The 139,423-nt window shown below is 51.9% G+C and overlaps 5 protein-coding genes and 1 non-coding gene across 11 annotated transcripts in view; 5 read left to right on the forward strand and 1 right to left on the reverse strand.

Annotated features, from left to right (window-relative positions):
• The first annotated feature begins 10,416 nt into the window (after window positions 1-10,416).
• On the forward strand, window positions 10,417-69,039 carry PLEKHG4B (pleckstrin homology and RhoGEF domain containing G4B). The gene is given in 29 exon segments (XM_065875575.1): window positions 10,417-10,467; window positions 26,860-27,057; window positions 36,259-37,483; window positions 39,198-39,389; window positions 40,309-40,432; window positions 44,565-44,658; window positions 48,725-48,811; window positions 50,909-51,025; window positions 51,369-51,467; window positions 52,080-52,222; window positions 52,731-52,878; window positions 56,891-57,052; window positions 57,675-58,137; window positions 58,140-58,397; window positions 60,522-60,535; window positions 60,735-60,892; window positions 60,894-60,984; window positions 61,931-61,973; window positions 61,976-62,019; window positions 62,089-62,265; window positions 62,884-63,054; window positions 63,651-63,826; window positions 65,040-65,140; window positions 65,343-65,598; window positions 65,942-66,102; window positions 66,708-66,868; window positions 67,176-67,246; window positions 67,773-68,047; window positions 68,807-69,039. Coding segments are annotated over 29 exon segments (5,493 nt in total).
• A 77-nt stretch (window positions 69,040-69,116) lies between these two features.
• On the forward strand, window positions 69,117-76,208 carry LRRC14B (leucine rich repeat containing 14B). The gene is made up of 3 exons (XM_065875595.1): window positions 69,117-69,222; window positions 71,452-72,457; window positions 75,563-76,208. The coding sequence occupies exons 1-3, from the start codon at window positions 69,117-69,119 to the stop codon at window positions 76,206-76,208; spliced, it is 1,758 nt and encodes a 585-aa protein (XP_065731667.1).
• Window positions 76,209-86,815: 10,607 nt separating this feature from the next.
• CCDC127 (coiled-coil domain containing 127) lies at window positions 86,816-98,535 on the reverse strand. The gene is made up of 2 exons (XM_065874977.1): window positions 98,408-98,535; window positions 86,816-87,477 (listed from the first exon to the last, which is right to left on the reverse strand). The coding sequence occupies exons 1-2, from the start codon at window positions 98,526-98,528 to the stop codon at window positions 86,822-86,824; spliced, it is 777 nt and encodes a 258-aa protein (XP_065731049.1). The 5' UTR covers window positions 98,529-98,535; the 3' UTR covers window positions 86,816-86,821.
• On the forward strand, window positions 93,863-93,973 carry LOC136121753 (U6 spliceosomal RNA). The gene has a single exon (XR_010655769.1). It is a non-coding gene; the product is annotated as a U6 spliceosomal RNA (small nuclear RNA).
• A 1,310-nt stretch (window positions 98,536-99,845) lies between the features above and the next one.
• Window positions 99,846-121,053, forward strand: SDHA (succinate dehydrogenase complex flavoprotein subunit A). 4 transcript variants are annotated; one of them, XM_065874527.1, is made up of 15 exons: window positions 99,846-99,955; window positions 105,338-105,427; window positions 106,399-106,560; window positions 108,455-108,598; window positions 108,822-108,986; window positions 109,597-109,745; window positions 110,370-110,494; window positions 112,027-112,195; window positions 113,011-113,206; window positions 113,836-114,007; window positions 115,780-115,898; window positions 117,205-117,316; window positions 117,479-117,609; window positions 119,364-119,477; window positions 120,734-121,053. In XM_065874527.1, the coding sequence occupies exons 1-15, from the start codon at window positions 99,893-99,895 to the stop codon at window positions 120,818-120,820; spliced, it is 1,998 nt and encodes a 665-aa protein (XP_065730599.1). In that variant the 5' UTR covers window positions 99,846-99,892; the 3' UTR covers window positions 120,821-121,053. The 4 variants fall into 4 exon arrangements, with proteins under 4 accessions (XP_065730599.1, XP_065730602.1, XP_065730600.1 ...); XM_065874530.1 differs by having other exon boundaries at window positions 99,893-99,955; window positions 105,341-105,427; XM_065874528.1 differs by lacking the exon at window positions 108,455-108,598 and having other exon boundaries at window positions 99,893-99,955; window positions 105,341-105,427; window positions 120,734-120,820.
• A 5,463-nt stretch (window positions 121,054-126,516) lies between these two features.
• The window catches only part of PDCD6 (programmed cell death 6), a 15,832-nt gene continuing 2,925 nt past the window's right edge, over window positions 126,517-139,423 (forward strand). The window contains exons 1-5 of one of the 3 annotated variants that reach the window (XM_065874470.1): window positions 126,517-126,632; window positions 127,536-127,597; window positions 133,924-133,968; window positions 134,850-135,008; window positions 138,617-138,726. In XM_065874470.1, coding sequence (XP_065730542.1) covers window positions 126,538-126,632; window positions 127,536-127,597; window positions 133,924-133,968; window positions 134,850-135,008; window positions 138,617-138,726 — 471 coding nt within the window. In that variant the 5' untranslated portion in view covers window positions 126,517-126,537. The remainder of the gene's footprint in view (window positions 126,633-127,535; window positions 127,598-133,923; window positions 133,969-134,849; window positions 135,009-138,616; window positions 138,727-139,423) is intronic. The other 2 variants (XM_065874471.1, XM_065874472.1) reach the window with 2 other exon arrangements.

Here is a 139,423-nt window from a genome sequence, read left to right on the forward strand (position 1 = left end):
CCGGAGGGACCCAGCGATTCACAAAAGCAGGGCTGAAGCTGATACCTGTGGATAAGCAGGACTTGGGTGGGGCATGGTGGGGAGAGAGCCGTCCCGATGGTGGGAACAGCATGGGGAACAGCATGTGCGGAGTCCCTCTGGGCACAGCTGGCCTGCCGGCCATTGCTGTCCTCATTGCAGGACGGGGTGGGGTGTCCTGCCGGCTCTGTGAGCCCCTCCCCCTCACTCTCCACCCAAGGCAGCTCAGACCGAGCTCCGTGGCAGTCAGCAAGCTTCTGTAGCAGCAAGAGGCAGGCTGCGACGCCTCCCGCAGCACCTCAGAGCCCTGCCATGTCCTTGAAGCCCAGAGCTGGTTGGCGCTCGGTGGCTGGGCCTGCGGCTTCTGAGCCCACGCCATGCTTTGCGCACACGTGGGTCCTCCTGTCCTCCCGTGTGGCCCCGCTCTGAACAAACTCCCACTCCAGGGAGTGGGGAACATGTCCATTTGTGCTCTGGCGCATCAGCGGGGCTGGTGTGAGCACACCGCTCCCTGAGTCTCCCACTGAGGGCCCTGGAGACGGGTGTGCAGGTTTACAGCAGGTGGATTTCATACTATTTGGTTTTGACTCTTTCTGAAATGAAAATAATTTTAATTTATATGCTCCAAGATGCACTGCTAGTGACCGAGGCGGGTAGCTACTATTTTTTTCTTGGAAGAATCAGCAAATGAATGTGTTAGAAACTTTTAACACGTTAAAAATGCTTTATCTCAGTGGTCTTAGAATTCTAATCGTTATTGAAATTTCAAATGCCAATAGTTTGAGGAAAAAACGTGTAAACACGGCAGCAAAACTTTTAAACAAATGCAGCTCTTTTCTTGTACTTTAGTAAAACTTTCAGCTGTTTCACACAGGCACTTGTTGATCATCCTTGCTTTCCTACTTCGTCCACAGCGAGCAATTGTTTAAGTGTTTCTGGAAAAGAAGAATCAGGTACTCAGGACATGGGGATTTCCCCTCAGGGCTGTGTGGACAGGGCTGCGGGGGAAACAAACGCTCTCCCCTCACAGCCAGCGGCCAGCATGCTTGGTGACCCGTGAACAGGGTCGGCAGCCGGCCCCTTGTCGAGGGCACATGGGCTCAAAAGGAAAGTCCTGTTCTGGGTCCAAGAAGAGTTCATGTTTGTGCTGCTGTGTCCCTGAGTGGCCGTCACATCCGTTTGGCAGAGCTGCTCTGTGATGTTTGGTGACTGCGGACATATTTCCCGTTATCATATTCTTTGCTATAATCTATTGGAACAACAAGGGATTGAAACAAAACGAAATGAATTTTCCACTTTTTAAATGTAAGTAAGGTCTGTAAAACAAAAACTATGAAAAGTTTAAATGTTCTACAAACAAGCTATTGAAGAGTTCACAACAAATTTGGGTCACTGAACATGTTCAAAATGTCTCTCTATCTAAGACTTCTAAATGAACAAACAACAGAACCTAAAAGCTCAAACACTAAAAGCTAACACTAAAAGCCACAGCCTGCCAGGGCCGGAGTCCTGTCACCCATCCCACACCCGGACACTTCCTATTTCCTGCTGTGGACAGCCAGCAGATAGCCACGGGCCTCCCCCCAGGGCCGCCCAAGGCCACACTGGCCGGGTCCCCAGCCCCTCTCCGACTCTCTTCTGGGTCACACTGGCTCTTGGCAGGCTCGGAACGCACTGCGCTCATCCTGCCTTGGGGACGCCCTGCCGGCTGCTCTCTCTGCGAGGTGGGCCTGGCCTCTGACCTCTGGGCAGTGAGCCGCTCTCTCCTTCAGCCTGACGTGGATCCCAGCCCCACTCCCTCCTGTCTCCTCCTGGCGCTCTCACGACTTGTTTAGTCTTTTCTTTGGTTGGGGCCTCTCTCCCACTGGGACTGGAGGCCTCTGAGGGCAGGGCTTGCATCTGCCTGTGACCAGCTCAGAACCCAAAGAACAGCAAGTGCATAGGAGAGGTGACTGGGTCCACAAGTGCCTCCCTCATCTCCTTGCTGCTTCCCTGGAAGGCAGACCTCATGGCCACCCTGGGGGGGGGGGGGGGGCGGTTAACAAGCGAGCAGCACCCACACCCACTCCCCAAGCACACTTCCCCTCTGTTTACCGCTCTCTGTATTTCCTTTATCTTGGGAAATAAGGGGTGAAAAATTCACAGCACAGATGGGGCAAGCCGGTCCGACGCAGAGGAGCCCTGGGGTCAGGAAGGAAGGGAGGCTGGGAAGAAGCCAGGGGGGTGTGAGGGAGCCTGCAGGGGGCGGGAGGTCAATGTGGGAAGGCACAAAGAACTGAACCAGGATGGCGCTGGCATCACCACGGTTTGCTGAGGTCTGCGTTGCCCTGGCCAGTGCACACAGCTGCTCCAAGGAGTGCACCCAAGCTGGCCGCACAGGGTTTCCTCTGGCCTGAGAGTGGAGCTGTCATTGCAGGGAGCTTCCACCACACCCCATACGTGTGCAGCCTCCCTCAAGGGGCTCCCTGGGCAGGAGCCCCGCCCCGATGAGGGTGGCACGGGCTGCTCCTTTATGGAAGTCTCATTTGATACACTCTCCACCCATCCTCTGCCTTCCCAAGACACACACTTGTTTCACATAAAATTGGTGTCTGTGGCCAGTATATTTCCCAAGATAATTTCTGATTACAGCTTAAAATGAAAGCCATAGCAAATGCAGACTAGAATAGAATTTTAAAGTTGAAAAGCAATTTGATCCATAGCCCAGCCCTTGGCAACTCCCATAGCAGAAACCCCAGACAGTGCAGCTCTCAACGAGGCTGGGTGTTCCTCATGCAACATCCCACACAGAGGAAAAGCAGATCTGGGCAGACGCTAGCACAGGGTGCTCCTGGAATAAAACCTTGGTGTGTCACTCGACGCACAATTTTATGCTTTTAACCGCATGGGCGTGTGTTGGTAGCGGCCCCAGAGCATTACGGGTATTTCTAGGGTTGCCTAAATGACACCATACCGTTCTGACCTTTTTGTCATTTGGTGTCTGTTTTACTCAACATTGCTTTTGAGGCTTCTCTGTGCTCATTCGCTGCATGTGCTGTATTCTGCTGCATGCAGGTCACAATTCGCTTTTCCATTCTCACGTTGATGCACTTAGGATGCCTCTGACCCTGAGCCCTTGTGGTGCTGGGTGAGGACTTGTGACTCCACTGCCCTCTCAGGCGTGAGCCTTGAGGCGATCTGCTGACGTGAAGTCACTGCCACATCCGCCAACACTGAGCAAACAAAACACCTGGGGTTTTTAAATCTCAGTATTAAAAAATATTAAATATTTTAGCTTTATATTACATTTTACAAAAAATATTTTTAACTTTAAATATTTTTAGGCCTTCAGTATTTTGCCAAATGACAGGTATGAAATGAAAGCTTGTTTACACTTGCGTTTTCCTAATTACGAGAAAGAGTGAACATTTTTTGTTGATTGAGCATTAGGGTTTAATGCCAATTTCAAGACTGACATTTTGAAATGCCAACTCATAACTTGTCGATTTTCCCATTATAAGTTTTCAGGAGCCCTTTATATATTCTGGACTCTGATCACTAGTTGGCTACGACAGCGTCAAACACCTCCCATTTTATGGCTCACCTTTCAAATTTATCACCCAGCAGTATGAAATTTTAATGTAGTCAAATACATCAATCATTTCATTCATTGTCTGAGCTTTGTGCCTCATCGTTTGTTAAATACTTCCCTATCCCAACTTTATAATGTTCTTCTTTTCTTTTTTAAGCTTTTGCTTCTCATATTTAGTTCTTCAATTTATTTGCAATTTATTTTTACTGAGGTAAAATGCACATAACATAAAATTCACCATTTTAACCATTTTTAAGTGTACAATTCAGTGGCATTTAGTACATTCAGAATGTCACGCAACCATCACCACTCTCTAGCTTCAGAATATTCTCATCTCCCAAAAAGGAAACCTCATACCCATTTAGCAATCGCTACCCATCAGGCCCTCTCACCAGCCCCTGGCAAACAATCATTTGCTTTGGATTTATCCACTCTACATATTTCACATAAATAGAATCATACAATGTGTGGCCTTTTGTGCCTGCTTCTTCGAGTCAGCAAAATGTTTTTAAGGCTCATCCACGTTGTAGGGTGCGTTAGAACTTCATTCCTTTCTACGGCTGAATAATAGTCCATTGTATGGATGGACCACATTTTGTTTACCATTCACCTGTGAACGGACTTTGGATTTTTTCCACCTTCTGGCTATCGTGAACAGGGCTGCTATGAACATTTGCGTACAAATTTTTGTGTGACCTTATATTTCCATTTCTCTTGGGCATATACTTAGGAATGGAACTGCCGTGTTACATAGTGACTCTGTTTAACTTTTTGAGGAAATACCAGACTGTTTTCCATGCAGGCTGAACCACTTCACATTTCAAGGGCCGTGTACACTGATTCGAATTTCTCCACATCCTCAGCTACACTTATTATCCCCCCTTTTTTATAGTCACCCCAGTGGGTGTGCAGTGCTATCTCATTGTGGTTTTGATCTACATTCCCTAATGAACGATGAGGCTGAACACCTTGCCATGTACTTGTTGACCATCCGTATATCTTCTTTGGAGAAATGTCTATTTAAGTCCTTTGCACATTGTAAATGGGTCATTTGTCCCTGTTGTTTTAAGGAGCTCCTTATATATTCTGGATATTAATAACTTATAGAATACATAATTCACAAATATTTTCTCCCATTCTGTGAGTTGTCTTTTCACTTTCTTGACAATGTCCTTTGATGGACAAAAGTTCTTAATTTTGATGAAGTCCAATTTATATATTTTTTTCTTCTGTTGCTTGTGTTTTTGGTGTCAATTTAAGAAACCACCACCAAATCCAAGGCCATTCAGATTTATCCCTGTTTTTTTCTAAGAATTATATATGTATAACTGATTCACTTTGTTATAAAGCAGAAACTAACACACCATTGTAAAGCAATTATACTCCAATAAAGATGTAAAAAAAAAAGAATTTTATACCTTTAGTTCTTACATTTAGGTTTTTTGACCCATTTTTTCTTTCTTTCTTCTTTTTTTTTTTTTTGGCCTCTTGGCTTATAGGATCTTAGTTCCCCGACCAGGGGTCGAATCCGGGCCCCGGCAGTAAATGTGCCAACTCCTAACCACTGGACCGCCAGGGGATTTCCCCTTGACCCATTTTTAGTTAATTAAGGGCCCAAATTTATTATTTGGCATGTGTATATCCAATCTTCCCAGCATCACTTGTTGAAAAGACTGTCCTTACCACACTTAATGTTCTTGGCACACTTGTTGAAAATTATTAGACCATATATGTAAGAGTTTATTTCTAGGCTCTCTGTTCTGTTCCATTGGTCTATATGTCTGTCCTTATGCCAGACATAGTGGTAAGTTTCAATAGTAAGTTTGTAGTAAGTTTCAAATTCAGGTTCTGTGAGTCTTCCAACTTTTTCTGTTTTTCAAGATTGTTTTTGCTATTAGTAGCCACTTGCATTTCCATGTGGATTTGAGGATCAGAGTTTACATTTCTGGAATTTTGATAGGAATTGTCTTGAATCTGGAGATCATTTTTGGGTAGTATTGACGTCTTGACGATGTTAACTCTTCCTATCGACGAACAACTGATGTCTTTCCATTTATTTAGGTCATCAATAATTTCTTTCAGCAATGTTTTGTAGTTTTCAGCATACAAGTCTTTCATCTCCTTGATTAGATATATTCCTAAGTATTTGATTCTTTTAGATGCTATATTAGTGGAATTATTTTTTAAATTTCTCTTTTGGAATTTTCATTGATGGTGTACAGAAACACAACTGATTTGTGTGTGTTGATTTTGTACCCTGCAACTTCGCTGAATTATCTATTAGTTGTGGATTCTTTAGCCTTTTCTATATATACAGGATCATGTCACTGTGAATACAGACAATTTACCTCTTCCTTTCTAGTCTGAATGCCTTTTATTTCTTTTTGCTATCTGTAACAGCTCTTTCTGTTCTCTGTACCAGCTAGAAGTTCCAGTACAATGTTGAACAGAAGTACTAAAAGCATGCATCCTTGTCTGAGTCCTGATCTTATTAAGGAGAGAGTTTTCAGCCTTTCACCATTGTGTGTGATGTTAACTGTGGGTTTTCCATAAATACTGCTTAATCTGTTGAAGAATTTTCTCTCTAATCCTAGTTTTCTGAGAGCTTTTATCGTGAAAAGATGTTGGAATTTTTTAAATGCCTTTTCTGCATCAATCGAAATGATCATTTTTTTCCCTTTGTTCTGTGAATGTGATGCGTTTCATTGATTGATTTTCTTATGTTGAACCACCCTTGTACTCCTGGGATAAACTTCATTTGTTCATGGTGAATAATCTTTCTAATATACTATTGGATTCTATTTGCTACAATTTTATTGATCTTTTTGCATTTTTATTCATCATAGATATTGGCCTGCAGGTTTCTTTTCTTGTTATGCTTTGGCTGCAGAGAATGAGCTGGGAAATATCCCCTCCTCTTCGGTTTTTGGGACGAGTTTCAGAAGGAGGACCATCTGCTCTTGTGACGCCATGTCGTTCAGCTCAGCCCTGGTCCCTCTGCCCTTCTGTCTGCACATTTAGTTCCCTCATCTCTAAACATGCCTATGTGTGGATACTTCCAGATCTGATTTCCAACCCGACCTCCCCTCTCGGTGCAAGCTCACACAGCAATCCGTCCACTCAACATGTCTAACAGCATCTCAGTGTTAATGTGTCTTCTCCTCCCAAATCTGCTTCTCCCCCAGTCTCTCCCATCTCAGTAAATGGTATCACCTTCCACCTGCTGATCAGGCCCCAAATCCCTGAGTTGCTGTCCTGGTGCTGATTCTTAACTGCAGACAGCAGAATCCACTGTAGCTAATTTAAGCAGTACGGAAGATAACAGGTGGGATAAACAAGGTCCTGCTGTACAGCGCAGGGAACGTTCAATATCCTCTGATAAACCATCATGGAAAAGCATATGAAAAAGGATCACTTTGCTGTACAGCAGGAATTAACACAACATTGTAAATCAATGATACTTCAATTAAAAAAAAGAACATATCAGGTGGACGACACCATCTCTGAGAGGGTCAGGGAACCAGGAATAGCCAGAAACGTCAGCAACCTCGAGGAACTACGGATAATGCTATAGGATTGTGCTAGGAAAATCCCCACTGCCCTGTTCCCTTCTGCTCGACGACAGTGCTGCCAGGGACAAGACGTGAACCGCCCCAGAGGAACCAATCACCTCCACTGCCAATCTGCTGAGACAGCCACTACTCTCGTGGCTCCTCTCACGTCTTATGTGGTGCACGGGAAGCCACTACTCTCGTGGCTCCTCTCACGTCTTATGTGGTGCACGGGAAAGCAAAAACAGGCACATCTGTAACGTCTGGGGCATGTAGTTTTGCGGTCTCCAGGGGAGCATGCGAAGCGTTTCGCAGAGGCCACGATCAGCTAATTCACTGCCTGCCACCTTCCTCCTCAGCTTCTTTCTCCCTCACTCCCCAGAGCCAGAGATGGGTCACTCCTCTCAGCTCTCTCTGCCTTTACATAGATCCTGCTTTGACCATTTTTCACAACCTCTGGCATTCCTACCTTAAGCCAGCTCCCATCGCTCTCACCAGGATACTGGCAGTGGCTTCCTGACCGTTCTTCCTGCCTCAGGCAGCTGTGGTGTCCACACTGCAGCCAGATGAGATGTTTGGAATGTATCCGATAATGCTGCTTCCTCTCCGAACTCTCTCCACGGTGGTTTCCCACAACACTCGGAATAAAACAAAACTCATCACTACGACTTACTTATCCCTTCAGCCTTTCCAGCCTTGTCTCCTCCGGACGTGCGTGCCCTCATTCACCGTGCTCCTGGGTACACCGGCTTTCCTGCTGTCCCTCAAGCACACCAGATCTATTCCGGCCTCAGGGCCTTTGTACAGGTGGCTTCTTCTGCCTGGAACTCACAAGCAGCTCCCTCCCTCCCTTTCTTCTGGTCCCTGAACAGTCTTCTCTGGCTTGACCATCTGCCTTATTTAGAGGTATTTCTCTGTTCATTGGTTTATTGTCTCTCTCCATTGGAATGTCAGATCCCCAAGGGGCCTGACAGGTGCCATGCAGTGACTGGCCAAAAGTAGGTGACCGATAAATACCTTCTGAATAAACTAAGCCATTTCAATAGTCCACGTTTTGGGGAAAACTTCTTAGAAGACATCCCTGACTCTATGGATACACAGCAAAGAAAGAATCCGATCCTTAGAAATTGCGGCTGGAGACAGCGCATGAGGACTCCTGGGCTTTCCCAGTGCAGGCCCAGCTTTGCCTAGATGCAACAGAGGCACAACCCCTATGGGCCCCAAAATCTCCGGTAAGAGTGAGATTCCAGAGCTGCACCCTAACCAGGCATCCAGGCCACTGCTGTCCTCCCCTGACGTCAGCTCCCGGATCCTGGAGGCGCTGAACAGGGACAATGTCCCCTGTTCTGGAAGCATGCCAACACAGCCCAGTTCTGGCCTGGCAGGTGCTTTGGGACCACAGAGATTTATGCAGCTGCTGTTTATGTCGAGATTTATGTGGCTCCTGTTTCTGGAGTGTCATGGGCAGGTAAGGGGTGAGAAGAGGATGGGGCAGGGGGCCTCAGGGAGGTGCAGACAATGAGTAACACCCCAGCACTGAGACGGGGCTGAGTCTGCTTGGGCCCAGTGGGAAGGGCTGGAGGTTCCAGGAAGCAGAACAGAGGAGCCACAGAGGAATTCAAAGAACCGGTACTGGGTGAGGGGGCAGAACTCATCCCGCCGCCCTCAGCTTCTTTCACTCTGTACCTGAAGCCATGCAGCTCCAGCACAACTGAACTTTATCTCTAAATGAGGGCGTTTGTCCGCAGTGGGGGGACTGAGTCAGTGTCCCTGTTTCTAGTCGGGACACAGTACAGGACAAGGGTGGGGAGACACGCCCCCCCGCCGAGGGGACGGGTTCCTCTGAGAACCCGGCTGCATCCCCAGCACACAGCAAGTGCTGCTCAAGCCACAGCCCTACAGTCGCCTAGCTACAGGGAAGGCGTCTGTCTCCCTGGGCTGGGGCTGGAGGTGGGGGTACTTTGTTTCTGTAGGTTCTCCAGAAACCCAGGCATTGCAGTTGCAAAGCCAGTGAGAGCCTGTTCAACTGTCCGCGCGCCCGACTCCCCAAGTGGGGGAAGCTGGCCTCTCGCTGAGGCCCGGAGGCTCACGAGTTCTGTTTACCCGGCAGAGAGCGTCCCATAAGCCAGGGAGCTCGCTTGGCGGGAAGAGAAGGCCGGTCCTTCCACACCGGCGGAAATCGGTCCGCTCCACCTACACCAGTGGAAATCAGGGTCCAGTTATCTTCACTAGTCTGTCTACACCGTTGCATGTCAGGTGTGAATCTATCTGCACTGGGGGAAATCAAACTCCGATAGCGTTCACCAGCAGAAATCAGAGTCCAGTCTGTCTACACCCACGGAAATCGGGTGCAGCGCCACTGCCACTGGTCTGCGAACAAAATGGTAGGTGCCCAGGCTCTGCGAGAATAAAAATCACAAAGAATTCCGCCCCCGCCCCTGCTCAGGGAGGGAGGAGCTCGCCCCCAGCCTTCCGCCCCTGCGGGGTCTTCTCCCAGGTGAGGGTGCGGCCCGAGGCACCTACAAGGCCGCCCACACCCGGGGCTGAGACGCCCCCAACCTGCCTCGTCCAGCAGCCTCCGGGGATGAGACCCCCCCTCCAACACCCAGTCCTGGCGGCCCCGGGAGTGAGAGCCCCCCGTCCAAGCTTCTCCCCGGAGCCCCCAGGGGAGAGACGACCCCTCCTACCTCGGAGTCCCCGGGGATGAAACCCGCTCCAGCCTTCGCCCCGGAGCCCCTGGGGGTGAAAGGCCCCTTCCCCCCGCCCCTGCCGCGGTCCCTGGCCCCGCCCCTCCGCCCCACCTGTGAGGCGGGCTGGGGGCGCGACCCGGGAGGGTCCGCCTGTTCCCGCCCCGGAGCCCCCGGGGTGAGACCCCCCCCAACCTTTGCCCCGGAAGTCCCGGTGGTGGGACCCCCCTCCCACTTTCGCCCCGGAGCCCCCGGGGGAGAGGGGGCCCTCCCCGTCCCCACGCGGTCCCGGGCCCCGCCCCTCCGCCCCACGGGTGAGGCGGGCAGGGGGCGCGGCCGGGAGGGTCCGCCTCCTCCCGCCCCGTAGCCCCCGGCGTGGGACCCCCTCCCACTTTCGCGCCGGAGCCCCTGGGGGAGAGGCGCCCCTCCCCGTCCCCCGAGGCCCCAGGCCCCGCCCCCGCCCCACGGGTGAGGCGGGCAGGGGGCGCGGCCGGGAGGGTCCGCCCCTAGCCCGCCGCCCTTCCCACGCCCCGCGGGCGGGCCTTCCGAGCGCTGTCCTCCCCGCGGACGGGACAAAGGCGGCGCCACCATGGCTCTCAGCGCGGCGCTCGGCCGGGGCGACCGGGGCTCGGGCAACAAGGTAGGGGACGGCCGGCGGCTGTGGGGAGGGTCCTGAGGCCGCGGCTGCGGCAGCGGGAGGGAGCTTTCACTTTTTCCGGTCACTTAAACGAAGGGTTAGCAAACTTTTCCCTTAACCTCATGAGTATTTATGAGAGGTATGCTTTTCAAGACAGATTTGCATTCCTGGGGTGTGAAAGGAGTGCAGGGGAGGGGGCTGGGACAAAAAGACGCCTGTGAAGTTGTCGCCAGCAATGAGAATGTTCCTGAGTTACTCATTACCTCAAAACTGGTAGGACAAACCAATGAACTTTGTGCACGAAGACAAAGAACTTTTACTTAAAAAATACCAGGATAGACTTATATTGGAAAGGCAGTCGATTTAAATAATGAACATTGCCTAGTAAACAAGACAGTGACTTCAGGTCTAGAATAGTGTGGTGGAAGCTGTCTTGTATTTCTTCCTGTGAACTACAAAAAGTGCGTCGGGTCTGTTTTTCCCTTTTTCCTGTGAACTAGATTACAAAGTGTTTTGGTACAGTAATTACACTCTACTCCTGTTACCCAACAGCATTTTCACTTTAAAAGTTTAGCTGGTACTTTCAGGTGTCTAATTAAGACTTAAAACACATAATTTAAAAAATAAGTTGAAGGTAGCTGGAACTGTGCATAATTAACGACTGAGCATCAAGTCGGCTTCAGCGTCCTGAAAAGAGATTTCAAAGTGGACAGAAGTGAGGTTTGGCTTCCTGACCCTAACCCTCCAACTCCCAGGCTCTCTGCATGAGGAGGAACTTCAGAGGCCACCGTTTGCTCTCAGTGGACACCTTCAAACTCTAAGATGTTTGCATTCCTGGTGGAGCCACATCCCTGTACTGGAGGGCTGGGCATCCCCCACAGAGATAATGCACCCACTTCTGCTTCTGAGGAGATGCCCTGTTTTGATCTCATAGTTTGGCATCCAGTCTGCAAACAAGAACAGTGGTCTGGGTTGGGATCACAAGTGGACTTGCCCAGGTGGGCCACAGAGAACAGAGCCGTAACCTTTCCAGTGGACTGGGGGCTTGGGTGCAGGTGACCTGTGGTTTTATCCCATTAGAGGGGCCCCTGTGTAGGCCTAGTCTGAAATCGCCTTTGTGAAATGTGGACCTTAGTGTCTGTAGTTCATGAGCTTGGTGGTGGTCTCACCTGAATACTTTATTACTTGTAAAGCGTGCCAAAAATGCTGGTCTAAGGAAAGAAAGTCGGCCTGAATTTGCCCCGAGACCCTCTGAGATGTGTGTTCACAGGTTGTATCATCCAGGCAAGCACAGGAGACCCCAGACTCCCAGATCACAGCATGTTTTTAATGAGAATCATTCAAGCCCAGTTCCCATGCCTCCCTCCTTCCAAACAGAACTAATGTGTCCTCTCTTTGTGCTTGAACAAAAATCAAGTCACTTAGAGCCATCCAGCCCTAACAGCCATCCTCCAGGACAGGGTACCCATTCTACAAATGGTGGAAAGCCAGGCTTCCGCACTTGACCTGTGGCTCCCAGCCAGGAAGCAGCCTGGAAGCGGTGGCTTTCCTCTCCACACGGCTGTGCCCTGTATTTATCCTCCTGCCCTGTCAGAACAGGGCTTCTGTGCCCTGCTCGCCATGGGAGGTTCCCTCGGGATTGCAGCTTCTTTACCTGCATCCCTCTGCCCCTTACAGGGCCTGGCACTCAGCAGGTGTGCACAGGCCAGTGCTCACTGGTCCAGCCAAGAAAAATGATCCCAGAGAGACTGTTGGTCTGACCTAAGAGCCCAGCACACTTCCGAAGGGGTCAGGAGGGTGGTGGGACAGAGGGGTGGGCTGCAAGGTGGCAAGTCCTGCCCTGAACCTGTTGGTCCTGAGAAGCCTTGGGAATCTGGGATCCTGTGAGCAGAAGGCATCCCACAATTGCCATTTACCCTACAAGGGGGTCAAGGAGGGCAGGTGCCCTGGGAGTGGAGAAGAGGCTCTGGACCTCCACCGGGTGCCCAGAGAACAGGCCTGGGGTCTTGGATTGGATGTGCACCCACATCCACCCCCTGTTATCTGTCAGCCTTTGGGCCGGTGGTTCAGGCTCTTGGAGTTTCAGTCTGTTCACTTACAGGATAACCTGTGGCCACCCACCTCTCAGAGCACCATAGCGTCTAATTTTAAAGTGGATGAGTTGACGCTTCTTGAAAGGAAACCCAGGTCATCACGGAGCTGAATGTTCCTGAGCTGAAGGCTGTCTCTGTCCTGATATCTGGGACAACTTTCCAGGTGTCTCAGTTCACACCTGGGCCCAAATTCTCAAAGACGGAGATTTCAGATACTTTTAGACAAGTGTCCAACCTTACAGAACTTTCCCCAAAAGTGAGAAAATCAGGTTGTGCAAAACTCACTTTGTGGTGAGTTTATTTTATATGACTTTAAAACTACTTATGTTTCTGAGACCTAGGATAGGGATTAAATCTAATGCCAACAACAGTTTGGGACAGGAATTAATTTGAAGTTCTGCACTAAAACTGTACAAGTCTGCCAGGTAATGAGTATGTGCACCTCCCCTGGCGAAGTCTCACCTGCCTGCAGCCCCCCACCGTGGGACCCCCAACCCTGGTACGCGTTAGCCTCAGAAAGCTCCCCGGGTCATGCTGCCGCAGCCCCGGCCCCACAGTGATCTGAACTGACGTCACCTTATTCTGACTACGCTCGGTAACCTGCTCCCCCAGGCAGCACCGGCTTTATTTCATTCCCCGTATGTCCCTGGTGCCTGGAGTAGTACATGGCACACAGCAGGTGCTCAACAAGTATTTGTCACAAGGTGGCAACCGTATCCCCTCCTCTGAAGCTCACCGTCACTCCCCTGCCCAGTCGCAACCTCACAGGGCTACGCAGATGCAGGGCTTGCCCCATGACCTGAGCTAACACGATTCCCGAGATTTTTAAGAATAGAATAACGGCCTCAGAGGGAGCAGCCAGGTTACAGCTGATTCTGGGAAACTCTACTTGCCTAAGTGCAACATAGTAAAGCAGGCTCACGGCAATTGTAGAGGACAGCTTGGCAATGCCTGGTGTGACATAATGAATGAACTTTGCAGGTAGTTTCTGAGGCGGAGATGGTAGTGCACGGTGCCGAAGAGAAGGAATGCCTGAAAGAATTTTCAGTGAATGGAAAGGCTGGCCCTTCCTTCATTGTCAGGTGGTTTGGAATTAGCTGCGGGCCATCAGGTGGCCTCCCCGGAGAGCGAAGAGGTTGGATGAGTTTCTGAGAGCTCTTGGGCTCTGTCTCTGGCTAGAATGAGACACAGGGCAGTGTGGATGGAAGCAGTGGGCTTGGTGGTTAGGGATGCAGGCTATGTGGCCATAGTGGCTTGGGTTCAGCTCTGGTTCCCCCACTGAGTGGGTGGGCAGGTGAGCCCCTCAACCTCACCGTCTTCAGAATGGGGAAGATAATAGTATTACGATGTTTTTAGAATAGTGTCTGGCATACAGTAAGTGCTCAGTAAATGTTGGCTGTTCTGTGACTGTGGTAGAGAGGAAGAGAGATTTTCATACAAATAAGAGGGAAAAACGATTGAGTTATAATTTTTCCTTGAATCACTTAAGGAAAAATATTCATTGAAGTTATCTCAAAGATATCACCAGGGAAGAGGAGTTACAACTACAATTACGTGCTATTTTAACAATGTATTCGTGAATTTTTTAAAGAAATGCTTTGTGAAAGTGCCCAAATCAGTAGGTCCTGAGCTCCACTTGAGTTCAAGGGTCCCAGAGCTTTCCCTATGGATTATTCAAGAAGACTAAAGAAAAGGTAGCTGGAAGAAGCATTTAGTCAGCCCAGAGTACCGCGCTGGGTAAGGAGTGAGCGTTTGGTTCTCAAACTGATTCTTGCCCGTCCAGAGACGGCAACCCAGAGAATCACGGCGATGTGAACCGAGCAGACGAGCCTCAAAGCCCAGTATAAGCTCCCCCGAAAGCACATGTTTAAATAGGAGGAGCATGTGGAAGGGTTGTTGGGGGGACAGAGCAACAAAAGCCACATATGAGAAGGAAACTACCATCACAATTTCTGGAAGGTACCGGAACTAATTCTTTAAAAAACAGCTGAGGTGAAATTCCCATGACACAAATTTAGCCATTTTAAATCAAACAATCTGGTGGCATTTAGTACATTCACAATGGTGTGCAACCCCACCACCTCTGTCTAGTTCCAGAACATTCCTACAGCCCAAAGCAAAACCCCACACCCCTTAGGCAGCTTCTCCCATTCCACCCTCTGCTCAGCCCCTGGAACCACTAATGTGCTCTCTGTTTCGATGGATTTGTCTACTCTGAGTACTCCATATAAGTGGAATCCTAAAATATGTGACTTTTTTGTGTGTTAAAATACATATAGCATGAAATTTACCATTTTAACCATTTTTTAGGTCAGTGGTATTACATTCACTTTGCTGTGCGCCATCACCGCCATCCATTCCCACGACTCTCTGGTCTTGTAAATCTGAAACTCTACACCTGTTGAACAGTAACTCCTGACTCCGCCCTGCCCCCCAGAGCCTGGCAACCACCATTCTACCTTCTGTCCTTACGATTGCGGCTACACTAAGTACCACTGAGCGTACGTGCAAGCAGACAGTATCTGTCCTTTTATGATTGGTTTACTGCACTGACCATAATGTCCTCAAGTTCCAGCCATGTTGTAGCATTATCAGAACTTCATTCCTTTCACGGCTGAATAATACTCCATTGGAGGGGACTTCCCAGGTGGCACAGTGGGTAAGACTCCACACTCCCAATGCAGGGGGCCCAGATTTGATCCCTGGTCCGGGAACCAGATCCCACATGGACGCGGCAACTAAGAGTTCACATGCGGCAATTAAGACCTGGCGCGGCCAAAATAAATAAATATTTTTTTAACAGTTAAACAAAATTAATATTCCATTGTATGGATGGACCATAAATTTGGTTTATCCATTTATCTGTTGATGGACGTTGGACTGTTTCCATCTTTTAGGTTTTGTGAATAATGCTGCTATGATTATGTCTTTACAAGTTTTTGTGTGTACATATATTTTCATTTATTTCATTTATTGGGTATATACCTTCGGGGTCATATGGTAATTCTGTGTTTAACTTTTTTTTTTGGCCTTGCCGCGTGGCATGTGGGACCTTAGTTCCCCAACCACGATCAAACCCATGCCCCCTGCAGTGGAAGCTCAGAGTCCTAACCACTGGACCACCAGGGAAGTCCCCAACTGTGTTTAACTTTTTGATGAACCACCAGATTTTTTTTTCACAGCAGCCTAATCATTTTACATTTTCCCAGCAATGTATGAGGGTTCCAGTTTCTCCACCGCTTCACCAAGACTTTTTATTTTCCAGTTTTATAGTCACCCTCGTGGGTATGAAGTGATACTGTAGTTCTGGTTTGCATTTCCCTAATGACTACTGATGTTAAACTTATTTTCATGTGCTTGTTGACCATCTGCATATCTTCTTTGGAGAAATGTCTATTCAAGTTCTTTGCCCATTTTAAATTGAGTTGTTTGTCTTTTTATTGTTGAGTTCTAAGAGTTCTTTATATACTCTGGACACTAGACTCTTAACATATATGATTTGCAAATATTTTCTCCCATCTGTTGGCTATCCTTTTACTTTCTTGATAGTATCTTTTGATGCACAAAAGTTTTAAATTTGGATAAAATTTAATTCATATATTTTTTCTTTCGTTGTTCATGCTTGTGGTGTCGTATCTAAGAAAACATACAAGGTCATGCCACATACAAGGTCATGAAGATTTATCCCTATGTTTTCTTCTAAGAATTTTGTAGCTTCAGTGTTTACATTTAGGTCGTTGACTCATTTTTAGTTGATTTTTGTGTGTGGTGTGAGATAGGGGTCCAATTTAATTATTTTGTATATGGATATCCACTTTTCCCATCACCATTTTTTTTTTTTTTTCTGGTACGCGGGCCTCTCACTGTTGTGGCCTCTCCCGTTGCGGAGCACAGGCTCTGGATGCGCAGGCTCAGTGGCCATGGCTCACGGGCCCAGCCGCTCCACGGCATGTGGGATTTTGCCAGACCAGGGAATGAACCCGTGTCCCCTGCATCAGCAGGCGGACTCTCAACCATCTGTGCCACCAGGGAAGCCCCATCACCATTTTTTGAAGAACTTATTTTTTCCCAATTGAATAGTCTTGGAACCCTGGTTGAAAGTCAGTTGGCTGTAGTTTGAGGGGTTTATTTCTGAACCCTCAGTTCTATCCCACTGGTCTATGTGTCTGTCTTTATGCCAGAACCACACTATTTTGATTACTGTAGCTTCGTAGCAGGTTTTGAAAGCAGGAAGTGTGAGTCCTCCAAATTTGTCCTTCTTTTTCAAGATTCCTTTAGCTACTCAGGACCCCTTGAAATTCCATATTAATTTGAAGATTTTTTTCCCATTTCTAGAAAAAAAGCAATTGAAGGTTTGATAGAAGTGGCATTGAATTTGTAGATCACTTTGAATGGTATTGACATCTTAACAGTGTTAAGCCTTCCAATCCATGAACCAGGAATGTTTTTCCATTTAATTAGGTTTCTTTAATTTCTCCCAGTAATGTTTTGGAGTTTTCAGTGTACAAGTCTTTCATCTCTTGGGTTAAATGTATTCTTCAGTATTTTATTCTGCTATTATAGAATGGAATTGTTTTCTTAATTTCCTTTTTGGATTCTTCATTGCTGGTGTAGAGAAGCACAACTGATTTTTGCATGTTGATTTTGTATCTCATACCCTGCAACTTTGCTGAATCTACTTATTAGCTCTAGTAGCTTTATGTGTAGATTCTTTGTGATTTTCTATATATAAGATCATGTCATCTGCAAATAGAGACAGTTTTACTTCTTCATCTCTAAATTAATTTGCCGTTAATTTTTTTCTTGCCTAATTGCTCTGGCTAGAACTTCCAGGGCAGTGTTGCATAGCAGTGGAGTAAGTGGGCATCCTTGCCTAGTTCCTGTTGTTAGAGGAAAGCCTTTTGGTCTTTCACTGTTGAGTATGAAATTAGCTGTGGGCACTGATAAGTGCCTTTATCATGTTGAGGAAGAGCCTTTCTATTCCTAGTTTTCTGGGTGTTTTTATCAGGAAAGTGTTAGAGTTTGTCAAATGCTTGTTCAGCATCATTAGAGATGATCACAGGGGCTTTTTCTTCATTCTGTTCACGTGGAGTATTATATTGACTGGTTGTTGAACCACCCTTGCATTCCTGGAATAAATCCCACTTGGTCATGGTCAATAATCCTTGTAATATGCTGTTAGATATGGTTTCCTAGTATTTTGTTGAGAATATGGAACAAATTTTATAACTCTGCTTTAAAATTTCATTATATTGTAGAAGAATACATCTTAAGAATGTATGTTTTGAAATAAGAAGTATCCTCTTTAAGAAACAAGTTTGTGTCAAAGGCCAAAATATAAAATTACTAGGAAATCTGCAGAAGTTTAAGACTTCAAAATGTAGCTACTGGGTAAAAAGCCATTTGGGGAAGGACTGTGATGAGGTTAGTCCGTATAAAATGCTTAAGCAGTGTCTGACACATAGCAGAGTTCACACGTTTCCATCATGCTGTCTTTGGGGTGCAATCAAGCGTCCAGGAGGCGCTTGCGTCCTCTCCTGTGATAATACCCGCCTCAGTACCGTAGTTTTCACTTTTTTGTGACACCCCCGCTACTAGGCTGTCAGCGCAGGACATTGATCTTTGTATCCTTCAGGGTGCTTAGCACACAGCACGCACTCTGTAAATGCACTTTGGTGTTGAGTGGAAAATAGTTAGTGATCCAGGAGAGTGGTGCCTCTGTGACCGGTGTGTCATGAGAAAGACCACAGGTAAGGAGTGAGGAAAGAGCAGAAACACAGGGTTGGCCCATCGGGACCGGGCCTGGGAGGAAGTGTCCCCTGACGCTGTGCTTCCTGTGGGATTTCTGCTCAAACCACAAGGGGAGAGGAAGCAGAGCACCTGGTCCGGGCTGGACTGACAGTTGGAGAGAGGCACCTGGACCCTGCAGTGGGCTTCGGCAGCCCCTTCAATGGTGCTTGGGCAAACGAGGGCCCACCTCTCAAATCCTGAAATGCCAACACTCATAGATGCTTTCATTAGCCAATTTCACGCTGCCAAAAAGTACAGATTTTATTTCAATATTCCCGTAAGCTCTGTCTTCCGTGTTCTCACATCAGTTAATATTTTGTCCCTCCTGTCGCCCCATCTAGATCCATCACACTCTTCCCAGCTAGAGGAAACGGATGCCTTCCAACCACACTCCAAATGGTTCACAACCACCACGAGTTTGGGGGTCTCGGGCAGGCTGCATGGGGCGCTGGCAGTGGCCAACCCCACCCCGGTCTCCTGCCCCTCGCCTTACAGGGGCGGCGCTCTTAGGTCTTCCCTGGGCCCTAGATCCTCAGGACGCCTGAGCTCTGTGCAGCCTGTGCACCCACTGGCCTCTGGCCCACTTACCTCTGTGCACAGGAATTATACAAGGACAGCAGCCTCTTCACTGCTGGCTTAGATCTCCTAGGTGCTCACAGCCTTCGAGCGCTGCCCAGATGGCGTTGTTGCACGTGGCTTTTCCCTTTGCAGTCCTGGAGGGGTGCTTGTTAGGAACAAATCTGGTAAAGGCCTCCTGAGTCTTGCACCTCCCATTCCGAGTGGCGGCACGACTTCCTCTCTGGACCCTGCTCCGGCTGGTCTAGGACAGACCGGGGTGTCACAGCTCTGTGACGGCATCAGGGGTCTTCTGTTAACCCCCAACCTCATACACTTACAGCAAGCTGCTGGGTGGAGACTGACACCTCTCACTCTTCCTGCCAAAGTGCCTCATCCCTGCCAGGCCCAGCACTGCATGAGTAGGGTTCCATTGATCTCCATTCTCCCTTTTCCTTCCCCGTCTTAGTTCACAGAGTGACATATTTCAGGGCCCATTTGTTTTGCCTCTTGAATTCAAACACGGTCAGTAAAATGTAGCAAGTGAGGGGGGAGAACAGCGGTCCTGCTCTGGGAGGAGAGGGGCTTCTGCACAGCACTGATCAGAGACCCGGGTGCGGGTTCCAACCTCACACACTGTTTCTCCGGTTTCCTTGCACGCAGGGGTGTTATTTTCACACCCCTGCGACTTGCTCGAGTACACGTTCCCTGCGCTACGTTCCCACCTCACTCTGGATTTACTGCCATTATTTGCAGAATTGCCGCCAGTCCTTGTGAGGATTCAGCAACCCGGGTCAGGCCTTCTGTTGCTGAAGCGCTGTCCTCTGAGGGCACAGAGGTCAAGTATTAACTAGTGTCTCATCAAATTCCTGAGCCATTGAATACATGGGCGGACCCAGCACAGTCTTCATAAAGTGAGGTTCAACATATCCTGAATTGGTTTAAAACAGAATTATAACTGGAAACTAAAACAAAACAAATCACTCCTCACTCATCTCCACCCTCACTCACCTCCACCCCCACCTGCACCCTCCCTCACCTCCACCCTCACCTCCACACTCACCTCCACCCTCACCTCCACCCTCACCTCCACACTCACCTCCACACTCATCTCCACACTCACCTCCACACTCACCTCCACCCCCACCTCCACCCTCCCTCACCTCCACCCTCACCTCCACCCTCACCTCCACCCTCACCTCCACCCTCCCTCACCTCCACACTCATCTCCACACTCACTTCCACCCTCCCTCACCTCCATCCTCACCTCCACCCTCCCTCACCTCCACACTCACCTCCACGCTCACCTCCACACTCACCGCCATGCTCACCTCCACCCTCCCTCACCTCCACGCTCACCTCCACCCTCCCTCACCTCCACCCTCACCTCCACACTCATCTCCACCCTCCCTCACCTCCACCCTCCCTCACCTCCACACTCACCTCCACCCTTCCTCACCTCCACTCTCACCTCCACACTCACCTCCACGCTCACCTCCACCCTCCGTCACCTCCATGCCCACCCCCACCCTCCCTCACCTCCACCCTCCTTCACCTCCACCCTCACCTCCACTCTCCCTCGCCTCCACACTCATGCCCACTCTCCCTCACCTCCACCCTCCCTCACCTCCACACTCACCTCCACGCTCACCTCCACGCTCACCCCCACCCTTCCTCACATCCACACTCACCTCCACCCTCACTCACCTCCACTCTCACCTCCACCCTCCCTCACCTCCACACTCACCTCCACCCTCCCTCATCTCCACCCTCACCTCCACCCTCCCTCACCTCCACCCTCACCTCCACCCTCACCTCCACCCTCCCCCACCTCCACCCTCATATCCACCCTCCACACTCACCTCCACCCTCCCTCACCTCCACACTCACCTCCACCCTCCCTCACCTCCACCCTCCCTCACCTCCACCCTCACCTCCACCCTCCCTCACCTCCACCCTCACCTCCACCCTCCCTCACATCCACACTCACCTCCACCCTCACCTCCACACTCATCTCCACCCTCACCTCCACCCTCACCTCCACCCTCACCTCCACCCTCCCTCACCTCCACACTCACCTCCACCCTCCCTCACCTCCACACTCACCTCCACCCTCCCTCACCTCCACTCTCACCTCCACCCTCACCTCCACCCTCACCTCCACCCTCCCTCACCTCCACCCTCCCTCACCTCCACACTCATCTCCACCCTCCCTCACCTCCACATTCACCTCCACACTCACCTCCACGCTCACCTCCACCCTCCCTCACCTCCACCCTCACCTCCACCCTCACATCCACCCTCCCTCACCTCCACCCTCACCTCCACACTCACCACCACCCTCGCCTCCACACTCACCCCCACCCTCCCCCACCTCCACCCTCCCTCACCTCCACACTCACCTCCACCCTCCCTCACCTCCACACTCACCTCCACGCTCACCTCCACCCTCCCTCACCTCCACACTCACCTCTACCCTCCCTCACCTCCACTCTCACCTCCACACTCACCTCCACGCTCACCTCCACCCTCCCTCACCTCCACACTCACCTCCCGCCCTCACCTCCACTCACCTCCACCCTCCCTCACCTCCACTCTCACCTCCACGCTCACCTCCACCCTCCCTCACCTCCACACTCACCTCCACGCTCACCTCCACCCTCCCTCACCTCCACTCTCACCTCCACCCTCACCTTCACCCTCAGCGCCACCCTCACCTCCACCCTCCCTCACCTCCACCCTCACCTCCACACTCACCTCCACCCTCACCTCTACCCTCCATCACCTCCACCCTCCCTCACCTCCACACTCACCTCCACACTCACTTCCACCCTCACCTCCACGCTCACCTCCACCCTCCCTCACCTCCACACTCACCTCCTGCCCTCACCTCCACTCACCTCCACCCTCCCTCACCACCACCCTCACCTCCACCCTCCCTCACCTCCCCTTCCCTCACCTCCACACTCACCTCCACCCTCCCTCACCTCCACTCTCCCTCACCTCCACACTCACCTCCACCCTCCCTCACCTCCACTCTCACCTCCACGCTCACCTCCACGCTCCCTCACCTCCACCCTCACCTCCACACTCACCTCCACCCTCACCTCCACCCTCCCTCACCTCCACACTCACCTCCACACTCACTTCCACCCTCACCTCCACGCTCACCTCCACCCTCCCTCACCTCCACACTCACCTCCACACTCACTTCCACCCTCACCTCCACGCTCACCTCCACCCTCCCTCACCTCCACACTCACCTCCTGCCCTCACCTCCACTCACCTCCACCCTCCCTCACCACCACCCTCACCTCCACCCTCCCTCACCTCCCCTTCCCTCACCTCCACACTCACCTCCACCCTCCCTCACTTCCACTCTCCCTCACCTCCACACTCACCTCCACCCTCCCTCACCTCCACTCTCACCTCCACGCTCACCTCCATGCTCCCTCACCTCCACACTCACCTCCCCCCCTCACCTCCACACTCACCTCCACGCTCACCTCCACGCTCACCTCCACCCTCCCTCACCTCCACACTCACCTCCACCCTCCCTCACCTCCACTCTCACCTCCACCCTTCCTCACCTCCATACTCACCTCCACCCTCACCGCCACCCTCCCTCACCTTCACCCTCAGCGCCACCCTCACCTCCACCCTCCCTCACCTCCACTCTCACCTCCACACTCACCTCCACCCTCACCGCCACCCTCACCTCTACCCTCCCTCACCTCCACCCTCCCTCACCTCCACACTCACCTCCACACGCACTTCCACCCTCACCTCCACGCTCACCTCCACCCTCACCACCACCCTCACCTCCACTCTCCCTCACCTCCACGCTCACCTCCTCCCTCACCTCCACACTCACCTCCACACTCACTCACTTCATCCTTTTGTTCAGTGTGGTATACCCATTTATAGTACCAATCAAACTGAAAATTCAGAGTTAAAATTTGGTACTTGAGCTGAGAGCTATCCCCTTATGGGCTCAAGGAAACCCACATGTTATAAGCAGACTAGCCATATCGTTTATTGTCCAAATTCGAACACTTTGAGGAGAAAGAGAGCTATCGCCTTGACCACAGGTGGAAACCCAAACTGTGTGGGAAATCCTGCCCTGGTTGCCGGTCTGTGGCTTGGGGTATCTCCACCTCCTGGGGTCGTTCTTCTCCGTGGGTGAGGAACGCTCGTGCACAGGTGTTTGCCCACCTCCCTCCTGGACCAGGTGTGTGACTCCCAGTGAGCGCCCGAGAGCCAGGCTGTGCAGACATGCTGCCTACACAGCCCCCAGCAGAGCCCCCAGCCGGCACTTGTCCGGCTCTGCCCGTCAGGCTGCTCGCACTCTGCGCCCGGGCGCCACTGGGAGCTTCTTGTTTGCACCAGCACCACCCCCTCTCTACTGTGTTTGCCCCCAGGGCTCCCTCTGTTGTGTAATTCCAGGAGTTGTAAGCGCCTGCCAGGCCCTTTCAGAGCGTGGTTTGGGGCTCCAGGGTTAGCTTCATCTTCAGAGTCAACATCCCTCCCAGTTTTGTGTGACAAGTCCTTCTCTGTCCCTCTCAGGTCCCTTTCTCAGGAAACCCAGGGCCCATTCACATGGCAGGAGCCACACATGCCCTGCCTGTCTGTGCCTGGGACCATTATGCTTTGTGGTCACTTTCTTGGGGCAGTTCGGTGGCAGGGAGGGTGCATGAAAAGCACCGTTTAGCATTGCAGTACACACAGTACAGGTTTCTTATTAGAATATCTGTTTTGATTCTTCTAATCATGCATATAGAGTTTGCATTTCCCTTAAAATACCTTAAATTTTGCTTGAACATGCTGCCACTTACCTCTACGTTCCTGCACTCCAGTATGGCCTCGTGAGGTTTCCCTGTAGCGCTTTCCGTGATAGAATGTCTGCAGACTTGAAGCTTTCACCCCACCTTCTTTCTGGAAAAAACACATGTGCTCCAGCCCAGGCCCAGCCCCAATTCCCAACAACCTCAGCCCAGTGTCAGCAGTCTTCATCTGTCCCGCCAAAACTAAAGGTTAAGGCTAAATCATGAGGTCCTTTAAGAAAGCACAGGAGCCATGTGTAAAAGCCCAGAGGTTGTGGGCTTCTTACCTCAGTGGTTAATATCAAGTTAGGATCTGGTAGCAGCTACCTTCAGGGCGCCATCAGGCAAGGAGCAGTGCCAGCCTGAGGGGCACTCTTCCAGGGTTTCTGGAAGGGTTCCCAGTCAGACTAGTTCCCAACTTTCCTCGCAGCTGCTGTGTCACAGCTGTGGTCAGGGGTCCCCACTCAGAGGATGCTTTGGAAAGATGTTAGGTAACATTTTAAACCCAGTAGTGCAAACATGCAATATCACACTCCCACTTACCGTCTCTGTACCTGCTGCCTCTTTATTTATGTAGGAATGTAATCCAAAAGTGTAAAAAGAAAAGCAAGCAAAGAAAAAAAAAACCATGTAATTGGTGATTTAGGTGAAATCGGCTGTCAGATCTACAATTTAGAAAAATTAATTTCAGTCGTCCATTGGGTGTCGTCTAGAATTAGTTTTTTCTCTGTTGGAAACATGCAAAAGGCATAGGGAGGCCAGGTGTGCTGGCTGAAGACAGGATGCCAGGCAGACAGACGCCCGCAAAGCAGCTGGACTCAGGCAAGAGGGAACTTGCTTTTGAAGGTGTTTTGTTTTGGCTCAGTTTAACAGTGACGTGAACAAAAAAGGACAACAAAACCTTGGAGGGATGAAAATGAGTTTCTATCTTTATACGTGAGGAGCCACACGTCTGATTGAGCTGACAAATTTCAAGAGCACTTTTCTTTCCTGACAAAGGGTTTTCCGGATAAATTAAGCAGGAAAGAATGGCTCCTATCAATTTTTCTCTGAAAGAACCGTAAATATGGCTGCAGAGGCAAACGGTGTCCATTGGCCGAGCAGCCCAAACTCGTCTGCAGGCCCCGAAGCTCGCGCACGCTCTGCTGGGACTGGATCTCCACGGAGGACCCGGGGTAGAAAAGTTCGGTTTGCTGTAATGAAGACTACGGGAGATTTTTCTGAGTTGACGTGACCTTTTCCGGTTTAGAATGAACAAAACTCTTACTTCCAGCTGAACTCTTATTTCATCGCGAGGACACCAGTCTGGACTGATGGCGGTTGATGGCAGTTCTGCACACTTTTTATCGAACACCTTCAAAGGACTAAATGAACTAAGAGCTAAATTCAGCCAAAATGCCTTAAAAGCCAACATTTCATTGTCAGTTTGCATTTTGTACTAAAAAATGAAAAGCTCTGAAGTCCTTTCAAGATGAAATATGTTGTTACCTTGTGGAATAATCGGTGGAGTAGATTCATAGTAACCTTTCCATTTTACCAATGGAGAAACCAGAAGTGCAGAAATCTCGGGGACTCTGTGCTGTGCCGCAGCTGATATAGACCAGAGTTGACATTTACACGCCCTCGCCTCAGCCAGGGCTTGGGCATCTGAGCGGCGTCTCTCCCAGGGAGGGCCTGAAGTTTGCATTTCAATTCAAAGTAGGTCCTTAGAGACTGCGCTCCGGGCCGCACCCCACCTCCTTCCAGCCGGTTTGTATCTCTAGTCACTTCCGGGGAGGCTGAGGCCTGCCCCCACTCCAGACCAGCTCTGTTCAGTCCCTGGATTGACGTTTGTTTGTGGCTCAGGTGTGATTTGAGTTCTTGGAAGCCAGAGCACGTGGCACTTTGGGGAAGAATCAGTATTTAGAGAATTCCTACTGACAAGGGAGTGGCCCTGTCTGGCGGGGGACAGGACGTGGCAGGAAGGCCTGTGCGGGCCTGGGGGCCTCACCAGGCTGACGGGGAGGTGGAGGGCTTCCAGCCTCTGAACCGACCCTGCAGCACACGGCTCCCGGCTCCTGGCTCCCGCCTCCCGGCTCTCGGATCCCGGCTCCTGGCTGCCGGCTCCCGGCTCTTGGCTCTCGGGCAGCACAGATGGTTTCTCTTCGAGTCCTCATTTACTGCAGACTCAGAGGATGCACTGCTTTATCTTCAGTTTCCTTGGGAACGTATCTATGATTAGCCATTCAGAGGAGTCTCAGACAGTAATCATTGTTCCTTTAAAAATCAATTATGCAATTTTAAACTCTTTGGCTTTTAACTGTTATTTGTGGCCTTGCATTTCCTCTCCAAACAAATAAACCTTATGGCATTCCTCAGGAAATGTTACATCTAAAAATAGAATTAAGTATTTTTTAAACTAAAAGCTCTCTGTCTTTATATAAAAGCATGTTGCACCAAAAGTTAAAGGGGAAATCAGATACCAACGATAGCTGTTTTTGGACTGACTGAATGAGCACAATTCTGGGATTATGATGCAGGATGCCCTAATGGTTTCTATTTAAATTAAAAAAAATCATCAGTACAAGTGAAATGTATTTCCTAGGATGAACTTCTTTTCTGAGTATAAAACGGCATATGGACCAGCTCTGTCCTCCCCACAAGGGCCCCCCATTCCCTATGCAGAGCCAGGAGTGCTGGGGAAGGGGGAAGCCCCTGAGAAATTCCCCACGCTCCACGGAAGATCCTAAAAAGCATCATTTAAGGTGCATGTTTCAGAATTTGATGGGATGGAACTTACATCAGACCAAACTTGGTGGTGCCTCCTGTGATAACAATGACAGCCGTCACTCACAGGCATTAGATAGGGCTCCCCTCGTGGGCACAGGTGTCAGGTGTACCTGTCACAGACATGGGCACTTCCTCAGATGCTTCTGCTCTGTGACAACGTGAGGACCAACCAATCCTCCCCGACAGGAACTCTTCTCTGTGCTGGGGATTCGCCCATACCTCCTGTGTTTCACAAAGATAACTCACATCCCCGGACATACAACAGGTGCCTTCACAGTGGACACCTCAGTGCTAGCCTGTGAAGGTGTCCAGTGCACCTGTCTTATTAGATGTATTAAATTTCGCAAACCTCTCTTCCAACTCAGGATCTGGAATCCCTCGACACCTACATACAGAACACACTCTCTGCCCTCTACCCACCTTTTGAGGCCACGGCAGCCACGGTGCTCTGGCAGCTGTTCAGCGTGGCCGAGAAGCTCTACGGTGGGGACGGGCTGCGCTGCCTCCTGGACTTCCTCATCCCAGCCAAGAGGGCCCTGCAGCACCTGCAGCGGGAGGCCCGTGTGAGTACCTCCTCGGGGATGGAGCCCGTGTGAGGCCCGCCCGCTCACTTTTGACTAGGGAGGAGAGACAGGCAGGGTTTTAATCTGGTAGCTGGAAAATACCTAATCTGAGCCGTAGGGGTTTTAGATCCAGGGGAATATACTGGTGAAGGAAGCAAAGAAGGAGGATATGCTTCTGTGCATTTCTGACTAATCCAGGGGTTAAGCGGACATCCTTCAAGTGAGCATTTGTTGTTTTCTTTCTGAAAGAAAGCAGGGTATTATTAAAAAATAAAAATAAATTGTAGTCTCAGCCACTTTTTCGGGAGCATTTAAACACATGACTGGGGAAACCGTCCCATTTTCCTCTGTTCCATTGGTCCTTTGGGCACTGGCTCAGCTTACTCCCTTCGGCTTCTGGCTCCACCTTTTCCTGGTTCCAAATAATTGGTGGAATAAGGCATATGTCCCAGAAACAGGGCTTCTCAACCTGCCAGTGAGCATGGAGCCCACTGTCCGCAGGCTTCTGTCTGGTGCCCCAGGGGACCCTCGCTGCAGTCTATGTACGAAGGGACTGAGTCCCCCTCCTGAGTAGTCATCTCAGGACGTACGGGAGCAGTTCCAGTAGCACAGACAGACCCTGATGAGTGAATCTCTTATGTGTTTAGTTATTTGGAGGATACTTTTATTGTAGGTTGCTTCTGAGGCAGTGTTAAAACTAATGACTGCCACGTTGCAGGTATGTTGCAGTGAACTGCTGCAGAGATTCATGGCTAGATCTTAAAAAGTAAGACCTTTATTAATCATCACCTTTTACTGCTCCATTCATATTGAATTAGGGCTCTTTGAAAAACTCCCACTGGGCTACTTTGATTTATTAAGCTCTTTTTTTTTTTTTTTTTTTTTTTTTTTCAGTACGTGGGCCTCTCATTGTTGTGGCCTCTTCCGTTGCGGAGCACAGGCTCCGGACGCGCAGGCTCAGCAGCCATGGCTCGTGGGCCCAGCCGCTCTGCGGCATGTGGGATCTTCCCGGACTGGGGCACGAACCCGTGTCCCCTGCATCAGCAGGCGGACTCTCAACCACTGCGCCACCAGGGAAGCCCTATTAAGCTCTTTGAATGTCTTTTAACTGAGTGTGGTAGAGAAATGACCATGGATATCCTCGATTTAATTCTTGGTTCGCAGTAGTCTGCCTAGAGGGTATTTCCTTCATGATTATGTACCTTTTGCACATGTAAAGGGTGTTTATTGATAGGGAAGAAGCAGAGAAATTTGCCTGTCAGGAGATAAAAGCAGCACACACAACCAAGCTGCTTTAAGTTGGATCTAAAAACACTTGCTCCCTTTCAAAGGCGTGTCTTGAAAAGCTTTTCTGAGCTAATGTTTTGTCTTCTTTCTTCTAATATTCTTTTTCCTTCAATGCACTTTTTATTCATTTACCAAGTGTCATCGAAGCATGTGGCTCGGAGATCATTATTAATCATATTAATGTTAAGATGTTTCTATGTTAACCTGAGAGTTCGATGACCACTATTTTCCCATCCCTCTGTAGAAACCAGACAGGCTTAAAATCACTGGCTGACTTATTTGTAACTTTGTTTCATCACGGTTTGTGTCCAAAAAATGCTTGGAGAAGTTTAAAGAAAAGTAATCAGAAAGATGTAAAACAGAATGTTTCTGCAAGGGGGGAAAGCAGGGGCAAGGGATTAGAACTTAAAAAATGAAATCAAATGGAAATCAGAAAAGGAGAAGGGAATAAGCAAGATAAAAACATGGAAATAAAAGTACAACATATATAATAACAGGTTGAAAATGGTAGGCCAGCAGAATTCTAACCAAGGATAATGGATGTAGCGATATTCATAACAAACTAAATATAGTAAAAGGCAAATGCATTGATAGGGCTAAAGGGGACCATTCAATAATAATACTGCTGACAACCAGGAAGGTGTAACAATCCGTAAACTCCTAACAACACAGCCTGAAAGTGCTTGAAGCATAAACTGAGGGAATTACAAGTGGGAGATTTCGCCTCCCTCCAAAGCAAAGAGGAAAAGCAGGCCACATATTACTGAAGATAAACATCTGAACACGATATGTCTCTCTGCTAACGGGCATGCGCGGCGTGCCGAGCCCAGCAATTTTAGAATACATGTATTTCCCAAGCACAGATGGAACCTTCTCCAGACTTAACCAAATTTGATAAAATTCTAGCCAAGTTTTACCATTAGAAGATATACATTATCTCAAGGATGTATACAATTAGAGAATATTAAAGATCATACATTCTTAAGCATTCATATACATTTACCAAATTTGACCAGAATTGACCATTAGCGATAACATGTTAACAAATACCAAAGAACTGATTTCTTAAGACCACAAAGCAATAAAGCTAGAAATCAGGTTTTTAAAAGACACCCTTCTATTTGGAAATTTGTAAAGGTACTCCTAACAGAAAACCACAAAGGAAACTGGCAAAACAGAGCTGATGAACAGGTGAGTCCTATTTCCATCTAGGATGTAGAAGTGTATGAAAGACCTTTACTCTTGCCAAAACAGCAAGAAATTCTGATATGAACCAAACAATTACACCTTCCTTTAAAGCCGTCCAAGAGCTGTGGATACACAAAGAGCTAAAAGAACTTAACGGTGGAGTGGCAGTGCCTTCCTAAGTGAGCAAAGAGCAGAAGACGCGTTCATCCCTGGGGCGAGTCACTGAGGCTTCAGGGAGGACGGGTGACGAGCTGGCAGAGAAGGACCGTCTCTGCTCAGACCAGGAGGAGCCGGGCTTCAGAGACCTCAGGGCTGGAACACCAGGGTGGAATCTGGAGGAGCCTCGAATGTGACGATAATCCTCTCTACTAACCCTAGAAATTCTCTGACAGAATAAGTGGAGACTGAGGGGTGGGACCAGAAAGCAAAATATATCAACATCTTAAAATCACACAGTTTCAAAGTGTCGTGATTTCCAACTCTTATGGTCTCACGGTCTTAAAATTTTCGTCTCATAGTTTTAACATGTCCCAGTTCAGAAGTCCAGCAGCAGTTGGTACCAGGCCTCCCTGGATGGAGAGTTGTGAACCCAACCACTGGAGCACTTGAAACAGTTGGTAAACCGAAATTTCTGAAAGTTGAACCAAGCCTCAAGCAATGTAAATTTTATAAGCTATTCTTGGTGGCCAAGAGACTCGGGGGCTGAGCTGAAAAGTGAAGAGATACCTCACTGGACTCCTGGAGAGTTTAAAGCCACAACCTACCCCAAACTTGCTCTGTTTCTAAGTGCTTTAAACTGATAAACCCTTCATCCTAGCTGTCGAACAGAGTAAAGCTTTCCTCTTTTTAAAAAATTATCAGCTTTAGGCAAAAGCTCAGGCATAAAATTTAAAAATTACAAAACGTGCAAAGGCACCAGATTATCAACCCATAAAAAGGAGAAAAAAATTGTCAATAGAAAGAGACTCACAGACCACCCAGGTTTGGAATTATACGGCCGACTTTTTAAAAACTATGATAATCATATTAAATAATCTACAAGTAAATATGGATGAAGTGGATGAAGAATTTCAGGAACGATTTGGAAACTGTAAAATGAGAACAAAATGGAAATCTTAGAACTAAAAATACTTTATCTGCAATTAAAAAAAAAACTTACTGGATGGGACTAATGCAGACTGGATGCAGCAAAAGATAGGATACATGATTTGAAGACATGCCTGAAGAAACGAAGCAGATGGAAGCACAGAGAGGAGAGAGAGGAGGGGAAAAGGTGAGCAAGCGTCAGTAACTTATGGGAGTATCAGGTCAGACACATGTGCAAGCGGATTCCCAGAAGGGGAGGAGTGAGAAAATAGGGCCGAAAAAATATTTAAAGAAATATTGTTGGACAATTTAACAATTTGTTAAAAAACACAGATCTAACACATAGATCCAGGAAGCTCATCAGACCCGGAGCAGGATAAATACCAACAGAACGACACTTAGACACATTGTAATTAAATGCTGAAAACCCATCATCAAGGGGAAATCTTAACGTACAGGGGCAGCAATAAGAATGATGGTGGCTTTTTATCGGAAGCATTGGACTTCAGAAGACAATGGAAAAATATCTTTAAAAAGTTAAAGGAAGAAAAGTCAACCTAAAATTCTATATACAGCAAAAAATATCTTTCAACAGGAAGATAAAATAATGACATTTCCAGATAAATAAAAGAGTAGACTAGCACAGACGCTATGCTTGTCTGAAGGTCTATGGTACCAGGCAGAAGCTCAGATCTACAGAAAAATGAAGAGCACAAAGAAAGGCTAAATTTGTAAGTGTGGATTTCTTTTAAAAATTAGTGACCACACACACACACACAAAATTACTGACCACTTAAAGCAATGTATTGTGGGATTTATAACAAAGGTAGCGATAAGACATATGACAACAAAAGCACAAACTGTGGAAGGGAGTAAATCGAATGACAGCATTTAGCGTTATAGCTTTATAATGCTAAAATTATAAATTTGAAATTATAGCTTTAGCATTTCTTGCATAGCATCTGTGCTAGTCTACTCTTTTATTTAGCTGGAAATGTCATTATTTTACCTTACTGCTGTAAGGTTCTTACATTGTTTTAAAATAATAAACTATTGCTTTAAGATAGACTGTGATAAGTTAAAGATGCATATCGTAATATTGAGAGCAGCCACTAAAAATAACACAGATAGGTATAACTAAAAGTTCAATAGAGGAAATAAATGGAATCTAAAAAATAGAAGAGGAGATAAAAGGAAGAACAAAGGTACAAAGATAGGGCAAATAGAAGTTTTATGCCAAGCTGATAGATTTAATCCAGCCATGTCAGTAATTATATTAAATGTCATTAAGTGAATTTAACATTCCAACTAAAATACAGAGATTGTCAGACTGGAAAAAAGGCAAGACCAACTAAATGCTGGTTATAAGAATTGCCCTTTAAATGCAAAGACAATCCAAAGACTGAAAGTAAAAGAATCAAAACAGATATACCATGTGGTCTGAGAAATGCAAAGCAAATGACAAGACACAAATTTTTGCTTGCTAATGAGCAGAAAAATAGACAGGTTAGTATTCAGAGCAGAGAGAGTTCAGTACGATAGACAAGGTGATGCTCTTCTCATTGTGGTGAAAATTGGGATGACCTCTCTGGAAAGCAGTTGTTTTAATGTATGCAGAATCTTTAAATTGTCATGTACAGTTTGACTCAGAAAGTTTAGCCACAGCAAGTGATCTAAAATGCAGGTCCAGGGCTTCCCTGGTGGCACAGTGGTTAAGAATCCAACTGCCAATGCAGGGGACACGGGTTCAAGCCCTGGTCTCGGAAGATCCCACATGCCGCGGAGCGACTAAGCCTGGGCGCCGCAACTACTGAGCCTGCGCGTCCGGAGCCTGTGTTCCGCAACGGGAGAGGCCACAGCAGTGAGAGGCCCGTGTACCGCCAAAACAAACAAACAAACAAACAAAAAACAAATAAAATGCAGGTCCAGATTCATTCCCAATAATATGTGTTGCGATGTTACTTATAATAGTAAAAAACAGGTATACATATTAGAAGAAAGGTTAAATCAATAATGTATAAATATGATGGATTAGTATACACAGATTGTGATATAATATTAAGCCAAAAAGAGGTTGTAAGTTTCTTTTATATCTGTGTTTTTTAACGTACATTTTAAAAACAAGCACAAGGGACTTCCCTGGTGGCGCAGTGGTTAAGAATCCAACTGCCAATGCAGGCGACACAGGTTCGAGCCCTGGTCTGGGAAGATCCCACATGCCGCGGAGCGACTAAGCCTGGGCGCCGCAACTACTGAGCCTGCGCTCTAGAGCCTGCGAGCCACAACTACTGAGCCCACGTGCCACAACTACTGAAGCCCACGTGCCTAGAGCCCGTGCTCCGCAACAAGAGAAGCCACCGCAACGAGGAGTCTGCTCGCCGCAACTAGAGAAAGCCCACACACAGCAAGGAAGACCCAACGCAGCCAAGAATAAATAAATAAATAAAACAAGCACAAGAGGACATGCAGTGACCTCAGCTTGTTGTGCTGTTGAAGGCCCCTGAGTGTGGATACAGGGCAGTTCTGCTTGTTCGACTTTCTTCACTTTGGAAACATCCCCTACTTAGCAAGATAGAAAGGAAACCTTAAAAGGTTGGAGATAAAAGGTGATGTTGTAGCCTATGGCAGCCTTAACTGACTGCTCTGGACCTGGGTGTGTAATTCTCAGCCCTGGCTGAAACGTACAGACACTGATGAGGCAGCAAGCGTGTGGCAGCCAGACTCCATGCACAGAGCTCAGGCCAAGGGCACGTTGCAGAACACCTAGTCACCATCTGGGAGGCTGGTCAGTCTTCCTGAAATATGAACAAACATGTTCAGGTGCTTCTGGAGCCTGGTAATACGTCGTTGAGCGGACCACCTGGGCACCAGCCTCTGCCACAGGGTCAGGGAGACAGGACCCCAACAGGCAGACGGTTGGGACAGTGTTCCATGGACACGCGCAGAGGGAAGCTTGTCCCTCTGTGCCCAGTCAGGCCCAGGAAGGTCGCCTGCCCCCTTGCCCAGGACAGCCTGGACAGTGGATGGTCTGCACAGGGCAGCAGTACGTGAAGTTGTCAAGGACCCAGGGAAGCTCAGCTGTAGTTTTCACATTTAATCCACAGCCAAGTCCCTGTTCTGGCTCTTCCAAGGGACCAGAAAAGTTTTGTTTTGTTTGTTTTTAGTCACCCAAGCGGGAAAGGAATGCTGAGATTTTTGGAATATGGTAATAACTGATGTGATGCGTCTATGATGTTTGAAAACCTGCTCTGATCTTGTGACGTGCAGGTTCCTGAACCGCTTTGTGAAAGCTCCTTATAAAGAAAGACTCTGCGCTTGTTTTTAGCAGCTGAACTGTAGCTCTTGAACAGTGAAGCCCACCCACCTCCTTTTGAATAAAAAAGCTTTGGTTCTAACACCTCTTCCTTGAAACACCTCAAACAACCTTTCTTTGATTTGTTTTGGGTTCTTTTTTTTTGCTGTACGTGGGCCTCTCATTGCTGTGGCCTCTCCCGTTGAGGAGCACAGGCTCCGGACGCGCAGGCTCAGCGGCCATGGCTCACGGGCCCAGCCTCTCCGCGGCATGTGGGATCTTCCCGGACCGGGGCATGAACCCACGTCCCCTGCATCGGCAGGCGGACTCTCAACCACTGCGCCACCAGGGAAGCCCCTGTTTTGGGTTCTTTTGGGTTTTTTTTTTTTTTTGGCTGCACCACCCGGCTTGTGGGATCTTAGTTCCCTGATCAGGGACTGAACCCAGGCCCTCAGCAGTGAGAGCGTGGAGCCCTAACCACTGGACCGCCAGGGAATTCTCAAACAACCATTTAGAGAAGGTGTTGAAATGAGAGAAAGAAAGCTCCTTTTCAACCTGGCGTTTTCTCAGAACTGGAACTATTCAGAACATGACTATATTTATAGCATCTGTTGAATTTGGATTCCAGAGGAGTAGAAAGATTTACAATCAAAACTGTAGAGAGTTTGCCTTTCAGAACTGTGGTGGATACGTGTCCGCTAACGATGAGGGCAAAAAAATTACTGTCTGTTAAATGTTTTTTTAAAATCTCGCAGTAACTAAGGCAAAAATAGGACCACAATTCATAGAAAGAGCAAAAGTACATGAGAATTCACAGAAAACAAGCATCAGGAAACCGTTGGCTTCACAATCACGTGATGTGAATTAAAACAACAGTATTCCACAGCATACGTGTTAATTCAGGAAACAGTTTCTTGCTGTAAAGCCTTACGCTGCTAATCAGTGGGCGCGCTGATACCTTACTGTGATACCCCACTGCTGACGGTATGGCTCTTGATGACAAATTGGTCATACTGTCAAGAATCATAAAAGACATTCATAGCCTTTGATCCTGTAATCCTAATCCCAGAAAATGATCATTTAAAAGAATACCATGAAAATGATATCATGAACATGTTCCTTGCATTTTTAATTTACAATAGAAATCCGTAGAAGCACTGTTGATTCTGACAATAGAGGATCGTTAAGTAGCCATCAGGATGGTAACTGAGTAACGGAAGTGCTCACTTAGGGTGACTGCTGACAAGAATACCAAATTCTGTCTACATTACTATTGCAGTTTAAGTAACTAATAATAATAAACAGTGGATAAGGGCACATAAAAGTTAAAAGTCTCTAGAGGTATATTAGGATGAGATTTTTTTTTTTTTTTTTTTTTGCGGTATGCGGGCCTCTCGCTGTCTGTTGTGGCCTCTCCCGTTGCGGAGCACAGGCTCCGGACATGCAGGCCCAGCGGACATGGCTCACGGGCGCAGCCGCTCCGTGGCATGTGGGATCTTCCCGGAACGGGGCACGAACCCGCGTCCCCTGCATCGGCAGGTGGACTCTCAACCACTGTGCCACCAGGGAAGCCCTCTCTTTTTCATTTTCTGTATTACTTAATTAGGGTTTGTGCAGTAAGTCAGCGCTGGAGTAAGGAAAGCTGCAAAAAAAAATGCTGGAACTAAACCCAAACAGGAGAATGTGATCCCGTTTCAGAACCTGTGTCTGCAGCTCTGGCAGGTGGGCGTCCCACCGCTGTTCCCTAACAGCCTGACACCCTCCTGCCCCACGGAGACACTGGCTCATCCATCTTGAAGTCGAAACCTTTTTTCTAGAGCAAGTTCTTCTCAAAGAGTTGGTTAAGGACTCACCCCATCATCGACAGCTTGGTTGCAAACTCCAGTGACCCCTTCAAATAAGCAGAAAGGACGGCTGCTGTGGGTGGGAGCTGGCATGACGTGGGGGCCCTAGATCCGTGCCCTCTCACCGTGGTCCCCACCCTGCAGTTCCAGAGGCTGGAGGCTGCCCTTGGGTGCCGCGAGCTTAGACCAAGGGCTGCAGGGGCGAGAGGGTGAGAGCCCAGCCCCTGCCCAGGTGGGGCCGGCCCTGGAAGCGGCTCGCCCCACAGCCCCTGGGGCTGAGACTGTGCCTGCAGTGTCTCCCCGTCCCCAGCTGCCCACCTCCCCCAGCCACCCAGGAAGAGTGATACAAATGTGTTTCTAACCGCCCTGTCTTCAGTCCTGATCCCTTTGTTGTTCTGGGGTGCTGGGGGGCCCAGTCACCCACCCTCCTGCTGGACAGAGACCAGGGGCTCTGACAGGTTCCATGTCAGCCGCTAATCTCCCTGCATCCCTCTCTTGTCTCAGGCCAGGTACGCAGGCTTCCTCTTCCTGCACGAAGGGTGGCCGCTGTGCATCCACGAGAAGGTGGTGGTGCAGCTGGCGCCCCTGCGCGGGGTCAGGCTCAGGCCTGGGGACTTCTACCTGCAGATCACTGTGGCAGCGGGGAAGCAGCCTGCCAGACTGGTCTTGAAATGCCTCTCCCGGCTTGGACGAGGCTCGGAGGAAGTCACTGTCCCTGAGACCATGTACGGCTGTGTCTTCACGGGAGAGTTCCTGGAACTGGTGAACGGGGAACAGAACAGTGTCCCCTTGCAAAACTGCTTGCTGACCTCAGGCTCGGCGGTCTACCGCACCCCCTGGAACAACGTCACAGACCCTGTCTTTGTCCCCACCACTGGAACCAACCTGCCCAGCTGCCCCAGCGGTCCTGGGCCTCAGCAGCCGCCACCCAACAGCGCCTCGGAGGCTCCAGCCCCGGTACCAACTGTGGCCAGTCCCGCTCCCCAGGGCAGCACGCCTTCCAAGCACACCCCAACCCTGCCCCACTGCGGTGGGCATCCCAGCAGTGACCAGCCCCGCCGTCTTCCTTCCCCAAGAAGGGCTGAGTGCGAAAGCCCCGGGACCCTGTCCGGGAGTCCCAGTGGAGGCCTCACTGGGGTTGGCCCCTCAGAGCAGGACCCCTGGGAGTGTCCTGAGAGCCCTGAAGGACCAGGAGGGAGGCTGGACCCCATGGTCAAGAAGGACGGCTCCAAGGCCCTCGCCTTCCACGCAGAGGTGGGCAGCCCGAGCTCCAGGAGGCGGCCGCCCAGGGCCCCAGCCAGTGTGGAGGCCAGACGCTGGTTCAGGAAGTCCTACATGGAGGCCCTGCAGAACCCTATGCCCCTGGGCTCCAGCTCTGAGGAATCCATCGGGGACGAGGCCTGTGGCTCTCAGACCCACGGCCACAGGGCCAGGGGGGCCAGGGCAGCGGCCAGTCTCACCCAGAAAGAGATCCCTGGCCCTGTGGGAGACCCCCAGGAGATCCCGAGACAGGAGAGTGGTCCAGGAGCTGCAGGGAGGACCCTTCCCAGGAGGTCTCGATCCTGGGATAGGTCCCTCAGAAGCTCCCGAGGTGACACCTGGCGGGCCTCCCAGCACTTAGCCAGCACCAGGCCAGGGGCTCTCCTGGGAGGACAAGCTGTGGGGACCAGAACCACAGGCTCCAGCTGTCCAGGCACAGGGGAGAGTCCCAGCTGCACAGGAGAGGAAGGTAAATGTCCACCCCCACTCCCCCCACACTCCCCTCCCCCCACTCTCCTCCCCCCGACACTCCCCTCCTCCTCCTCCCCTCTCCCACCTGTGACAATTGGTCTGGTCACTTGATTCAGTAGAAGCCTGTCTCCATGTCCGTATCAACTGTTGAAAATGTTTACATGTATTCATTTCCGGGACTGCCACAGCAAGGTACCACAGACTTCATGGCTCTGAACAGCAGAAAATTATCCTCACGGTTCTGGTCCTAAAGTCCAAGATCAAGGTGTCCCAGGGTCCCACTCCCTCCAGAGGCTTCAGGGGAGGGTCCTTCCTGTCTCTTCTGGCTACTGGAGCCCCAGGCATCCCTTGGCCAAATTCATTGCCCTTCACCCTGTGTCTCACCGTGCCTCCAACCTCCCTCTCCTTTCTCTTGTAAAGACACCTATCATTCAATTTAGGGCCCACCCTAAACTTCACTAGTTCACTTCTGCAAAGAGCCTTTTCCAAATAAGGTCACATTTGTGAGAGGGTGAAGCCCCTCTCTCTGAGGAGATGCATGAGAGCGAGGACCCACTTTCTCTGAGGTGGTGCTCAGAAAGGAGGCCCCCCTCTCTGAGGTGACGTGTGAGGGCCAGGAACCCACTCTCTGAGTGATGCTGGTGGACGTGGCCCCTTCTCCCTGAGGTGATGCTCAAAAAGGAGTCGAGATGATGCATGAGGACAAGGCCCCCCTCTCTGAGATGACAAGTGACAGCAAGGACCCTGTGTCTTAGCAGATGTGTGAGGTGAGAACTCCTTGTCTGAGGAGATTTGTGAGGGTGAAACACCCTCTCTGAGATCATTCTTAAGGATGAGGAACCCCTCTGAGGTGTTGTGTGAGGGTGTAACCCCCCCTCTCTGAGGTGATTCTTGAGGTCCAGGCACCCCTCTATGAGGTGACACTGGAGGGCAAGGCCCCATTCTCTTTTGTGACGAGTGACTCGAGGACCCACTCTCTGAGGAGATGTGTGAGGGCAGAAAGAAACCTTTCTCATTGAAGTGGTGTGTTTGGAGGATGAGGCCCCACTCTCAGAGGTGATACGTGCGTGAAGATCCCCTTTCTCAAGAGGTGTGTGAGGCGAGGAAGGTCTCTCTGAGGCATGTATATGGCCAGACCCCCACACTGAGGAGATGCATGAGGGTGGTGCCACCCTCTGTGGAGAGGTGTGTGAGGCAGCGACCACCTGTCTGAGGTGATTCTTGAGGTCGAGGCTCCTCTCACTGAGCAGATGTGTGAGGGTGAAGCCTCCTCTCTGAGTTGATGTATGAAGCAAGGACCCTTTCTTTGAGGGGACGAGTGAAAGCGAGGCCCCCTTCTGACATGATGGCCGAGGGAGAATCCCTTCTTTTACGCAGCGTGGAGGGTGAGGACGCCCCCTCTGAGGTTATGTGTGAGCTCGAGGCCTCAATCTCTGGGGTGATGCAGGAGGTTGCGGTCACGATCCATGACATCATTCGGTATAAAATGTTTCTCCCTTGGGTGTTTTCTGGTTGTCAGGATCTGAGAACCCGTTTATTTATGTGATTTATTTATTACTCCTCAGGAAAAGCCTGACCTGAGATGTGCTCACTGACCTTTCCCACCAGAAATGGGACAAGTTCACAGGTCTCCTGTTTTCTCCTTGCATTTGTAGCTGCCTTCAGACCACAGAAGTGCGTTATCGTTGACCAGGTCTCTTTGCTTTGTGCAGCTGATGTCTATGCAGAGGGCAGCAGCTTCCGAGGAAGCAGCCCCATCCGGTGTTCGGACCTGCTTGCTGAGCCGCTGTGCCCCGAGGGTGAAGGGTGGGCACCTGGCACAGGAGACCTGCCCAGCCGGGCGCCCAGGCAGGAGCTGGAACTCAACCAGGAGCTACTGCAGTCCGGGGCGGTCACCCTCCCAGGTGAGCATGGCTGTCTTGCCAACAACACACCACAGGCCAGCGGCTTCTTAACAACACAACTTCACTTACCACGGCCCTAGAGGCTGAATGCCCACGATCAAGGTGCAGCGTGGTGGGTGCCGGTGAGGGCCCCTTCCTGGTTCACAGTCAGCACCTTTTCACCGTGTCCTCACATGGCAGGTGGGCAAAGGGTCTCTCTTTTATAAGGGCATTAATCCCATTCATGTGGGCTCCACCCTCAGGACCAAAGCCCCTCCCACAGGTCTCACTTCCAAATTCCATCAAATCAGGCATTAAGATTTCAACACATGAATTTGGGGGGTTACAAACAGTCAGAGCATGGCAGTGGTCCTCACCCTCCCAGGTGAGCCAGGCTGTCATCTGCCCAGGTGAACGCCAGGCTCTACCCTCCCAGCAGAGCTCACATCTAAGCCGATAACTCAAATAGTGTTTGCAGATCCTGGCTCCATGCTCCTCGAGCTTGAAGCCGCGGGTGTCCCTATGGGGGCTACCCCCTTTCACGATGGCCCCTTGTTAGTTCACAGCCTCCTGGGACCTTCCCGGGTGGAATCTGAAATTGCCCACATACTCACAGAGGGCAGAGAGAGACCGAAGCAAGAGGCCACGCTCCACATTGGCAGGCGGCAGGTAACTTATATACTAGGCTTGTATTGGGCGGCCTCGAGATTTCCACCCCACCCGCCAGAGTCTTGGAGTTTACCTGGAGGGAGACCCTAACCGGGCTCAGTCACGTCACTCTCCAGTCGATCTCGATGCACACCATTATCTCCAGGGTGCGTCTTGAGGCAGGTTCTGGGAACGAGGAGGGCAGAGGAGCACAGGGGCCTGGGTCCAGCTCAGGGGTCAGCTAGCGGTCACATCCTTTCAGTGACCTCCTCCAACACCTCTGTTTCTGCAGGAACCCGAGACCGTCAGGGAAGAGCGGTGGTGCAGGTCTGTACAAGGGGCCCACTCTGGTCCAGCGAACACATGTCCAGTGGCGAGCTAACCGGTCTGCTGAAGTACCTCCACAGCATCCCCAGGTGGGACTGAGCCAGCCTCCAGTTTTCAGACCCTTTGAGGATAAACCCAGCTGAGGTGTAATCTCGGGTGGCTCCCGGGTCTGCCGTCTGGCGCGTCACTGCGGCAGGTCCCGTCTCCCACCTCCCCCTCCTTCCGGGCCCTCGTGCGGGGCTGTCACGTGCCGTCCCCCACACACCCCATCCCTCCCGTGCACCTGGACCCCTCTCCCCCGAGTGCAGGCCTGGATTCTGCGTTGCTCTTCCTTGTGCAGTACTGGCTTTAAGCATTATTTGTCTACATGTTTTATGCTCCACCTCTTTCTAAAAAAGATTTGAAGTGACCTTGATTAAAGACACGAGCTGATACAAACAGAATATTTAGTATAACCAGGTGAAGAAATTGTACAAATAGGAGGTACCTGGTGCCAGAAAGCAGGAAAGACTGACCGCGAACTAGGCCTTGTGGCATCGCTGGGCCTCCGGGCAGCCAGCAGCATACGCGCCAGGAAGAAAGTGCACCAGCCCCTCCAGAGCTGCACCTTCCTGGTGTGGAATTCCAGGGGACCTTGCCTCCTGCACCCTACACAAGGAAGCAGACATGCTTGGGTGACCCTCCCCAGGGCTCTCCACGGACCAAGGACAGAGATGGGGGCGGATGGAGAACCGGAGTCACGCGCATTGTTTGGGGCCCCTCACCCCCATCAGGTGCAGACGGGCTTCGGGCTCCCTCACGGCCATCAGACCAAGAGCCTCCACGGTGCCGGGTGGACGTAGCCCCAGGGCTCAGTCCTAAGGTCAACGGCCCAGGTTTGAATCCCAGCCCCGAATCCCAGCCCTGCCCTTGGCTGGAGTCGGTAGTGTGCCATGATGGAGGGATGTCTCATGGGTGTGCTAGAGGGGCTAGAAATAATCTCTGTGCAGTCCCTAGAGTAAAGTCACGTGACCTCACATGAGAGCGTGCTGGGTGACTCCTGGCCACGTGTGCGTGCGTGTGGGAACACGCTACCTGGTGTGCCCTCGCGTGACGTGGGAGCGTTCCTGGTATAGGACCACCCGTGACCTCATGCTTGTTTGTGGAGTATTGACTTTCTGTTGAAATTTTTTCTGAAGTAGCACGGGTACAGTCAGTGTGGGAACACATAGGCAGGAAAGGACTTAAAATACTGCATTCCCCCAGGCTCCTTCGCAGAGCGAGGCTCCCAGTTATTTGCAGGGCCTACTTTTACTGCACTGAGCCTAGGATTTCAAACTTATCTTTCAGCAGAGATTTCAAAATATAAGGAAACGACTCTGAAAAAAATTAGTTTCATCCTTGCACTAGTTCATACTCTATAAGCCTCAGGTAAACACCTTCAAAGCCCTAGAATAATGACATTTTCTGTTTACCAGAAGCTTTCCTTTGAGCACTGCAGGGAGGTCCTGATTGACCAGGGCCCCCCGAGAGAAAGGAGTGAGACTGCTGTGGAGTCTGGGACCGGGGCTGAGCTGGACGTCCAGACCCTGCTCTTTCCGCTTCGCCACAGCCGGTGCAGACAGCATGCCGCTGCTCGCCTGCTCATGAAGACCCGGGAGAAGAATGTTTCTGAAGACTCAGGGAGCTTGTTCCGGAGTCCGAAGGTTTGGCTGGTTATTCCCCAACAAGGGCTATAACCGTGAACGTCCTGATAGAGAGCGGCACCGGGAGAAGCCACATGCCCTCAGCTCTTGGGAAGAGGCACCTGAGATGCCGCATCTTTGGGAGGAGCGCCCGGGAGAGTCTCATCATCGGTTCCTGCAGGTGTGTTACAAGGAGCCCCGCATTCCTGAGTTGGCCTCGTGAAAGGACTGCCATCAAACTCTTAGATACACAGAACGTTAAACTCGGAAAGGGTCTTGGCTGTTATCCATGCACCCCCCTGCGCTATGCAGGAGTCCACGCATCCATCCTGCCATCCACACTTACCTGGGAATACAAAAGGCAACAGCAGAAGTTCCTGCCCTGATGGAGACTCACACGTGAACCCGAATGGTCGCAGCTCCCAGGGAGACACAAGCCCACAGCGCCGAGAGGGACTTCCCAGACATACTGTGTCCTGGAGGAGGGAGAGGGTTTGCAGACAAGAGGGGAAGCAAGAGCACACAAGGCCTGGAGCAGTCGGGTACTTTCTGAGGACGGAAGACGCTGTGAAGACAGCAGGCCCCCCTGGGCCGAAGACCATGGTGTGTGGCAGGCCGAGCGGCCTGCAGCTTCAGGAAGACAGTGCAGAGGCTTCCGCAGAAATGCAGACCCAGACATCCAGGCAGGTCTGCACAGAGGCCTGGGGTGGACCAGGGACCCCAAGGGGCCAGACTGGGGGCCTGGAGGCCGCCTGCCGCTGGGAGTGAGGGCGAAGCAGAGGCGTCAGGGGATCCAGAGCAGGGGCAGGCAGAAGGGGAGGGGATCTGCTCTGGGGGTCCAGTTGGCACCAATGTGGATGCAGGAATGAGCAAAGGGATCCGTCTCAGCCACTCAGGACCAGGGTCCAGAGGCTGTCTGACCCCGGGAACAGCCCCCAGGAAGGGCGGGGCTGTCCTGCCAGCTGCCAGGTGGGTGACGTCATAGAGGAGAGCCTGTGAGTCACTGAGCACGACCGCCCCTGTGGTCCTGGTGAGGCCACTTGCTGGGCTCTGGGGCCGCTATTGACTTGGCAGATGATGGGAAACCCCAGGGCCGGGGGCACCAGGGAAGGGAGGCCCACGACGACAGAGCAAGATCCAGCCGTCCCTGCTGGAGGCCTCCGGTCTGACCGGCAGGGTGGACACGAGACCCTCCGAAGAAATGGAGCATCTCGCCTAGCTCCTGACAGCACTGACCAGGACCCGTGTGGCCAAGCAGGCGGGCACCGAGAAGTCCCTGGGCAGAGACATGGCGTCCACCTGCCTGCTCCCACCTGGGCCTCGAGGAGCCACCAGCACCAGACGCATCAGCTTGGGCTCCGCAGCCCCACTTCTGTCCTCATACCCGGCTTCCCCAAGAAACACCCTTCAAATGTTCTTTAGCAGTTTTACCCCAAATGGAACACCTGACTGGGGGGCAAACAGGAACGCGGCACTAAAGCTGTGCCGCTCTGCAGCTTTGTGTCAGCAGGCCTCAGGTCCCGGGCTCAGTTAGAACACCCGCGGACACTGGAAGCTGCGGTGGAAGGCGGTTCCCAGGGACACCGAAAGTCCTGAAGAATGAGCATACCAACTTGGCCCGGCCCGTCCTTTCCTATTGAATCTGGGACTGAACCGTCCTTTCCTATTGAATCTGGGACTGAACCGTCCTTTCCTATTGAATCTGGGACTGAACCGTCCTTTCCTATTGAATCTGGGACTGAACCGTCCTTTCCTATTGAATCTGGGACTGAACCGTCCTTTCCTATTGAATCTGGGACTGAACCGTCCTTTCCTATTGAATCTGGGACTGAACCGTCCTTTCCTATTGAATCTGGGACTGAACCGTCCTTTCCTATTGAATCTGGGACTGAACCGTCCTTTCCTATTGAATCTGGGACTGAACCGTCCTTTCCTATTGAATCTGGGACTGAACCGTCCTTTCCTATTGAATCTGGGACTGAACCGTCCTTTCCTATTGAATCTGGGACTGAACCGTCCTTTCCTATTGAATCTGGGACTGAACCGTCCTTTCCTATTGAATCTGGGACTGAACCGTCCTTTCCTATTGAATCTGGGACTGAACTGTCCTTTCCTATTGAATCTGGGACTGAAGCTTCTGGTCGCACAGGACAGACAACGGGCTTTTCAAAGGCACGTGGCGAGAGATGTACTTTCAGGGGATGCTCTGCAGCCCTGCATCGACCCGAACACACAAAGGAGTACAAAGACTCCCAGGAACCTCCGGCTCCTGGATGAAGGCCCTGCTTCACTCACCCAGAGCTGCACCTGCGTGGATGTCGGTGGGCAGGAGAGAGAAAGCAGACCTCCCCACCGCTGGTCCACCACAGTGAGCCCCGCTTGCCCTACCTCCAACTGAGAAGCAGCTGATTCCTCAGGAAGCGGAAGGTGGATGTGTATCAAGCCAAGAGTCCCGAACTCGTAGAGCCAAGAGCATCTGGGTGGGGACGCGTCTCGTGGAGAGACAGGGAAACTCGCTCTGGACGAGATTTAACACGTCCTGTCTTTCTTTCTCCAGGAAGGAGGTGCGGGAGCTGGGGCTGGTCATCCTGGTGGACGCACGCAAGAGCCTGGCCGCCCCCGCCCTCTCCCAGGCCCTGGCAGCCCTGCAGGTGAGCAGGTGGGTCCCGTCCTGGGGCGCTGAGCTTCTCCAGGCGCAGGGGGTCAGCAGCCGCCACCTCCCTCGTGTGAATCTGGAGACGTGGGGAGGGGCCTGTGCTTAGAGGTGGAAGGAGCAAAGCAGGTTTCTGCTTCTGCCCCCTCCCGGTCTCGCTGCAGACCTTCAAGTCCAGCTGGCCAGGGTCAGCCATGCAGACGTTCTGGTTTGTACTCTGACTCAGCAGGAACAGTGATGACGTCCCTTCACACCGTCTCCGTGTCTACTCTCCGACTAAATCCGGGTGCAGGGTAGCTAGTCACCCTCCCAGACAGGAATGGAGGCCTGCAGGGGCGGCCGCCACTCACTGTGGGGTGTGGGCCCTGGTCATTGGGCGGCCAGGAGTCCCGGAGCCCTCTGGGACGGGGTCAAGGCCGGTGGTCTAGCGGTGGCCTCAGGAAGCCCCAAGCCTGGATTCCAGGTCATGAGTAGAATCCAGGGAGTCCCTGGAACAGGGAGAGAGGCACCACTGGTTGTTTCAGGGACCCAGGGCCAGATGGGAGCCTGAGAACATTCAGTCTCCCTCAGATGTGTGCACACAGGACTCCTGTGTGCCAAGCGCTGTGCTGGGGTCCGGGCTCTCAGAGGCACCTGGAGCTGCAGCTGCTCCAGTGGCTCCTGAGCTAACACCGTTTCCTCTGTTCCGTCTCTAACGGTACAGCACTGGTCACTGTTCTCACCCAGGCGCCTACATTTTAGGGACGCCGAACAGAAGCTCTTTCAAGGAAAGATTTAGTGACTGAGGTTGGAGCAAGTCTGATCAGGTGGAGAGCAGAGTCTGGGGAAAGCAAAGAGGGGCCCGGCAGACAGGCTCTGCGTGGGGCGGGGCTCGGGGGAGGCCAGGCCGGAGCGGCTTGGGGAGAGGATCCGAACTTCCAGGCGAGGGGAGAGGCGGGCACAGCGTGCTGTATGGCATGCCGCGTGCTGTACCGCGTGTGTGTTGTGTGCGGGACGGAGCAGAGCAGGGCCAGACAGCCAGGAAGACACAGATGCACGTCTGCACACTCCGTGGGCGTTTCCTAAAGCGGGAGGACTGGCAGCTCTGCCCCTTTGGCATCCGATGGGAACGTGAATATCATCAACCATGAAGAGCCCGTGGAAATCAGGGCTCCAGCCTCAGGCGGAGACGAGTGAGCCCTTCGCAGAAAGTCTGCCGCGCTTCCCCACCCTAGCTGTTGACCTGAGATCTAGGCAGATCGGACCTGGCCACTTACCGGTTTCCCCAGCATTTCTTTTTGTTCAGACTTCCCTTAAATCTTGGGCCACTCGGGTCCCATGGGGGAGTCAGGCCTGAGAGAGGTGGTCCCTGACCACCCATTGCAACTCCCAGAGCAGAAGCTGGGAGCTGGGGAAACGTCAGCTACGTCTGGGACATTTTATCACACACGAATAGTCTAAGGAGCTTCACGATGGGGTTACGAGAGGAGATCCAATTCTTTTCCATGTCTGGACATAATTGTTCCACAAAGCTGGCTTTCAGACAGCCCTGAGGGCCTTGCAGAGAAAGCTGGCCTGCAGACCTCTGCCCTGTTTTTGGCTCAGCTGACAGCAAGATTTCCGATGCAAATGAGAGGAATGGAAATGAGCTGGAATTTAAGGATCATGTGTCCATTTTCAATTTAAGTTTTGAGGGATGTATAAAAGTACTTAAATATTTTTACAAAGGGCAAAACATTTCAGCTGTTCTTCATATCTACCTCAAGTAAGTATACTTCAAATTTGTTAAATTATTAAAGTTCAGATACCATAAAAATCTTTCCATTTTGAAAAGGGAATAGTGATTTTTTTTCCCTTGGTGGAAGAAACTCCTGAGACTTTGCACATCCCTTACCCCACTCACAGCAGGTAACTATTACCTTATTAACATGGTAATTGTCATAAATCATTAACTGTTCTCTCTTATCTGAGAATTAACATTAATTCTCTTTGAAATAGTAACAAATCCTAATAGTAAAAAATCACTCAAATAGGAATATATAAGAAATACAAAACACTTCTCCAAACTGTTTGTAGTTTTAATGCCTGATAACTCAAAATTTTAGCCAAACTGAGTAAGAGAAATAGAATATGGCTCTAAAATAGGAAAACAAGATTGTTCTTCTCTATGGCTTTTCTATGGCTTATCCATTCAACAAATATTTACAAAGTGTCATCCACAAGAAGCCACTTAACAGTAATATAAGTACATAGGATGAACTTAAGACAGATAAGATATCAGTTAGTCCTGAGGCCCATCCAGTAGATTCATCTCAAAATAGGGGGTTACAAAAAAGCCTAAAATTTGTTTATAAGAAAGTATTAAAAAGTAAAGCCTTAGGAAATATGAATGAAGAAACACTGGGTAAATAAAAGCATCTTATTGCGGAATGATCTGGCCTCAGTATAATCTAGCAGACAGAAACAGGAGTTTGATTAAAGTCATAAACACTTTTTAAAAATAAGATTTTTTTCAACCAATAGAGTTGGAACAATTGGACATCTGTATGCAAAAGAAAAGAAAAAAAAGAAATCTTCAACACATACTTCATATGATATATAAAAATTAACTGAAAATGGATCTTAGACCTACATGTAAAATCTAAAACTGCAAAACCACCAGAAGAAAACATAGAAAATCTTCATGACCTTGGTTTAGTCAACTATTTCTTAGCTCTGACCCCAACAGCATAATCCATAAAAGAAAAAAATGGTAAATTGAACTTCATCCAAATTTAAAACTTCTCCTCAGAAGGCATTGTTACTAAAATGAAAATACAAAGCCAAGACTGTGATAAAATGTTTGCAAAACACATATCTGTTAAAAGACTTGTATCCAGAATATATAAAGTCTCAGAACTCAATAGTAAGAAAAAAAAAGTCCAGTAAAATATGGGCAAAAAAAAAAAAAAAAATATGGGCAAAATATTTGAACAGACTTTACCAAAAACAATTGATGAACGGGAAATAGGCACATAAAAATATGTTCAGGGCTTCCCTGGTGGCGCAGTGGTTGAGAGTCCGCCTGCCGATGCGGGGGACACGGGTTCATGCCCTGGTCCAGGAGGATCCCACATGCCGCGGAGCGGCTGGGCCCGTGAGCCACGGCCACTGGGCCTGCGCGTCCGGAGCCTGTGCGCCGCAACGGGAGAAGCCACAGCAGTGAGAGGCCCAAGTACCGCTAAAGAAAAAAATATATATATGTTCAACGTCTTTAGTCACTGGAGAAATGCAACTTAAAACCAAAATGAGATCACACATACAACTACAACCACAAACTTGACAAGAACAAGACCGTGGTGTTGCCGGTGGGACGCAGGACAGTGTAGCCACTCGGGAGAACTATCTGGCTGTTAGTCACAAGCTAAACATACACTTAGCCATAGCACCCGGCAAACCAATGGCTGGATATTTACACAAAAGAAATGAAAACACAGTGTTCACGGGCTTTGTTTATGATCGCCAGAAACTGGAAACAACACACATGTCCTTCATCTGCTGAGTGAACGACAAGACTGTGGTGCCTGCAGTCGAGGTAACATGATGAGCAGTGAGAGGCGTGAGCTACTGACCTCCCAGCAATGGGGATGCGTCTCAGGGCAGTGTGCTAAGTGAGAGAAGCCGATACTGCACTGCATGAGTCCGCTCATACGATATATGGAAAGGCAGTTTACGGAGACAGAAAACACATGGGTGATTGCCAGGGACTGTGGAGCTGGACTACAAGGCACATGAAGAAATGTGCGGGATGCTAAACTGTCTTATATCTTCATTGTGGTGGTGGTTACATGACTATAAGTTACGTTAAAACTTAGAGAACGGTACACGAAAAAGGGTGAATTTATCCTATGTTAATTATAATCAATAAACCTGATTACCTTAAAATTCATAAGGGCAAATAATTTATATTCACAGCAAAGGCAACTACATTTTATGCATTTTAGGAACTTTTGGAACATATCAAAGTAGAACCAATAAAAATTGGACAATTTTATTAACTCAGTGAAGTTAAAAATTAGAAAGCTAATCAGTATTTCTTATTTCAGAACACATCTCCTCCCTTAATTCATAGTATTTTGCTGCTGGTGGATAAAGAATCAGCATTTAGGCCTGACAAGGATGCAACAATTCAGGTAATGGTTTTAGACCGTAAGCACCAGACTGACTGATGACTCTGACAGATAGACCCTGAGTGATGCATACAATTAAATATCAGGGCACCTAGATGAGATAACGCACGAAAGAATTTCTGTAAGATCTAGTTGCTTCCGTACAGGAGCCTGGAAACCTGTCTCCGATGCCTTGAATTCTTGCAGGACCCCTGCAGAGCATAACATTAGAAAACTTTTTAAAATCTGGTTTTTCTTCTCCACCTCATTTGTTTTCTTTCCTTCTCTTCTTGCTTCTTTCTCTTTTATCTGAAAATATCTTTACTTTGCCTTCATTCATTTTTTTAAAATGTTCTCTCTTCCCCTCAGATTTCTTTTCTGTTTTTCTTTATTTATTTTTATTTACTTATTTTTGGCCATGCCACATGGCTTGTGGGATCTTAGTTCCTGACCGGGAATTGAACCTGTGCCCCCTGCAGTGGAAGCACAGAGTCCTAACCACTCGACCGCCAGGGAATTCCCAGCCTTCATTCTTGAAGGATATTTTCGCTAGATATAGAATTCTGGCTTGACAGTAGTTTGTTTGTTTGTTTTTTCCGCACTTTAAAGATGTTGTTCTGGTGTCTTCTGGCCTTCCTAGTTTCTGATGAAAAGTTCATAGTAAAAAAGTTCATCTATAGGAAATGTGTCATTTTTCTCTGGCCACTTCTAAGATTTTCTCCTTCTTCTTTAGCAAATTGACTATAACGTGACTCGGCATGGTTTTCTCCTTATTTATCCTGTTAAGTTTGCCTGAACTTCTTGAACATTTACGTTTATGTTTATCGCCAAATTTAGGAAGTTTTCAATCATTATTCCTTAAGAGTCTTTTCTGCTCATTCTCTCCTCTCTTGATTTCAGTTACACATACAGTAGTAATATTGTCCCATAAGTCTTTGAGAATCTGGGAGGTTTTTTCACTTTTTTTCTTCTCTTTTCTTCAGATCAGATTGTTTCTATTGACCTATCTTCAAGGTCACTGACTCCATTCAGCTATTAAGCCCATCCAGTGAGTTTTTTAGTTCAGATATTGTGTTTTTCAGCTATAAAATTTTCAGTGGGTTTTAAAATAGATTTTCTATGTTTCTGCTGAGATTTCCTATTCTCTCATTAATTGCAAGCATCTTTTCCTTTACATCATTGACATAGTTATAATAGCTGTTTTATTTCAAGTCCTGTCATAATTAATTACAACATCTGTGGTCTTTTCTGGGTTGATCTCTGTTGATTGTCTTTTCCTGAAGCTTCAGAATGAGTCACATTTTCCTGATTCTTTGTGTGTCAAGTAATTTTGGATTATCTTTTGAACATTGTGAATATTCTGTTGTAGAGACCCTGGATTCTATTATAAACCTTCACAGAATGCTGTTTTAGCATGCATTTAACTTGATTAGACTGAGTAGGTCCAATTACACACAACTGGAGCTCCCTTTCCCCAGCTTTCTCCGTGGGGTGGATATTGACCTTCACGTTCTGCCCCAGCTCTATCCTCTGGCTGTTTAGGCCAGAAAGATGCCCATTTTCTATCAGAGCTTCAGCCACTCCAGCCTCACCATATTGGCAGCCTGCCTTCAGGCCAAAGCCACAAAAACAGGGAGCCACCCCATGCCAGTCCTTTTACCCAGTTTCAGTTGCCTCCATGGTGGCTTTGTTCACCCTCCAGAGCTTTCGGATGGCTGTCGTTATACTCTATCCAGAGTCTGGTTTTGTCTGGGGAGGTTCAACTCTGCCAAACCAGAAGTAGCTCATCCTTGATTCATCCTCTCACTTTTCGCTTCCTCCTCCTGCCCTTTCCCTTTTCCTGTTAACATCTTGCCGTCTCTTCTTCCCCAACTTTTCCATTCTTTTGGTCTTTCCTCTATTTCTCTTTGCTGTCTCTCCTTTCACGTCTCAGTTAGATTCCTGTGTCCAGCCACATATACTCCAGTAATGCCACCAGCAGACAGGATAGCTGAACCCTAAAGGTGCGTCTCAATCCTCTCAACCGAGTAACCCAGCAGTTTTCCCAGGAGTGAGCCATTCTAGTGGTTTTTCCTGAGAGCTGCGTCCATGGCCACGACCAGTGATTGCCTTCCTTGGCAGTGTGAGCTGGTGGGTTCCCTGAAGGCCCTGCACAAATTTGTCGACAGCTCCCAGCTGACTGCAGACCTCGAGGGCTCCTTTCCCTACAGCCACAGCGCCTGGATCTGCTTCCGTCGGGTAAGGCGCGACTCAGCAGCTGCACATGCCAGTCTCCTGGGCTTCTCCTTAGATGGATATTTAACTTAAATCAGAAAAGGGCATCCCCCCACCAAGTGTCACACCTGTCATAGTTGCCATCAACAGTCTGTTTCTGGACAGCCACACCATGGCACACTTGAGAATGCCACTGAAGCCCCACCCTGGGCAGGGGAGGAACTTCTGTAGATGTTCAGAGGTCACCGGGCGGCCGCACGGCAGGCTTTGCAACCTGAGATGGGTTCAAATGTGGGAAGTCACAGCTGCTTGTTTCAACATCTAACAGAAGCTGTCTTTATGTCTCCTGGCTCTCAAACCTCAATAGAAGCTGGAGCCCTTCACCTCAAACTGCGAGGAAGCCATCGTTTTCCTACAAAATTCAGTCCGCTCCCTGATCACCCACAGGACCCCAAGCACAGCACAGGTAGGTTCTCGTGTATTTTATGTTATTTGACAGATAGGTGGGAACACAACAGTTTGGTCAAAACCATCATCCTCAGCAAAAATTTTCAAGCCCTTTTTCATTCATAGATCCCTTTCAATTAGCAAAAAACTTCCCTTGTGACCAAAAAAATCCCACTCTGCCCAGAAAAGAAACATCACCGCTACATTTGCTGACATGCCAACGAGGCACAAGTGATTTGCTGTCAGGAGTGAGTCATTCAGAGGAGACACAGAGGTGGACTGGCTGGAGGGACCTCGACAGCCTAGGAACCAGGGCCCTGGAGATGCCTCCCGTTGCCCAGGCTGCGCGGTGAAATCCACGGTCTCGTCTAAATGCCAGGATCTCCTCCTGCTGCCGCCTTTAAGCTTCCCTCTTTCTTTCTGCCCTCAGATCTCCCTTCCCTTGGGCAAGGGCATCTGGAGCTGTGCTACGTTCCCACGGGGACTGGGCGGCGTGTGGGGTGCGCCAAGCCCACCCACTTTTAGCTCGGTTGACAGAGCAAGGACATGGGTCACACTGACGTGTCCATTAGCGCTAGGCTTGGGAGGACTGGAGGAGGGCTCCCAAGCGCGTTTCTCCCACCCCGGGCAGGAGGTCGCAGAGTTGATCGGCAAGCACAGGGCGATGATGAAGCACGTCCTGGAAGACGCGCAGCTGGTGGCCCTCCGGCTGGAAGGCGGCACCGTGCTGGCACGGCTGAGGAGGGAGGAGCACGGCGCCGGCCAAGACTACCAGTGAGTGTCCCGCTGGGGCAGCGCTGGACCGCAGCCCAGCCGGGGCGATTCCCAGTGCTCTGCCCAGTCACGGGAAGCCCATCTTCATCACCTGCAGTGTCTCCAAGGAGTTCAAAGCTCCATTCCTCTGGTGGACACACTGTGACTGACCAGAGGTTAATTCCCTTTGTAACTAAAGGAAGCCTAGCAGATTCCTTGGAAGGCTCAAGTGGAGAAAGGTCACTTCCCGGGATTCAGCATCCGTCCTAACCAAATGCTTCCTTGCCTGTTGCCTCCCAGGCACCGGGTCCACCCACCCACGTTCCCCCGCCGCCCCGGGGCGCCCGCACCTGTGGCTGGCAGGGTGTTGCAGCTCGCAGGCGTGTTTATGCCCTGCTCAGGCTGTGGGCCTCCTCGGGGGCTCCCCTTTTTGTCAGATGTACAGAGTGCAGCTGGTGTTTGTAACCAGGTGTCACCGACTCGGGGCTTGCTGTGAACAAACACTCCGACAGCTGCCTTCTCTTTCCAGGGACACCATCGAGGCTGCCTGCAGGCTGTACGACCAAGTAGACGAAGAGGTCCACAGGCTGGTCCTCGCCTCCAACCGGTGTCTGCAGGCACTGGAGGAGCTCCAGGAGCGAGGACACCAGTCAGGGCTCCAGGGGGGAGGCGACCAGGTCAGTGTCCGGGAGAGGTGACCAGTCAGGGCTCCAGGGGGAGGTGACCAGCCAGGGCTCCAGGGGGAGGTGACCAGCCAGGGCTCCAGGGGGAGGTGACAGGGCTCCAGGGGGAGGCGACCAGGTCAGTGTCCGGGAGAGGTGACCAGTCAGGGAGCCAGGGGGAGGTGACAGTCAGGGCTCCAGGGGGAGGTGACCAGTCAGGGCACCAGGGGGAGGTGACAGGGCTCCAGGGGGAGGTGACCAGGGCAGTGTCCGGGAGAGGTGACAGTCAGGGCTCCAGGGGGAGGTGACCAGTCAGGGCTCCAGGGGGAGGTGACCAGCCAGGGCTCCAGGGCGAGGTGACAGTCAGGGCTCCAGGGGGAAGTGACAGTAAGGGCTCCAGGGGGAGGAGACCAGCCAGGGCTCCAGGGGGAGGTGACAGGGCTCCAGGGGGAGGCGACCAGGGCAGTGTCCGGGAGAGGTGACAGTCAGGGCTCCAGGAGGTATGGCACCGGGCTACCTGACATAGCCAGTGTAACACTCACTATTTGAATCCAGATCTTCTTTATGTTCATTTGCGTATAACGATTTCCAAAAGCTTATGTTTTTCAAGTAAAATCATTATTTTATCAGCCATTGTTTCCTGGTTAGTGAATGTGAAGCCAGGGCCCCCCGCCCAGCCAGCAGCATAGGGGCAGTGAAGAGTGGCTGGAGACTCTCTGGACCCTCAGCTGGCCCTGCGTCCTCCAGTGTCTGGTCACCGTGGGGCAGTCAGGGTGGGAGGGGCGCCACCCCCAGGGCACCCCAGGCTGGTCCCCAGGACAGCCAGCAGTCATGGTGGGGTTGCACACTGTGTATTTTCCCTCCCTGGTCTCCCCACAAACAAGCCCTAGCGCCCAGCCATGGGCCAGTGGGGGGCCTGGGTGGTGGGAGATGGTGACCCAGCTGATCCAGGCTGCAGGGAAGCACAGACAAGGGGCTGACCAGCTCGCCTGGTCCCGGTGGTGGCAGCCTGGAGCATGGCTGACTCGGGACACCCCAATCGGGGGGTGGGCCCTGCCTGGGGCTCCTCCAACCTGCTCCTCAATCCTGTGGGGTCCCCTGTCTACCCGTAGGGTCGATTCCCTGGCCTCTGGGGCCTCCTCCATCCTATGGGGTCTACTGTTTCTTATATATTATGTATTTTATTATAAAATGCCCTCCAGGACTTCCCAGAGGAAGGATGGAAACTCTAAGGCCTGCACATCCGATGCTGTCTCTTCGTCACAGTTCTCAGTAGTTTATTTTCCCGCCGGAACAGAGGCACCGTACCGGTCATTTAGCCTCACGGGTTGCAGTGGGGAGTCCGCTCTGCTGCGCTCTCGGCCTTGGGCCCTGCTTTCTCCCGGGAATCTCGTCCACCTTTGGTCCTCAGGCCGCCTCCGCCCGGTGAGCAGAGGCTCCTCCTTTGCCTCCCTAGGCTCTGGGGATTCTGGGGTTCCTTGATGAGCACCCCCGTTTCCCAAATTCCACGCTTCCTGCTGGTCTGCTCGTTTTCTTCCTTTTCCATTTTCCACGTCGCTGGCCTTTTCCCCACTTTCAGAGTAGATTTTATCGACTTTATCTTCTAACCCCACTTGTGTGTTTTTGCTTCTGCTCTAACGTTGTTAACTTCCATGGGGGTTTCGTTTGCTTACTCCTCTCAATGGCCCTTTTTTACAGCACCTGACTTACTCTTGGCTGAAATACTGGTCGTGGTGTCTCCCCAGCCTCTCTCGCCTCCGAGGGGGCTTCTGCAGGCCTGTTCTGGCTTCTCTTTTTCAAGCTGGAGGCTCTCCTGGTGATCCTAGGTTGCCTGCCCAGCTGCCGAGTGGGGCGGGGCCACTGGAGGCCCCTGCTGGGCCCACCTCCTGGGCTCGTGGGCTCCTCCAGAGATGCGGCCTCCGACCCCCGAGGGGAGGGCCTGGCTGCATGTCAGGGAGGAGGTGAGACTCCGTGTTCCCGTGGCCCCTGCCTGCCTCCCCCTGTGCAGAGAGCACCTGGGCGCTGCGGGGTGGACGGCGCGTGCACTGGGGCCTCCGCCTCTTGCAGCTCCAGGTCTCCCTCACCTCCTCGTCAACTTCGCCACCTGCGCAGGACGCCCGGGGCCCCCAGTGTCCCTCCTTCCCAGCCTGTCTGTTGTCCCCATCCTTTATACCTTGAAAGAGGTTACTGAAGCTTTAGCAGTGTTCCAGGAGGGATCAAAGTTAGATATGTTTTAGTCTGCCGTCTTCACCCAAAACTAAGTACAATTTAACCTAAAAATGGGATCATCCTATATAGTGTGTTAAGTTGCCGTTTTTTCCTAAGCGATTGCACGCACACTGTGGAAGGACTAGAGAGGACCTAGGTTTTAACCACAGTGACATCCTGCCTCAGGCGCTCCTCTGGCGGGCCCTGAGGTGGGGCCGCATGGGCACGCAGGCCGTTGGGAGTCCCCGGGGCCCTGCCCTGCTGTTCGCTATTACAGACATCACCACCCGCACATCCTTCACACTTGGTGATTGTTTGCAAATTCCTAGGCTGGATTGGAGGGTCAGGGCGCACACCTTCTGAGGTTTTCAGACATCTTCCAGCAGCCTTCCAGACAGCTGGCCCAGCCTGGGCTCTCGGCGGCCTTCGGAGGCCGGCTTTCTCGTTTGCCAATCTGACAGGTGACGATAAAGTGTCTCATCGTTGTCTGCATTCGGATCTTTTATGCTGCAGTTGAACCTTTTCTTCCTACATTTCTTGGTTATTTTTACTTCCCTAATAAGTTGCTTTTTCATGTGCTTGGCCAATTTCCCTACAGTTTGTAATAGTTTCATTGTCGCTTCTAATCCTTTGTGTTGCAGATATTTGTAATTTGTCCTTTAACTTTGCTTATGATTTATGTGGCCTTTCCTATCTTTCGGTTACAGAACGACTAATGTATTCCATTATAAGACTGTCATGGTTTGAATTTCTCCATTTAATTTTTCAAACCGACTGGAGTTTATTTTTTCTCGAGGTCGGAAGTGGGCCTCCACCTCTGAGGCGCCTCTGCCCTGCTGAGCGTTTCCTCTTCTCGACCTGGCAGTTCTAGGACTGCAGGTGCTTCCTTGCAAAAATCTAGGTTTGATGGTTTTTTCCATGACTCTGTCCACAAAGAGTATGTACCCTGGTCTCTCTCCTCTGCTCATACATCTGAGTTCATTAAATACAATTATTGTCCTGATAGATCCAGCCCAGTCGCTCCATTTTTTAATGGCAAACCTCTTCCTGGGTGTCTAACGACCGGATGCCCCTGCATTGCCCTGTGAGGGTTTGCCTCTGACGTGCCCGCGGCGAGCGTAGTGCTGTTGCCATGGGAACTGCGTCTCTAAAGTGATGACCGTGACCTCATTGGACTGTGTGGGTGCAGGCAGGCCTGCCATCGCCCCTCCGTCCCTCCCAGGTGCCACCAGCCTGAGGAATGTTTCTGGAGTTTGTGTAGCATAGTAACAAGTTTCGAAACTGAAACTTCTGGATCCATTTTTCAATGATCTTAATTTCCACTTCCAAACAATTAAAAGTATAAACTTGAGCCGTGGAGGTCTGTGGTCATCCCAATCCCTCTCCAACCCAAGCTCACTCACTCCCACTCACAGATTGAAAAGTCACGAGTGAGAACCGTGGTTCAAACTGAGGCCGAGTAGCCTTCGGATGCGCTCAGGAGACGCCGTTCGGACGAGGCCTGCGGCTGTAGGAACCAGATGCACTGGCCCCGAGGCGGCATCTGACACCTCCTTTGTCCTCCGAAGTCTTAGGGCCGGACTCCTTAGCACATTTAAAAGTAAAACCTTCTTTTCCTACGTAGATCACATCGTGGTTTGAAAAAGAAAGAGAGAAATTCCTCGGGCCTTTGGAGCTGCTGTCTCTGGGGAATGCAAAGCAGTGGCAGGCGTCCCAGGCTCTCCCGGACAGGCTGACGGTGGGTGCCCACCAGGACACACGCAGGGACACCCAGGGCACTGCTGGGGCTTGTTCTGATTCTTTGCTCCTTGGGCCGCAGCAATATCGTCCGAAAGGGCTGCGGCTGATGGAAGAGGACTGGCAAGGTGCAGAGGAAGGGACCCAGGACTTCAGAAGGAGTCTGAGCGCCAAGGCCGGCCTGGCTGAGCGGAGGGAGGGCGAGCTGGCCAGGCAGGCCCTCGGGTCCGAGTTCTGCGAGACGGTAAGAGCCCCGGCCCAGTCCCTCCCGGGGTGTGCACGCGTTGCCTGGTCCTTGCTGCGGACATTCGCTGCGAGGTGGACGCCCCCCCGCCAGGCTCTCCGTAGACCTGTGAGGGGTTTATTTATTGTACCGGACAGACAGGCCACGAGGACACTTGAACTGTTCTTTCTGTTTACCGGCTCAGTTATAAAAGTCCACTTACTGTCAAAGACCCCAGAACGATTGCAGCACAGCCGCACCCACACTCTCGCTAGCGCCCTGGAATTCCTGCCGTTAGGGCGCCAGGGCCAGATTCCTCAGGAGCACAGAACCCAAGAGGCCGGGGCAGGCCTGGAACTCTCGGCCCGAGGTCCCTGGCCCATGGGTCGCACACCAGGCGGACCGTCTCCCGGCCTCTCCAGCCCTGATGCCCACGGTCGAGTCCGGTCGGCAGTTGGCACCGCGAGCACAGGGTCTTCCTCTCGCTCTGGCCCCTGGCTCACCCTGGTCCTCGCTTTGGGCGACCTGGTCAGCAGGCAGAGCGTGACCTGAGTTTACTCAGGGTGCTGGCTCCGGCCGCCCAGGCCGCCTTGGCCGTGACCGTCCTTCACTGCACTGACCGGTGCCCTCCTGTGCCGGGCAGGTGAGCGGGCGGACGCTGCGGTGCCGTCAGTGCCTCGAGCACCTGGACCCAGAGCTGGTCACCGAGGATCTGAAGCGCTGTCGCCGGCAGGCCGTGCAGAGCTTCCCCAGGGCGAGTGTGGTGGTGGTGGGCCCCGGCGGCCAGTGGGCGCTGCCACGGGGCCAAACCTTGTGGCTGCAGAGCCGGCAGACCCGACGCCACTGGCAAGAGGCCCTTGGAGAGGCGGCCCCGGGCCCTGGCACCCTGCCTCTGGGCTGGAGCCCCCTGAAGCACGAGCTTGCCCAGGGACCCGAGGGGCAGCCCCTTGAGCCTTCCTGGACCCCTCCCGCTGACCCCGAGGGCCGAGCTGGGGAGTGGGCCTGACTGCTACCCGGCCTCGCCGGACAAGCTGCTGTGTGTGGGCAGGATGAGCACCTGCGCCCAGGTGTGCACGCACAGGACAGCAGCGGCACCTGCTCCCCGCCCACCCCAGGAAGCACCGCCTGAAGAAAATTAGGAAGCAAGCACAAAGCTTCGCGACTCCTCAGCTTGACAGTGGCCCCAGCGACTCCCTCCGGCTGGGCCACACTGGGGTCTTCATCAAAGGCCTGGAGGTGACCGGCACTGCCGTGGCCTCAGAGAAGCGGCCCCCGCTGAGGCCACGTGCCGAGAGCCCTCGGCTCCCTCGGAACCGGAGTCTGTCCTCGCCCTCCAGGACCCACCCCTCCGAGGAGGATGGGAAGGGCAAGCTGGAAGGTGAGGCACATGCCCTCAACCTGTGGGCCTAGTGGTCAGTGGGGTCTAGAGACCCAGAGCCGTGAAGTGCCCTTCCCCAGCGTGGGAAACCCACGGACGCCCCTCGGGCCTTCCCCGTCAGGTCCAGGCTGAAGCACTCACGTCTGATTTTAAACAAGACATTAGTGATCTCCCTGTGCTCAGAACAGAATCTCTGAAAGCCGCCTCCTTTTTCAGGGCGTGTAGTGACCTAGCGCACCCGCTCTGATGGTTAAACAACCAACTCTAGTTGTTTAGAGCCCATTTCTAGAAAATTACAATAAGCAAACCAAGCCCACAACGTGAAGAAATTACTTTAAAAACTGCTTTTTAAAAAAGTCTCTAAGTATTGAGGTGAGAGGTGTGTGCCCGTTTATCTGTTGCCCAAATGAAGATGTCCGTTTAGTTCGTTAAATCTTTAGGAAGATGTTTGCAAAAAGATACTTCTTGTTAACTGTCTGGATAAAAAGTGGTCAAGGACCCCGCCCACCCCAGTGACAGTCCGTGACGCCAGCCTGGCCTCCGAGCCTCTGGGTTGTTTGTCCCTGTTTGCAGTCAGCCCTGGCTCGAGGGGGCGTCCCCTGGTTTCCTTTGCTCATTCGATGGGTCCACGTGTGTTTCCTCCAGAGAGGAGCTCGACTCTGAACTGAGACGGTTACAAAATGCTCTTCTGAAACAACCTTCAACCACTTTGTTAAAGGTGGACCTTGTGGGGTGTGGGCAGGCCACAGGGAGAGCTGCGTGTCTGTGGATGGCCTTCCAGCTCATTTTGAAGGTGTCGGGCCAGCAGAAGGCAGGGGTAGGCGTGGTCCACTCCGGGAGCCGCCTGGCCACCCAGAGTGCACGTCCTGGGTCTGGGAGGGAGCAGGTTGGCGAAGCTGTCCTGCCTTTGCCGCTGGGGATGGGTCCCCCTCCCGCCATCACGGGCCTCAGACCCACCAAGCCCAGGCCTGGCGGTGGGGACCCCGCACACAACCTTCAAGGGAGCGAGTCCTCCCACATGCCGGGGCCAGGGCGGGAGCTTTGCGTGGACCGCCCCGTCTTCCCGGAAACCCAGCCGTCTGGAGGGAGCTCCTGCCGCTTGGCCAGCAGTCATTTCCCCAGAACTTTCCAGCCTTTGTGAGTCAATTTCCATTTACTTGGTCCAGATGCCCAGACCATGCTAGTGTGTATTTTTTTTCTGGATATTGAAGAAGAACACTTGTTTTCGGCGAGTGTCTACAGGAGGTGACTCAGCGGCCGTGCGTGGGTGTGACAAGGGCACCTCGCGTGGCAGCAGCTGTGTTTGTCGGCACTGCCGCCGCCAAGGGCTCCAGGCTCCCGACCAGCAGAAGGCGCCGTCTTCCCAGAAACGAGAAGCACCTGTAAAACCCGTGCCGCAGGCGCGAGAGGGGCCTTCCAGGGTCTGCTGCAAACAGGATGAACTCACAGCATTCCGACCGAGGTGTATTTCCTATCGTTAGCTGCTTTTCTTCCAATTAAAAAAAAAAAGTAAAGACAGATAATGGCAGGAAAAACTCTACCAACCCCCACTGGTGTCATTAGGATGGAGTAGTTTCAGAAGGTGGCTGGTGGGATGCTCTCAAATAGGGAAGAAACGCGTAGTGTGCGTGGGGACCTCCAGCCCAGACAGGGCCCTCCGCCTACTGTCCGTCTCCGGAGCACACTGGCCCCCAGGCCTACTCTCCGTCCTCTGCTGCAGGGCTTCTCTGCATCTGGGTCAGAGGTCACTGAGTAAAGCTGACTTTTCAGGAACACCTTGTGGTAGGTTAGCAGCGGGTGTGCGCCAGAAACCGGTTTTCCCGCAAATCCCCAGCACAGCCTTCCTGGCAGAGGGCTCCCTGCTGCGGGCGTGCGAATCTTCTTCCTGCCAGAGCTGCCCCCTAAAGACAGTGCTAGAATCAAACCGTCTGGATTCAGGGTTGGAGTTAGGGAGACTGCGAATCTCCCCTTTTCAGCTTCCAAAGGGATCTCTCTTCTGAAAAGGCCGTGATCGGCAGCGTGGAAACGTCGATGCCACAGCTTTCCTTCTGCTGGAACCTCCCTGCGCTCCTCTACATCAGAGGAGCGACTCCAGTACCGGTGAGAGGACAGCTCAGGTGGGAAGCGTCTCCAAATTACTCGTCCCCAAAGACGGGAAACCACGGGAGACAGTGCTTTTGTGCACCTCCCGTCTGTGTATACCGCGTTCATCACTCTGGAGTTTCAGTCTCTGGTTTCCTCCGAGGCAGGAATAACGCTGATGACGTGCCTCCTGAGGCTGGCGGCCACGAGGCCTGAGCGTCCCCTCGGCTCTCTGTCTTTCAGCAGCCGACGCAGCACGTGATGGCCGAGATGATCTCCACGGAGAGGCAGTATGTTAGGTCCTTAGGATATGTCATCGACAACTATTTTCCAGAAATGGAAAGGACGGACCTGCCCCAGGACCTCCGAGGGAAGCGCAGCGTCATTTTCGGGAACTGGGAGACTCTACGCCTTCCACCGCGGGCACTTCCTCCCGGGGCTGGAGCGCTGCCGGCACCGCCCCTGGGCCGTGGGCCACGCGTTCCTGAGATATGTGAGTCCCCAGCCCACTGTGTGAACAGGGTGAGGCCAGCCCCACTCGTGTTGGGAGCGGCCCACGTTTCAGGCGAGTGGGTCCCTTGTGTCCGGGTCAGGAGATACGTCCCCGCCAGTTATGACCTGGCTCTGGACACTCGGGCCTCAGGGTCAGCAGACGGCACCCTGGTCGAGAGCCCCTCAGCACTGGGTTTGCACCTGTGTCATCACACCTAATCTGTCCACAGCCCACCCCTCACAGCTAGCTGGCCGAAAGCAGCTTCCAAAATCGGTTTGCTCCCTGCACGTAGGAAGCCCACCTGGTCCCCGTCACGGTCTTCCCGCGAGCCTGCCCAGCTCCCCTTCCGGAGGAGCGCCAGACCCTCCTGACCAGCCCTGAGAGCCGCATGGATGGACAGATCATTCCGAGGAGACCTGAGGTTTTGATAAGTGTCTTCTCAACTATGAATATTGAGTCTTTATAAAATTCTTAATTTACTCTGAAAAGAAAGTTCTTTCAACAAGTAGTTACCAAACACAGTTTGGGGCACTGGGGCAGCGTCTGTGCTGGGGGCAGGTGACACTCCTGGTTCAGCATTGTTAAATATGAATTACCGTGACAAAAACACCGGTGCTGAAGCACATCCTGCATGTTGTGTCTTTTCAGCTATTTCTTTAAAAAATGCTTTTAGCCATCATGTGCAACTTCCATGTTGTTTTATGTTGACAGTGATCTTGAGAATTTTAAATGTTTAGACAAACCTGGTTCTTGACTATTAATGAATATTTCAAACCCTCCCTCGGGCCCACCCTCTGAGCACCCCCTCTTGCCTCTTCCCTGAAAACTGGTATTGTGAGACTGAGTCTAGGGCTCCCACCACGTCCGGGGAGCCGAGTGCGTGCTCCCGACTGCAGCGAGACCCTGCAGAGCTGGGCGGCTTCTGACCCCAGCCCTCCCTTCGCAGGAGGAGCAGCTTGGCAGGAACGCGCTGTACAGCAAGAACGAGCCCGGGCAGACACCCTGCTCTGCAGCCACGGCAACGCCTTCTTCAAGGTTGTCCCCCCGCCCGTGAGCCCTGCTGCCTGGACTGGCCCGGGCTGACCCTCTCGCCCGGCCTTGCAGGACAAGCAGCAGGAGCTGGGTGACAAGATGGACCTGGCCTCCTACTTGCTGAAGCCCGTGCAGCGCGTGGGCAAGTACGCACTGCTGCTCTGGGCCCTGGTCCAGGAGGCTGGCGGCTGCCCCGCCCGTGAGCGGGCGCTGGGCGAGCTGAGGGCCATAGGACAGGCCTGCGGAGAGGCGCCCACGCTTGAGACCCCCCAGACCCCGCCCAGAGGGAAGGGAACGCCCGAGAGAGGCTGCTGGGGCGGGAGCCACGGGAGGGGAGGCAGGCGGGCTCTCGATGTTAAACGTCGGTGTTTGGGGCTACCCTGAAGTAACTGGATATGGGAAAAACTGAGCTTGGCCTTGGGCTGTGGGCCTGAGCCTACTGATTCGCCCCCGCTGGGGGCCATGGTGGGGCCAGCGCCCAGGGCCAGGAGGAAGAGCGGACCTCCCGGTCAGGCAGGACCGCCCCGAATTCCCCGTCCCAAGTGAAGACGCGGTCGCCTTGTTAGGGCAGCGTTAGTAAGAGTTCTAAGACGACAGATCGGCCCCAGGCGGCCACCGCAGACCCGAAGGCCCCCGAGCCCTCTGTCCAGTGAGCTCAGCCCAGCGATTTAGGACGGCCCAGGCGTCACCCAGGACAGGGCCGTCCACGGGAGGGAGGGGGGCACCTCCCATGAAGGGGCGGCCTGGCTGGGCGCAGTTGACCCTCACGCAGCCGTCGCCTTGTGGAGGCTTTGTTACAGGGGCGTGAGGTCAGGACTGGGGTCAGGTCATGCCCCGTCCCCCTGAGAGAGGCCGGCCTGCCTGCAGGTGGATCTGAAGGAACAGGGGCGGCTGATATGCCAGGACGAGTTCCTCGTTTGCTGCAGAGGGAAGAAGCACCTGAGGCGCGTGTTCCTGTTTGAAGACCTCATCCTGTTCAGCAAGACCCAGAAGGTGGACGGAGGCCACGATGTGTACGCGTACAAGCCGTCCTTCAAGGTACCGCGTCAGGCAGGGCGCTGGGGGCTGGAGGGAACGCCAGGTTATTTGTTATTGTGGCTCTTCGGCTGAATTTTGGAGCCTGGGGCCTCCAGAAGCCGCAAGGAGCCGTTTGTCCTTCGTGCTCCACGTGTCAGTCCAGGGGCTAGAAAACAAATGTCTCCTCGTCGGTGACTCCATTTCAGGTTTGGGTGAAGGTGGGCAGAGCACAGAGGTGGCCTTCCCCTGGGCGGTCTCGGGGCCTCACCCCTCCCCGCCGACAGGCCCTGGGGGCGAAGTCTCCCGGGAGAGGCCCCACCACAACCCCTTCCCTGCCAGCGAGCTCATCGGAGGGGTCCTGTGATGACGCGCCAGGGAGCCCTTCTGCAGGGGGGCACTGAGCCCTCACAAGGGAGCCAGTGTGGATGGCGGGGGTGGGGGCGAGGGGGAACGGGGGGGCAGGGGCGATGGGCCCCCGGCCCAGCCTCATCCACACCACTCGGTGAATGGGTGAGGGGACCTCCGGCACGGAGGTGCTGGGGTCAAGCGTCAGCCAGAGAGCAGTCAGTTGTCCAAAGGGCAGGATCTGAGGTCCCTCGCGGTGCTTGTGGCTGCAGATGGCACAGATTGGGATGACGGAGAACGTCGGGGACAGTGGCTTGAGGTTTGAGATCTGGTTCCGCAGGCAGTGGAAATCCCAGGACACCTACATTCGCCAGGCGAGCTCCGTGCAGGTCAAGACCTCCTGGACGGACGTGATAGGGAAGATCCTGTGGCGGCAGGCTCTGCGGAGGTGGGCAGAGCGGCTAGAGGGCGCTTGGCGTGCAGGGCCAGCTCGGGCTGGGCTCGGGCTGGGCTCGGGGCTCATGGTCGGTCCGAGGGGCTCCTTAGCACCACCCATCAGCACCGAACACTTACTTCTCCTTAAAACAACAAGCAAGACCCCGGCCCCCACGCTCCGAGAGAGGTCTCAGCCCCAGCTCCCAGACGCCCTCAGACCCGTGGCGTCAGCGTTCTGCCCTGCCCCGTGGTCAAGGCCCCTGGCCTCCTGGACGCTGCGCCGATGGCCAGCCTGTGGTCTCCCCACAGGTAAGACCCCCCCACCTCGTTCCCTCCTCCTTCATGTCTGCCCCCAGTCCCTCCTCTCCCCTGAGTTCGTCACTGGGACACCTGTGTCTACTTCATGGTGGTAGTTCATCCAGGCTGGCTGCCACACATGTCATCTTCATCGCAACCCCTCCAAGCTGGCCCTCCTGGCGGCTCTGACCACCCCGCTGGGCCTGAGAAACCCTAACATGCTAACACCCTGACATCCAAACACGACCACTTGGCACTCAGAGGCTACCACCCTGGCTGGGGCGCTGACCTGTCACCAGAGATGCCCCACGGCCTCCTCATTGCCACGTCCTTCTAAGTGTGGACACCCCCATGCACACAGACACAGGCACACAGACATGCACAGACATGCACAGACACACACAGACACACATGTTCACAGAGACACATGCAGACACCCAGAGACACATGTACACACGTGTGCACACACGCACGCAGCAGCCTTGCTCGGGGCGCCCGGTAGGAGCAGCACATCCCCAAGGCCTGGTGTCCCCTCCCTCTGGGTCCCCCCCGCTGTAATCGCCATCCTCTCTGTTTGCTTGGTTTACCGAGCATTCATTCGTGCTCAGGCTCTCACCCTGTGCTTGGATCCCCTCTCAGTTTCAAGCGTGGCGGATACCTGTCAGTTTGTCTTTCCTGGAGCCATGCCCTGCCTGGAGGCCTCTGTCCCACTCCAAGGTGGATGTCACTTCATCCGCAGACGGAGACCTGCCCCTCCCGGTTGGACACCCAGTTTCTATGGTCCCACGTCTTCCTTTTTCCTGGTTCACCCCCTTGGGCTCCCTGAGAGAGGCCGGAACGGGCACCTCAGCATGTCCAGTCCCCCAGAGACACTCAGGGTGGAATTAAACCCAGGGAGCTGCTTAGAAAACTCCCCCACACGCTCCTATCTTAGAACTCAGGACACAGGAGATGGTGTCCACGGGGATAGGCAGCAAGCCATCCATGGACGTCAAGCCCAGCAACGCGGCCATAAGCGACCGGGCCGTCAGTTACACAGGGAAGGGAACAGGTTAGCGGCACAGCCCCAGCTCCCGCTCGGCCCCACCAACTCAGACGCAGGCGCCACAGTGCGCCGGGCCCCACGGGCCAACACGTCGGGCTGGACGGGTGGCGGCCCCATGAGGCCCGATGTGACCGCAGGGGAAGGAACCTAGTAGTTTTCTGGCCGGCCACCTTGTTCTTGAATCTAGGCTGCGCCTCTACAGCAGAGGCCAAAAGCCTCGTTTTCTGTCCCCGCCCAGAGGCACGGACCCGAGCGTCCAGAGCTGTGCCCTCCTGTGACCACACCGCCCCCCTCAAGAGACCGCACTCCACCCTCTCAGACAGCAGCACGTCCTCCTCCAGCAGCCGGTCCTCCTCCGCCCGGGGGCCGCTGCCCCCCGCCCGCGCCCACAAGTCCCGCCCGCTACCCCTGTCCGTGCGGTGTGCACACCTGCACGGAGCAGGGTGAGCTGAAGCAGGAGGCGGGGCAAGCAGGAGGCGGGGCCGACCTTCCCTGCGTGAATGAGTGCGTGAGAGTGCGTGAGTGCCTGGGGCCGGCGTATGTGCTCATCGTTTCCCCGATTTCGTACGCTGCCAAAGGTTTCCAGATTAGAAATTTTCATTTACTTAAAAAAAAAAAATTCCGCTTCCACTCAAGACAAGGAAACAGGGAACAAGTTTAAAACTAGCAAAAAGAGAAACCAGACAAAACAAACCAAGTGCCCTCCGAAGCCCAAAATGCGCCACTGCCACCATGAAGTCACCCCTGAGGGCGCCCCACCCACCGCAGAGGTGCCTCTGCGTGAAGTGCTGGGCGGGAGCTGCCCAGAACAGGCAGCGGCCGCGGGGAGCACGCACCGTCGCCCGCCCAGAGCGGCCGCGCTCTCCTGGACACGTCCCTCAGGCTCCAGGACCGCGGGTGGCCCCCATCTGGGCTGCGGCAGCCTCTGGTCAGCCCCGGATCTGGAGGTGGGACTTCTCCCGCAAGGAAGACCAGGCGGAAGGGTGTCGGAGGGCTCAGGTCTGCCATCCCCAGCACGGCCCGCAGAAGCCACCCGCCAGCCACACTCGAGGTTGTGGCTGCACCCTGGCAGGGGCCCCACCCTGGGGAGTGACCCCACGGGCCTGGGCTCTGCGGCCGCGACTCTGTCTGGGGTGGCACAGGCCCCTGGGAGCGCGCCTCCCGTCCCGTCCCGCTTTCTGTCAAAGCCGCGTGGCCCTTCTTGCCACGTTTTGTGTTGTCCCCCGCTTGGGCTCACTCTTACCGCCCAGGGTGAGGCTTCCTGCTGGGGGAGGGGTCGACCTCCCTCCCGGCCTTCCCCTTCCGGCTGCACTGGGCCTCCTGATTTCAGAAAAGCAGTCACAGACCTCTCGTTCATGAGCGTAAGTGGCGTCTGACCTCCGGCAGTGCGTCCTCCTGCCTTAGCCCGGCATCGCGGGTCATCTGGTTATAAATCTGTACCTTGCAAATCATTCTCGTTGCGCAAGCCTCAGGGCCGGAGTGCTGGGCACAGTAGGCCTGAGGGGCAGCCGGCCAGGCCGGAGGGCGGTCCTCACTGGGCTTCTCTCCGCAGAGACCGGGAATTCCGAGTCTTCCCACCACCTGTCAGGGGACAGCGGCCCCAGCTTCGCGGGCCATCCCTGCCACTCGCGGAGCTGTCCTCTGACGAGGACTGTCAGGGTGTCTCGGGAGGGCTCACGGCAGCAGCCTGACGGGGACCAGTTCATCACGACCGTGAGTATCCCTCCTCTAGGCCCCCACGAGAGAGGCCCAGGTGCTGGGTTGGGGGGTCAGTACCCTCCCAAGAGATGCTGGGCCGCCGGTGACCACACAGAGCCCCCTTGTGGGCCATCCTGTGTGTGAATCGACCCCACACGCACACTCCGGCACCCAGCGGGCTGCCTGTGAAACCAGAGGCCTGGCTCCGTCTCCAGCGATTCTGAGTCACTTAGAGAGGTTTGCAGGTCTCCTGAAGCATCACCTGGACTCTGCCTGCCGTGCGGAGGCTGCACCTGTGCCATCCAGCATGTGCTGGTTCCAGGCTCGTCAGAGCCCCGACTTCAGGCGGGCCTTGTTAGGGCCCCTGCAGTCCTGGGTGAAGGAGGGCTACTGGTTGGCCAAGGAGGTTTCTGAACCCAGCCCCAGATGGACCAGGCTCAGGGGCTCTGCCCTCCCTGGGACGCTTGCTTGGCCCCCAGTCCCACCTTCTGACGGGATCGCGTCCTGGGCAAGACGCAGTATTTCCCTGCATTGATGCAGACGTGTGTTTCTACCTTCAGGGGTGTCAGGAGAGCCATGACACCTAACCCCGCAAGTAGGGAGCACAGGAGACCCCAGAAACCCTGGACACACACACAGACACATCATCCCCTGAAAAGGAGAGACTGAGGGGACCAATCCCACAGGAAGCCACTCGTCACCAGCCAGGCCTGCCGGTTCAGTGGCTTCACCCACACGGGGTCATAAAGCTCTCCTCTCTGCAGGCACGTCCCAGGTTCTGGGGCGATGCCTCCGGCCCCCTCCTGGGCAGCACCAGAAGGGGAGGTCCGATTTTAAGTGTGTGCTGAGCCAGAGTCCAGGGACCAGTCCTTGGTGCTCACGCCCTGGGTCACTCACAGTGACCTGATCCCTTTGCCAGGACGAAACCCCTCACATCTCGGGCGTCTGGACGGTGGTTTGACTGGAAGGCCACACGCTCCACCGTGATCCCTGAGGCGCTGGGCACACTGCCACCACCCAGACTGCCCGACCGTGTCTCCACCTTGTCCCGATGCTTCCAGAGCGCGGATGCACCACGGATGTTAATGGCACGCCGGGAGGGGGCGGCGGGCCAGGCCTGGCTGCTCCCCCATCCCCCCGACTCCCCCCGAGAGGAGGCTCCTGCCCTGCTCGCCAGACGGCGCAGCTGGCACTGTCACCCCTCCCCACGCCCGACTCAGCGGGGGAGTCCCCTGCATGCGCCACAGCCCGCACGCGCTCCACACACCCCGCGCGCCACGCGCAGCACCGCCCTGGGTGGGAGCAACGGGACACACGCTGTCTCTAGGAAGAGGCCCTGCAGGGTCCTCATCTGTGAGGCCACTTCCTCCGCGGAGGTCTCAGAGCCAGGGCGTCTTGGGGGGCTGTGAAGGGCGCCAGGAGACCGTCCCAGGCAGGGGCCCGCCTGTCCCACCGGCCCTCCCTCCGCTCCCGCGCTGGGCTGCACTGAGGGCCTGCAGCTGCGAACGTGCGCCCAGATCTGATGAAAGGTCTGCCGGTAAAGGTGGATTCCTTGTGCCTGTCAAGTAGACTGTTTCCCACAAACCACATGCGAAGTTGTGCAAGTGCTCCCACTCCCACCGTCGCTGCTTGTGGGACACGTGGGCAGACACGCACACTCACGCTCACGTGCTGGGTCAGAACGGCGAACACTGAACTGACACGTTGCAGGGCCCGACCCTTTTTACCCTGGGACTCGGACGCCCAGGGATGCCGGCTGAGGCTGCAGCCGCCACACGGCTCACTCACTCGCCCAGACCTGTGGGTGTCAGCCTTAGAGGACGCACTCGTTTCTGGGGCCCTATCCCTGGCCTTGCTGGGCCCCAATTGCTTCTTCAGAAGATGCACGTCCCGAGTCCGAGAGCACCTTGGGGGAGGAGGGGACCTGAGTAAGAGAGGTCCTTCTTTTGGCAGCTGTGATGCATCTGGATGAGATGTGGCCCCTCAGGGAGAACCCCCCTCAGAGCAGAGGAACCTCGACCCTGACGTGTGCACTGCAGGTGACGAAGTCTGGGAAGGAGACACTCAAGCCAAGGCTCCTGACCACGTCCTCTGCCAGGCACGGGGCCACCAGTCAGCACACCCCTCGGGGCCTGGGCATCACGTCATGGGCCCCCCGCTGTCCTGCCTACAAAGACGCCCCGTGATGCCCTGGACGCTCCCACACTCCTAGGCTGCAAGAGGCCCGGGTAGGAGCACGTGGACCCCCGAGCAGAGTCCCACGATGGACGTGGGGTGTCTCAGAGCAGGGGGCCCTCTGGAAGCGTGTTCCCTCGCCTTCCAGGCGATGCAGGCCATGGACGGCAGTCCCCAGGTGCAGCCCCCACGGGGTGCGTCCCGGACGCAGGGGGAGCTTTCCTGAGTTTAGCTGGAATCTCGGTTTCGTTTTCTTTTCAACAAGCTGTGTGTGGCCAGCGGCACTCGAGTTGGGCTCCACCTGTGAGTCTGGGACAAGGGTCCCTGCGTCCCAGGTGGACCCCAGGTGGAGTTGGGGGCACAGCAGCTGGGCCGGAATCTCTGATCCAGCCTGTGCTGGGAGGTCCTGTCGTGTGGATGGGGCCCTGAGAGGGCCCCCCTCACTCAAGTGTGGAGAGCCTGGGTAGATGCAGAACTCAGCGCACTTCCTGCCACAGGTGCTCCCCCCAGACCCCGTCCTGGGGCAGCGGCGACATCAGCTGCCATCCACCCAGAACAGGAGCAGGTGGCTGGGGCACGGCCCTCGCCTTTGTGATCTGCCGGCTGCTGTAAACTCTCTTCCTTGTTGCCCTTTTCAGGGCTGACTGTTCCAGACTTTAGGAACATAAATAAATGGGACATTTTTTTCTACCACATGGTGGTGCTTCTACGGGGTTCTGTTGTGTCCGGGACGTCACCAACAAGCCTCCCCGAGGGAGCGCGGCCCCTGCGACTTTGAGGGGGCAGGGCGTGGGCAGCAGAGCGCCCTCTGGGGTCTGCCTGGTGCACGTCCTTGCCTCCCATCGGGGTGAGGGCAGGGGGAGGTCCCCGCCGCCTCCGCTCACACCTGGCCTGCCTGGCAACGGTGGGGCCCCCGGAGCACGATGCCGCCCCCTCCCTAGGGGAGGCACTGCTGAGGCTCTGAGGGAACAGCAAGCAGGACTGTGTATGACGGAGGGTCCCACCTGAGTGTAGGGTTGGGGGGTCTGGGGGGTCCGGCCCGTGTGGGACCCCATGAGCGGCACCTGCACCCCCTGCACCCACGTCCATATCCACAGCCCTACACACAACCCAGCATGTCCCCTGGCCCCTGACTCTTTCTCCCTCCTAGTGCCTCTGTCTGCCTCTCCCCTCCTCCCTCTCTTGATCTCTGTCTTTGTGGGTCTCTGTCTCTCTGTCTTTCCCTATCATACTGTCTCGGTCTCTCTCTCTGTCCCACTGAGGTCCCTCCCAAACCAGCGCTTGTCCGGGTAGCCTGTCAGGCTAAGTGCTCCAGCCCTGCCCCCAATGATGGTGATATGGGGGTGGGGGGGGAGGTCAAGTCATTCAGAGATGATCGAACACCCGTCAGAGCTGGAGCTGGAGGGAGGAAGAATTTTTCTCTGTCCATCTTGGGTTCTCTTCTGGGGCTCTGTAACAAAGAACAGACTCATGAGAGAAAAGCACGCAGATTTACTAAATATAAGTTTTTGATGACATGGGAGCCGTCATAAGGAAACGAAGACCCCGGTGGCCTAAGTGTTTCTGGACTAAGTTGAGCGAGGAGGTGATTGATTGTGGAAAAGTAACTACAACACACAGGACAGTAACTTTTGACAGTGAACTATCCTGACGCCCTCTCCGGTGATGAGAATGTCTCCCCTCCCGGTTCAGGGAGGGTGGCTTGTCCGGAATTCCATCTCTGTTCAGGAAGAAAGGGGGCGGGGGAGTTCCAAGGGGCACATGCTCTGCCACCCTCCAGAGCGAGGAACCAGACACCTGGCTGTGCGAGCGAGCTTCCGGCTACTGGGGGCCCCCCAGCACGTCACCTGCAGCCCCGCCCACTGCGTGGGTCCTGGGGCTCAGCCCAGGGAGGCCTGCAGCTGGAGGTCGCCAAGCTCCCTCCCACGGATGGTGGGGAAGGAAGCCTCGGCCGCGGTCCTCAGTGACGATAAAGGAAGGGGGGTGCCAACCAGTGTGCCGGCGCCTCATGGGGCCTTTATTTATCTTCTCTTAAAGTCAGGAAACAGTTATCAGAGGTGCCACCCCATGCCCACTGCCGCGTCCCTAACTCTGGACGTGGGGCAAAGGGAGGGACTCGGCCCCCAGGGGTCCAAGAAAAGGTTTGTTAGTTCCCCGGACTGTGGGATGGCCCAGGGTTGGGGCAGACCCACGCCATGGAGTGGGTGAGGTACCCCCAGGACAGGCCACCCCTGCAGTGGACACGGCGGTAATTCCAGGGGCCCAGCCCCCTCCCCCTAGCCAGCACTCAGGCAGCTCTGCTTTCCTCAGCTGACCGCCAGCAGGACAAGCCGGCCTCCACCAGACGCCCTCCACAGCCAAAGCCAAACAGGCGCCCAGGACGAAAATAGCCGTCAGATGACCAGAGGGCCGGCTCACCACAGTCCAAGGCAAGCTGCTCACAGCAGCTGCAACTAAAAATAGGCGAGAAGGGGACGCGTCTTTGGGAGAAGCACAGGGGAGAGCGCTGTCCCGGCTCCAGCCGCTGCAGGTGGGCATGATGCAGTCACTACGCTTCATTTCTGCTGAGGCCTTGGCGTCCCACCCCCAGGTGGCCCGGCAGAGCGTGGACGGCGTGGCCCACAACCTCTACCCGCTGCTCTTCAAAGCCAGCTACTTGCTGGAGCAGGCGGAGGTGATCCGCGTTCTGCTGGAGCGCTGGCCGCTGGAGGAGTTCCGGCTGGGTGCTCTGCTGGGCCCCAGCGCAGACCACCCCGGGGACCTGCGGGACCGGGCCTGCAGGGCCTGCCTGGAGGCCTGCGTGCGCGGCCTCGCGGACCACACGCTCTGGGGCGGGGGCCGGCGGCGTCTGCGGGTGGCCGACCTCACGGGCATCCGAGACGTGCAGGTGCAGGGCTGTCCCTGTGGGAGGGCGCTGGGCAGGTGGGGCCGCACCAAGCTGCTGGCCAGGACCTGCTGCGAGCTGCAGGCGGAGCCCCGTGCGGCCCGGCGCCCCGTAGAGGTCCTCGCCGATATCTTCGTCACCGGGGGTAACTTCGACTTGGTGGTGCGGGCCCTGGGGCCGGAGGGTCCCGCCCCACTGCGCGTGCGCTGCCTCTCCTTCCGGGCCGACAGCGTGGGCCCCGGGCAGCTGGTGCAAGTGCTGCGTCTGGCGGGGCCGGGCGAGCTGCGCCGGCTGGAGGTGGTGCACAACGTGCGTCTGCACGCCGGCCACGTGCAGCAGCTGCTGGCCCAGCTGGGCTTCCCCCGGCTGGTGTCGCTCACCCTGCCCGCCAAGGCCTTCGATGCGCCGCCTACCAGCACCCCCGCCCCTGACGGCGAGGACGCCCTGCTCACCTCCATCGCCCGGGAGCTCAGCCGGATGACGCAGCTCACCGAGTTGAGCGTGGCCTTCTCCACGCTGACCGGGAAGCTCCAGAAACTGCTCGGGTGAGTCTAGGGTGAGCAGAAGGAGGGCGGCGGGGGGAGGGCATCTGCTCACAGCCCCTCAGCCCAGGTCAGGGCGACTCGGGGCCCGGGCTGAGGACGCACTAGGGGACCGTAAAACAGACCTGGTTACTTACAAGGCCACGAGCCCCCGTCCCCTCGGGTTTTACCCAGCCCAGAGCAGCCGGAGGGGACAGACGGAGGGGGAGGTGGCCCAGCTGGGGCTGGTGTCGGGTGCAACCTGGGAGCACCAGAACCCAAAGGAGACCGCCTCCAGTTCGTAAGAAAAAGAGAAGCGTCTTCATTAGCAAGCAAACAACATATTAGTAACTCCATTACATTGTATTAATTACCTGTCATTGTAACAGATTACCCCAGCACTGGGGCTTACGAGGGCAAGACAGGAGCCGGGTGGGGGCAGCTGTGGTCTCCCCTGAAGGCTCGTCGGGGCGGGAAAGCGGAGCCACCCACTTGCACGCTCATTCTCATGGCTGTCGGCAGGCGGCCTCAGCGGCTCGGCCCGTGGGCCCCCAACAGGCTGCGGATCAGAGGGCCAGAGGCCCTCCGGAGGGAGGCCCGCCTCCCGTGACCCTCCCTGGAGAGCACGGGGTGGATGCTTCGGCACACTGCGTGCTGAGGGCCCGTCACTGGGCCACGGGAGGCACCACCGAGGGTCCCAGTACCCAAGGGCCGTTGGGCCACCTTGGCGGCCACCAGCTGTGAATATACTCATGAAAATTTATGGAAAATCAAACTTCTCATTTCTTGAGAAGAGAAATTTGATGAGAATCAAATTTCTCATTTCTTCTCTTTTCTCATTGAGTGGGTGTAAGGATGTCTCTTCTGGCTTAGGGAGTCCGTGGCTTACAGGAATCTCTCTTCTATACAAAGGAAACCCAGAAGTAGCTGGCTGCAGCTGGCCAGGGCCCACACTGCCTCTCCTCCCCTGGGGGGCACCTGGGATCCCGTCGCCGTCCCCCATCCCTGCTCCTCCCCGCCTGGAACCCAGTCGCCCAATTCGGGAAGGGGTGGTCCTCGAGCCCACACACAAATACGACTCTGCCATGTGGCGGCTCCCTGGGACCCTCAGGACAGTGCTGTGTTTGGCTGGCCTGGGCCCTCAGCCAGAGGTGCCTGTGCTCTGGGGAAACGTGTTCCACAAGCCAGACGACACGTCACAAGCCTGCAGGGCTATCTTGTTAGCTCGGCCCTGACATCGCCTGTCACACTCTGACCTGTTCTACACGCTCGGTCTTCAGTCAGCTGGTTGCTGAGAGCCTGTCCAAGGCCCCAGGAGGTCCAGGCGTGGAGTGTGTCAGGGCTAAGTGGGAGGGAGATGGGTGAGTGGTCAGGGAAGGCTAGGTCCCAGGGTGACCTTTGAGCGGAGACCAGGCACAGTGAGCCAGCGGAGGGCCCAGAGAGTGTGTGCTAGGCAGGAACCCCGCAGGTGAAGGGCAGGAGCTGGGGGTGTGGCAGGGCCGTAGGCAGGGGTGGGGCGGGGCGGGGCGGGGCTGGGGCAGCGGGGACGGGGGCTGTGGTCCTGGGCAGGTGAAGAAGGGAGCAGGGAGAGGAGGAGAAGGACGGAAGAGCCAGGCCTCTGAGCAGGGCAGTGGGTGATCAGCTTCATATTACAGGGCTCAGCCTGGCTTCCCTGGCCCACACAGCAGACCCAGATGGAGGGGCAGGGAGAGTGGCAGACAGAGCAGATACGCCGAGACCACCCAGGTTTGGTGACTCCCTGGGAGGACTCACTGCTAAGATTTATTACAGCAGACGGACGGGCAGAATCTGCCAAGGGAAAGGGCTTGCGGGGAGGGGTTCGGGGAGACGGGGCACAAGTCCAGGGTCCTGTCGCAGTGGAGCCAGCACGGACTGTGATGGCACGTGGGAGGTGCCGTCCACTGGGGAGTGCATGAGAGACCCAGGCCAGGGGTTTTCCTGGGGGCTGGTTGGGTGGGCGCCTCAGCCTGGCATGTGCCGAGATTCCAGACCCCAGAGGAGGCAGGTGTCAGCAGGGACCACGTTGCTGGTGCAGACAGCTCAGGCCAGGGACCCCTTATCAGCTGAGTGAGGGACCCTCCCCAAATCCAAGCTCCCAGACGCGGTTCACAGTCAGGCCTGTCCTCTGACCCTTGTCCACACAGGAGGCCCCCCGAGGGGTTGCGAGCAGTGCAGGTGGGGAGAGGGTCCCTCATGGATGGATGTGGGTGTGAGAGATGGAGCTGGAAACACGCCCCACAGCTCAGGACCCGAGCCACAGCCTCCTCAGAGCCGGGCAAGGAGGCACAGAGCCCGCTGCGGGGTGGACTGTGCAGGCGGCAGGTGGGCCCGCGACACTCAGCGCCCAGAGTACAGGTGCAGGAGGTGGTGGGAGCGGCAGCCTCAGCAGGCGAATAGAGAGCGGACCCCCCCCGCCCCCGGCACTCAGTGCGCAGCCAGGTGACCCCAGACCCAGGCCCAGGATCCCGGAGGGCCACTATGGGTCTGTTCCCGACTCTGAGAACTTCTGGGCAGGGAGCCACCGACTGTGCGTTTCCGCCGCCTACACACCTACAGGAGAGCACGGAGGGTCTCTGAGGTCCCAGGCAGTGCTGAGGGTGGACTGGACGCTCCAAGGGCCCTCCCAGCCCTGATCCTGTGGGCTCAGCCTCTTCTTGCAGAGCCAAGCCAGTGTTTCATTTCCTGCCAATCCACAGGCAACTCACTGCCCCCTCAGCAAGCTTGTGAACTCACAACGCCTTGTGGACAAAACAGATTGATCACTTTAATTGCTGAGGACAAAGGCCAGGCCTGTCTTTGGGTGAAGTTAAGTCTTCACGGGGTCTCACACTGACCCAGCTCTGCCGTTGCCCCAGGGCAGCCACAAACGGGAAGTAAATGAAGGTCGCGGCTGTTCTGATTACGCTTTACTTACCCGCACTGAAACCTGAATTTCATATAATTCTCACGTATCACAAAATATTCTTCTTCTTTTGACTTGTTCGACTACTTAAAAAGGTAAAACCCATTTCAGCTCTCAGGCTGAATGCAATCAAGGGAGGGTGTGTGTGGCCCCCAGAGCGCCTGCCGGGCCTGCTCTCACCGCGCTGTTTCCTGCCCTGCCCGCAGCCCCCTCCGGACTCCGCTGAGAGTGCTGGACCTGGGCAACTGTGCCCTGAACCACGCGGACATGGCCTTCTTGGCGAACTGCACCCACGCCGCCCACCTGGAGGTGCTGGACCTCAGCGGGCACTGCCTGGTGGACCTGTTCCCCTCGACCTTCTTCCGGCTGCTGGGCCAGGCCGCCCCGACGCTGAGGGCCCTGACCCTGGAGGAGTGCGGCCTCGCGGACCGGCACGTGGGCGCGCTGAGCCTGGCCCTGGGCCCCTGCCGCCGGCTGCAGGAGCTCCGCTTCCTGGGGAACCCAATGTCGGCCCGCGCGCTCCGGCGCCTCTTCGTGGCGCTCTGTGGGCTCCCCCGGCTGCAGAGCGTGGAGTTCCCGGTGCCCAGGGACTGCTATCCCGAGGGCAGCGCCTACCCACAGGACGAGCTGGCCATGTCCAAATTCGACCAGCAGAAATACAGCGCGATCGCAGAGGACCTGAGCGCGCTGCTGCTGCGGGCCGGCCGCGACGACATCCGGCTCTCCACGCCCCTCTTCGGAAGCTTCGACCCGGACATTCAAGAAACGAGCAATGAACTCGGAACGCTCTTGCTGCAAGCCTTCAAAACTGCCCTGGAAAACTTCTCCAGAGCGCTGAAGCAAATGGAGTAGGCCCTGGACTGCACGAGGCGGGTCCCGGCGGCGGCGCTGGGGCGGAGCCTCCGCCCCCGCCGCCACCGACGCATCTCCTAGTGGCAGCTGCTCGCGCATCCCTCAGGCGCTCCGGGAGCGACGGCCCTGCCTCCCAGGAGCTGTGACGGCGCCCAGCGCCCAGCACGGCGGTGGCGCCAGAGAAGCAGACCGCGGCGGGCTGCCGTCCTGATCACGGCGCCCCGGCAGCCCCGTGAAGTGCGGGCCGCAGGGGGCGGGGCGGGGCGGGGCGGCTGGACGACCGGCCGGCGTGAGCGGGGGAGGAAGTGAGAGGACACCTCCCCAGGGCACAGCGATGAAAGCGAGCAGCTGAGGAGAGAGTAAAACCGAGGGCAAGCCGCATCCCTTGCCGCAGGGGCTGGGTCCAGGGGTGCAGGGAGCCGGCCCGGCGCCCTCCCGTCGCGGGTGTGCGGCGCTGCCCTGTCTGGATGTTTACAAACTCCCGTCCAGCGAGGACATGGGCTTTGGTAGTTGACGGCTCTGCCCCTGCTCTCGGGCCACTGGGTGGCAGGCGTGCGCTCTGCCGGTGCCAGGCTGAGCCCCGGGCTCCGCGGCCTCTGGCTCTGAGGGCACGACCGCGGTGCCCCGCCCGCCGCCGCCCCCACTCCCACCTCCACCGACTCTAGGCCCGGCGGGCGGGGGCTCCTGCTGCGGGGAGGGCGGGAAGGCTCCCCCGCTGAGTCCTGGTGCTTGAGGAGTGGTTAATGCCAACGTCTGGACTTGGTTTCTGCTGAGATCTGATTTGTGCAGTGCTGAGTATTAGGGTAATTAAATACGAATAAAGTGTGGCTTATTCAGATGTGGTTTTCTTTCTTTTTCAATCTAATGGACGAAAAAAATGTCTTGCATTGTGTTTCCCAGATGTTCATGAAACTGGGCATGTCTTTTTCTTTTTTTTTTTTTTTATAACTTTATTTGGCTGCGTTGGGTCTTCGTCGCTGCGCGTGGGCTTTCACTAGTTGTGGCGAGTGGGGGCTACTGTTCATTGCGGTGTGCGGGCTTCTCATCGCGGTGGCTTCTTGCGGAGCACGGGCTCTAGGCGCGCGGGCTTCAGTAGTTGCAGGACGTGGGCTCAGTAGTTGTGGCGCACAGGCTATAGAGCACAGGCTCAGTAGTTGCGGTGCACGGGCTTAGTGGCTCCGTGGCATGTGGGATCTTCCAGGACCAGGGCTCGAACCTGTGTCCCCTGCATTGGCAGGCGGATTCTTAACCACTGCATCACCAGGGAAGTCCCTGGGCATGTCTTCATATGCTTGTTGCCCACTTGTATTTTTTTTTTTAATAATTTCATTTATTTACAAAAACAAAAACAGTTCACCCACTTCTCCCTTCTCCCCACAGTTCCCCCCCCCACCCCACCTCTGGTTCTAATCTGTTCTCTGCATCTATTAACTTGGAGATATATATTCCACATATGAGTGAGATCATATGGTATTTGTATTTCTCTGACTTATTTCACTTAGCATAATGCTCTCCAGGTCCATCCATGTTGTCACAAATGGCAGACTTTCATTCTTTTTATGGCTGAATAGTATTCCATTGTATACATATACCACATCTTCTTTATCCATTCATCTACTGATGGGCACTTAGGTTGCCCATATCTTGGCTATTGTAAATAATGCTGCAATAAACATGGGAGGGCAGATACTTTTTGAATTAGTGTTTTCATTTTCTTCAGATAAACACCCAGAAGTAGAATTGCTGAACCCTATGGTAGTTCTAATTTTGATTTTTGAGGAACCTCCATACTGATTTCCACAGTGGCTGCACCAGTTTACATTCCCACCAACAGTGTACAAAGTTTCCCTTTTCTTCACTTCCTTGCCAACACCATTTATCTCTTGTCTTTTTGATAATAGCCATTCTGACAGGTGTGAAGTGATATCTCTTTGTGGATTTGATTTGCATTTCTCTGACGATTAATGATGTTGAGCATCTTTTCATGTCTCTTCAGAGATTCTGCGCACTTCCTAATTGAATTTTTTATTTTTTTGCAGTTGAGTTGTATGAGTTCTTTATATATTTTGGATACTAGCCCCTTATCAGATATATGATTTGCAAGTATTTTCTCTCATTCTGTAGTTTGCCTTTTTTTTATGACTTTGTTTGCCATGCAGAATCTTTTCAGTTTGATGTAGTCCCACTTGTTTATTTTTGCTTTTGTTGCTTTTGCTTTTGGTGTCAGATTTTTAAAAAACCATTGCCAAGACTGATGTCAGGGAGTTTACCACCTATGTTTTCTTCTAGGTCTTAACGTTCAAGTCTTTAATCCATTTTAATTTTTTTTTTTGTGGTACGCGGCCCTCTCACTGTTGTGGCCTCTCCTGTTGCAGAGCACAGACTCCAGACGCGCAGGCTCAGCGGCCATGGCTCACGGGCCCAGCCGCTCCACGGCATGTGGGATCTTCCTGGACTGGGGCACGAACTTGTGTCCCCTGCATCGGCAGGCGGACTCTCAACCACTGCGCCACCAGGGAAGCCCCATTTTTGAGTTAACTTTTTATGTGTGTTATAAGATAGTGGCCCGGTTTCATCCTTTTGCACGTGGCTGTCCAGTTTTTCTAGTACCATTTATAGACGAGAGGGTCCTTTCCCCATGGTATATTCTTGGCTCCTTTGCTGTAAATTAATTGACCATCTATGCATGGATTTATTTCTGGGTTCTCTATTCTGTTCCACTGATCTATGTGTCTGTTTTTATGCCAGTACCATAATGTTTTAATGACTACTGCTTTGTAATATAGTTTGAAATCAGGGAATGTGATACCTCCAGCTTTGTTCTTTTTTGTTTTGTTTTTGTTTTTGCGGTCCGCGGGCCTCTCACTGCCGTGGCCTCTCGCATTGTGGAGCACAGGCTCCGGACGCGCAGGCTCAGCGGCCATGGCGCACGGGCCCAGCCGCTCCGTGGCATGTGGGATCTTCCCGGACCGGGGCACGAACCCGCGTCCCCTGCATCGGCAGGCGGACTCCCAACTACTGCGCCACCAGGGAAGCCCTCCAGCTTTGTTCTTCTTTCTCAAGATTGCTTTGGCCATTCAGGGTCTTTTATGGTTCCATACAAATTTTAGGATTTTTTTGTTCTATTTTTGTGAAATATGCCATTAGAATTTTGATAGGGATTGCATTGACTCTGTATATTGCTTTGGGTAGGATGGACATTTTCACAGTATTAATTCTAACAATCCATGAGCATGGAATGACTTTCCACTTATTTGTGTCTTCTTCAGTTTGTTTCATGAATGTCTTGTACTTTTCAACATACAGGTCTTTCATCTCCTTGGTTAAATTTATTCAGAATTTTTGATGCAGTTGTAAATGGGATTGTTTTCTTAATTTCTCTTTCTGATATTTCATTATTAGTGTATAGAAATGCAACAGATTTTTGTGTATTCCTTTTGTATCTGCAACTTTACTAAATTTATTAGTTCTAACAGTGTTTTGATGGAGTCCTTAGAGTGTTCTGTATATAGTATTGTCATCTGCAAATAGTGACAGTTTTACTTCTTCCTTTCCAATTTGGATTCCTTTTATTTCTTTTTCTTTTCTGATTGCTGTGGCTAGGAATTCCAATGCTGTTGAATAAAAGTGTGAGAGTGGGCATCCTTGTCTTCTTCCTGATCTTAAGAGGAGATGCTTTCCACTTTTCACTGTTGAGTGGGATGTTAGCTCGGGGCTTGTCATATATGCCCTTTACTATGTTGAGGTACGTTCCCTCTATACCCACTTTGTCGTGAGTTTTTATTATAAATGGGTGTTGAATTTTGCCAAATGACTTTTCTGCATTCATTGAAGCGATCATACGATTTTCAAATTCTTCAATTTGTTAATGTGGTATATCACATTGACTGATTTGTGGTATTGAGCCATCCTTGCATCCCTGGGATAAATCTCACTTGCTCATGGTATATGATGCTTTTAATGTATTGTTGAATTTGGTTTGCTAATATCTTGTTGAGGGTTTTTGCATGTGTTCATCAGGGATATTGGCCTGTAATTGTCTTTTCTTTTGGCATCTTTATCTGGTTTTGGTATCAGGGTAATGCAGACCTCGTAAAATGAGTTTGGAAAACTCCCTCTTCTCTCTTTTGGGAGTTTGAGAAGGATTGGTGTTAATTATTCTTTGAATGTTTGGTAGAATTCACCAGTGATGCCATCTGGTCCTGGACTTTTGTTTGTTGGAAGGTTTTTGATTACTCAAATGACATTTTAATGCAATTCAGAATTTTAAAAAGGACCTAAGTGTCTGAAAAGAAAACATTTTCTCAAGAGAGTGGCTACTGCTTGATGTGGCCAAATGCTCCTCACACTAGAACCACCCAAGTGGTCAGTGGGGGTTTGAATCACACCGTGAGTGGGCTTTGCCCTCAGGTCCAACGCCATGCTGCTGTCTCCACAGGTACGTCCCTGTGCCACCCCCTCCCCCAGGTATGGCCCATGTCTTTCCCCCCACAATGGAGTGGGAGTCCTCTCAGGATCCGCCTGCTGGGGAAGGCGGTAACCTTCCTACTGGGCCTTCAGGAGAGGAGAGACGCCACCAGGTGGGCAGGAGCAAGGAGGGACGTGGTGGCTTCTACCTCCCTGTGCTCTTGGGCGCTGCCTTCTTCGCTCACCTCTGTGTATCTCCTTAGCTGTGTTATGCTGGAACCCTGTTTCAGCCACATGGACTTTGCTATTGCAAGAAGCTCTTGGAAAGAGAGTAGGCACAGGGCAAAATTTTGAAATGATTTGATTTTAACTCTGAAGAGTAGAGTAGCTTCTGCTGTTTGTGTCTGTGGAATTTTCTTGACGAGACCCAGCCTCTGGGTGGTCAGCAGGTAGGACCCAGCATGGGCATGGCTGGGCCCAGCAGCTGTGGTGGAGAAGAGCCCAGGGATGCTGCGGTGACCCAGGACCTGAAATCTGGGGCAGGGCTGGGCACACAGGTGGCTACGAGTGGGGAATGTCCCTGACAGCCCCTGCTGCGGCGAGCCGCTTCTGACCAGCAGAAAGACGAGTCACCACACGCTAGATTCTTCTCGTATCACACTTTATTGGAGTACAGCTTGGTTTCAGACAGATGGAGGGAAGACCCCGAGCCTTGTTCACACTGGCTTTTTATAATGCACTATAACCTGTGGCAACCTGTGGTTGGCTGGTTAACTCAACAAGATATGTGCTGTTCACAATTTATTGGTTGCAATTCTGATCCTTCATTAGCATATTGGCTCGTCGTGGCGCATGTGTGGCACATAGCCTTTTGGGCTACTCCCTGATAAGCGTTATCTGCGACATGGCAGAACAACGGCTTCCCATGGCAGAACACCGGCTTCCCACATCTCCCCCTTTTTGTTTTCTTAGACCCAGGAGCTGAACTCGAACAATGCCCGCACAAGCGCTCACCCCATGGGATGCTCGCTGAGCAAGAGTTGGTTCGAGAAGCTGGCTCATCACCCTCCCCGTCGTGCAATGTCCACACGGACCGCGGAGTGCAGGGGCTGATGTTGCCTCGTGATTCCCATCAAAAGTGCAATGGTCATAAACCTTTTTGTGCAAGGGCAATCACTACGGGTCGTTCAAGATGGAGAGCCAGGCGCCAGGGGAGTCGCCTTTACTAATGGCCACCAATGCCTGCGTGAACAACATCTTATCTCGCTTTGTCCGAGTTCGTAAACGACATATCAACCACAGGCACACCACAAGTCCCGCCATACAACACACTGCAAACATCCCTACACCGACCCACTCCTTAAAGAAGGTAAAGGTAGAGGACAGCCAGGTAGTAAAGTCCCCAAGCGTAACGGGGTATAGCCTAGTAGCATTTAAAGTCTTAATCTGTATCTTCTGGTTTAACAGCATCAATTCAGCCTCTCGGGACCAATTTCCTCTCAGGAAATTGCCAATCTCCCTGCTCCGGTTCAGGGCATCTGAAACAGGAAGAGGCGTGATACAGAAATGTTCCAGCTTTTGTACACATCCTACTTGTAGGATGCTGTAAACATCCTCCACGGTTTCTTCCAGCAAGTCTACTCGCTGATTAAGTGATAAAATCCCATTCATCAGCTGGTTATTAAATTTATTTTGATCCTCCAAAATCCGGGAGGTTTGGGAGACTATAGTATTTACCGCCTGTGCAGTTTGTACTTGATTAGCCATGGTCACTCCAGCGGTGACCGCTGCAGCAGCAGATATCGCGACCGCGGTGACTATGGCAGCTGTTACGCCAAAGTCTCGCTTTTCGCGCAGTAAATTCAAAAGAGGAAAATTATTGGGGTCTGCCTGGACTGGGATGGGCACAAAGGTAGGTACCCTGACCAATAAGGCAGTCTGCGCCACAGAGCCATTCCAACATTGTGATAGCCAGCATACACTGCCGTTACCACAGCCCTGACTATCATTAGTTAATAAAAACATAAATGGCGACTGTACACAAACCGAAGCTACTGCTCTGGAATAATTATATAACTCAGATGCATAAGAGGTCACATTAAGCTTGTATCGTGTCCCATTGGACGTTTTTGCCACTCCACTAGCATTAAAAAGGGTGCCATTACTATCTTGTAACATAGCAAAAGGGGAAATGTCTGTACTTGCCCCTACTTGATTTCTCAATAGCCAAGAAAAGAAAGGCCACCCTTCATAGTACCAGACCGTCTTATTATCATCCTTCTTTTTTCTCCCCATATAAGAGTTTAAACCTGGGGAGAACTGAAATCCAGAGGTAAGCTGACACTTAGCATAAGTTTGGTCCTGGCAAGGGGTAAAAATTGGAGGTGAATTGACAATGGCTGCGCAGTAAGGAGCAATCCTGGTCCGGTTAGACCTAGTGCAATTTTTTGTATTGTTCGGTAGGGGGACCACGCCCTCATGTCTCAAAAGTAAGGTGGTAACATTCACTGCATCCTGGCTAGAGTTCCCTGTACCAGAGCCAGAATGTTGACCCTGTACTACTTTGGTCAAGGCTTCATTTAGCATAGACAGAGGAACCTGATTTCCCGTAAGTGGGTTATTCCAGGCAGTCAAGGTTTTTCGAGCTAAATGAATGCAGTCCACAGAGGCATTCCAACTAAAACAAAGGGTATTATTTAAAACAAAATTTGTAGCATTATATTGTACCCATTTATCGTCTAACGATACAGTGCAGGCTGTATTCATCTCACAACTGGTGGAATAAAATATTGGAAGCACTCTGCTATGGGAATGGACCGGTAGAGGAACTGGCCAGGACCGGCTAATTCCCCAAAACATCTTGTCCTCCGCCTTGAGTAGGGAAAGGCCCATCAACACCATCCAGCTCAGCATCATCCCTTGAGCGCCCTGCATCGCCCTTGGGATCCTCTTCCACGACTCTTGTTAATCTTGTTGGGACCCAAATTGGATCTTGATCCTGGACTACTCACCGACGGTCCACTCCGTGTGTCGAGTTCTGAATCGGTCCCCCACGCGGGGTGCGAAGTTCCCGGGTTTCGGCACCACTTGCGGCGAGCCGCTTCTGACCAGCAGAAAGACGAGTCACCACACGCTAGATTCTTCTCGTATCACACTTTATTGGAGTACAGCTTGGTTTCAGACAGATGGAGGGAAGACCCCGAGCCTTGTTCACACTGGCTTTTTATAATGCACTATAACCTGTGGCAACCTGTGGTTGGCTGGTTAACTCAACAAGATATGTGCTGTTCACAATTTATTGGTTGCAATTCTGATCCTTCATTAGCATATTGGCTCGTCGTGGCGCACGTGTGGCACATAGCCTTTTGGGCTACTCCCTGATAAGCGTTATCTGCGACATGGCAGAACAACGGCTTCCCATGGCAGAACACCGGCTTCCCACACCCTGCCCCACGCTGAAGAATAACCCATTCTTGTGAAGCTGGAGAGGCTGGGAGGCTCGTTGGAGCAATTCTGAGGCACACGGAGCAGCCCAAGTGGGACCACGCCTCCCACTCACCCCAGTGCATGTAAATTCACTTGTTCCTGTGGACCCGCTCAGCCCCAACACTGAATGTGCCACTTGCAGCCACGATGGGTTTTACCTGTACCTGCCCAGCCCGAGACTGGTGGCCCTGAGGATGCCCAAGGTGACGGCTGCGAATGCGGTCGTGGGTGTCTGTCAGGGCCCAGGAGCGTTCCTGTGCTTCTCGTGCTGCAGACGGCGTGGCTCCCATGCAAAGGCAATCTGGGTGAAAGAAACACGCTCAGCAGGTGAAGAGCAGAACAGAGTGCCAAGGGCCAGGAGGGCATGAATATGCCACACGGCAAACTCGACTGGGCTCCTCCCAGTGAGCCCGAGCGGGCTATCATCTGCACAAACCCACCTGGTCTTCCCATGGGCCAGACAGTCGCATTGAATGGGGACATGATGGGGACCATGATGGACACTCTGGGACCACCGTCTTCGCCTCCCCTCGTCCCCTGTGGTGGACTTATCATTGCACTTCCTCCAGGAATTCAGCAGTCCTTCCTGTTGACCATCCTGGCAAGGAGGAGATGCAGATTCAGGGACTTCCACTTCTCTTTCCTACCTTAGCAACTCTTGTTCCAGACGGTTCTTTCCAATTATATACTCAGACTAGGAGACACCTGCAGGCCCAGCAGACCCTCTGTGCAGTGGCCGCGTCCAGAGACCCGGAGACGTCAGCCTGCAGCGCCCTCTCTCATCAGCTGCCACCCACTAGATCCCAGGAATCCCCTTCTCTCCCCACCAGCCGCTGGCAATCCCACGGGTGAGCGCAAATCCTCGATCTGCTGAAGGGCCTGCCGCCTCCTTCGGAGCTGCCCGAGCCAGTGGCTGGCGTTTGAGCCCCGCTTTCTTGGTTCTCTGCTCCCACTGCGCTCACAAGCCACGGCACAGCACAACCCAGTAGTTCCCAGGCTTCGCCACACACGGGAGTAGAACAAGGCAGCTGTTCTCACCATGGGGCCCGGGGAGAGAAAGCTGGTTTGCAGGGAGAGAAGATTAAACAGACATGCAGAGATCTGAGGCCAGAAGGTCATTACTGCAAGGTTCCCAGTGTTGGTTTCTAGCCATTTCTGGCTCTCCTCTGAGGTCCAGCCATCACTCTCCATCCTTGCCCTGAGGTTCCACAAGGTAGCCTTGAAACAAATTCCCCCTCAGCTGTGTAAGCTAGCAGAACTGAGCCCTGTTGTCTGCTACCAAAGCCCTGATGTCTAGGGAAGCAGGACAGCCAGGCGGGGAACAGCACTTTAGGCATCAGCCCGGAAAACCCGCTCAGTCATTCGAAAAGGACCTGGTTTCACATGGATCAGGGCAATTCTGAAGCCAAGCTGCCTGGGTTCATACTAGCTCCAGGACCACCTGTGCGACCTCGGGCAGGTTGACTTCCCACCCCTCACCTGTAGAATGAGGGCTGCAGAGAAGGGCTCACACCACAGGCCTGAGACCGTGGGCCTGAGAGGCCTGCTGACAGGTCGGCCCTCGGCTGGCACCTGGGACCTGGATTTGGGAGGGTTCCCTCCACCATCAACTGGTAAGAGTGGATCACTGTGACCAAACCCCGCCAACAGCTTGGACACTTGCTTTCCTCTGGGAGTTTGGAATTTGGGTCTGTGCCAGGCAGAGGGTGCCTGTGTGACCGGCCCTCCGCAGAAACCCCGGACGCTGTTTCTGAAGAGCATCCGCATGGCCGTGTGACCCCTGGGAGGGAACTGGAAGCTGTACCTGGTCTCCCCGCGTTGCCCATGTGCCTGTCCCTTTACTAACCTTGCCTTGTATCCTTTCTATACGACGAGTCTCAGCTGTGAGTACAACCATGTGCTGAGTCCTGAGCAAGTGTGGGGTGGCCTTGGGGACCCGGAGCCCAAGGGTAAGAACAGTGCTCAGGGCACAGCACTAGGGTCAGGATGACGTGAGTGACGTGCGTAAAGCGCACAAAGGCCGTGTCATATTAACTTTATGGAAAATGGGTCTAAGTTTGCAGTAAAAATTGAGATAATCTGTTTAAAAATATAAAGAGTAAGGTATCACACACATAAAAAGCAGCACTGTTGCTTTTAAATTGAGGTGTTTTAATTATATGTCATTGCTTATAAACACACACAAGGGTATCAACTGGAAATAAGAAACACTTTTTCCCCTTTGGTGGGAAAGAGCTTCAAAACACCACAAAACCTTGACGGTATCACTACCTACCTTTCTCATCTATTAGGCAGTCCTATCCACTACCGGACAACTTCTAACTGTAGTTTTAGGAGAGAGAACAGTAATTTGAGGAGAAAAAAGGATTTATTTAGGGAGTGATGAAAACAGACAAAAAAACGACTTACAGTAAGGATGGATATTATATTTCACATTCTTAGAAACAATTTTCCCCTAAAGCTATGAGGTTACCCTGTTCCACTGAATAAAATATTGATGGCTTAAAACACGCTTCTGAGAGACTGCGTCCTTAGCCGCTGGGGGGGACGGAGAGTCTCCTGAGGCCTCGCCGTCCTGCTCGGAGGGTGGGGGGAGTGGAAGGCCACTGCTGAGAGGTGGCTGTGCATGCGTGGCCACAACACAGGGAGCGCTGGCAGAAGGAAAGCATCGGATAACCCAGAACACACAACAGTCTGACGCTGAGCCATTCACCCCCGTCTTACTTTTCCAGTATGGCTCTCTCTACGCTCTTAAACTTTTTCAGCTCGACCAGTAGTTCCCAATATCTGAGATACAGCCACATAAGCCTCCCGTTTCGGCGCTTGTTGGTGTTCCAGATGTCACCACAGTACGTGTCGTGCTTGAATATGTCGGTCAGGCCAGCTGCCATCTCCAGGTCAGCAGCAACTGGGTCGGTGGACGCTCGGCCCAGCAGGCTCTTCTCGATCTCCAGCCGCTTGTGGCGAGGGAGAAGCAGACTGCAGTAGACGCTCTGTCTTTCTGTGAGAGCGTCCTCGAAGTCTCTCAGCAGAAGCCTGGCCCTCCGCTGCCACTCCTCCTCCTTGCCCAGGTAGCTCAGGTACGCGCTCCGCAAGGGCTGCCCCTTCTCCTGCAGGGCCCGAGCCCGCTCCTGTTCCAGAAGCTTCTTCTCTTCTACCATCTTGCGCCCCTGAGAGATGAGGGCTTCTCGGTAGCTAGTCGTTCTGTTTTGTTCCTTTTCAAGTTCCAGGGACAACTGTGCCACGGCCCGCCGACTTTCTGAGATCGTGGCACGGTACTTGGCTTCGAGGTCCCGCTGGAAGGCAGCTGTTCTCTGATGGTATGCTTCCCTCTCTTTTTCTATCTCTTTTCGGGACTCCCTAGACCAAATCCAACCTGACACAAAGAAAGTGGAGGAGGAAAACACACACAATGAAAAGTCAAAGCTCAAGTTCTATAATATATATTTACAGAAAACATAAAGCAGCTAAGGATGGCACTTCAATAAAATCTTAAGTCCCAAGAGTTGTGTACAACAAAGACAACATTTTGAATGAAGCTATACAACTGCAAAGTTCTTATCTTAAAATCAGATCAGGGCTCCCCAAAGACAAGCGCAAGGCTGCAGGACCCCTTTCAGCCTCCTCCTAACGTCTGATGGCTGAGAAGAGCCACCGTTGCCTTCCTTTGTTCCCAAGCCTACCACCCTGTGCCTACTCTGGCTACGGTGCCCCGGCATACTATTGGCAAGGGTTAGAAATGAGTATGGGTGAGTGTGCTTCAGAGTGTTGGCTAGGCTATTAAGAACTGAGTAAAGTTCAAAGCGTGTTCAGCTTTGCCTGGTCATCACTAGTAAACAGCTGAAGCCCAACGTGTTTGCTTCTGTTCTGATAGGGGGTCATGTAAACAAGGAGTCGGAAGTTCAGCCTTAAGACGAGGCTCCACTGTAATCTAACAAACATGGGACAGAAGGGTGCAGGCAACTGGGGTGGGTAATGCCCCGCTCTGCCCCACAAAGTGAGAAGCCACCAGGCCTCTGGCCTCTCCTGCACGGAGAAGTCCAAGGACAGAGAAAGGGAGTCTGATGACCACAAAGCCTGCGGCCAGCAGGCGCCTGGGTCTGGGTGTCGTCACCAATCCTTCCCCGTCCCGCCAATAAGAGGCCGGTGTGTCCCGGTAACAAGATAAACGTCAGCGCGCGGCTTTCACTGCTACAGGACCTCCACCGCGTTCTGCACCGGCGCTCCTGCTCAGTAACTTCATAAACGCTGGGGCAGCTACGCCGAGTCCTTGCTTCTCACAATGGTCACCTGTCCAGCCTGTACGTGCAAAACGCAGCACAGATCCGCGTCCTCTGGAAAACAGAAGGACTGCCCAACAAGCCTAAGTGGCAAAGTTACCAAGAGCAGCAGCTTGAAGTGTCACTTATGCCCAGCTCGCCAAACACAGCCAAGGCGGCGCACGCGTTTCTCTCCTGCCTTCTCTAACTCTCTACGGCGTCCGTCCCCCTTCTGGTTCTCTTGCTGCTCTCTGGTCCCTTCCCATCAACACCCGAGGTGCTGTCCTTGCTTGCTGTGTGGCCTTTCCCCAGCTCCCAGGCAAGCCCATCTAGTCCCCAACGTCAGCCGTCACCTCGCGAGGACAGCATTCCCGCGCACCTGAGAGCCTCTTCACTTGCGGTGCTGCCGCCCCGATCCTACAACCAGGAGACCAAACTCGTCCTCCCGCAACTAAAGCAGCCCCTAATCCTATCCCAGCTGACAACTCCAACTCCAACGCACATGCCGTCTTTGTCTCCTCCTTGGGGCTGACCAGGAAAGAAGGGGCCATAGTATGACTCAACACGCCCTGGAGGCAGGCAAAAGGTATGCGTGGAGAAGAGAGGAGAGAAGGACTAATTCACTTTTGGGTGAATGTGGACAAAGTGTGGAAGGCCAGTAGGAGTTGGCAGGAAAGGTCCCTCTAGGCAGAATGAACAGGTACAGGAGAGCTTCCAGGAGCTGCTGTCCAGGGGCACAGGGCTTATGCCAAGGAGACGCTGGAGCAGACGCTGGGAAAGTCAGACTCCGCTCAGGAAGCAGACTGAGCGCCCTGGCTGTGATGAGAAGATGAGGGGGCATGGGCAGAGGGGGCAGACAGGAGGCCAGAAGCAGAGCGCCAGTCCTGCTATAATAACCCAAAGTGCAACGCTGCTCACACAGAGCCAGGGAGGCCGATACACACCCAGGCACACACCGGCCATCAGACCACAGAACACCTCTCATCAGGAAGGCCTCCTGGAAGAGGTGGCACAGGGACGTGGAGACAAGCTGGGTGAGGAGGTGGCCAGGGAGGTACGGAGACCAGAGTGCAGGCTGGTGGACCGGACGTCTGGACACCCAGCTCTGGTCCGTTCGGGGAGTCCCGCCTCGTGACTCTGCACAGACACAACTTTTTCGAGCCTCAGTCTCAGAAGGCTTGTAAAAGCGCTGGGGCTCCTGCTTTTGGGAAAATGGAATAGAAGTACTCTCTCCTATTCTCCCTGCTAAGAACAACAAAAAACCTGGACGTCGTATGTAAAACTAACACAAGACGACCCAGAAATGCGGAGAGCGGCAGGCAGACTGTTGAGGGACCTTGGCACCCGAGGAACACCATGCTGGTGAGTCCCTGGGGGCTTCATTTTGCCTTGTAGATCCCAGACTTAAAGCTGAAATGCCAATGATGCAGATCTCCTTTAAAAGCCCCAACAAAAGTCTGCTCTCTCTGGCCAAACAACTAGCAAAGGGGCCTAGCAAGACAGAAAACTTTGAAACAATAACCATTCTGCCCCTGCTACGTAGCACAGAAGACACTGTGACCCACCTCCATCCATGTGGGCAAAGTCTGAGGGGCGGTGATGGTGGCAGAGGAAGCCATGTGGGGATTCTCCCGTGTGGAAGCATCAGCAGATCGCAGGGGAGCTGGACCTCCCACTCTTGCCCAGCAGTTAACAGGGGACCCTTCCTTGGTGTCAACGGGCTGGAGGAGGAGTGGGGAGCCTGGACGTCCACTCCCACCTGGGAGTGAGGAGGCAGTGCTACCTCTCCCTGTCCAAGAAGCCAGCCTAAGAAGATATGAATAAAGAACAGCCTCATAATACCGCAAATGCCCAGGTTTCAGTTGGGAATCACTCTTCATAACAAGAATCAGGAAGATCTCAAGGTGACTTATAAGGTAATCAGTTGATGCCAATACCAAGATGACAGAGATGTTAGTGTCATCTGACAGTTTAAGGCAGCCATTGTAATATAAAGTCTACGCAAAGATACAGAAAGTCTCAGCAGAGAAATAGAAAATATTTAAGAAAGCAAATGGAACTTCTGAAACTGACAAAGGCAGGAACTGAAATAAAAAACATAATGTGAAACAGGTGTGGAGAAGAGGACCCCACCAAGATACTCAGTACAGCTCCTGCGAACACAGACATGAAGATGCAAACAAAATACTAGCAAATCCAGTTCTGCAAATATATAAAAAGAATGACACGGCATGACCAAGTGGGGATCACTTCAAAAATGTAAGACTGGTTCAACATTCAAACACCCATCGCTGTAATCCAACAAATTAGCAGCCTCAAGGAGAAAAGCTACATGATCATATTGACTGATACAGAAACACAACACCCATTCATGATAGCAACTCAGAAAAATAGGAACAGAGGGGACCTTCCTTGTCTTGATACTCTATGAAAGCCACAGCTAACATATACTTAGTGGTGAAAAGACTGAATGCTTTTCCTCCAAGATCAGGAACTACCCAACGAAGTCCCAGAATTCCTGGCCAGTGCGAGAAGGCAAGAAAAGGAAATAGAGGCCAACAGACTGGAAAGGAAGAGACAAAACCTGTCTCGCGCCTCACAGAAAAATGAACTCAAAATGGATCATGGACTGTCATGTAAAATGTAGAATTAAAACTATAGGAAAAAACACAGGAGAGAATCTTTAGGATCAAGGGCCAGGCAAAGAGTTTTCAGACATGGTATGAAAGCATGACCCATAAAAGGAGAAACTGATGAGACGGACTTCATCAAAATTAGAACTTTTGCTCCATGAAAGACTCCAGTAAGAGTCTACAGACTGGGAGAAGATATTTGCAAACAAGACAGCCAACAAAGTACTAGAATCTAGAACACAGTAAACTCTCAAAACTCGGGAATTCCTTGGTGGTCCAGTGCTTAGGACTCCACGTTTTCACTGCCAGGGCGAGGGTTCAATCCCTGGTCAAGGAACTAAGATCCCACAAGCTGCGTGGTGACAACAAAACAAAACAAAACAAAAAACAAACAAAACAAAAACCTCTCAAAACTCAACATTAAAAAAACAATCCAATTAGGAAATAGATTGAATCTGAAAGACAGGATTCAAGGAAGCGGATACACCGATGGCAGATAAGTATATGAAAAGATGCCCAACGTCATTAGCCCTCATGGAAATGCAAATTAAAACCAAAATGGGGTTATCACTATACACCTGCAAGAACAAGCAAAATAAAAACAATAGTGATCACACCAAATGCTGTTGAGGACGCCAAGAACCTGGATCCCTCATACACTGCTGGCCAGAAAGCAAAACGGTACAGCCACTCTTTTACCTTCTTCGAAAACTGAACATCAACTCCCAAGGAGGCTGACAAGAGTAGGTAGTTTCTATTATTCAATGATCTGCAGTGTCTGCGTCTTAGTGAAAGACCCAATTGCAGCCCTAAGGGCTGCTATTTAGAAACTCACTAGCCTGCCATCTTGAAAACCCCTACTGAACGCTCGGAAAGGCTGCCTGCTGCCTATGGCTAGGGCAATGAACTTGGCGAGTGAAGTGGAAGGCTTAAAATTACACCGACTAAGCCAAAGCAATCTTGAGGGAAAAAAACGGAGCCGGAGGAATCAGACTCTCTGACTTCAGGCTATACTACAAAGCTACAGTAATCAAGACAATATGGTACTGGCACAAAAACAGAAATACAGACCAATGGAACAGGATAGAAAGCCCAAAGATAAACCCACGCACCTATGGTCAACTAATCAATGACAAAGGAGGCAAGGATATACAGTGGAGAAAAGACAGTCTCTTCAATAAGTGGTGCTGGGAAAACTGGACAGCTACATATAAAAGAATGAAATTAGAACACTCCCTAACACCATACACAAAAATAAACTCAAAATAAATTAAAGACCTAAATGTAAGACTGGACACTATAAAACTCTTAGAGGAAAATATAGGCAGAACACTCTTTGACATAAATCACAGCAATATCTTTTTTGACCCACCTCCTAGAGTAATGGAAATAAAAACAAAAATAAACAAATGGGACCTAATGAAACTTAAAAGCTTTTGCACAGCAAAGCAAACCATAAACAAGACGAAAAGACAACCCTCAGAATGGGAGAAAATATTTGCAAATGAGTTAACGGACAAAGGACTAACCTCCAAAATATATAAACAGCGCATGCAGCTCAATATTAAAAAAACAAACAACCCAATCAAAAAATGGGCAAAAGACCTAAATAGACATTTCTCCAAAGAAGACATACAGGTGGCCAAGAGGCACATGAAAAGCTGCTCAACATCACTAATTATTAGAGAAATGCAAATCAAAACTACAATGAGGTATCACCTCACACCAGTTAGAATGGGCATCATCAGAAAATCTACAAACAACAAATGCTGCAGAGGGTGCGGAGAAAAGGGAACCCTCCTGCACTGTTGGTGGGAATGTAAACTGATACAGCCACTATGGAGAACAGTATGGAGGTTCCCTGAAAAACTAGAAACAGAATTACCATATGACCCAGCAATCCCACTACTGGGCATATACCCAGAGAAAACCATAATTCAAAAAGACACATGCACCCCAATGTTCACTGCAGCACTATTTACAATAGCCAGGTCATGGAAGCAACCTAAATGCCCACCAACAGACGAATGGATAAAGAAGATGTGGCACATATATACAATGGCATATTACTCGCCATAAAAAGGAACGAAACCGGGTCATCTGTAGAGACATGGATGGACCTAGAGACTGTCAAACACAGTAAAGTAAGTCAGAGAAACAAATATCATATATTAACACATATATGTGGAATCTAGAAAAATGGTACAGATGAACTGGTTTGCAGGGCAGAAATAGAGACACAGATGTAGAGGACAAACGTATGGATCAAGGGGGGACAGCAGGGGTGGGGGAATGAACTGGGAGACTGGGATGGACATGTATACACTAATATGTATAAAATAGATAGCTAATAAGAACCTGCTGTATAAAAAATAAAATAAAATTCAAAAAAAAATATTACACTGACTGACGTATTAGTTAATTAGTGTTGAGGCTGGGAGAGGCCCTGAGGTGACTTTCATTTTCCGTTTGTTTTTTCAGACGCATCTCTGGCTTCTATAGCTGTTCATAGTAATTTTTATTCTTGAAGTTCCTGCTTTCTTATACTTTCGAAATGATGCTTTTTGTCCCTGAGAAGGGTTGAGGAATATTGTATTTTCTTCTTTTTGGTTATCTTGCTTAGGTAATGCGATCAGAGAAAACTTTTAACTTTGCTTTCTTGTAGGGATTCTCCAAAACTGTGTTATTACAAGATTAAGAAATTATATCGAACATATGGGTGTTTAGCCCCCTAGCACAGCCTAAAAGTAAAGGCAGACAAATGATAAATGCTACTCTTGTCAGCCTCCACTTTCTCTACTCAAACCTGCTAACCTAAGAAATCCAGGCACATAAGGCCACTCCATAAAAAGTACCACTGCCTGCTCACTTTGGCAGCACACATACTTATAAAAAACAAAAAACTGGAAAAACACACAGAAGACTAGCACAGCCCCTGCTGGAGGATGACACACAAATTCATGACGTGTTCCATATAATTTAAAAATAAAAGCACCCCTGCAGCAGGGCGCAGCTGCTTTCCCGTTTCTCGTCCTCTTAAGTGCCTGCCCAGAGCCATGGGGTGTGATGTAGGGATGCACAACATGCCACCCTTAAATGGGCCCCTTGGGCCTTGCTAAGGTTCTCAAGGGGCAAAGGAACCACCCTCGTCACCAAGTGATTCGAAGCGGAAGGTAACAGATTAAATCTGGAGCTGCAACAGAAGCCTTAGTAGGAGTGCGGAATATCAAGGTTCTAGGCTTGGCCGGAAATAGCCAACTGGTGGCTATTAAGACCCGGATGGGAATATCCCCGTAAACAGCATAACCAAAATGGGGGGCCACTGGTCTGACTAACCACAGCTGACATTTGGGGCCTGATAGGAGTTTGGGGGGGAGGCCTTCTCCTCTCCTAAGCTAAATGAGGGAAGGTGAAACCTTGCCACGTACGTGAATGGGTGTGTCAGTCATTTGATATCACTGAGGTGGCTACTCAGATCTTAGGGGGAAAAAAAACTTGTTTCTTCTGGCCTTAAGAGAACAAAGTCATCCTAGGAGGCATTTGCCTATGCCTTTAAGATGCAAATGTCTACCTAAACTTCTCCAGGAACGCTTATCTCCAGCATCCTTTTAAAATGCAAATTTCGGGCTTCCCAGGTGGCGCAGCGGTTAAGAATCCACCTGCCAATGCAGAGGACCCGTGCTGCAACTCCTGAAGCCCGCGCTCCACAAGAGAAGCCACCACGATGAGAAGCAGGCACACCACAGTGAAGAGTAGCCCCCGCTCGCCGCCAACTAGAGAAAGCCCGCATGCAGCAACGAAGACCCCATGCAGCCAAAAATAAATAAATTTAAAAAAAATTTGGGTTAAAAAAATAAAATAAAATGCAAATTTCAAAAACGGGGTAGGTAATTTGGAACTTGACTTGTCAAGGACGAAAAGAAATCCTAAGTGTCTTTTCTGTAAACATTAGAAAAAAGGGTTTAGCCATCTAGACAGGTGACCTTGATTTGCTCCATCTGCCAGAAGCCCAATTTGAATCCAACCCCTTGTAACTGATGGGTTTTACCTTGTTGTACCTGACTCAGGGCTGAAATTTTCAAATGAGAACTATAAGGTCTCTGTGTTTGGTTGTGTGTTTGTATGTATCTATGTGTGTATCTAAGTGTGTTGTAGATGTATAGTATTACCAAAATTAATTTGTAAAGAAGCTCTACTTAATTGACTTTAAAAAATTAAGTGCTTATATAAATACTCAGGAATATAAAACTGGCCGGAATGAATTTCAGGTTCACACGATCCAGGAAATATTCAACATTAAATTAATATCTGGAATTGAAGGAGGCTTAAACTTGTTGATTTAATACAGATATGTCTTTAGAGTCATCAATGTTAAGTATAGTACTTCTGCTGTACCTAGGTTTACTAGAGGTCAAATAAGACCTTATTATATGTTGCAACTCTGTCAGCAAGAAAAGTAACTTGAAGTGGGAAAAAAAAAACTTTTAAGGAAAAATGTATGTTTTCAGTAAAAGAAGGTATAAAGAGTGAGAAGAAAAATACTGGAAAAAAGAGTTGTACATGATCTTGGGACTTCCCTGGTGTTCCAGTGGTTAGGACTCCGAGCTCCCAATGCAGGGGGCCTGGGTTCGATCCCTGGTCGGGGAACTAGGATCCCACATACTGCAACTAAGCCCACATGCCGCAACTAAGCCTGCGCGCCTCAACTACTGAGCCCACGCTCTACAGCCCGTGTGCCACAACAAGGGCCCAGTGCAGACAAAATAAATAAATAAATAATAAATAAAAAGAGTTGTACACGATCAAGATTCTCTAAGATTGGATTAAACTTAGTTGGGTAAACGGCTTTTGTTGGGAGTGGGCTGGGGCAAGACGGGATTTGGTTTCTCCCTGCAAAGTTATCTTGAATGACTGCTTTTAATAACATGAGTTACTTCGCCTTCAAGATCTGTTTTAACTTTGGTTAAGAAATAAGTATTGTCTCAGTGACCTATGATCTTATTTGACCAAGTCTTTTAAAACTTTTTGACAAACTTCCCAATATCAAATTTTAATTAAAGTTCTTTGGATTTCCAGCTAACTTTGGGATACTTTAGAGGGTCCCTGAGGTAGCTCAAAGAAAAATATTTAACTAGGATTATTTCGTTTGTTAAATTAAATGTAATCAGATGGTTAACCACGCCTTTTAAGTCTTTTGTCATTTATAGATAGTTATTGTTGTACTCTGATGCTGTTAACAAAAAAGCGCTTCATCATCAAGAAGATTCATGGGAAGGCTAAGGAAACAGTTACAACACTTCCACATCAAGACAATGGCTATGCAAGGATTCCAGCCCATACCGACTTAAAACAAGGAGCTGTCCTGCTCCTGGGGCCCCTAGATCAGGCATCCTAGAGATTTTTACTCCCTGACAGGCGGGGTCGATGCCCCTACTTAGCCTCAAAGCAACTTCAGAAGATGGACCATCGCCCCTCTGCTTCCCACAAAAATATGGGAGTAAAATCTCCGACGGGGGAATGAAACAGGAGGGAAGGGGGCAGGGCACAACCTTTAAAAGAATGACACAGCCATAGGGCATGACAAAAACTGGTTAGAACCAACTAGGTCCAAGAGTGCAGGCGAGTTGACTTTCAGTAGACCTTGAGCCTCATTATACGCTCATTGTAATACATTAGCATATGCTAAATGACACACTCACCAGAGCTAGGACAGTTCTGAGGCCAACCATAAAAGGTCAAAACGTAGGCTGTGGCCCAGTTCCTGGAAATCCCCACCCCTTCCCCAAAATAATTGGAATAACCCTCCCCCTCATTAGCCTATGAAATTACCCAGCCCATAAAAACTAACCACTCCATATTTTGGGGCCTCTCTCGCCTTCTGAGATGGCCCATAATCTGTCTGTGGAGTGTGTTTCTCTCTAAATAAATCCACTTCCTACCTATCAAAAAAAGAAATAACATGTCTCTTTGGCATAGGGATTACTTTCAACTGGTTATTTTCTAAGAAACAGCAGACATGGGAGAAACTTTGAAAACCAAGTAGGAGTTACCCTTTTGTAAGAACCACTTACATTTATAAGGGAGTTCTGCATTTGTAAGGGTGTCTCCCTGGCTGTACCAGGAAGAGGTTGACCAAATTTCTGGAAACTCTTATCATAGGAAAAGGCTAGAGCTTAAATCTGCATAACCACCTTACCCTTGATTATTGCACTTTTCCTAGTCTCCTCTGGTAACTAACTCTCCCCAACCTCAACATCCTCTTTTGTCTTAAGCTTGGGATGGTATTTAAGGTGAGGGATTATGCCATTCTGGTAAGTTACTCAATTTTCCTGAGTCTCTCCTATGGATACATGTTAAAAACTTGTTTGATTTTCTCCTGTTAATCTGTCTCATATCAATTTAATTCTTAGACCAGCCAGAAGAACTTAAAAGGGGAGAGGAAAGTTTCTTCTTCTGCGACAGTGACAAAACATAAAACCAACCCCTAAACATCAGGAAATTCATCATGTAGTAGGCATATAAGCTAAGAGCTGGAATAATTACAATTGACTGGTGACTGGTAATTTCCCCAGAGGTACAAAGTCGATTCAAAGTAGAGAGAATTTCTGGCCAGCCTGAGCAGGTTTCATGGATGAAACCTCCCAAAGACTGATTTCCTAAACATTACACAGACATACAAAACCAGTTTTCTTTTATGCCTGTTTTATTCTTCCTCATCAGTGCTTATGAGGCCAACTGAAGCAAGGGAGCCCCCCTCAGAGCAGTACAGCCTTGAAGGGAGCTAACAGTTACTGAACTCACTCCACACAAAACGCCTCTAAATATCTTGTCTTATTTAACCCTCACTTGCATTGAGGCAGTTATGATGGTCAGAGAAACTGAGGCTCAGAGGGTAAATAATTTGCGCAGAATGTACCATATGCGAAAAAACTAGGGTGTACACATGCATCTCTGTAAACAAAGACTGCTGCCCGCCATTTATGATTAAGTCACTAGCCACAGTCACTGACCTACAAGTTCACCCGGAAAGGGATTCACGGTGAATGCACTCTGTGTTTTGGATACATGGGACCCTACAGCGTTAAGATACATGACTAAGAAAGAATTTCAGTGGCCCCAAATTCCTGCATCTTCCCATACATAGGTAAGCACTAAAGTCACTAACTTGACACACCTGGGTTTCTGTGACAAGTGAGACGTATGCTGGACCACATGTATTTCCTGGCTCCTCCCCTGCCTCTTCAGAGCAGTTCCTAACAGCTATCTGAGAGACTGTATCCTGGGCTACGGTCTTCATAGCTCTCACATTGTACATTTTTTTTTACAGTCAACATCTGTCAGGTTCCAAAGCCCAAGATCTTAGAGCGCCACACTTTCAGCCCAGAAAACACACATTAGGAAAACCATGACTTACGAAAAGCAGCCAGTCCCAGCATTGGAACCAACAGGGCATAATTCCATCTGCTTCCATCACCCCCATCAGCCCTGGAACTGGGCCGGATATTCCAATTTGGGGGGTCATTTAAGTTATTCATGGAGATACACCTTGAAGTAAATAATAAAACCATTAAACACACACAAAAAAACAAAATACATTGGTCACAATTATATCACCTACATGGCTCATGTGAGACTTTTTTTTTCTTTCAAAAAATTTTGTTCAGATCTAGGTATGCGCTGCACAGCACTGAGCCTTATGGGATTAAAAGAAAAAAACAAGACCTCAGATAAAAGCAACTCACAAATCGTGGGGGAGAAGATGTGTCTCAAATAACTGAAATACAAATAGGACGAAGCAAATATAGTCAAAACAAAATTCAACTTCAAAGACTCTTAACAGGCTTTTCAATAAATACTTGTTCAACACCTAAAGATATAAAATTCTAACTGGCAATAAAGCAATGACATACACACAAAAAGGCTCAGTACTTAAGGAGCTTGTGGCGAGCACAGAATAAAAAAGAGATCTAAAGTAGCGAAGGTCGTAACCCTCATAGGGGAGGTCTGGGAGCAGCATTCCCTTCCCCCCAACCCGGTAAACCAGGGAGCACCAATCCCCGGGCCGTGGACCGATACTGGTCCGCGGCTTGTTAGGAACCGGGCCGCACAGCAGGAGGCGAGAGGCGGGAAAGTGAACGAAGCTTCACCTGCCGCTCCGCATCCCCCCCGCCCCATCGCTCGCATTACTGCCTGAACCACCCCCTCCCCCCACCCCGTGGAAAAATAATCTTCCACGAAAGCGGTTCCTGGTGCCAAAAAGGCTGGGGACCGCTGCCTTAAACGACAGGGTCCGCGCGCCCCCAGCCCCACCCCACAGGGTTCATGCCCGCCCGATCCCATAAATTACAAGGCCTGCGCCCCCCACCCCGACACCGTAAACTATATCATGGAGTTCGCGCCCCCCAGACCTCATGAACTGGAGGGTCCGCGCCCCCACCCCCTGGTAACCTACAGGGTCCGCCTCCCGGAACGCGCAGTCCTAATAAAGCAGCGGAACCCGACACGGACCCGCGGGACCCCTAAACGTCGGGAACTCCCTCTCTGTCCCGGAGAGAAAGCGGGGCGAAGACCACGTTACCTGCGAGCACCGGTTCATCTCCCAAAACTGCCGTAAACTCGAGAAAATTCGAACAACGTCTGGACCGGAGAAATCAGGCGAGCCCGTGAAGACCCCCGGCCCCAGACCCCAACCTACCTCCGGCACGGAGGTCTCGGCCCCTGTGCCCTGAGCGCCGCCGTCCGCTCGTCCCTCTGCGCAGGCGCCGCATTGCCCCGTCGACCCCCAGCGCTGCGATGTGCGCAGGCGCGGCGTCCCGCCCCGCCACCGTCGGCCCCGAGCGCGGCGACGTGCGCAGGCGCGGTCTGCGCGGGGACTGGCGGGACGGTTGCGGAGGCAGACATGTCGGGGATCGGGGTTGTGTCGCGGCTGCTTCGCGCCCGGCGCCTAGCGCTGACCTGGGCGGTGAGTTGGCGCTGCGGGTGGGGCAGGGCGGACGCTGGGTCCCGTGCCCCCGACCCCAAGGTGGGACGGGCTGAGGAGGGCCCGCCGGACTCTGTTCCAGCCGAGCGGGTTGCGGCGCGGTGAAGGTCACGACGCTGCGGGCCGCCCGGGACCCCTCCCCTCCCAGGGCCGGGTCAGGAGCCCGGGGCGACGGCCGAGGCAGCCCGCTCAGCTCCGGGCGTGCGCTCCAGGACGCGGCCGCCCAAGGTCACACGGCGGGACGGGCCTGGGGCGGCCTGATCACGGTGGACCGAGCGGAGCCCCGGCACTAGGCTCGGCCTTGCTTCTAGGTGTTGTGCGGTGACCCCTGAGTACTGACCGCAAAGCCACTGGGGCGGACGCGGGGCGGGTGTCTTCCTGGGCTGCGGAGTCCCGCTAGCCCCACTCGGGTCGGTCCGGGATGTGCTTTCCCGAGGCCTGGCTGCTGGACCGTATCCCCTGCACTCCTGACGGTGAGGCCTTCAGAGTCGATTTGGTTTGTTTTTTTTTTTTTTTTTGCGGTACGCGGGCCTCTCACTGTTGTGGTCTCTCCCTGTTGTGGCCTCTCCCGTTGCGGAGCACAGGCTCCGGACGCGCAGGCTCAGCGGCCACGGCTTACGGGGCCAGCCGCTCCGCAGCATGTCGGATCTTCCCGGACCGGGGCACGAAGCCGTGTCCCCTGCATCGGCAGGCGGACTCTCAACCACTGCGCCACCAGGGAAGCCCTGGGGGGGTTTTATTGGAAGCACTGAATTTAGAGGGTTTAGTTATTTGGTTCTTTTACATGAACTCCTCGAGCCTCCTAGTTAGTAATTTAATTACAAAGTAAAGGTCCCAGTGGGAACCAAGGCTTTCAACAATGTTGACTTGATTTATGCCTGTAATTATACCCACAGTTTTCTTCTTTTTAAAATACAGAAATTAAAAGTTAATGTTAAATGTGAGGTGGTTTAGTCGGACAACCTACCAACACCAGAAAGCATTTTAAATGCTTTCATGTGTTGCTGGTTCTTACTGAGCAGAGGTTCCCCCAGCCCCCAAATCTTGGGCTCTAAGACACAGTTGTAGCAGGGGGTCCACAAGCAGGAAATGAAGTCCATGGTCAGTGCGGTAGTTTTAGTCAACAAAGTTTGAGCAAACTTCTGAGTGGGCCCTTATCGTTAGGTGAGATGACAGATTTGCTATGTGGTGGTGACTGGGGAAGAGCTGACACGTCTGTCTTCAGACCAGACTGGAGCCAGGAGTTCCTTATTCCATCCTGCAGACACCCTTCACCTACCACTCGCCCTTTGCCATTTTATGAAAATATTGCTGTCCTTTACACAAGCTGGGCTGGAAGGAATTCAGCTGTGAGCTTTTAGCTGAAAGTAAGAGTAAAGTTCGGCACACCACAAGTTGGAGATAAACCTCTCCTTTCCTATTGGCTTGATTGGAAGTGATCTCGGTTGAAGCCGCTCTTGGCTGCCAGCCCTGCGCTCCACTGTCTCCTTGAATCTTCACCACGGTCCCATTTTCAGGTGGTTGTGAACATGATGGCAAGGTAGAGTTAGCAAAGTTGAGCCACAGGTTAGGTCTACCGAAGATGATCTTGGGTTTCTAAAGGTATTTTATTCTGGTGTAGGTAGCTTTGGAAATTATTTCTGTCTATGGAAATTAATCTGTCCACAAGCTGTGTATTGGAGTTTCAGATTGGCAAGAACAAAAGCATCAAATTAGCAGAACAAAAAAAGAAAGGAATTCATGATCTCCAGCCGAGGAATGTTCATAAAGACTCCTTGATGAGGATAATTTGAATAAAGTCCACAAAATTTTTCTTTATTTCATTTTGTTCAATTCTGTGGTGTTTCCAAGTTATATTTACAGCTGCTTTAAAGTTACAAAATTAGCAAACCTATTTTGCCTTTGTTTCCTTTCCCGTTGTCCCAGTGCACTGACAGAATTTACAAACTGTTCCAAAGTATTGATCGTTAAATCAAAAGGGAAAGTAAAACCAAGAACTTCAGTTGTTTAACTTCTCCCTTCAGATGAGATTTTTCAATTTTCAACAAGATACTGTTCTAGAATAAGTCAGCTTCTTTTTGAATGTATCATTCTGAGTGTGTCTTAATGGTGTATCTGGATTTACGTTATTTAGGCCACTGTAGTAACGATTTGTTTCTTGGGATAATTACAATGCCACTGGTTTTCAGTTCTGCGTTCCGTGTCGTGTTCTTCCTGGCTCACTTGAAAAGTTGTGGCTCAGTTTGGGCATACAGCCTGGATATTCATCTTAGTTTGGAGTCCCAGAGATTTTCCCCAGGGGCCCCTAGATGGTGGGGACAGTACAGGATTTGGAGCCAGCCGGGCAGACCCAGTCCAGAGCTGCTGCGTCTTGGAGAGACTCGGTTTCTCTGTGGGGTGAATGAGGATTCTGTGAGGTAACCTGGGAGAGCTTCGTGTGGCCCTCCTCCGTGCCAGGCCCACAGCTCACAGCCTGCCCTCGGTAATCATGTGAATGGTATTTGAAACATCCCTGTTTTTAAAACCTTTACATTTTTAGTGAAAATAATTACACATAGTTGGAAAAGAAAATGTCAGTACATGTGTATTGGAGTTTCAGATTGGCAAGAACAAAAGCATCAAATTAGCAGAACAAAAAAAGAAAGGAATTCGAGATCACTTCCAGTAAGTGAAAAGGAGTAAGACCACGTCCTTCCCCAGACCTTTTCCCCAGTGGAATCAATTTTGAACTTTTTGGTTTTGGCCCCTGCTGTTTACCTCCATTTCTCTAGCTGATATGAGGGTGCATTTTTGTCCAGTTTAGACATTGACTTTTGCTGGTAAATGAGGATTTAGTTCACTTAAACCATCCTCCTACCCATGTCCTCAGTTCTCCCAATATAATTATGCAACCACTTCAGATCCTTTATGGTCTACTTTTGTAATTGTGTAGCTTGTGCTTGCAAATTGGTTTCTTGTTCATGATTCACAGGTGTATTTTGTTAGATGAGGACAGCCCCCAGCACCACTTTGCTGGGTGGAGGGCATCAGTATCTCTACCCTTCTCACTTTTTCTCTCCTTTTCCTCCTAATTCAGTCACCTGTACTTTTATGTTATTAAGAGCTCTGTGTTCTTTTAATTCTACCTTAGGTAGAATTTCTGCATTCTTTTTCGTTACCCTCTTGGGAAAGGTTTGATAATTTCTCTTCAAAAAACGTTAGATTAAGAAGTGACATAATACAGGTTTTATCTAAAGACAGAAATTGGATTAAAATTGGACTCTCCAAATTCTAATATCACTCCCCGAATTGGATTTAGATACAAAAAATAATGTTACTATTTTCCACAGAGAGGTAATATGATAATTTGTTAAAGATTTCTTTATGGTAGCTACTGCTTTTTAAGCTAACCGTGTGCGTGTGGGGTGTGTGTGTGTGTGTGTGTGTGTGAGAGAACATCCTAGAAAGAAATATTTAGGGAATCTCACGGTTTCTGTTTTAATTTTAATTTGGCATCAAAATGTACTGTTCTTATTGGTGCTATTAGCTGTATTTATATTATTTATGAAATTTTCAAGAACATTTGTGTTAGAATTCTTTCAGGGACTTAGTTTTTTGTTAAAATATGATTTTACCATTTAAAAATTATAATACAGCTGAAAAATATTTGTTTTTTTAGTTCATATCTGAAAGAGTGGTTTTGTCCATAAAAACAAACGTACTTAACATTGCAAATGGAGAATTCAAGAGTATGACTCTTATCAGTTCAGATCTACTTAAAAACCCAGGAAAATACTTTTTAATCGGAGCTATTAAAGTAAACTCAATGTTTATGTCAGCTACCACTCAGTCTAGAGTTAGAGGGAGCCATCTCTGACGCTGCTCGCAAGTAGTCGGCCAGGTCATCCAGCTCCGGCCTGAGTCCCTCACTTACAGGGAAGTCTGTCCAGTTTCAGACAGCTCAGTTGGAGTTCATTTTGTATTTGGTAATTCCCCTCCCTGTTATCCGCACTTGTTTGTCCCATAGCGTAATTTCTTTCCCCACAGAACTGAAACATCTCTTCCAGTTACAGAATACTTGGAGGCATCCCTTTTGTCATCGTTGACTGTACTTATTCCCCAAAACTGTTCTTCAAGGTACTTCCGAGACTGTTCTGTCAGTGTCTGGTAACGCAGCCAGCAGGATGGAGAAACGCATTCCCTAAATTGCTAACCCTTGCTAGCCTATGGAGAAGGTTGCCTCACGCTGGGCTGTGATTTCATTAATACCGTTTTCTTGGGTAAATGGTTATAGGATGGGACATTTGAGCTGAGACTTGTCAAGGTTGGCCAGGGACAGGTGTCCTAGCAGAGGGAACGGCACGTGGAGTATGCCAGGTAAAGGGGCGTGGCTGAGCCTAGCGCAGGTGTGGAGAGTGGTGAGGCAGGACCAGGAACATCTCTGGGCCCGAATCCTCTCGTCTTCAGGGAAGGGATGTCACCACACCCAGTGACAGCCTGCCCTGGAGCACCCAGTCCCAACGCGCTGCCTGGTGCCTCCTCCAGTGACCCACAGAACCTCATAGGGCAGCTCCAGCATGAAGAGGGCTGGGATGGATCCCGGGAAGGCACTTCATTCTTTGCAAAACTGCCACTTAGGCGACGCAGATGTCTTCTCCATTCTCCACTAAGTACCATAAATTAAGAAATTAATGTGAAAGTGTGCCTTTTGTCATTTCCCGAGTCAGTGTACTGTCTGGAAACAAACTTCACCTAGAAGGGCCTTCGCTGGAGTGCCAACTCCTCGCCTCCTGGGCCTGCCCTGGGTCCTTAGCCCTTGCCTTATCCTTCAGGGTTAAGTGGAGGGTTCCAGGTAAGGCTTCTGGTGAAAGGGAGCACCAGCGGGCTTCCCTGGTGGTGCAGTGGTTGAGAATCCGCCTGCCAATGCAGGGGACACGGGTTCGAGCCCTGGTCGGGGAAGAGCCCACGTGCTGTGGAACAGCTAAGCCCGTGCACCACAACTACTGAGCCTGCGCCCTAGAGCCCGCGAGCCACAACTGCTGAGCCCACGTGCCACAACTGCTGAAGCCTGCGCCCTAGAGTCCGCGAGCCACAACTGCTGAAGCCCACGTGCCACAACTGCTGAAGCCTGCACGCTTGAGCCCGTGCTCTGCAACAAGAGGAGCCACCACAGTGAGAAGCCCACGCACCGCAACGAAGAGTAGCACCCGCTCGCCGCAACTAGAGAAAGCCCGCGTGCAGCAACGCCGCCAGAGATAAATTAATTTTTTTTTTTTTTAAAAAGGGAGCATGTGGGTACATAAGAAGGTTGTCGACTTAGAAGGGAAGTTTTAATTACAAGTCCCCTGTTCCGTGAAGACACTTAGTGTTCCATCTGTGTTTCAGCAGCGGCCAGAAGCATTGCACACAGGAGCCCGCAGTTTTCACTTCACCGTTGATAGCAGTAAGAGGTCGTCCGCTAAAGTTTCAGATGCAGTAAGTTCATGACTTTGTTATAAGTGATTTTTCTGACTTAACAGAGTAGGGTTCTATACCAGGTTTTAACGTATTTGAGTAACACAGGTTTTACTTAAAAATTTTTACTCGTTATTTTTAGTGTAGTAATAATTGTACGAATACAAGCATAGATATTAACATTTTTTTGTTTGTAGCTCTTACATATCTGTAAGCCAGATTAAACTTTAAGTAAAAAAATAATGAAATACAAATGTCAGATGAACGGTATTTACTGGAATGGATGGTGACAGACACCCTCCTCAGCTGAGGACTGTGTAGCAACTTGGGCTCTTTTGTGTTTACGAGGCCCTTCTGCGGTCTGTTGAAGAAACTGAAATTTGCTTCTAAGTTTCTATCTCATAAGCTCACAATAGTTACTGAATGCTTGTTGGCACTTTCTCAGTCGTAAATACAATATGGACCTGGAGTAGACTTGTGTCCTTGGTTCCTGGACGGTCACTCAGGTGAATGGACTGTCCTTATCTAAATGAAACAACATTGCAGTGTTTTCATGAGAAGCTTCAAATCATGATCTGTACTACACTGTAAGCTTAGATTTGTACACGTATGTGGGTATAAATGTAAAAAGAGAAGATAAGTAAAAAGGATAATTGCAAAAAACCGTAGTTAGAACTGGTATTTTGATTTGTGATGTTGCTTTCCTCTGCATCTCTGGTCCCCTTCTTAGTTTTCGGCCTTTCAACTAATGGTGGGTGTCCTAGCTCCATGGGATTGGTGCTCTGCTCTCGATGAGAGCTGTTTGCTGTCCCCTTTCAGTTCGAGGGTGAGCCCACCACGTCTGCTGTGACTACTGCATTGTACCTGGTGTGCAGTCCCAGCACAGGATGGAGGCCCTCTGGGCGTGGCAATGACTCTCTTTCACCGTAACCACAGCCTCAGTGTCTGGCCTAGTTGAACCAGTGATCGACAGGGGGCTTTTTCTTTTCCAGATTTCTACTCAGTACCCCGTAGTGGATCATGAATTCGATGCAGTGGTGGTCGGCGCCGGAGGGGCAGGCCTGCGAGCTGCATTTGGCCTTTCTGAAGCAGGGTTTAACACGGCCTGCATCACAAAGCTCTTTCCCACCAGGTCACACACCGTCGCAGCCCAGGTATGAGAAAGGGCTCTCTCCGTCCTTTTGGTGCTCGCGAGGCGCTGCACAGCCCGGCGCTCCACCACGGCAGCCTCCCGCCGCGGGCCGCCCTCCACTGGGCTCCCTCTGTTCTTGGCGCTCCCTCGCCAGGAGGTCTTTGCCCACCCTGCCCCCGTCCCACTGCCCAGAGCCTTGTTGTCACTCCTATTTCTGCTCCAGTCATGCCCGCCTCCATCATGGTGTGAGCTCCTTCACTGCCCTGACCCGATGTGAACAAGTTTGTTGTGGGCTCGCTCTGTACCTGCTGGAGGAACCTCAGGGCAGACCTCGAGTGGTGGTGACGAGCTCTGATGATGGTGTGAAGCTGCAGCACAGAAAACAATGGCCTTTAATGCTCTGAATTTAGGGAAGAAGAAAAAGTAAGGTGGAAAATTATGTGACTTTATTATTTTGTTTATTTACTCTAGGCACACTATAGGTAGTGCCCAGCTGGTATGCAGGTAGTATTCTACAATCACATTTGACCATCTTTTCTGGTATTTGAACGCATTTCCCCATTGAGACAACAGAGGATGTGGTGATTTTCTACGAAGCAGTAAGAGCTCCCATCACCGTTACATCTGGAATAGCTGTATTCAGGGTCCAGCCACATTCTTTACGCACTAAACTGCCTAGATACTTTGTTCGAAAGCTGTGCTTTTTAAACTGAAGAATAAGTAATAAATATCCTTGGGTAATTCATTGTCTAAAAGCAAGAATCGATCTAAGCAGGTAATTTTGAACGGTATTGCAAAAAATACAGTTTTCAGCTAGTGCAATAGTAATGCAATAAAAAGAATGAGAAAAGGGCAGCTTAACTTGAATGCTGGTTCTCGAGAAAGAAGGTTTAATTGGGGGAAGGATAACAGCATTTTTGCATGCACTGGGCCACGTGTGCTTGTATTATTTATTTATTTATTGAGATATTTTTTACTTACTAGATTAGCAAAACTCCAAGTTTGACAAAACTCTGTTGGCAAGGCTATGGGGAAACACATTTTTTTACATTGCTGTTGAGGATATAAATTTATATAACCTCTTTGGAAGGCAGTTTCGTTTTTGCATTATTCTAAACCAGCTTTCTGCATTCTGCTGCCCCGGTACCTAACATTTTTTATCAGGATTGCGTTTGGGTTTACGATTGGAGGGGATGGAGGAGGGAGGAAGGAAGGAACGTGGTGACTCGTGCTGCGTGTCTGTCCAGGGTTCCTTGCTCTGTGCTAGTGACTCGTTTAGTGGTGGCCAAACGTAACATGGGAAACTGAGGCACAGCAGGCACAGCTGGAGAAGAAATTCTAATGAGAGTGCGGACTCAAAAGTCATGACTGAGCAACAATTGGGAGAAAGGGAGGTTAGCGTGCCTTGTGAGAAAGGTTATCTGAAGAGGTGTGCAGTTTTAATTTGGGGGGGTGGACGGGTGTACTGCGATTTCTGTGACTGAGGGGCAGGCTCGGGGGCGTGGGGGGCTGGGGCTCTGAGCCCTCGGCAGGAAGCGCTTCTGCCTTTAGCGCCTGCACTCCAGTACCATTGGGAACGTTTGTCATGAAGCTATTAGATTTGAATCCCTTTTACATGCCGGGCTTGGTAAGGAAGAAGCCTCATGTGAGGAACCTCGGCCGACCCTCCAGAGGACGCCCCAAGGGGTTGGGCTCCGTGTCCCTCTCGTGGGTGAGGCGCCTGAGGCTGGGGGATTCCATAACTGGGCCCTGCCTCTAGGTTGCAGGGGGAGGAGATGCGCTTTGGAGTCTGCCGGACGGCGAGATCCCTCACTGGCCCTCTCGCATGAGTAGCTGGCTTTTTCCGAATCTGGTTCTGGGCAGGAGGCGGTGGGGCCGTGAGCCTGCTGTAGCTCACGGGGCTGCTGGTGTTTCAGGGAGGGATCAACGCCGCCCTGGGGAACATGGAGGAGGACAACTGGAGGTGGCACTTCTACGACACCGTGAAGGGCTCCGACTGGCTGGGGGACCAGGATGCCATCCACTACATGACGGAGCAGGCCCCGGCCTCCGTGGTGGAGGTAGCGTCCTTGCCGGCTGTCCGGTGCAGGAGGGCTGTGGTGGGAGCGCTCAGCCGGCAGGTGGCAGCGAGCTGCTCTAACGGGAACGCCCCTGTCTTCTGCTGCTGGGCTCTCCGTAGGATGTGTTTGTTCGGGGCTTGCAGGTTTGTGTTGAGGTTCTAGCGTGAGTTAGCCGTGAGCGTCTGGATCCCGTTAAGGCGCTCGGTGTTTTTCTGTTTCTCAGCTGGAGAATTACGGCATGCCGTTTAGCAGAACTGAAGATGGGAAGATCTACCAGCGTGCCTTCGGTGGACAGAGCCTCAAGTTTGGGAAAGGCGGGCAGGCCCATCGGTGCTGCTGCGTGGCCGACCGCACTGGCCACTCGCTGCTGCACACTTTGTATGGAAGGGTGAGGTGCCCTGGGTGCCCAGGGTGGTGGGACGCGGCCGGGCCAGGCGTGGTGACATGGGAAGCAGGCCACCCCGGGGACAGGTCAGCGTGTCAGCCTGTCCGCCCAGGGATCGCTTTTTGAGCAGCAGAGTAACTGGATAGCTGTTAATTTGCAAGTATCTGTTCTAAAGAATTAAATTGATAATCATTACAAACGTGCTGAGCGTTTTGCTTTACTTGGACTAAGTGGCCATACGGCGGCAGACGCCGTGCAGTACACCCTGGTCTAAGTCGGGACCCCGTGGTCCATGGGCGCAGCTCTCGCAGCAGCTCTGAGGGGAGGTTAGTGTTGCCTCTCTGGCGCCTCGGGGTTGTGTAGAGCTGAGAGATGTGTCCCACGTGCGGCGTCCTCTTCTGGGGTGCGTTGTTTGTACAGCTGAGTTGTCACACGATGCATCAGCACTGCCATCCATGGGTTGAAGCCTGTGGCTCCTTTTCCAAGCCAGTGTTCCGCTAGGGTCCGCCTGATGCCAGTGCCCCACGCCAGATCGAGGGCTCTAATCTGTTAGCTTTAACGGTGCAGTTGCAAATGCGGGACCCCCTTTATGGTTGTTTTCTTTCTTTCTCAGTCTCTGCGATATGATACCAGCTATTTTGTGGAGTATTTTGCCTTGGACCTCCTGATGGAGAACGGGGAGTGTCGAGGCGTTATAGCTCTGTGCATAGAAGACGGGTCCATCCACCGCATCAGAGCAAAGAACACTGTTGTAGCTACTGGGTAAGCGTCTGCTTTAGTCGTGTTCAACTTCTCTGCAGGCGAGCTGAACGTATTTATTCTGATGAGAATAGGGCTGTCGCGGAGTAATGGCTGAGGCTCGGGCTGTGACTTCACCCGGCAAGGGGTAGCTTTGTGGGCCAGAGGGGCGACACCAGCACCTGCCTCACGGTGGCAAGAAAGTGTCAGCAGTTCACAGCTGGGAGGACCCTTGAGGAGACAGGCCTGGAGAGGCTGATGCTGTCTGGAGTAGCGTCTCCTTTGCTTTGAGGGATGCTGTGTTTACGCTGATTTCTGGAGTGGAAGAGTGTTGTTTGTTCACACGAGGAAAATAAGTAAATTCCATCTTATATGCTGTCAGTCTGTTATCTTAACCGTTTTAAGAAGTGCATCCATAAATGTTTTTAGATTTTATTATTTCATACATTTTTTTCAGGAAAATCAGTTACTTAGCGCAGAAGTGCCCCGAGGTACAAGCGAGAGCGCCGTCCCAGTTGCCCAGGGCAGCGTGTACACATGCACCCACAGAGGTGCTGCCTGGGTGCTCGGTCCACTCCAGTGCATTAGAAAGGAGGTCCTGATGGACGCTTGTGCAGTCACCTCTCTGCCGGCCTGTCTGTTTTCCAGAGGCTACGGGCGCACCTACTTCAGCTGTACATCCGCCCACACCAGCACCGGGGACGGCACTGCCATGATCACCAGGGCAGGCCTTCCCTGCCAGGACCTGGAGTTTGTGCAGTTCCACCCCACAGGTAGGATGGGTCAGGCTCTGTGCCTTTCAGGTGCTCAGTACCTGTGGGAAGGCTTCTCTGCAGTTACGTGCACTTGCTTTCTCGTATCTCACATCCTAACTCGTGACTTCCCCGAGGAGGTTCTTCCCTGCGTCCCCCAAGGCAGTGGAGGCCAGCGCCTTACTTCCACGCCTTGTCTCGGCGCACTTAGCCAGACGCGAGGCCGTGATTGTTCGGTGTCCCTCTCCTCGACTAAGGTGTCAGCTCCCCCTGGGAGGCGGGGGCAGGTCTGTCTCATTTACCGCTGTCTTCGCAGCGCCCAGCACATGGTAGGGCCTCAGTCAGTAGAGCCAGAGGGAATGTATTTGAGTGGAGAAGTGGCACAGACAGATGGCAGGCTGCCACAGTGACAGAGCACGGCAGGCGGGGCCCTGAGATGTCCACAAGTGAGGGTGATGAGTGCACGAACGTGGGAGGGGGCCTGGGAGGGGAGTCGGGGAGTCCCATCCTGAACGTTGTTTCTGGGTTGCTTACTCATCTGTCAGCTGAGGAGCTGCCACTGTACTGAAGAACAGGGCCTGTTTTTTCTCTCTGCTCCGTCCGTGTGTTCCTTCTGACCCTGGCAGGGATGAGTAGTAAAAAAAAGTAGTCGGTGGTAGTCTCATTGCTGTTTTTAACCAATAAAATGTCTGAGACTTCTGAATTCCCTCTATAGTTAGAGCTCCATTTCTTTTGCTTCCTTTTCAACGTATGAGAAATAAACCACCAGAAGACATGGCCACTGAAACTAGGAAAACTGAAAGATGAGATACAGGAATTTGCACCTTGTTTTAAAGGCAAGGTAACCCTTTGGTGCACTAATAAAAGTGATAGCCTTCAAACTACGCTGGGCGTGCAACACCCAGTGCCGGGCGTCCTTGTGCTCCTTACGCAGAGGGACGGTTGAGATCGGGGCGCAGCTCCCCGCTCCCGTTGCCACATTTGGATTTGGGCTCTGCGTCTCCCAGCATCGCATTGGTGGGCTTGTCTCGGCAGAGGGGGACCATCCCACAGGTTGTGGTGGGACTTAGGGTTGTACACAGCGGGTGCAACCTAAGTATCGGGTGTAGTGATCTGCCGTATGGTTGTTCGGTTACTAGATACGCCGCATTTCCAAGCTGCTTTCTGTATCTACAGGAGCCGACACGATTTCGTGGTGCAGAAGGACATTCAGCAATTAAAACCTGATACGGTTTTAGTAACAATTAAAACCGAGATATTTAACATAAACTTTGTCATGTTGAGAGTTTAAAGCACAGTTGTAATCGGAGTATTGAGCGGAGCCGCGTCGTCCACACAGCCGACCTTTCTCCTCTGCGGATTGGTCATTGCGTTTTTTCATACCGCGGCATTGCGCTGTGCCCTAACTTTTCCTCTCTTACGCTCGTGAGTGTGGTGCTCTTTGCACACCCTTTCTGTCTCCTCCCAAAGTATCTTGGGAAAAACATCTGCATTTGAGATGTAGGCCCAGCGGTCCTTAGGTTATACGTGTTTAATCAGTTCGTTGTTTGCAGGCATATACGGTGCTGGCTGTCTCATCACGGAAGGGTGCCGTGGAGAGGGAGGCATCCTTGTCAACAGTCAAGGCGAGAGGTTCATGGAGCGCTACGCTCCTGTCGCAAAGGACCTGGCATCCAGGGACGTCGTATCCCGCTCCATGACCCTGGAGATCCGTGCAGGAAGGTCTGTGTGCGTGTACCCAGAGGGGTCTGAGCGTGTCTGCACGCCCCAGCCCTCTGGTGGCTGTGATTTGTGTCTGCATTTCAGCACGGGCTGGGGGGCTTCTGTGTGAGTGTCGGCACCCCGCCCACCCCGGAGGCCTGTGTGCAGTTACCTCTGACTGTTATCTGTCAGTTTAGGATCTCTACATTTGAGAAGTTTAGTCAGTTAGCTGTAAGTCCATCTCAGATGGTTTGTGTGTGTGAGTGAGTGTGTGACAGAAGCAGACAGTATGGGGGAGAAGACACACCCCTGTCCCGAGTTCAGTGCGTGAGCTTCAGCTGGTATGCTGCTTGAACTCCCGGGTGCTTGGGGCCCTCAGGGTGGGTGGGTTGTTTGTTCCTCGGTGAAGCGGCGTGAGGCCTCAGTGCCTGACTTCGAGCCGCTGTGGTGACACTGGTTAAGTATCTGCGGGTGAGGCGTCACGTTCGCACACAAGAAAGGAGACGTCAGGTGGTTCTTTGGAGCATCTGGTGTGAAAGACCCCTGTAATGCATCCACCAGGGAGAGTGTGGCAAATTGGCACCTCCCGACCCTCAGGGGGGAGCCCGGTGAGGGCAGGGCTTCCGTCGTGTTCGTGGCTGCATCCCAGCACCTGGTGTCTACCCTGGCACATGGTGGGTGCTGAGAAGAGGCGCCATGAAAAGGTGGCCTTAATGAAGGGAGCATTTTCTCCAGCATCAAAGCATGTGGAACCTCGTGTGCTGCCAGGATTTTGTGACCTCACGGTTTCTGGATTGCTGTTCTCGACCTTACGGCGTGATGTTCTTTTTCACCAGAGGCTGTGGCCCTGAGAAGGATCACGTGTACCTGCAGCTGCATCACCTCCCCCCGGAACAGCTGGCTATGCGCCTGCCTGGCATCTCGGAGACAGCCATGATCTTCGCGGGTGTGGACGTCACCAAGGAGCCGATCCCCGTGCTTCCCACCGTGCACTATAACATGGGCGGCATCCCCACCAACTACAAGGGGCAGGTGACGGTGCCGAGCCCGTGCCACAGCCGGCCCCTCGCACGGGGCCTCCCTCAGAAGCCCTGGGCAGTCTGGTAGGCGGGGCAGGGGCCTTGGCTTGGCTGCGGTGTCTGCGTTCACGCCTCAAGTAACCGCTGATAATTGATTCATCCCTTCTTAGTACGCAGTCACAGACGTGAGGTCATTTGCGCGTTTTCCTACATGGTTGTGTGTTACAAAGTGTTCTTTACGGTTAACACCTTTGGACGGTTTGCGGCTCACAGAGCTTTTTAGTCACCTGGTTTCAGTCCTCAGGACTGTTGTAAGCTGGGTGGGACTGTTGTAAGAGGCTGACTTACGACTCCAGTCCCCCGCCTCCCCGTTGAAGGCCCTCCGCCCGCCATGCTCCGCTGCTGTGAGCGGGTGTGCAGGGGCACGTCGGAAGGTGGGTGAGGCGCTGCCGGGTGTGTGGAGTGGCCCTGGGGTCCTTTGACTTCGGCACGGGGGCCAGGGAAGGAGGCTGCGCGGTGTCTGTGGGGGTCCCTGTCAGTGGTACAGGCCCAGTTTTTACCGTTTCTCCTTCTTCTGACCCCCCACTGTAGGGGAGGGGGGCTGAGCAGACCGCACCCCGTAATCTCAGTCTTCTTCGCCAGGTTCTGAAGCACGTGGGCGGCCAGGACCAGGTCGTGCCCGGCCTGTATGCGTGTGGGGAGGCTGCCTGCGCGTCAGTGCACGGCGCCAACCGGCTGGGGGCGAACTCGCTCCTGGACCTGGTCGTCTTCGGCCGGGCGTGTGCGCTGGGCATCGCGGAGTCCTGCAAGCCCGGTGCGTGCTCCTTCCGGCGGTCTGGCTGTTTCAGGGCGCTTTGCGTCGCGGTCACTAGCGGGCGTCCGGTTTCCCTCCCTGGAAGCGAGGAAACAGAAAGTCAGAGATTTTTATGCTGAGAGACCTGAGGCTAGACACAGGGTAGGTGGGGCAGTTAGAAGAGTAACTTCAGTCAGGTTTTTTTGCAGTCATCATGTTCTCAGAAAAATCACTGTTGGGAAAGCGTTATTTAATAGGGGTTTATCACATACTACTTGTCTGGTATGAATTATCTCCAAGGAAATGTTCTAAATGGTAGGTATAAATGAATATATAATTTTTTGGTACTTAGAGAAAATTAATAAAATACTAAAAGCAAACTATAACTAAATCTGTTAAGGGAGAAAGGGAGGAGTTAATGCAAACAAAATAGAAGATGGGTCACAGCTCTCTCCCCTCAGTGAGAGAATGGATTTCCATCAGTGATTTTCTTTTGTGGCGACTTAAAATCATTTGCCGAGGAAAAGATGCATGTGCTGGTCTCACAGCAGCTCTAGCGCTCATCTTGCTGTCGCCAGAGCCCGGGAGCAATCTCTCAGAGCAAAACAGAAATTTTGAGCTTCCCTTTCTTTGACAGCGAGAGAAAGGAAGTGTTTTGAGAATACTTTTCTCTCTGAAGGATCAATGCACGTGTTTAAGACCTTGGGAACTCAGCATTAAAAAGGAACAGACTGCCCACACGTGCGCAGCACGGGTGGGTCTTTGTCAGACTGTGTGATCCAGACGCAAGAGACCACATATGTGCGATTTTTTTGTGTGTGGCATCCGGAGAAGGGAAGCCAGGGCAGGAGATGGTGGGTGGTCACCAGGGTCTGGGTCCACTTGTGGTGGGGCTGACGCAGCTCTGCTTGTCAAAACCAGCAAACTGCACTAAAAGTGGTATCACACCTTCGTTACGCTTTAGTTTTTAAAGACAAAAGGAGAGGAAAAGTGTTTGCCCAACCAATTTCCCCAAAGTAGGACTATCTTAAACGTTAAAATGCTTAAACTCTATAGTCTGAGCGTGGTAGTTACAGGAGTCTACGTGTGCGTTAAAGTGTGTAGAACCGTGCACCTAAGGATAAAACTCCGTTTTACGGAATGATCGTTTTTTAAAGCATTAAAAACAAAAGCTAGCAAAATTGCCTGCCTAGAAGAGCTTGGGCAGGTCTCGCCTTGGAGAGAGGGTGGCTGCAGGGCTTTGTCTTCTGTATTTCACACCTGCGTGTGTTACCTTCTACAGAAAATACATTTAAAAACATGTCATCCCAGAACAGCTTAAAACCCCTCAAAGCGTTTATCTTTTTAGAAAGGCAAGAACAGGAGATCTTGAGGTTTATGCAAGAGGGTGCAGGGCCAGGGTCAGCAGGAGGCTGTTAAATACCTCAGCCAGGCGCCCGCCCCTCAACCAGGTCTGAGAACCAGAACAGGGTCGGGCAGAATGAGAACGGCTACGGAGGATGAAGTTTTTTTCCTTCACAGAGTAGCAGTGCAAGGTTTGTTTGCATAAATCTAATTTTTGACCTTAAGAGAGGGTTTCTGTTTTGTTCATTCAAAGATTACTTATTGGACACCAACTTTTTGCCAGAAATTTTGTCTTGTTTACTCTTGGCCCCAGGTCAATAGATGCTTCCTCAGGGATAGAGTGGTCCAGGTGGAATAGTAACTCAGGTTATGCATGCATTTTCCAAACTCCCTGCAAAGGTATAATACACGTTTGGTGGGGTTTTTTGGTTTTTTTGTCTTTTTTAAAGGAGATAAAGTTCCCTCGATTAAACCAAATGCTGGGGAAGAATCTGTCATGAATCTTGACAAATTGAGATTTGCCAACGGAAGCATAAGAACGTCGGAACTACGGCTGAACATGCAGAAGGTAGGAGCCTGGACACGCTCTGGATGAGCGGGCCAGCTGCGTTGGTAGCCCTGCACTGGGGTTGCTGAGTCACGGAGGCGAGCTCAGGCCCGAGTAAGATAAAAGGGTGCGCTTTCCAAACTGAAGGCTGGAGAGGGCAGCCCAGGGCAGACACAGCAACTCTGCAGCATCAGGACTAGGCCTTCTCTCAAACGTGCTAGGCGTTTGGTGCAGCTTCCCTCCTCAGACCATCTCTGGCCCTGGTCTTCTGTCCCAGCCTGAAGGAGGAGGGACAGTGGAAGGTCCGAGAAACTCAGTTCCCAGCTGGGAGCTTCCCAAGCCCAGCACGTCTAGTTGCTGAGGAATAAGCCCATCATCACACGTATTTACGGCAACTCTGGGAAATGTCTTTAAACTGGGCCCGTTGATGCCCCTGAATGAGGTCAGGAGGGGAGTGTGGATGGCGTGCGGAAGCCGTGCTCACCTGTGTCAGCACGTCCGCTGGAACGGTCTGTATTTCTGACGTGATAGTGGAGCGTGGGAAATGAGGCCGGTCTAAGTTAATTTTATTCAATTTCAGTTTAAATGTAGGTAGGTACACATGGTTAGTGGCTACTGCGTGAGGTAACACAGGTTTAGGTCAATTAAAAATACCAGTTGACTACTCTAGATAAATAAATAAGTAAATAAAGCAGCTAGGAATCAATCAAGTTCTTTAATACTGGGATTCTTGGTCCATGAATGAGACCTTTATCCACTTGAAATTATTTGCAAGGATTTCTGTGTGGGTGCATTTTCTGGAAAGAAGCCCCTTGCTTTAGTTGCGTCCTGAAAGGGTTCCATTGGGTCATCCACACAGACACCACCAAAAGGGAAAAGGTGAATATGGCCATTCTCATAGGACTGTGGTTCTGTGGTTCTATCTTCAAACGAGACTGGGCTTCGGGGAGGCCTCGTGGGATGGTAAGGCAGGGGGCAGGAGTGAAGGAACAGAAGCATGGAGAAAGGGCATCTAAAGGTACAAGTCTCCAGATGAAAATAAGCCCGGGGGATCTAACGTACAGCATAGTGACTATAGTTAACGTTACTGTACTGTACATTTGGAAGTTGCTTAAAGAGTAGGTCTTTTAAGTTCTCACAAACAAACAAACAAACTTCGTTTTAAAATTCAGAGTAATAAACTCACAGTCTGAATTTCCTAGTTTTTCTATTTACATAAATATTTTACAAAAAATGAAATGCATAAGAAAAGGAACCTAAAGGTTTAACAGTTCTTGGCGTGGCTTTTCCACATGGATTAAAAGCTTACAGATATTTTGTATTGCAGTCGATGCAAAGTCATGCCGCAGTGTTCCGTGTGGGAAGCGTGTTACAGGAAGGCTGTGAGAAGATCAGCAAGCTCTATGGAGATCTAAAGCATCTGAAGACGTTTGACAGGGGTGAGTGGTTCCTCGGGCCCCTGCGTACGGTTGTTGCTGGATGTCTGCAGGGCGGGCTGCTTCTGGGCGCAGCCCGATCCGTTTAGCACTGACGTAACTCGTCCTTGCTGAGCGGACACTGGCTGCATCCTGTTGTCTTTGACGGCTGCCTTGTGTGCCCAGGAATGGTCTGGAACACTGACCTGGTGGAGACCCTGGAGCTGCAGAACCTGATGCTTTGTGCCCTGCAGACCATTTATGGAGCAGAGGCCCGGAAGGAGTCTCGCGGCGCTCACGCCAGGGAGGATTTCAAGGTGCACCTTCATGTCCAACACCACCACCCCCCCCCCCCCCCCCCCCCGCCCACCACTGCCACCACCGCGTGCACCGCTGTCCTCCCCGCTGCGTTGCTCAGCCCTGACCCTGCACTCTGCATTCACTTCTCTGCGCTTTCTCTGCATTTCCCGCAAGTCAGTTGAGAAGAATGCTTTTTCTCTGCTTAACCTTCGTACCTTTGTTCTCACCGAGTTCCGTACTAGTTTGACCTTGTTCTGGCTTTGGATCAGTATCCGACGCTACATCTCTCAGCCTCATTAGGGCAAAGGTTAGCGCGCAGCGGGTTCTGTTGCCTGGAAGTGCTCACTTACTGACTTGAAATGACGAGTAACTCATTGTTTCAGACCCACCTCTGGTTTGGGAAAGGATTATAGAGCCTCATCTTGGATCACCGTTGTTTTAATGAACTGGTTTTTATGCAGAGCTCACTTACCAGATTCTTCAGAGAAGAGTACTGGGCATGTGGTAGATTTTCACGGAAGCGGTTGTTTGGGGGGCGGTCAAGTTAAGGATGGAGCACCTTAGCAGGAGCTGAGCTGCTTTCCCATGGTGGACACAGAGGCTTTGGTCCGGGACAGTGTTTGGGAGGCTCAGCTAGAGGCTGGGCAAGAAGAACTGGATTTCGGTCCACCACGAGACACTGATTGGAGCTGGATTCCAGTTGCTGTGTACTTGGTTAGAGCAGGAGGTTGGTGAGCACCAAGCATGGAGAAAGGGCGTCTAAAGGTACAGGTCTGGGAGAAGCCTCTCCCAGAGCCCGTGGTTGGTTCCTGCGGCTGAGACGTCACTGCACATGTGTAGGCGGAGCCCGCTCACCCTGGGGGGCTCGTCCCTCCCCTCCCGGAGGCACGGGTGCGGAGTGAGGGAGTGTGCTCCCCGCCCCATTGCCCCCGGCAAGAGCCTGGCCTGCTCGGCAGAAGCTGCCACGTAGTTGGACGCTTTGGGTTTTATTTGAAGAGGCTTGTGTGTCTTATCTGTTACCACGTGCAAGATGTTCCTTAGCAGCATTCAGCCTCTCTTTATATAATTGCTAAAATTAGAACATTTAAATTAAAAAGGCTGACAGAAAAAGTCGAACTCTGCAAGAGTACAGAGCAAAAAGACAGGGAAAGGATTTGATATATTTTTAAGTGCATAAAAGATCAATTTAATTCCAACACCCGTCTGCTAGTTGTAGAGACAAAATGCAGAAGTGGAGCTCTGGGTCCCACTGTGCTGCAGCCTGCTGCCCAGCTGTGCCGCATGGGCCCGACCTTGTCAGACTGCTGGGGTGCAGATGGGATGAATAAAGGGGAGGGGCCCTAGGCTGGGCCAGCGCAGACCGCAGGGCTTATCCCTACGTCCAGAGGACTGACAGGTCATCAGTGAGGGCCCACAGGTGCCTCTAGAGGACTGGCCACTGGCCGAGGGATCCCGAGTCTCGTGGCCTTCCTCTGCGTGTGGTGGTCGGGGGCACGTGTTCTTGCCATGTGCCCTTCCGGGTCAGATATGCACGCGTGGTTTCGGTGGGGATTGTAGAGACATGCTTGGACTGGGAAGGTCCTGGCTCTGCACGAGGTCTGCTTTGCCGATGGAGACCTCCTTGTTGAGTGGGATCTGGGGAATTAATGTCAGACTAGTGTCGTGTATCTTTTTAAGGAGTTGGCCGTGTTTTGCCATGTTTTCTGGTTTTGCCGTGTAGAATGTTTGTTGACGGCACTGTCTGAAATAAGCGTCCTTTCTGTGGCCTCAGGAGCGGGTTGACGAGTACGATTACTCCAAGCCCATCCAGGGGCAGCACAAGAGGCCGTTTGAGGGGCACTGGAGGAAGCACACGCTCTCCTACGTGGACATCAGGACTGGGAAGGTACGCGGGGAACGGGTTCTGCTCACGTACGCCATGGCGCGTGGGCCATCCCTCATGTTATGCCGGTCAGCGTTTGGTGAACCGGGAGAAGCAGCATGGGTTTAAACGGACTGTGGACAGATTTGAGACACCACTGCAAAGACACAGTCAGGCTTCTGCCTGGAAACAGAACCCCGCGTGGGCGGGGGGTCCATAAGGGCCACTCCCACTGCGCCGGTGCTGGGCAGGGGTGGGCCAGCGCCAGAGGCCTGCTGTAGGGGGGCAGATGGAGGTTCTGAGCCCACAGAGAGCTGTGGGCAGGGATGGGGGTGGGGCGGGAAGGCACCCCTCCCCTCCCTTCCCTTTGACTGGACCACCTGGACGCAGCCTCGGGGAAGCCCAGGGGATGCTGTTCAGCTCTTAACTTCCCCGGGCAGGGAACAAGTTGGGAGGGGCAGGGGGCCGGCAGGGTCCTGGAAACCACCAGCTGAGAGAGCAATGGGGCTCCCATGGGTCTTACCCCAGCAAAGCATAACTCACCCATTTGGCCTTTCTGCTCGGCATTAAGACTCAGAAATAATTAAGATGTAAAGTGTAAGCTTTTCAGAGCTCCCTAAGGGGTAGTCTTAATTGTCTATCTGGGTTTACAGAAGTTATGCTGTGTCCTCATACTTCTAGAGTGCCTAGTGGGATTGTTTAATACAGGCAGACAGCAATTTTCATAGTTCTTCACGTAGGCTCTTTTCTGACAGTGTATTCAGACGATCCTCTTAATACAAGCCTACTTTTGTAGTGTTTGGGTCTTTTTATGATCGTAAAAGAAATACATGCTCATTTTAGAAAGTACAAGAAGAATGAAGAAAATTAACCTTTATAAGCTCACCAGTCAGAGATCTTTTATTATCATTTTGAAATATTTCTTTGAAGTTTCGTATGTATATAAAATTGTTCACTTAGGAAAAACTGCAAATACAAACATAATTTACGGATAAAGGATAATGGTACATACAGGGTTTCACCTACTTTTTGAGCATTTTCAGTTTAAGTTTTAGTTTAAAGCATTGAGAATTTGGTACAGTGTTATTTTAATTGCTGTATTCCATACATGGATTTACATAGTCAGTCCCGAGTTTGTTATTGAAAAATGTTCCCGTGAATACCTTTGTTTTTAAGTTCCTGTTTGTCTGCAAATCTGCTTTTATGGTTAATTTTCCAAAAGTATACAAGAGGGTTGTTTGTACGTTTTTGTGCGCTAACTCATCACCGACTCTTCTTAGGTCTCCCTGGAATACAGACCCGTAATCGACAGAACTTTGAACGAGGCTGACTGCGCCACTGTCCCCCCAGCCATCCGCTCCTACTGAGGAGACCGGAGTTTACCAGCTCTTGTAATTATGTATAATAGCTCATGCACATGTTCATATTGTAACTGCCTTCTTAAGCTGTCCTCGAGTGACTGAGGATGCCGCTTGACAGAGATTCCTACCAGAGGCCGGCAGCTCGCCAGTAATCAACAGCCAGGAAGTGTTCAGCTTGCCTTTGTCCCTGCTTCATTCTTGAGAGATAATAAAACTGGGCGCAATTCTTAGATGAAACATAAGTTACAAACTTGCGTTGATTTCCAAGTTCCTTTAAAATCTTACTGTTTGACCTGAGGCATATTTGTTGACCTGAAACATAAAACGTGACTATCTTTTTATTCTTTTGCATCAAAATCCAGAAATTTTGCTGCAGTGTATGTTTAAGTGAAAATGCATTTTGGTGCCTGACAGCAAATGAAGAAAACAGACGTTTCCTCCTAGTTCTTAGGAAGCAAATGGTTTAACATGTGAACGTGTGTCCTGAAGTATTTAAATGACCGAATACTAAATGAAACTGATGTGGGTGCAAATGGGTTACTTCCTTTTCCACCTCCATGCAGATGCTGCTTGGGGCCACCTTCCGAGTTCTTGTCTCAGGGTCAGCTTCTGTAGAATCCAGTCCGAGGCAATTGAGTTCATTCATTTCAGATTCTATTTTTGTAGTTTAGGGATTGCCTTTAAAAATTTAAAGTTTGTAAATATGTAAAGCATTGACATGATTTCAAAGCCTGTTGTGTTCAGAGCTCACCTCCTTAGCTGTCCCTCATGCTCTCCTCTCTCTCCTCCCCAGGACCCACTGTTGTTTTTCTTTCTAGTCAGTGTCCTAAGAAAACAGAAAGCAAGTATGTATTTCTGTTGTGTTAGACAGCCGGCCCTGCCCCTTGCCTGCATATCCTGGAGGTCCTTCCTTGTCACTCATCCTACGGCCGAGCCCTCCTCCACTGCACGAGCGTACCTTGTCCCCGGCAGGACATTTGTGTTGATGCCACAGTAAGTAACTGTGAAGTCATTTTCTTGGCCAGTTTCTTAGAAGTGGATTTCTAGAAGTAGGGTTGCTGGGTCAGAGGGCAAATGCACTTGTCGTTTTCTTAGATGCTGTTAAGTTCTCTTCAAAAGGGCTGTGACATTCTGCATTCCCACCACAGTGTCTCAGTCCCTGTTTCCCACAGCTTTGCAGAGAGAGTATGATGGTAAGTTTTTGGATGTTTACCAGTTCAAACAACAATGGCCATATCTGATTGAAACAGATGGAATATATTAAAAACTAAATTCATAATGATAGTTGTAGAAAGCCAAAGGTAACTGAACAAGAAATATAATTGGTCACTCTTGAAAGTAACTAGGGCACTAACCCTGACACTGAAAATGGACAATTAAAGGAAGATGATGAAATGATTATCCTGCCTTTTTTCTACAATTCACGATAACCTGGTTGATCAGGGAACTTTACAGAGGAATTCCGCAGATGAATGACTGAAGAATGATGGAATTTCAAGGTCACCATTTTGCAATCCTAATATAGTGGTTCTCAAACTTTAGTGCATCAACATCACCTCGGTAAAGAATTCCCAGCCCTGCCCCAGAACTTGTGACTCAGTAGGTTCTGGGATTGGGCCTGAGAATTTGCATTCCTAACATGTCCAGGGACCACACGTTGAAAACCACCTGCGTGGAATGTGTTGTGGCCTAACAAATATGAAGGAGGTAGTTTTCAGGAGAACATAACTGGCGGAAAGACTGCTGACAGCCTCAGACCGCTTCATTCCAGCCAGTGGGTATAATGAGGGAGTAGACGCCAGGGCATTTAGTAAACTAGGTGGGAGTGTTAACCTGGGCATTTGAGCAGCGTTGAAGTGTTAGGACAGGGAATTCAAAGCTAGCACAGGTACCCCTGAAGCAAGGGAGGGTAACAGGAGGGCTGATCGTTGCAAAGGAATAATGGATGGGGGTGGTTTCCTTATGTCTGTCTGCGACTTCTGAGCCAAAAACAAACCTTCAAACTATTTTCGTGAACACTCTGAGACTAAGAAAACCACTGGGGAGTGGGTAGTCTGGAAATGTAAGTTCCTATGGAATTCCGCTAGGTATGGAAACACCGGGCAGAATATTTCATACTGGAAATGTTTTATAAAATGTGTGTTCAAGGTTTCTAAATGAACCCACGTGTGTTAGGGGAATTGACGAACCAGAGAAGTAAAAAAAAACGAGTCAAGATAAAAAGAAAACAGAGGGACTTTCCTGGCGGTCCAGTGGTTAAAACTTCACCTTCCATTGCAGGGGTTGCGGGTTCGATCCCTGGTCAGGGAGCTAGGATCCCACATGGCCCGCAGCCAAAAAAAACAAAACATAGGGCTTCCCTGGTGGCGCAGTGGTTGAGAGTCCGCCTGCCGATGCAGGGGACATGGGTTCGTACCCCGGTCCGGGAAGATCCCACATGCCGCGGAACGGCTGGGCCCGTGAGCCATGGCCGCTGAGCCTGCGCGTCCGGAGCCTGTGCTCCGCAACGGGAGAGGCCACAACAGTGAGAGGCCCACGTACCGCAAAAAAAAAAAAAAAAAAAAAAAACAAAACATAAAACAGAAGCTACATTGTAACAAATTCAATAAAGACTTTAAAAATGGTCCACATCAAAAAAATCTTAATAAAATAACATAAAATAGAATACTGCCCAGAGAGATCTAATTTCTAATATGTATCAAAAGAAGCAGAAAGGTAAGATATACAGTAAAATATTCAGACCTGCACTGTCCATAGCAACAGCCATAGCAACGTGGCTGTTTACATTTAAGTTCATCAAAATTCCACTCCCCAGTCACCATGATCCACTTCACGTGCTCAGTAGCCACACTTAGATGGCTGATAAAGAGCAGTTCCTTCATTGGAAGTGCTGTGGGCCAACGCTAGTGTAGATGTTTGGTAGTTTCTCATTATGCTAAACATCCTATGTTCAGTAAATTGACAGCTACTCAGTAAGAAGCCAGAGGGAAAAACAAAACCGGAAGGTCGTTCGCTTTCATCTGAATTCTGGCAAGAGTATTGGTTGGAAAGGAAGGGGAGAGCAGGGCTCAGTCAGCCTGTGCCTGGAATTCCACACCAGGCTGTAAAAGGGGAAAGTGACTGAAAAAGGAAAAGTCTCCAGTACAAATGCCAGAGTGGTCCTGATAAGAAAAGAAACACAAGTAACGAGCCAGAGTGTCTTCAGAGGGGAAGCTGGTGAGGCAGATAACACGAGATTGTGTGTGTGCACAAGTGTACAAGTGTACAAAGGACAGAACAAGGGCACATAAGGTACTTGGTCGTCCATTCATTTAACATGTTTATTGAGGGCCTACTATGTGCCAAAGACAGATGAAGAAGAGGGTGGACTGAAAAGTGTTAGGAGTGCTAGCACCCTATGTCTAGAGCCGATGTTTAGAAAAATTCTAAGGATAATAAGAGGCATTTTCCAATTAGCTCAGAGAAATTAGACCAAAGGAAAGGCTGGCCCAATATTAGGGGAGTGTTGTCTTTCAGTTCATTTCTCCTCTCCTCCACGCAGAAGCACTATATAAATGGAAAGCTTAGAACAGACCTGATTAGGAGGGAACTGAATCCCAAGATAGGCGAGGAGATAGTGGCAAAAGCACATCAATACTTTAAATGACTGGGTCAGCAGCACCAGGGGCAGGAAACAGTCTGCCTTTTTCTCTTGTCAGAAAGCGGTCGCCACTGTTGCTGCACATCTTTGTAAGGTGGTGTCAGGACTCCAGGTAACACCTCCCCCACCCCCCGCGCCCAGAATAGATGGCAACTGTCTGTGGCCAGGACTGCAGGCTAAGCCCTGCCCTAGAGCACAGCACAGGTGCCATGGCCCATGTGTGCACTCCCATTAGCCTCTCAGAGTCTCAGTTTCTCAGGCATCAGGGGTGAGGTGACCGAGGCTGCCTAGTTGCAAAAGCACCAGGCCAGTCTCTGATGAACCCTAGACTCATTTGTACATATACAGGGGTATACATTAGGGGGGGATGATTTTTTTGTTTCAATCTTCGTTTCCTAAATTGATCTCCCTTTCAAGAGTCAGCCTTGCCACCGGTGAGATGGTGCAGGAAAATTACACAGACCTGGGCTACAATCTCTTCTTGCCTCTTTGGCCTTAGACCAGCATAGTTTTCTCATCAGTAAAATGTGGACCTTGATACCTTGCCACGAGGTGCTGGTGTGAGGATTACACATAGTAATATTTAAACACTAGGGTAGATTCAGTAAATGCTTCTTCCCTTGAATGAATCATTTCCTACCCCTGGAACTAAACGGAAAGCAGAACGGAGCACTTCTGGGCCCCACAGATGGTGCTGGCTGCGGCAATCGAGGCTGGACTCCATCAAGGGTTGGTGGAACCCGTGACACTGTCAGGAGAGGGAAGCCGAGGCCAGCTGGAGTCGCTGAGAAGTTTCTTGCTGAAGTTTCCCTGTACACTCTGTACTGGAAAACTTATAAATTGGGTTGCAAAATCATAGTTACTAATTTTGTAGCTTTCTAGAGAACAAAAAAAGAGGCAGAGATGGGAGATAGGAAAAAATGGGTTTCAGAAACTAGAGATCAAAAAGCTGTGGAAAACTGTAGAAAGGATTAGTCAACGAGTGATGTGAATGCTTTATGAGGATAAAACTAGAAAACACTTGAATTCATTAAGTCATGAAAAAAGCCACATTGTGGAGGTTTGTATAATAATAATCTGAGTGTCAAGTCAGAGTATCTTAATCTCTTTGAAGAGTTTTAAAGAAATCTCCAGCATATGCTCTGGTGGTTAGAGGAGAAAAGGAACTGAGGACAATACAACTGGAGAATGCTCTGGTGGTTAGAGGAGAAAAGGAACTGAGGACAATACAACTGGAGAATAACAGCGGGTCAGATACAGAGACAAAGCGCTGAATAATGGATTCGTGTCCAAGGAAGGAAGTGTCAGGCGCTTCCTTGGTGCTCGGCCCTTCCACAAACCAAGTAGGGGAGGAGGATGAAACGAGTCAGCATGATTGGATCAGGAGCTCAAAATCCTGAGAGGCTGGAAGGCGGCGGGAGCGCCCTGAATGAAGCTGGGCTTCCCTGCGCGGGGTGCGCTGCGGCGCAGTCGGTGTCCAGACGGAGGCGGTGGCGTCAACTGGCCGAGAGGGACACGCTAGCCGCCCACCATGGCCAGCAGGGGCTATTTGGGCTTGGCCACGCACCTGCAGGCCGAGCCGGGAAGCGGCGGGCGCTGTCAGATGCCGGAGGGGGGGCTTCGTGTGCTCCTGGGAAGCGGGGCGCAGGGACGCTGAGATGCGCGAGCGGGGGCGGGCGATAAGTCCAGAAAAACAAGAATGTCGGGCGCGTTCTTCCCCTCCATCACAGTCCTTCCACGACCTTCTTGGTGCAAGAATGGACCATGCTCGAGGGAACCGCCTCCGCCCTTCATGTCCACTCTGCGCTGCGGGGAGCGGCTCCCAACGCGCGTCCGCGACCCTAGGGGTACGCTGGCCTAGGCCACCTGCTGCGCGGTGCCCAAGGGACCCAGACACGCTGGCCGGATGCACGGGCGTCGCCTGGCAACAGGGCCGCGACTGGACTGGCTGCGCTCGCTCCCGTGACCGCCCCGGAAGTGGCGTGACTCCGGGCCCCCGCCCCGGTCTAGGCGTAGGCGGAAGTGGAGCCGCCCGTAGCCGTCCGTGTCCCAGGAGCGCTTCAGCCCAGTCGCGCCTCGGCCCATGGCCGCCTACCCGTACCGCCCGGGCCCCGGGGCTGGCCCTTCCGCGGGCGCCGCGCTGCCGGACCAGAGCTTCCTGTGGAACGTCTTCCAGAGGTGCGGCCGGCCGCGCAGGCGCTTGCGGGCCTCCACTGCGTTCTTCTTGGTCTCAGCCCCGGGCCTTCCCCCGCCCCGTGACCCCGGCCTCCAGTCCGGCCTCCTTCCTGGTGCCCCCAGGCCCCTGTCCCTTGCTCCGTCCCCCCGCCCTCCATCCTTGGCGTCCTGTCCGGCCCCCTTCCTAGTCCCCCTCGGCCTCTCCCACGCCGGCCCCTGCTCCGTCCCCCCCACCCTTGGCCTTCTCTCCGCCCCCCCGCCTTGTCTCCCGCAGTCCCCAGGCCCCTCCCAAGGTGCAGAGCCGCCAGCCGAGGGTCGCAGCCCGCTCGCCCTGGGGCTCGGCTTCCATCCCTCTCCCCTCACAGCCGGTGCCCGGAGTTGCTCCGGGGCGGAGGGTCTCCCACGGATGCTTGTTTAGGGGAGCAGAAACGCAGACTCTTCCCCGGCTGCTGAAATGCCAGCAACCGGGAAAGAAGCCGGGCCGCGGCTGTTGGGCAGGTGACCATCACCGCAGTGCCTTCCGTCCCTGGTCGTCCTTCCAGCGAACGAATGACCCAAAGTGGAGTGACTCATGATCAGGGAACGACTTAGTTATCTGAGAGAATCTTTTCCTGCTTGTGAAAAGGAGAAAACCTGGTGCAGGTGGAATTCAGCCAGGCCGAGGGAGGGAGACCTGAGAAAGTGGAGAAGCAGCTTGGGTTTCGGCAGGGAGCGTGCCTGGACAGCGAAGGAGGCACGCTTCCTTTTTCCCCAGCGGGTCATGGGAAGAGGTCCAGCAGCCGAAGGGAAGGGCCCAGGGAAGGAAGGGCCAGAACTAATTTAGGGTTGACTGCAGAGTCAAACCTTTGCTTTCGCCCTCCTTTGCTTTTCCTGCGCTTTGAATCTTAACTGACCTCAATTTTGTAGGGTCGACAAAGACAGGAGCGGTGTGATATCGGACAACGAACTCCAACAAGCGCTATCCAATGGTGAGTGGCACCTGGCCGTCTGGACTTGTGAACCGCAAGTCTGACCACCCGTAGTGAATCACTTTCTTCTTAAGTTATTTCCCGAATCACTAAGACTTAGTTATCAATCATCTCTGGTTATCATCTCATCTTGTTTTGTCGGGTGGTTTCCCGGTGGTTGTGTCAGTGCCGCTCTGAGTCCTTGCCGAGCGGGTGGGGCACCTGCATGGAGGACATGGGGAAAGCCTGAGAAATGGAGGCTGGGGTGTCGGCTTCAGGAGCGCAGGGAGCCCGGCTTTGTACAGCAGACATCCTTCAGGTTTGTCGAGGGCTGTTGAATTTCGCAGGTGACTGCGTCTTGTGACTCCTCTGGAGAGGGGCATCAAGGCCCCAGAGACACCGATAGGGAAGCGACTGAGGATACTGGAGGCTCTGACAGCCGGATCGCGGGGAGGTGGGCTTCTCAGTGGGGGGTGCTAGTCATTCAGACATGGGTGAGAGGGGGTTACAGCTATTGGTGCTGGTGCTGGGAGCTCACCGTGGAGTCGCCTTGTTGCTGGCTTCAGCATGATTGATCCGTGGAGGTACTGCTGAAGACCTTGATTCCATAAATACCTGGCTGTGTGGCCCTTTTTTTAACCCCTCAGATGCCACTGTCTTTTCTGATTCTTACGTTTGTGGTGCCGTCCAAAGGTGTGCCATTTAAGCCAGAAGGGGGTTGACTTTAAGAGGTAATGAAGATGTTGAAAGGCTCACCTTGCCTAGTGGGAGCAGCTGGTGGTGTGGCAGGCGGACGCTGCCTCACAGCCCTGCGCGTGGCGCACACCACGGATGTTCCCTTTGTTACTGCTGGTGGATTGGTATTTACAGGTGAACACAGGTAATATTTTCCCTAGGGGGAGTCGGTACTGCTTCCAGTTGAGCTGGTTGTTAAAGCAGATGGTTCTCTGCCCTTGAATCAGGAACCTGCTGGAGAATTTTAACAGAATTGCCCACAGGATGTTCAGCCCTCCATTCCTAAGATGCTTTGAAATCGGTACCTGGTTTAAGCCCACCGAAAAGTGTGTATCAGGACCGTCTCACAGCGGCCCTGTAGAGTCACTTTTCTTGATTTGCCCTGAGGGATTCCCTCAGCTTCTGTTGGGGCGATGTAAGAACTTGCCCCGTGAAGCGGGTAGTAGCCTAGCCCTGAGCGGGACGGGCGTGGCAGCCCCCCTTCCCCCCCCCCCCCACCCGTGGCCGCCTCACTCCTCCCTGGGGGTGTGGTGCCTCTTGTGTGGAGCAACTGTGATGGCTGTTCTGTCTTGTTTTGTTTGTCTTGTAACCAGTCACATTTTCTCTTCAAATTAGCTGCTAAAAATTTTAAATTAAATTTCTGGCTCGCCAGTCCCATGAGCTTAGAATTTGAAGAGGTGAATTTTACTGATAGTCTGAGACCCCTAACTTTCGTATGCTTTTCTCCTCTCATCCAACATGACCAGAGTCTGCTTTCTTTTGCTGTGCCGTGAATATCTTGTACGTTCCCTTTGGCCCTGGGTACAGATCTCTTGTCCTTCCACAGCCTCAGCGCGCGCGGTGAGCCCTCAGGCTGAGAGCGGGACCAGAATCCGGGTGTGTGCCTGCACCGCTAGGTGCTCGCCCCACCCCTGTGCCGTCCCACCTGTGTCTTCCTGTTGGCGCCCCCGGACGCACAGGTGCCCCGTGGCTCCCACCGCTTGCCGGGCTCTGCTCCTCCCACCCAGGATACCTGCCTTTCCTCGAGGCACCCGCGGCACCTTCCTTTCCTGGATGCTGCCGTTTTCCTCCTCCTGGCTCCTCTGGAGTCGTTTTGCAGCAGTCTCTGCCTACCGGGCATCAGCTTTTGGAGGAAGCTGGTCGAGCTGGTCTCTTGTTTGCAGTCGTGTCGTGTCACCTCTGTCACCAAAGGATGGACACAAGTCAGTTCTCTTCACTGTCCTCGAATTCCCGTAGCTGATACGATTGGAGTTATTTTTGACTTTTGATTTCTCCCCCAGGATTGGGCTTCTTTTTTCATATTAGGACTAGAATATTAAGCTATTTCAGGAAATCAGTTTAATTAGCTTATTACTGGTGGGAAAACTGGAGGTTCAAAGTAGCATGGTTTCTCTCTGCAGTGAGATCTGTGCCTCAGATGCGCTCTGTTAAAATCCAGCTGAAACCGCCCTGAAGAAGTACTCGTGGGTCTTGTACACTGAGTCCTTTATGCAGCTTGTCTCCCCGGAGCGCGTCTGAGAATGACTGCTCGGTTAAGAGGTGTGAATAGAGACAGGACTGTCTTGCCTGCTGTTTGAAATGACATGTCACAAACTGTCTTCAGCTAGGTACTTTTTTTTTAAATATTTACTTTAGCATTGTTCCTTGGAATTATAGGAAATTAATTTTGCTCAAGCCTCTTTTTTTGTGCTTCTGTAGGTTTACATTGACATAACATATTGATGTATTTTGAGGAGGCGTTTTTCAGCTGGACTTTACATAATAATAAGTCATATATTCTTTTAGAGGTATTTTTAGCAAAATAGATTTCAGCTCTTCTGGGGATCCCATATTGACTAGCAGTGAGAGATCAGACCACATAAGCCGACAGTTCCCTGCCGACTGCCCATCGGGTCACCTCACTGTCACTCCGTCATAGGCCCGGCCTGTGAGGCAGCGGAGGGTCTGGGGCTTACCTTCTTCACCCTGCACCTGCTGTGCTCAGAGCTGCGTGTCCCCGAGGAGGGCCTGCTGCATGGCTGCTGGCCGCCTCCTGGAACTTGCTGCCCCCCTGCCTGGGTGGCTCATGCTTGCACTGCAGCTGCGGCAGGCACGTGCTCCCTCGCTGCCTGGAGCTTCCCTGGTTGACAGCACATGCGAGATGTGGTCTCAGCTTTCGGTGGAGGATTAGGGGCACCCTGTGCAACTCCCCGGGAAGCGGGTGCCTGGTCCCCCCAGATTTTTCCCCATGCCTTTTCCCTCTGCTGATTTTACTCTATGTCTCTTGCTGTAATAAACTGACTGAGTTTTGTGAGTCCTAGCGAGTCATCAAGCCTGGGGGTGGTCTTGGAGGCCCCCAACACAGCCTGTTGTATCTGCTCGTCCCAGAAACGTGTGCAGCAGGGTTTCAGGTGGAAGCAGAGGAAGACAGGGTTGGCTTTATTCCACGACCTCGGCCTTGGGCAGATCACACTCCGGGACAACCGGAGGCTTAGCCCCTCCGCCTCGGGCCCAGCCCATGTCCACCAGGTCCCACATCGCCTGGTACAGAACCGGAGACATCACTCATCTATCAGAACTGAGTGTACAGTTTCACTGTAAGACACTTAGGTTGTTTCTGATTTTCTTCGATGTAAATACTGTGGTGATTTCATAGAACGAGTTTCTGGAAGTGGCATTTATCAGCTCGAAACCTGTAGGTGTTGTTATGGCTATCGATGGTGTTCAGATGGCCTTTTGAAAGGCCGTATTTCCAGTCGTGGCTCTTTGAGGCTGTAGTTGAAGGTGACTGGTGGGATACAGAGTTCGTGACCCTGAAGAGGCACCGGTGTCCTGGCCGATTCCATGCGAGCCCGTAGAACTGCTCTCACCCCTTCCTACTTGGCTCCGCTTGCGGGAAGAAATGCCCAGAAGGGCTGGGAGTCCCAGATCTGATGCAGTAAAGTGGAAGGAGATCGCCAGTGGTGCTGTAAAAAAAAGTCTGTTTTTTTCCCCCAAAGATTCCAGATGAACAGGTATTTCAGTGTGCGTTTGCTGGATGCCATGACGACTTAGCCCGTTATCTCTCACTGAAGTCCAAGTTTGTGGTAACAGGTTGCAATTTCAAGAAAGAAAACCCTCTGGAGAGCAAAAAAACAGAATATACTATCACAGAGCAGAGCGGGGTTTTTTCTCATTTGAGAAGGGATCAGATATAAATTCTTTAAATCATCTGTGTGCTTGACGGTTACAGGGGAAAGTGCTAAGTGTCCTGATGTTGACCCACCTCTCAACGGAGCTGCGACCCACTCGCACCCAAATTATGGGTGAAAAAAGTTATGTGTACTCAGTTTACATGGAAAATACTGTGTATGTTTCTGTTTTCTTTGGTCTTTTCAGATGAAATTGAGGCAAGACTTACAGGAACAGGGACCATATATTGTATTTCTAAGTAAAAGTCTGACAGGAAATCTTTTGCAAGCTGCTGGTTGTGACATTCCTAGACATGTTGTTTACTGGGAATGTTTGCAGTTGGGGCTGGCCTGGAAAATCCGGGTGAGGGTCACTGGCACTGAAGGGAATCTCGCTGCTCGGTGTACCCTGTATTTCCAGTAGGCTCTGTTAGACATGCTTGTCCACATTGCAGTGCATTTTCTTACAGAAAACTGCAGATTTTCAGGCCGACGCTCCAGTGTGTTTAACACTTCGTATAACTGGAATACTAAATGTTGCCCTCACTAGGGGCTGTGAAGCTTTGATGTTTAGTCTGAGAACCAGGCCACGGGGCTTGCCATGAGCTAAACAGTCAATTAACTGTTGGCTATTGTGATTATCCCTTGGTTTCCCTGGAGAGTCAGGCCCCGTTTGGGTAACGAGGGCGGGCCAGGGGAGGCACCAGGAGCCTGCCTCCGCCTCCCAAGCTGGACAGCCTGCGGGTCTCCTCTCCACCCCTGACTCAGCCCGGGGTGACCTGCCACTCTCCTGAGCCTCACGGCCCTCCAGCTCGGCTGCCGGTTCCTCCGGTCCACACCTCCCTCTGCCTGGCCCTCACCGCGCAAAGTGCCTGTGTTTGCATCACCATCTGACTGTCTTACTCGTGTCGCTTCTGTGGAAGACGCGTTCGGCCGAGTCATTGGCCAGCGTGGCCGGGGCGCAGCCCCGCTCACAGCCGGGATGGGCAGTGGGCGCAGGCCGCTCAGCGGGGCGGTCATCGAGGGCTCTCAGGTCACAGCCTGCGTCCGAGGCGGAGGGAAGGCGGGAAGGAGTCCAGCCGCTGCGTTTGGTTTCTCGGGCTCCTGGTCCTGGTGGGTTATCTCCTGTGGAAACACCAGCCAGGGCAGCTAGAAAGTCAGGAACGGTGAAGAAGCGACACCCTTCTGTGCACATGGAGTCCCCCTCTCTCTCGGCTTCTCTGTAGCACGGTTTCTTTGTACACTGGTTTCCAACGATGCTGACCTTTTCTGATACCTTTATATACATCCTCCTGCCTGCCCTCCCCCAAACGCCTGTAAAGTCTGCAGAGATGCGCACCAGTGCCCAGGGGTCCCCGCTGCGGGCCAGGCTCAGGGCGCCGCTGGAGCAGATGCAGTGACCGAGGGGCCTGGGTGCGGGGCGCTCAGGAGGGCTCCTCTGAGGAAGCCTCGTATAAACGGAGGTGTAAGGAGAGGCAGGGGTTGAGGTGAAGGTGTGCGTGTGTTTGGGGGGCCATGCTGGGCGTCGGGAGAAGCGCGTGTGGGCCAGGTCGGGGACGTGCTCGGAGCCCAGTGGTCGCGGCCAGGCAGGAAGGGTGCTGCCTCGTGTGTGGCCAGGGGATGGGACTCTGCCACCCAGAGCTGAAACCGTCTGTAGAGAGGGAAGAATGGGGGGATGGGGAGAGACGCTGCTCTCCCGCCCCATAAAAATGTTTTTACGTTGTTTTTAGTGAGTATAAAAATTGGTAAAGGTGCAGATCACTCTGGAAACAGATCCTTGGGCATAAGGGTACCTGGTGAGCAGTCCATCATCACAGTGGATAAATGGTTCTCAGTCGTCAAATCCATCAGTGTCAGCAGGTCCTTTATGACAGATATTCGGTAACATCCCCTTTACTGCTCTGCAGTGAATTGTGGAACAGTGTGTCCTGCCTTTTCACAATTCCAGAGAAAATAGTATGCTGCCCAGACTGTCATTTTAGGAGAAAAATGTAAAGCATGGTTTCACGGTGTGCTTTCCAGCAGGGTCGCTGCACGACGTGTGCAGCTGCCCCGGTCCTGGGAGCGGTGGTGCCCTTGGGGTGGGATTTTCTGAAGTGGTAGCTGGTGACGTTCTTAGCACAGCTAAGTGCCATCTTCTCAGCTTACCTGGTGCTGTGGCCCTGGGAAGTTCAGTGAGTATTAAAATAGCATCTCTTGGTTATAAAGTGAACATGAGTGAGCTTCCAGGTGCAGGTCTTCCTGAGCAGCTTTGAATGTCTGGCTGGACCTGAGCGATTCCCCGGGCAGTGTGGATAGGACCTGACAGACCCATCGTCCTGGGGGCGGCGTCCCCTGCGGAGAACGAACCGTGGCTGTAGGGTCTTGATGTTGAAAGCTAATTACTTATTTTCTCTGGCTTCTGGGGTTACAACTGGGGATTCAGAGTTTCTTCTCTTTCTTAATGTCTGCTCTTCGTTTCAGGCACCTGGACTCCGTTTAATCCAGTGACTGTCCGGTCAATCATATGTAAGTAGGGGCAACACCATCCTGCCTGTGCTTCTGAGCTGATTTCTCTTCCGGAACTGCCACCCGCCCTGGCCCTTCACTGAGTCTTTACTTGGAGTTGACTGTCCAACCCGTCCTTCCTTTCTCAGTCTAATGATCTCACATACTTAGTTTCACACGCAGTCACGTCTTGCATGCCTGTTGACTAGAGGAAGCGTGCGAGTTCTCATGTGAAATGTCTCTGAAGTGGAATGTGCTTGTGGCCAAACCAAGAACACTCAGATGACCTGAAAAGAGACCAAACTGTGTCTTACTCTCTCTGTAGCAGTGTTTCACACTGAGTTTTTATCCATTGTGCCTGCAGCTGTATGTAAATGTAGTTAGAAGTTTTTTCTTATTTGGACCTGGAGTCAGGCTGATTTTTTTCTCGGTGAAAGGCAGGCCTTACTAAAAAAATCTAAAGCCAATAGTCCTGTTCTCATCGGAGTAGAGGCCTCCCTCGCCCGAGGACTCTTCTGAGCCCCCACTCGGGACTCGGGTCCGCTGGGGGACAGGGGGAGGCTCCAGGAATGGGACCCGGAGCTGGGAGGGTTGGGGTGGGCCCCTCGACGGCTCTGCACTGCGGCTCCAGTTCCTTCCTGAGCGCGGGTGCGCCCTGCCGCCGTCATGCTTTTGAGGAACCTCCTTCAGTGTAAAGCGTTTTTATTGTGGCTCCACCAGGGTGTTTGGCTCGCACGCCTCATGCCCACCTAGCACGATTTAGGGCTGTGGCTGGGTCACCGCCAGCACCTGGGGACCCGCTGGCCGAACACCAGGCTGGGTCCCGGAGGAGCCAGGCCCGCCGGGGGGTGTGGGCGCGCCTCTGCTCTAGGTTCTTGCTGATTCACGCCCTTCCGTCTCAGCCATGTTTGACAGAGAGAACAAGGCCGGCGTGAACTTCAGCGAGTTCACTGGCGTCTGGAAGTACATCACGGACTGGCAGAACGTCTTCCGCACCTACGACCGGGACAACTCGGGCATGATCGACAAGAACGAGCTCAAGCAAGCCCTCTCAGGTTTTGGTAAAACACTTGCCTTGACTGCGTAGCTGTTTCATTTTGGAGCCAGGGCCATAAAGTTTATCTTGTTACTTCGTTTAACTTAATGATTTTGAAAGCAGTCTGTGAAATCTTTGTTTACATCACACGGTTTTATATTTTCCTGTTACTTACATCGTGAAGGCTGATATTTGACTTGGAGGCTTCTATACGGTTTTTCATCCAAAATGAGATAAGGGCTATGCAGTAGTTTGTCTTTTGTGAAGTGGAGTGATGTCACAGGCACATTGAGAATGTGGCTTCTGAAACAGTTTAAAGTGAACGAGTCAAAAGAAAACAGTGTAGGGCTATTTATATTTCCTGACGTGAAAATACACAGAAAGAAGGCGCAGTGCCCACAGGGGACGAGCCCGTGAGTTGCGCGGAGCGTAGGCCTGAGTGTGGAAGCTCCCATTCTCAAGTGCATGTCAGCACGCGAGCCACACGCGTGCCAGCCTGAGTGTGTGCCGTGCTGTGAGCAATGTTCACGTGGTGCCTTCCAGAGCACGCCAGCGGGCCTTCTGGTCCAGCGCCCACGTGGGCCTGAGGGGAACTTGGGATTTGTCATTTATGGAGGGAGGACTGTGTTCGTTACACCAACATTCTGGCTTGTTTGACATTCACTGGGCCCTCTGTTCGCAGGGCCCTTCTGGTAGATTACAATGTGCTTTATTCCGACTGGTTCAGTGTTTAATAACATAAAGTACATTTTGGTTCTTGTGGCTATTAAGGTGCTTCTGCCCTCCCCCTCTCTTTCTCTGGGCGTGTGCTTTATGGCTGTCCTCTCGGTTTCTCTTTCTTGCTTTAGAAGCTCTGGGACCCAACAGGAAGCTTGTGTTGTGAGCCTGCCACGCGTGGTTCAGGCTTTGGGCAGGACATTGACCTCAGGTTCTCTGAATTGAAACTTGGAACGCAGCTGACCTTGCTGTGCCTCAGGTGGGGGCTGGGAGGGAGGTGGCCCCCGCAGAGCAGTCCTGGGCAGGAGGGAGCTGGAGGCCTGGCCGGCTGGACCCTGGACCCTGTGACTTAGCTTCCAGACTGGTGACCTCAGGTGTCCCCGAACACAGTGTTTCTAACCTCGTCAGGCCCCGGAGCCCTCTTTTGACTTAGTGCCGGTGACCCTCGCGTCCTGGGAGCTCATGTTGGAAACGCTGAGGTCGACAAGCCCCGGTCAGACCTGGGACGTTTGTGGCCGTGGTAGGTCCGCGGTGGTCCCTCAAGGTCACGAGCCGACAGGCCCCGTCGAGCTGGGCACAGCCGAGATCCTTCCTGACTTCCAGCTTTTCCTGGAAAAAGTAAATATCCGGTTGCAGCATTTCTTCAGTTATTCCAAAAAGTTTCTGCCTGTGATTGGTCCGCCATTTCCTAGGGCCTTCTCTGGAGCCTTTTCGTCCACACAAGGAGCATTGCCATCCTTTCGCAGGTTACTTGTTAGTAACTGTTAGGAAATGTGCCCCAGGAGTGAAATTTCCTGTTTTGGTTTCACTCCTAAGAACAAGCGTCTGTCAGCCCAGCTTGGGGGCTGTGCGTAGCCCAGCAGATGCGTGAGGGAGTCGGGGGTGCGGGGGGAGGTCAAGCCCTAAGGTGTCCCCTGATCTCTGCTAGTGCCACACAGGGTCTCAGGCTGCCCTGGCGGGGCTGTGACTGACCAGCGCACCTGTTCATCATTTAGGCTCTTATTCCTAGTATGTGCTACATGCCAGGTGCAGAGGCCTGGAAATAAGGTGCGTAAGGCCTGGGCCTCATACTCTGCTTGTGTGTAGGGGGGAGGCTGACAGCCCCATCCCCAGCAAACGACCCCGTCCCGCACCCAGCCCCTGGCAGCTCAAGGCCAGTGTGGTTTTTATAAGGAATTTATTTCACGAGAGTGTAGTGAACCTTCACTTCCTCCTTGCTCGCTTTCAACCACTTTCCATCTTCCTGCTGCATTTGCTCTGCCCCCCTTTTCATGCTGAGGAGTCCGAGCCGGCACCCTGTCACTTCATCCCTGGAGCCCCAGCCTTTGGCTCCCCTGACCACGTTAGCAGTGTGTTTACAGCCGGGTCGGCTGAGTTAGGCCCCATCAGGTCTCCGGCAGCCTCCGCCCCTTTCTTGGTGCCGTTGGCTCCGTGTAGACACGGGTGGTGCCCTGATCCGGGTCTGTCCTTTGCCATGGTTACTGACTGGCGTCTGGCTTTTCTCCCGGTGCTGAGAGCAGGCGTTGGATGCCCAGTGGAGGTCGCTGGTTCTCAGGAAGGAAGGGCTTGTTCCCTCCACTGGGCATCTGTGCCCTGGAACTGCAGCAGCGGGGCCGGGGGACACACAGTGAGGGGCCAGCAGGGTTTCCACCCTAAAATGGTCTGCTGAGGGGGGTTCACGTCTTGGGTTTTGGAGGGAGGAACGGGCCCAGAGGCCCGAGAGTCCCAGCGGCCAGTGGAGCCCTGTCTGATTCTGGAGCTCTGCTCTCCCTGCTGCTGTGTCTTTGTCACCATCTCGTGTGTCCTTTCCCAGCCTGGGCAGGAAACCATTGCACAGCGATGGCTTGGGCGGGCACTGCCCTGTCACCGTGTCCCAGGCTCACCCTCACCAGCCGGGCCTCTGTCTCTCTGGGCCACAGGCACCGGTACCGGGCGTGAGGGGGCGCCCATCCAGCACCCGCCCGTCGCTCTTTTCTGAGTTGGGGTCCTGTCTTCTACTCAGCTGCAGGGCAGGGGCCCTGGATTTAAGTCACAGGGCGCATAGAGCGCGCTGACCACTCTGGAAAGTACTGGCACGTGTTTGCATGTGTGACTCTTTCAGTAGAGTGATGAAGTGCTCGTGCAGGTAATTAACTGTAACGTTCACTCAGACAGTAGGTGTACATATCCTTGCAAAGATTCCAGCGAGACTGAAAACCAGTAAAAATATGTTGGCATCTGGATCTTGTCTCCTGAATAAGTAAGGAAACCACGGTCACACAGGTGGTGAAGTTAGGAGGGAAGGAAGGGGAAGGGCTTAGAGCCGCCCCGGGGCGTCCTTGCTGGAGGCCTTCCAGGACGCCCAGCAAGCTGAAGGTGGAGTCACCTGGGTGACCCTTGGAGGGCTTCAGTCTGTGTGAGGCCGCCTTACTCCTCACGGCCTCCTGTCCTGACCTCCTGTCCTGACGTCAGTGAGCTGATTGAGGCGGGGGAGGGGCCGTCAGTCAACCTCCCCACGAGGTCTTAGCTTGCGAAGCCTCCTCCAGCAATGAGTAACCCAGGGCAGCCCAGTTATTCACAGCTTCGCCATTAAGTTAATACAGTAGTAAAATTCAACAATAAAGGGCGGTTAAGGAGGCTAACTCCACAGGGTCCAGAAGACCGCGAGGGGCGAGGGGCACGGCACTGGGGTTGGTGTGAACTGGTGACTGGGTTACTCCGGCCCGTCCAGGAAGGGGCTGCCGGTCTCTGAGTGAGTCCCTCGGGGCGGGGCCGGCACTGCATCGCGGCCACCAGGCTCTCAGTGTGTTGCTGTGCGCTTGCAGCCGGGGATCCCTGGGGCCCATGTCCCCTGGGGCCCATGCTGTGTTCTCTCGGGAGGGAGAGCCTGGGGTCTGGGGAGGGAGCGTGGGTGCTGACTCTGCTCTCCTCCTCCAGGGTACCGGCTCTCTGACCAGTTTCACGACACCCTCATTCGGAAGTTCGACAGACAAGGACGGGGGCAGATCGCCTTTGACGACTTCATCCAGGGCTGCATCGTCTTGCAGGTACCGGCTGCGCGGGGCCCGCAGGCGCCGACTGTGGGAAGGGACGGGACGACGAAGCAGGCGAGCAGGAGTCAGACACGGAAACTGGTTCCGGAACTTACAGAAGTTAGCGTGCTGTTTGGAGGAGTAGCTGGTCGTTCTGTTAGACAGAGGTGCAGACAGCAGGGCCCCTCCTGCCCTGGAAGCACCGGGAGCTGTCCTTCTGGAGGGGATCCAGTGGGCTCTTTGCATACATACCCTGCTATTTTGGTGTGTCTTATTATGAGAATTGGGTAAGCTGCTGTCGTGTGCGCTGCTGGCTCCTAAGCTCGGAGCCGTGCCCTGAGCACAGGGGGCCCTGTTCGGGTGTTAGAAACAGTGTCTGGCAGGGCTGGCGATCACAGTGACCACCGCCTCGCGGTTCCCTGCAGTGCTTCTGCAGATCCTTTTGCGGCCTCCCTGCCTTACCCAGGAGAGAAGTAAGTGCAGGCCTGGACAAAGCACCCAGGGGAGCCCCCCCTAGGATGGAGGGCACGAGCGCTCGCACCCACGCTGGCTGTTCCCGCACAGGCCCTGCTCCTGTTTCTAGGTGGGGAGCCAAGGCCCGTAGAGTTAAGCTTTAGAAATGCAGTGAATTGGTATAAACCCTCATGTCTTGCAAAACTTTTTCTTTTTTGACAAATCTCAAAAAAAAAAAAAAAAAAAAAAAAAGGGCTTC

Source organism: Phocoena phocoena, chromosome 3, assembly GCF_963924675.1.
Source record: "Phocoena phocoena chromosome 3, mPhoPho1.1, whole genome shotgun sequence".
NCBI lineage: Eukaryota > Metazoa > Chordata > Mammalia > Artiodactyla > Phocoenidae > Phocoena > Phocoena phocoena.

What these genes read in the sequence shown, in the direction of transcription:
- LRRC14B (XM_065875595.1), top strand. Translation starts at nt 69,117, where the DNA reads ATGGACGTGGGGTGTCTCAGAGCAGGGGGCCCTCTGGAAGCGTGTTCC. An exon ending in CCAGGTGCAGCCCCCACGGG is followed by an intron (nt 69,223 to 71,451) that starts GTGCGTCCCGGA and finishes GGCTCACCACAG; the next exon opens with TCCAAGGCAAGCTGCTCACA. An exon ending in AAGCTCCAGAAACTGCTCGG is followed by an intron (nt 72,458 to 75,562) that starts GTGAGTCTAGGG and finishes CCCTGCCCGCAG; the next exon opens with CCCCCTCCGGACTCCGCTGA.
- CCDC127 (XM_065874977.1), bottom strand. Translation starts at nt 98,528, where the DNA reads ATGAATAACTTAAATGACCCCCCAAATTGGAATATCCGGCCCAGTTCC. An exon ending in GCTGGGACTGGCTGCTTTTC is followed by an intron (nt 87,478 to 98,407) that starts GTAAGTCATGGT and finishes TCTTTGTGTCAG; the next exon opens with GTTGGATTTGGTCTAGGGAG.
- SDHA (XM_065874527.1), top strand. Translation starts at nt 99,893, where the DNA reads ATGTCGGGGATCGGGGTTGTGTCGCGGCTGCTTCGCGCCCGGCGCCTA. An exon ending in GCCTAGCGCTGACCTGGGCG is followed by an intron (nt 99,956 to 105,337) that starts GTGAGTTGGCGC and finishes TCTGTGTTTCAG; the next exon opens with CAGCGGCCAGAAGCATTGCA. An exon ending in CCACCAACTACAAGGGGCAG is followed by an intron (nt 113,207 to 113,835) that starts GTGACGGTGCCG and finishes CTTCTTCGCCAG; the next exon opens with GTTCTGAAGCACGTGGGCGG.